Raw genomic sequence first — 118,661 nt, 5'->3', positions numbered from 1 at the left:
TTTTTGTTGGGTGAGTAATTCACTGGAAAACATTTGTCATATCAAGATCTTAGAGCAAGAATAAATATTGCCCTCACTGAGGAAACCAAAAAACCTCAGTTACATTATCCTTCAATACTTTTAATTTAACATTTATTTCTCTGCTTATGACTATTTCCAAATTATCTAAATTTAATGATGTTTTTTAAGTTTAATGATGTTTTTTATATAATGACAGTACTATTTGGAAGACTGTTCTTTTTTATTGAAGCATAATTATTGAGAAACAGATACACACAGGCAAGCACATACTACAGTGGCACAATTTTATCGGTTGAATAGCATTTAAATCACTGTTTAATATGTGGTGTTGTCCTTTGGGTCATCAATTATACCAAGTTATCTCAGACTCTTAGCTTCTTTGCCCTTGTAATTCCTTTAAAACTATCGGGGGGTGCTGTTGGGAAAGCCGTTAACAGGGAGAGGGGAAAATGGCCTTTCTATCAATAGCATATTTTAAGGAGATAAAGCTAAGTAGTTGTTTTCATTTAAATTATAATATGCAACTAGAGACTCTCAAAAAGAATGAGAACACTATAATTGAATCACAGTACTTCTTAGTTTACATCAACATTCTATCACCTATTCTGTAGGTCTCTGCCTTTTAACCAGCAAAGAGATAGTTGCCTTTTATTAAGACTCTCTTCAGTGGATAGTGACTTCAGTTCCACAGCTGAAACCACCAAAGGGAGAACCCATGCTCCCTTCTCCTTATGAAAGCTATCATAATGTAAGAAAACTGTACTGAGCAGATTAAACAGGCAAGGGAGACTTTATTAAATACTATTGTAATAGGAGAAAGAGATTGAACTTACCTCCACTGAAACAAAAGGTAAGAGAACTTTTAAGCACTGAAGTGAGGTGGTGAAAAGTACTGTTGGGCATTATTGGGGAGGTTAGTCAATGCCATTAGGCCATCTCTGTTTGCCAACTGGTGCTTATTGAGGTTAGTTCCCTACCTTTTCACAGAGACTAGGAGATAAAGGTGCAGTCTTTCTAGATGATTATGTTTTAATGGGATGGCTCCCAGGTCCTTGAGAAAGACGTTCTTGGTATTAAAAATATAACATTGGAAGGCAAGGTTGGTTTACATCTAAAAACAATTAATGTTACATACCATATTAATTGAATAAAGCAAAAAACTGACTTGATCATCTTAGTATATTCAGAAAATTCATTTGACAAAATTCAATACTCATTCATGGTAAAACTCTCAACAAACTAGGAAGAGAAAGAAACTTCTTCAACCTGCTAAAGACATCTTCAAAAAAAGCTAACACCATCTAAAATGGTAAAAGATTAAATGCTTTGCCCCTGAGATTGAGAATAAGACAAAGATGCCTATACTCATCACTTCTATTTAATATTGTACTGGTGTTTATAGCCATTGCAATCAGGAAAAAAAATTTTTTTAAAGGCATCTGGATGGGAAATGAAGCAGTGAAACTGTCACTACTTTCAGATGACGTGGCCGTTTATGTAGCAAGTTAAATGGAATCTAAAAAAAAGCTACTAGAACTACTAAGTGAGCTTTGCAAAGATGGAGGATACAAGGTTAATGTACAAAATCAATTGTATTTCTATATACTACCATTGAACATTCTACAAATTAAGAAAATAATTTCATTTCACGTTAGCATCAAAAAGAGTAAAATGCTTAGGAATTAATTTAACAAACGATATACAAGACTTGTACACTGAAAACTATAAAATATTGCTGAGAGAAATTAAAGATATCTAAATGGAGATATAGTTTGTGTTGATTGGTTGAAAGCTCAATATTGCAAAATGGCAGTTATCTCCAAATGTATCAATAAACTCAGTGCAATCTCAGTCAAAATACCAAGTGGAATTTTTGTAGAAATTGACAGGCTGATCCTAAAATTTATATGAAAATGCAAAAGTCATGGAGTAGCCAAAACATTTTGAAAAAGAAAAATAACATTGGTGGATTTCTACCTGATTCCAAAGCTTACTACAAAGGCACAGTAATCAAGACAATGTGATATTGTCTCAAGAATGGACATATAGATCAGTGGAGGAGACTTGAGAGTCCTGATATAAATTATTACATTTGTGGTCAATTGACTCAATTAATTTAAACCTCGTCAAAATTAAAAACGCTTCTGTCTTCTGCATCTGTCCCTGCAGGGTCAGCCCTTGCTAAGTCACAGCCTGAATGGGAACCAGACAACAGCTTGTGTTGAACAGACTAGTGCCAGGTGGATAGGCCTTCTTTAAGAACGAGAACACAAAATTATGAATACAAAAATAAACTGTGAATTGTGAGTATTTAGAATGAGAAATCACAAAAAATTACTATATTTTAAAAAGAAAAATAGCACAACACAATAAGTAATGTTGATGATTTATGATGACAATAATCTGCCTAACACTTTTATAACTTTTTTTCCTGCATTTTCAGGCTGCATACACTTTTATCTCTTCATATGAACATTTTTTGTAATACTTTTTCTTGAAAGACTAGAAATATAGTTCATTCTTTCCTCTATCATGATTGATGGAAATTGAGTGATCAGAAAGCTTTCTTGCAATTTCTTCATTTGTTACCGGTAATGCCACATCTGAGTTTCTTTCTCAGGCATTGGTCAAGAAAATTATAAGAAAACTCCAATATCACTGGATATGGACCCTGATAACCCCTGCCACAGCAGATGGTTCACTTTTATTAGGTCTTTGCTGCTCCCTCTTCCCAGTGGGCAGTACCTGAAATGATGGACAGAAAATATTCCTGAATTCTCGGTCATAGTTGCCCATAAGCAGGGAGACATCTCCTTGGGCTCAAAGATAGGGTCCGGAGGCCTGATGCTATATCTGGAGTCCCAGGATGATACAGTAGTATTCCTGGTAGCCGCTAGTGCCAGTGCAGTCCCAGTACCACCGTCAGGTTGTAGAGGGTGACCACCAGGCTGGGCAGTACTTCCTGCTTCCTGTCCATGGCTAGGGCCACTCCTTCTCTAGTCATCCAGAGAACACAGCAAGCCTTAGAACGGGTACAGTGAGAGGCCCTAAAGATTAAGATTCATTAACAACATAGTAAATCTACCTCTGACCACAGTTGACATCTTTCTGGAGGGTGTGTTTGTACATCGCCAAACAGATCCTCAAAGCTTCTCTGTCACGGAATGTTAGAAGGCAATTAGCCATATGCTTTCATTTACGTAACACCCCTACCAAAGACCTTAAAATTAGTTCAGAGTTTGGGTTTAGTCGAGTGGAGATATGCCAATGGACAGACGGAGTACGGTGAGGGGGATGGTGAGTGTAGAAGTGGAGACAGATGGCAGGAAAGCACAAGAGGAGCCTTTGGGGGAAAATATCCAGTAGTAAACTGTGTGGCAGTTAGACTCAGTAACAGTGCTTGACTGGTGTACTTTACAACGTGAGGCTGCCATAGGGACAAAAGAGAAGAACAGTATAAATTGCCACCGGGGCTATTTCTCGACTGTGAGAACTTCTCTTTGAAAGAGCTGGACACGGGGAGAGGACAGTGCTTTCCAAATGGCAGAGAGAAAGCGGTCAACACTGGGTATCAGAAGGCGTATTGCAGAGAGCGAAGATCTCAGACAGGAGATGGCAGAAATGGGAGCATGAAATCTGTCCCAGGTTAGCAGAAGCCAGGTTCTGATTCACACAGCTGTGGGCATCCCTTAGCTGAGGCAGCCAGCACCACTGAAACTCCATGGACCAAGAGGCAGGAAAGAAGAGCTCTGGCATCTGCAGGGGAAAGTGGGCCCCGAGAAGATCACACTGGAGTCAGTATCACCCCGTGTGTCTCCTAGCGTGGCTGTGGGGCAGATGCCTTTCCTGAAGGCAAAGCGTTTACTGGTAGTAAGTGACCAATGAGCTAGTTCTGACTGCACATAACACACTCCTGTTTCCTGGAAAAGTCCAGACAGACACAAGAAGGGAGACCTGAGGCTTTGTCGCTTGGTAAACTGAGGCTCTTAATCCATTTATCAAATGTAAGGTTAAAAACAACCATGCATGAGATACCATTGATGGGCCTCAGGAGAACATTGGGTGACATATTCTGAGTGCCTTCACACTAAGAATTCTCCAGGAAGAACCGTCTTTACCAAGAGTCACCTGATTCCCTCCAGACCAAGAAATGACCAGCAATATGGTCCTTCCTCTGCAACTGACAGTCTCTAATGAAGAGATGCTGTTGTTCTGCTCCCCACCAGAGTCTCCTAGAATATGTGGCAGGGATGAAGGTTGCTTCATTGGTCCTGTTGGCCAGCCAGCAGAGAGAGTCAGAATGACAGTTTATACCTTCTAAACAACACCATCGGGACTTCCCTGGTGGCGCAGTGGATAAAACTCCGCACTCCCAATGCAGGCGGCCCGGGTCTGATCCCTGTTCAGGGAACTAGATCCCACATGCTTGCTGCAACTAAGGAGCTGATGAGCTGCATCTACGGAGCCTGCCTGCTGCAACTAAGACCCGGCACAACCAAATAAATAGTTAAAAATAAACACAAGCAGCTAAATTTTCACTATGTTATGATTTTAAACCAATACATAAAAATAATGATCATGAAAATATCTTTACTGATTTTCATGTTTATAAAGATAATTCATGCTTATTTTTAAACGATGTAACAATATAGAAGGTAAAAAACAATATCCCCCTTCCCAATAAAAAGTGTTTAACAGTTTGGTTTACACCCTTCCAGAATGTTTTCTAAATAAAATAGTTTGAGTCCCCATCCTAGGTCGTTTGGGGAATCTAGCATTTTCTTCAGTTGTTTCAGTGATTCCTGAGGAAGATGCTAATATAGTGGTTGCGTATTCGTCTTGCTCTGGATCCTATTGTGAATTCAGTTGCTTATTGCTTTGTGTTGCCTCCTGTTTACACCTGCTGACTGCTCCAGCTTTTCTCTGGTTTTCTTGGCTCCAAAACTTCAAAACAGGAATTTCTTCTGTGGACCATGCTTTCCCCAATGTGTTCAGCAGAGAAAGGGATTGCTTCCTCGTAAGTTCAGTAAAGGACCTTTCAGGAAAACAGGTGATTGTTTCAGTGGAAAGCTTCAGTGAGTAGAATGACTCATCTTTCAGTCCTAAGACCTGCCTGATGACATCAGTACAACAGCCTATGTGCCATGATGCCCGCCTTCATTTTAAATCCCTTTGAGCTATGCTTTTTGGCTCCTGTAGAAGTATGTGCCTATGGGTACGTTTGGCCATGCTTACAGAGATTCATTTAAATCTTAGCATTGGTAGATTAGAAAACCTGTTTTAAGTGGTTTATAATTTTCAGGATATTTGTTGGTATTATTGTTCTTAAATATATTTATGTTTAAAAAGCAAGCTTATATAGGATAAATGGAATAAGCTTGACACAGAACTAATACATATTTTAGTTTCACATGTAATAACATGCTTTTTCTCTAAAGCAGAATCCCAAACATTCAATGATGTGCTTATTTATTCCTAGTAAAAACACCCTCGGAATTATATCTTTTTTTAATTTTGTAGGCCACATTATTTGATATCTAATTTGATTCAGTTGATGATGTGTAAAGAAGAGATTTCACAGGAAAAAAAATCAGTTAACTAGTCCAAGAAATAATATATCTAAATATTGAAACGTATACTTTAAACCAATAAATGACAGAGTTGAGAGACGTTTAACCTTTAAAGAAGAATAGAAATAATAAGATATTTTCTGTTTGCAGCCTTAGATTTTGTTTAAAATAATATTGCACAGTGTTGATTACTACACCATTTGGCTCCGTTTGAAGAAAGAACATGATTGTAAGAGCAACTTTTGACATTTGAAAATCAACGTTGTTTACATTTGAGAAAATCACTATAGGTTGTTTTTAATAAATTTAAAGAGATTTACAAACACTCATATAAACTTTATTCTATGTTCATATTACTTCAATTATATTTTTCATAAAGTTTAATAACTGTAAACACTCTAAATGAAGCCATATGTCCAGAGCAGGCACTGATTATAATTCTTTTATATTATACTTGAGTTCAAGACATTTCCCCAGTTACAAATGATTTAAAAGCTAACAGGGCTTCCCTGGTGGCGCAGTGGTTAAGAATCTGCCTGCCAATGCAGGGGACACGGGTTCGTGCCCTGGTCTGGGAAGATCCCACATGCCGCGGAGCAACTAGGCCCGTGAGCCATGGCCGCTGAGCCTGCGCGTCTGGAGCCTGTGCTCCACAACAAGAGAGGCCGCTATAGTGAGAGGCCCGCGCACCGCGATTAAGAGTGGACCCCGCTCACCGCAACTGGAGAAAGCCCTCGCACAGCAATAAAGACCCAACACAGCCAAAAATAAATAACTAAATAAATAAATTTGAAAGCTAACAAAAGGTGAAAGAGTTGGTAGGTTCATAATTGGAAAACAAGTTATGAATAGAGAAACTAATGATTGTGAATTTGTATCCAGAACATACAAAAAAAAAGAAAGAAAAGAAACACGAAAAAAATTTTACCCAGTTATCTGTTGGCTTTCTGATACAGAATATGGTATTAAATCCTATACGCAACAACTTACATTATGGATATAGATGTTTTACCAGTCAAAAACATTTGGAATTTAAAAAATTCCAAACAGAATGAGTTTGTTCAGTTAGGGATTGAGTTTCATGTTTGTATTTTTATCCTTCACCCTTTACTCTTCATCCCCAAAACATTTACTGAGTGACCAGTATGTAGTCAGTTGATACATATTTATCATTTTCAGGTCGAAGATAGCAGCTGAGTGAGTGTAATTAGTGAAGGAGGATTTTCAATGGGCACTCATGTTCTAGGACTCCCAGTTTAAAAGGGGAGACAGAGCTAGGAGAAAGATTTGTTGGACGCAAGTATGAGTAGGAGTAAGGGACTATACCCCTTGGATCAGGAAATTAACCCCTTTCTCTTGTGTGTCAAAAGATACTCTAAGAGGGCTTCCCTGGTGGCGCAGTGGTTGAGAGTCCGCCTGCCGATGCAGGGGACACGGGTTCGTGCTCCGGTCCGGGAAGATCCCACATGCCGTGGAGCGGCTAGGCCCGTGAGCCATGGCCGCTGAGCCTACGCGTCCGGAGCCTGTGCTCCACAATGGAAGAGGCCACAACAGTGAGAGGCCCGCGTATGGCAAAAAAAAAAAAAAAAAAAAAAAAAAAAAAATACCCTAAGAAAAAAACATCTTGCGATGCCCTCAGGCTTATGCTTGGTGAAGGCAGGAGCCCAGGGACCTAAGTGTTCGGATATCTCAGTAAAAGGGTTTACGGTCCTATTGTGTCCCTGGCCTTGTCTTATGACCTTTTTCCCTTTTCAGCTGCAATAATCCATTCCTTCAATAACCTTGCTATCTCTCATTATATACTATACGTACATATGTATAGTATATATAAAATGCATAAGTAAAGAAAACCAACCCAAGTTCATCTTCCTCCTTCAAGTTTAGGGATTCTCTAAAGATCAACACAGACTTTCCCTCCTCAACTTCCACTGAGACCTGGAAGTCTCTGTCTTCTCAGTGGCTGTTGACCCTACTGGCCCGCAAAACATTGCTGATTGCTCTAGTTTCTGTATAAGTCTTACATTAGCTCATCTAAAATTAATTTAGTTCATATTTCCTGGAGGACAGTAGCCTGAAAACCTACTGGAATGGCATCTGCAGGCACAGGTACACTGGGGAACTTTCCTCCAGGAAAATTACATGCACTTAGGTTTTGTACCAACTTAGTGAAAGCTCTTCCATGTGCTGAAAAGATACACGCATGACAGCTTGATCTCCGGGCTGCAGGTAGACGGAGGAATGAAAGGTGTGCTGATCTACTCTCCCTTCCTCCCCCTTCCCTCCATGTATGTTTACATACCTGTTTCCATTTGCCCCTGTGTGCACCTGAAAAATCTCTTTAGTGAACTGAAAGCAGTTTAAACTCATTTCAGAAGGGGTGAGTTGGTTTTAATAAAACAACGTATGACTATCTCCAGGAAAGGAGAATTTTGGATATTTTATATGTAATTATGAATTATATTAACTGTTCACTGAAAGTGACAATAACAATAATAATATCCTCATCATTAGAATATACTGTGGGCAATGGGTTCATATTTTCTTTTTATATTTTCTGTATTATGAAAAAAAACCCTGGAGAACTAAAAATTTATTCTATTTTGGTAGGCATACTGTTGATTCTAAGTGACTTTTGATTCTCTGTTGTATCTCTCCACCACCCTGACAGCTGAATTAATCTAAAACCAGCAAACATTTTCTAGTGCAGTTGGCTTGGTGCATTTGTCATGTGGAGATCTGACTTTAGTCAGCCAAATAGCAGTCTCATGACATATTTAAAACATTCCTATGCTCCAGGGATAGAAATAACCTTCTTCTCCATACTCTGTTCAAGTAAATATTTCCTGGTAGGATTTCTCAGGGCAATATTGCTTACGTGAAAAACCAACTGTTCCTTGCATTCTTTTTAATACAATAAATGAACATGCTTTAATTGGTGTTCTCTGGCACAACAAAAATCTGTAAGACGAAAGCAAGGAATAAGTCTAATTAGGTCACATTCTTGCTTTTGGAAATGAGCATTCTTCACTTTAATACTTATAATAAAAAAACACAACTTTTTTTTAATGAAGAATAGCCAAATAAACATAATCTTTTTGTGGAACTTTAACATTAAAAGACCATTTTGGCTAAATATGCAAGGAGGAATAAAAATTTTTAAAGCCTTGTATTTAGTTTTCTTTTTGGAGTTTTCTAATGTTACTAGGTGTAGGAGTCTGTATTTTCAAATTTAACTTTATAAGGAACAGGGTTTACAATGCCTAAGTTTAAAAATTAGGTGAGGTGATGGAGGAGATGCTGAGCCCAAATAAATGGGTGAAGTTCTGAAATTTATACCCCTTTTCTGGTTTCAGAGACCTGAAAAGTGTTAGTTCCAATATGGAGGATTTTTTGTTTTGTTTTGTTTGTTTTTTTTTGTTTTTGCGGTACGGGGGCCTCTCACTGTTGTCGCCTCTCCCGTTGCGGAGCATAGGCTCCGGACGCGCAGGCTCAGCAGCCATGGCTCACGGGCCCAGCCGCTCCGCGGCATGTGGGATTCTCCCAGACCGGGGCACGAACCCACGTCCCCTGTATCGGCAGGCGGACTCTCAACCACTGCGCCACCAGGGAAGCCCCTGGAGGATTTTTTTCTATCAAAATAAGATTTAAGAAGTAAATAAGAGATCAAACTTGGGCCAAAACAAACTATTTCTAGAAAAATGGGAAACTCAGGGAATTTCACTAGCCAAAAATTTTAATGATAAAGAGCTAGAATAGTGCTATAGACGTTAAGAAGGATAGAAATGAACTGGAGGGAGAGCATGGCACACTTCATCTCCAAATATGGAGAACTGAGACTTCATACTACTGGGAATTACGAAAGCTTTGGGGAGATAGAGTGTAATAGAGGAAGATCTTATCAAGATAATGTGACTGAAACTCAGGCTAAAATTTCATCTACTCCGTTATGAATTCTACAAATATTTCTTGGACCTTAAGTTTTTGCCAGGACATGAACTGCTGTCTTTGGGTCACAGCAGTGAGCTAGTCAGAACAAATTCCTAGCTCTTAGTAGAATATATGTTCTAGTTGGAATATAGACAGTTTTTTAAACTGAGGGCTTCCCTGGTGGCGCAGTGGTTGAGAGTCCGCCTGCCGATGCAGGGGACACGGGTTTGTGCCCCGGTCCGGGAAGATCCCACATGCTGCGGAGCGGCTGGGCCCGTGTGCCATGGCCGCTGAGCCTGCGCGTCCGGTGCCCGTGTTCCGCAACGGGAGAGGCCACAACAGTGAGAGGCACGCGTACCGCAAAAAAAAAAAAAAAAAAAAAAAAAAAAAAAAAAAATCCTCTGCCTAAAAGCAACCATAAACCTGGACAAAACACCATATGGTCATTTCAATAGTTACAGAAAAAATATTTGGCAAAATTAATACCATTTATGAAAAAAATATCTCAACAAATTAGAAATAGAGGGAAACTTCCTCAACTTGATAAAGGGCATCTGTGAAAAACCTATAGCTAACATTGTACTTAATGATGAAAGACTGAATGTTCCTTCCTTGTGATCAGGAACAAGGTAAGGATATCCACTCTTATTACTTCTATTCAACATTGCATTGGAGGTTCTAGCAAGAAAATGAAAGGCATCCAGTTTGAAAAGAAAGAAGTAAACTTTTATTTATTCAGGTGACATGACTCTGTATTCAGAAAACCCAAGGATTCCATTAGAACTAATAAGCATGTTCAGCAACGTTGGATACAACATCAATACACAAAAATTGATTTTTTTATATACTACCAACAATTTGCAAATAAAATTAACACAATTTCATTCATAATTTCATTCAAAAGAATTAAATACTTAGGAATAAACTTAACGAAAGAAGAGCAAGATAGGTAGAAGAAAAAATCTAAAACTTGGCTGAGAAAATTTACAAAAGATCTAAATAAATGGAAAGACATTTCATGTTTATGGATTGAAAGACTTAATATTAAGATGGCAATTCTCTCCCAATTCTCCCTAGCAGAAGATTTGCAAAAATTGATGAACCGATCCTAAAATATATATGGAAATGCAAAAGACCAGGATAGCTAGAACAATTTAGAAAAAGAAAAGAAAGTTGGAGAATTTAGAATTCTTGATTTCAAAAGGTAGTATCAGCCTGCAGTAATCAAGATAATGTAGTATCCTTTACACTTATGGTGAATTGATTTTCAACAAAGGTGCCAAGGCAATTCCTTGGGGAGAAAGGCTAGGCCTTTCAATAAACAATACTGGGACAATTGAATATCTGCATGCAAGACGAGGAATTTTAGGACTTCCCTGGTGGTCCAGTGGTAAAGAATCTGCCTTCCAGTGCAGGGGACACAGTTTAGATCCCTGGTCGGGGAAATAAGATCCCGCATGCCTCAGGGCAACTAAGCCCACGCACCACAACTACTAAGCCCGGGCGCCTCAACTAGAGAGCCTGCGTGCCGCAAACCACAGAGCCCACTCTCTCTGGAGCCCGTGCGCCACAACAACATAAAGAAAAGATCCCACATGCCTCACAGGTGACCCCGCGTGCCGCAACTAAGACCCAACACAGCCAAAACACTAAAAATAATAATTAAAAAAAGAATTTAGATCCTTATCTCACACCATACACAAAAATTAATTCAGATTGATCACAGACCTAACTGTAAAAGCTAAAATTCTTAACTTTCGCTTTATGTGTGTTATTCGTTTAGTTTTCTATGTATGTGGCACATATCTATCTTTAAACTCTCAGAAGTCTAAATTTTCTCTCAAAACCTCCAACACAACAGGTACCCCATCAGTTTCAGAGTTTTGGAAGTTCTCCTGGAGTGTTCTGTTCCATGCCCATGTGGACTGATTCCTTTCTATGACAGAGTCATCATCTCTGAATCTCTCCCCCTCCAACTCTTGGAGGACTCTCCCTTTGTCTCTCCCATATCTGAGACCCTGATTCATGGCTCTTGCTTTATTTCCTCCAGAATATTTTTGAGAAAAGATGTATAGGAGATAAGTTTTTGAGATTTTGCAAATCTGGAAATTCTTTATTGGTCACCTTATCCTTAATTGGTCGTTTGGCTGGGTGTAAATTTTTTGGTTGGAAATAATTTTCCTTAAGAAATTTGATGGCTTTGCTCTAATGACTTCATGCCAGTGAGCTACTGGGAAATTTGACTCAATCCAATTCTCACTTTTTTTTCACAATTTTTTTCCCTTCTCAGGCAATTTTCAGATTGTTTTCATCCCATGTTTTAGTGATTTCATGATGATGTTCTTTGGTATAATTTTATTTTCATCCTGGACCCAGGGGACCCATTTCTACAGTTCTGGGAGATTTTCTTGGATTATTTGATAACTCTCCCCTCCTCTCCAGTCAAGTTACTCTGCTTTCTTTTTCTGGAACTTCTGTTATTTGGATAGAAGCTTCTTTGCTAATTTGGTGTTATTAAAAATAGCTATTTTGCATCTTATTTTCATCTCTCTTTTTTTTGCTTTGCTTTCTTGTGTGTTTTTTGTTTTGGGTTTTTTTTTTAACATTTTTCTCTATCCCTTCTTTTGAGCTTTTCATTTACTGTATTTTATTCTTAATCTCTCAGCTTCCTTTTATTATCTGATTGTTTTCTCTTATGGCATCTTGCCAGTTTTCACAGATGCTATATTATTTCTTAGCTCTCTGAGGATATTGAAGACAAAGTTTTATTTTATTTTGTTTTCTGAGGATAGCTTCCATTTCCTCAAGTTGCATTTTTTTGATGATTTGTTTTCTGTTTTTCTCCCTCTCTGACTTTCGTTTTAGAACAGTAGAGAATTTCCTCAAATACCTTGTGATCTTTTGCAGTTCATTCATACTGAAAGTTGGGGAGTGAATGGGAAGTTCTAGGGTCTAGTGGGACATGTATACTGTGGGGTGACCTGACTCGGCAGTTTTATTGGGAAGCGCCCAACATCAACATCCACATCCTTAGGCTGAGTAGATTCTCCAGTGAATGATCTTCTGTCTGGTGAGTTTAAGTCAGCTCTCAGGGTTCTAGAAGCTAGTGGAGACAAAACTGTAATCTGACAGTCTGTACTTTATGTATTCCCCATCTTCCCTTCCAGGGCTGTTGCCCTCAGTGCTGCCTGGTCCCCTCACCTCCTTCCCCGATTCGAGTTGCTCTGTTACCCTTTCTGGAGAATAAACCTTCAGTTTGGGGCTGGAACAGATGAGGGTCATTGACGCAGGTGAGTAGAAGAGAGGGGATTTTTTAATCCAACTACTTCCTAAATTTTCAGAATCTTGCTATTTTCACTGTACTCCCCAGCCCATCACCTTCACTTGCAGAGGTATATGGAATTCACTGGCTTGGTCATTTGGAGATGCTTAGATTCAAGTCACTTTTCTCCTTTCAATAGAGAAATAGACTTTCTCTATTGCCAGGTTAGGATTTAGTTTTTTCAGATTTGCTAAGTTGGTTACCATCGATCCATATGCGTTATGGTTTCCAAAAGTACGCTGTTCTTTTCTCCCCTAACATTCTCTTTTTCTGTGCGTTTAAGGCTTTGAAAAACCATGTTAGTGCATTTCAGGAGAGAGAGAGGTCGGGCAAATCAAGTGTTCAGTTAACCATCTTTACTTAAATGTGTGTTATATTATTCTTTATGTCTTTTTGTGCCAGAAAGTTTTCATAATTTAAATTAATTAGAAGAATTTTCTGCTCTGAAATAGATACATTCAGAATAAAGCTGGTGGTTGATTATAGCTAAGGGGATTGATCCCAAGAATGACAGGCACTGTATTGTCAGCAGAACCCTAAGGAACCAGCTTTCTCTACTACACAGAGAAATTACATTTCTCCTGACCTCAAAGGAAATTGCTATCCCTTTCTTGGTAAATGTAAATAAAAAAATACTTCTGGCTTGTTTCTTGCTATATATTGTACTTTTTTTTTTTTTAGCATAGATTTGAATAGTGATTTAGTAAATTGGAAATTAAGGAACAATAAAAAAATAACCCCCAAAACTCACATTTTAAATTTCCAGAATTAATGACTGGTTCAAAACGATTTCCTAGGCCCACAGATTTGTATTTTAACTTTCCTACAAATGAATAGCTATCTCAGAACACTTTCAGGCACTAGATCTTTCCATCAGGTCAGAGGGCAACATGACGCAGCTCATAGAAAGCGAGTGCTTGTGGGGTGATGTCAAAAGCCTCAGGGAGAGTCTGCAAGTCTGAGAGGGGCTTTATTCATCCCAGTCAAACTCAAGGGTCCCAAGCAGTCACCACTCAAGAGACAAGGGAATGCAAGGTCTAATTTCAGTGTGCTCCTTGATCTTCAAGAGTAACTGCCGGTAACTCCACTTAGAGGCTCATCTGCCAGATTTGGTGAAAATTTGCACTTACGGTCAAAGCTGCTGGTTTGGTTAGTCTGCTGGACGACGTTAAACCCAGCCCGTCCTGGGAGGTTGGGTGGGGCCCCTTCGCACCAGCTCATTCCCTTTGCCTTTGATGTGATTTGCCCTGGAGCTCTTCACCTCTGTATTTATGGTTAAGAGCAGACCACTTCTCTTGGAACCGTGTTTTTGGAGTCAGCCAAGGGCAACAGGACTCTTTGCATGCTTTTAATTATAGGCTGTTTTTAATGTTTTCTTCTGCACTCCTATATTTCACTGTTAGTCAGTTTTGCTATACTTTTCTCTCTTTCCCCTCTGCTGCTCTAAAGTCATTTAATTTCAGAAGGAATCCTGCCTTATATTAATGACCAGTGGAGTGAAAACAATAACTTCTGGAATTTTTATTTACAAATGTGAATTAAATGGACAAGAAGGAATCAATTTCAGTTGCTTGAAATAGAATATATTTGTTGGGCAAGGTTGGTGCGATGGAGGAGGTAAACAAAAACTGGGTGGCTTGACTAACTTTCCATAGTTTTCTTCTAGAGAAGTTATTTCTAAGTGAAGAGCAGTTTCGTCTTTACGCTTATTTATTTATTTTATTTAACATGTACTTAAATAAGACCTCCTAGTGCCAAGCTTTAAGGAATTTATAAGTATGAGCTCATTTAATCCTAACAATCTTATGAGATATCTTTAATTTTATCCACATTTTATAAGGGATAAAAAATGAGGCACAGAGAAGTTAACTAACTTCCTTAAGGTTGCACAGCTGGCAAGTGGCAGGGCTGAGATTTAGCTCCAGGTGGTCCTCTGCTCCAAAGTCTATGCTCTTCTTTTTCTAAAATACTGAAACCATACCTTGTTACCTACAGGTGTGTTCTGCTTGTAGCAATTAAACAAGGAAGGAAGAAAGGAAGGGAGAGAGGGGGAGACAAAAGGTGTGGAGAAGGAGGAAGGACAGAGTGAAAAAGAATCATAAATGACAATGATTAGTCACTTTCATCACTACATCACAAGCTGGGTTTATTTAATTCAGTACCATACATTTAGAGTACATGCCATTTGAAAATGCTTCCAAGGTAATCTTCTATATGCTGCGAAGCCAAGTGTACCTGTACTTGAAAACACTGAAATAGTGCATTCAAATCTGAATCTGCTTTAAATCAAACGTTTCAATTTTCTAAGTAGACAAGGATTGTAGGGGAATAAAGAGATTATTTCATCATACTTTTCAGAGTATTCAGAAGATTCACAATAACTGGCTAGGGAGAATATGGGTATCAGAAGGAAGATTTCAATTTCTACTGTGTTCCTAAAAATTGTATTTTCAAATGTAGATTCAATAACTGAGTTTTAACTTTTGCATAAATTAATTAGATAGATATTAGAAAGATGTGTGTTTTTTGGGCAAATACAGCTCTCCCACAGCATACAGATATTCTTAAGCATGTGGTTATGAAATATATGACGAAATTGGAGATGTATTTTAATCGCGCGTGTGTGTGTGCGTGTGTGTGTGTGCATGTGTGTGTGCGTGTGTGTTGCAGGGGCAGAAGTCTAGAGGGTGATGTCAGGACATAGAGGAAATAAGACTTCAGAAGTGAGCTGAAAGAGTGGGATCCAAAGAGTGATTGTGTGTCAAGCAATCTGAGGAAATATAAGACAGGAGGAGATAAAAATATTTACATTACACAGTTAATGATTCAAAATGTCGTACCTAAACATTCATTTGGTTGACTGAATTTGCTTCCTAGTAAATTAATTTGATGAGTTGAAACAGCTCTGCTTTGGAGCATCACATAATGAAATGCATTGGCCTTTCACCCTCTCTCTGCTCTAGTCCTGCTCAGAATGGCACATCTCCATTTGTTTCTTTAGAGCCTGGATGCATTATTTCTTTACGGTGGTTTAAACTTTGTGTCTTGGCTCCACTAAGAGTATCTTGATGCAGTTCTCTCTTATATAAATACTCTTGCCCCCAATTTTTGCTTTGTTTTAGTTACTCTCCATGTTCCGATAATTCTTACCACATGGAGCAAAACATTTCAACACTATTTATTCAGAATGGAGGCCCTCATTTTGTTCTTTCTTTTGTTACAGCTCAAAATAAGAAAGTGACAATATTTCAAAAATGGTTTTATATTAAAGAAAAATGTGTGCTGTATCCAGCTCAAAAGAGGAAATCTTGTCAGGTTTTTGACTAACTGTAATTTGATTCTTCTTCTAATGCTCCCTGAGTTACTTAAATCACTAAAATGCAAGCTCCATGAGGGAATGGATTTTTTTTTTAAAATGGGGCTTTTTCAGCAATATCTCCAGCATCTAGAAGTATAGGCACACAATAGGTTCTCAAAAGTATAATGAATAAATGAATAAAATAACATCCTGGAATGCAATCTAAATAAAAAATTCACAAATTTCAAATAAAAAAAATATTTAAAGGGATTAATCCCAACAAACTAAGGACATATTCTTTCATAGGGTTGTGTAACCATGATGATTTCTTAGAAAGGTTTTGTTTCACAATACATGTGAAAACTTTATGTGTGCTTGTTTAGACGTTCTCATGAACTCCAGCTGCTCTGATAATTTTTAATCATTGGTAAAAATCCAGAAACTTGTAAATTCTAGTGGCTATTGACAAAAGGCTGAGTAAAAAAAAGCAAACTTCTCCATTAGAGAATGTGTGCTGTGAACATTTCTTTCTATTAAATATTTGAGTAGCATTTCTTAATTTTAAAATGTTCCTTCCATAAAAATCACAATATTCTTTTATTTTTTTTTATTTATTATTATTTTTTTTGCGGTCCGCGGGCCTCTCACTGTTGTGGCCTCTCCCGTTGCAGAACACAGGCTCCGGACGCACAGGCTCAGCGGCCATGGCTCACGGGCCCAGCCGCTCCGTGGCATGTTAGGTTCTTTTTGTTTTTTAAATCACAATATTCTTAAACTTTCTGATTTGTCTGGTGCTCCCCAACCTAAAATTTCTCCTATAGATGGAAATCTTTCTTCTAACCAAAACTTCATAGAAGACTCTTCACAAGTCTGATGTCATATATCATACATACCTTAAATTTTGTCTTCATCTTTAACTTTCCTTTTCAGGCCGGGTCTTTAAATAAACTCAACTCCTACAATCATCTCTTTGCACCAGCTCATGTTAGCTGGGCAGAGCTGTCTTGCATCATCCAGTTAAGTTTCTGTTTTCTGTTGGAACATTCCAAGCTTCTGCTCTCCTGGTTTAGAAGCTCTGTTGTGAAATACCGCCAACTAGCCAAGTCGGGGAAATGGCTCTAATTGATGGAGAGTCACCTTAAAATGGGTGATCCAACAGAGGTGGTGGTCATGTGGGCTGAAGCCATGAGACTGAGGCTGGCAGGACTCTGGTATGCCCCTTGTCACCCTTGTCCTTTTTTACACATTTCTCACTCTTCTGACTCACTCAGTGGGATTCGGTCTGTTGCTTTTTCTAATCTCTCTTTTTGCATTGTTGGCCACCAAAGAAACATACAGCATTCACACCACCTTAGACAAACACTTTTCAGGTAATTCCTTCATATAAAAGGTAATTCAGAATTGACAATAAATATGCTTTAAGAAGTGGCTACCGTATAGTTTAACAGTTTGCCTAACTTTGCCCCCCTCAGATAACATGCATTTTATCACATGGTGTTTGCTGTTGTTCACAGTGAATCAAATTAAAATTAATGTTCTTTACTTGGGAGTACTTATTATTTCCTTGGGGGAATATATTGTTACAGGAATATATGCAAGACTGAATTAAAACATCATTTTTAAATAGGAATGGGGACTTCCCTGGTGGTCCAGTGGTTAAGACTTTGCCTTCCAATGCAGGGGGTGCGGGTTCGATCCCTGGTCCGGGAGTTAAGATCCCACATGCCTCACGGCCAAAAAACCAAAACATAAAACAGAAGCAGTATTGTGACAAATTCAATAAAAACTTTAAAAATGGTCCACATCAAAAAAAAAATCTTAAAAAAAAAAATAAAAGAGGAAGAGGAAGGAAAAATAGAGCAGGAGATGGTCTGTCTGGATGATATTTGGCCTCTTCTCTGTAGGAGGTGGATCAAATTGATCCCACAGGTCAGGTCAAACCCCTTTCCGGGAATATTTAGGCCTCCTAAATATTCTTCACACAAAAAAACCTACCTTACAAAGGTATGTTTTAAAAAATATTTTCAAATCAAAACATTGGTTATGCTAGTCAAAAAAGATTTTTAACAATATTGGAGATATAGAAATGACACTTTGATTTCTCTGGTTTATATCCCAAATCATGATTTCTTAAAAACTCCCTTAGGTTTTTTTCCCCTGACTTAACAGTCCTGCAGTATAAGTAGCAATAATAAAACATTATTTGTCAGTTCTTCTTTAAAAAGAAAATAAATTTTCTTTTTAAAATTAGATTTTCAAACTATTTTACACCCACTAACTGGTTAATGTTTGTATCATGGTCTAAATTACCTAAAAGCCTTCACTCCCTAATGTCACTAGGGGTCATAGAATTAACCTACAATTTGAAAAACAAAATGTGATCATGGCAATTTTCTCTATAACTTTTTGCTGCTGTGAATTCTAAACACTGATTATATACTTGAGGAAGAGAGATTACTCATTTTTTTTTCTAAGTTATTCCTTACAAGACACCAACTCTCATTTTATATCACATGAAGTTTAAATTTTCAACATGTTTAGTTTTTCTCTCCTAACATCTGAAAAGTGGAGGAAAAAATGGATTGACAATTACCATTCTGCCTAACAAGATTAACTGAGTGACTTTAAGTTGTGTCTGAGTGTACGTGTGGAGAGAGAGGAGAGAGTATAAAAGAGAAATACTATTTTAAAAAGATGGCTTACTTTCTTCAATTTCATTCAAAATTTCACTTCCCCTCTTCACCCTCACCATGAATTTTTAACATTAAATTTTTATATGTTCCATTGCCGTTGAACCAATCTTAGTATATAGACACTCCTCAAGGAACTCAGTAACCACATACAGTTTTAGAAACTTGTGTCAAGAAAAGCTCCAAATATTTGCAGCAAATTGATTACCTGTGAGTTTTTGTTTATTTTATTTATATTCAATAAAAATACTACCAGTAGAGTTGTTTGATAAGAGATGTAAAAAAAAATACATACCTGGCAGGGGAGGTACCATGATCTCGAAGGTAGTTTTCCCAGGGGGAGGTTTATCCATTGCCCTTTGGATGTGCTGACCCATGCGATTTCCCCAAGTGTGGGAAACTTGACTGCATAATTCGTAGCATTTGGGGGACTGTGTTTATGGTTTCCACAGAAAAACAAAGAGGTGTAAAGAAGTTTCTAAGACATGTAACAGTTTATGGTTATTAATAAATATTTAATATTATAAGAAATTTCTTCCTTTACAGTTGAGAGAAGATCCTGTTGTCGTTGCTTTTATAGAAGTTGAAAAACGTTTTTCCCCCAGTTTCCTTCAAATAGGGAGAAAAAAAACACTGACTTCATAAAGTTACTCTAAAGATTAAATGTGACAATTCATGTAACATGCCTGCGTCACTTTAATAAACATATTGGTATTATTGTGATGATCGTTATGATTATTATGATTTTACTTCTAAGGCTATCAATACTTGGCTCTCCCCATATCCTCATTTTAACAGTTATTCTTTATTCTTTTGGTGTGTCAAGCTCACTGTTGGCATTAGTTTTACCAAATATTAACTTCCATAAACACATGGGAAGGTGAAGAGTAGAGATGAAGAGGTCGTGAATACAGGGAAATTCTCCTCAAGTGTAGGGCTCCCTAGAAATTACCCTCTGGTCATGCTCCTGTGTTCTCATTAACATTAATGGTTTTACTCCTAAGGCTTTTTTGTAATGGCCTGGGGTTTTGATAGGCTCTTTTTGGGGCAAACTCTGCTGTAAGTGAGGTGATTGACCAGCAGTTATCTAGTCAATTAACAGTGACAGTCAACCTGATTATTTGTTTTATTTGTTTAATTACCTAAAGAAAAAAAAGATGCCTTTTGAAGACCAAATTGTGTTTATGTAAGGCTAAGTCGATTAATCTTTAATTTCTAAGTTAATTAATCTTTAATTTCTTTAACTTCTAATTTGGATATTTAAATGTGGAAATTTCCAAAGAACTGAGACTAGAGCTTAGATTTAAAAATGAAAAGAAATAAAATCTTGCAGCATAGGAAATAAACACACACATTTTTCCTTTTTTATTCAAGAATTGATTAGAGAGCTTCAAAACCTAGTTTAACACTCATTCCCAGACTATGTCTTATATTTGCCAGTTTCCACATGGAAAAATAATTGCTAATTATTCCAGTTTTGCGTTTAAGGGAACCTCTTTTCATTATTTATTATGCTTAGTAATGATTGTAATTACTTTCATTATTTTTTTATTTATTATGTTTTAGGCTGCTTTGGGTCTTATTTGCAGCACGCGGGGTCTTCATTGTGGCATGCAGGATCTTTCGTCGCGGTGGCACCCAGGCTTCTCTTTAGCTGTGGCTTGCGGGCTCCAGGGCGCGTGAGCTCAGTAGTTGTGGCGCGCGGGCTTGGGATCTTAGTTCCCCTACCAGGGATGGAACCCGAGTCCCCTGCATTGGAAGGTGGATTCTTTACCACTGGACCACCAGGGAAGTCCCCCATTATGTTTTTTAATAATTACATTTTTATATTTCTAGTCTTTATGTTTTTTCATTATAGTATAGATTTCTTTAATTTTTTTCCAAAACCTCATATGGAATTTTGGAATCAAGTAGTACTGAATCGTCTCATTCATATTCAGTTTTTGAACTTGATGCTGGTTGCTCATTTCGACTAAGTACGTAGACTTTTCTTGAAATTGATGGTTATAGAAGCATAAGCCCATAGAAGCACAAGCATTTAAAATACCAAATCTACTGTATAACCAGAAGGGTAATATCTAAGGAGAATATTACTGTACTCACAATGACTTCTTTCTCCCAACATGTTCACAGAGGTTAAAATTTGGTAAACCAATACCAGTGGTGGACATGAGACATCCAAAAGAATAACTGTTAAGAGGAGGATGTGGAAAGAGCCAAACATTGTTAATTTTGTCAGGCAACCACCTTTCCTGCTTGTATCTATTAAAAAATTGTAACTTTGAATAACAATTCACTTCTCTCTAGGACTTGCTAGCTTCAGCTGCAAGATGAGAGTATGGACGGCAGGGTCCTTGAGGTTCCTTTCAAGGCAAGTCCTAGGATATTCCTAGGACTAACTCAGCACATTTTATCACCCCTCATTTCTCCTCCCATAATCACTGACAGCTTCAGTTGCTTCACTGCCATAGAAACTAAATTTAGAGAACATGGTTATTTTTCTTCCTCTAAAGATCACTCTGATAAAGAGCACAATTCCGGGGTCTATTGCTCTCATCAACGCCCAAACAACTTTTTAAAAAGGCTTTACAATGCTATAGGCTGAGTGCTGGTATAAATCAATTTCTTCCCTACCACGGTATTGATACACATCATAGTTACTTGTAAACGGAAATTCTAACTAGTGATAAAAAATAAAACAGTATTATTTTTTTCCTCTAAGAAAATTTTATTACTTTTTCTAGTTGAAACAGTTTGATTTCAGAGCGCGGTTTATAGATAATACCGAAGTGCAGGTTTTGCACAGAGAAAGTGGTTTGCTTGTTGTTATCTTCATATGGAGGGATTTTCAAGGGCAACTGGCACATATTTTCAAAGTAACCTCAAGAACTCAGTTAAGCCCATTTCAGTTTTTTAATAATAAAAATAAATGCACTTCTTCGTCCGTGCCACCATCATCATTGGTATCATCCGTTATTAAAATAAGGAGTATAATATTGGACTAATAGCGGATCACGGCATCTGGCTCGTGTGAAAATTAACAGCCCAGCTGAAAGTTTCATGATGATGATCTGGTAGCTTTAAAAATTACTTTTTTTTTTTAGTGGATATGAGGTGAGAGCTAAGGAAAGTATGTAGTCAAAAAAAAAAAAAAAAGAAGAAAGAAACCAAAGTTCTATTTTTGGCTTTTCTGCCACTGACTCACAGTATTAACTTGAACCAGTGGCCAACTTTCGTCTACTAACTAAGCCTATCCACACAAGAGGCTTAGTTAACAGATGAAATGAGAAATGCTTCAGCTTCCCTCTTTGAATGCTGGAGAACTGCTGAGATCACTTATATAAATATTTTTCTTTGAGCTCCCTAGAAGACAGGAACTTTATAAATATTTAGTTTTATTGTTGCACCTTAGGTACAAGTAGACCGGAAATTATACTCCCATACTTAAGTAAGAAATAACCTATTTCAGATAATCCTGGTTCATACCAAGGACTTTGCATTGGCTTGTTAGGGTCTCTTGAGCTTTCTTTTTTTCCATCCTCCTCCGCCCTTGCAGTTGACAAACGTGGAAATATAAATAAACCTTCCACAGCAGCGAGGGTTCCAAGGTAAGGAAGCCCAGCATGGATGCAGACACGCTGGCTGATGGCAAGCTGTGTATCAGAATGGGTAAGGATTCAAAATACACATCACATTTAGAATTCCTGATTGAAAAGTGTGAAAAAGTGGTTCATTTTTTAAGAATGAGTAATTTGGTTGAATGTTCTGAACTCAAGAAGCACCTCACTGAATCTCTAGTTTTGTATTTTGTTTCTTTTTTAGATACATGTGTAGAGAAGAAACCTAAAAAATGTGATTGTAACCAGCAGGTTTAGAGTCACTCTGTTTATTTCAAGAGGAGTTTTACAAAAGTAATTCACCTGTTACTTTGCAAACTCTTATTCAACAGGCTCTTCCTTCAAGGTTTTAATGGCACTAGGTTCTGGAATGATGTTCTCGGAATTCATACAAGTGTTATTTTTGGATGGTGGAATTTCAGGTGATTTTTTAAGTTTACTTTCTTATTCATATTTTTTGCATTTCCTGATCTTTTGCTTTAAATAAGGAGCAACTATCATTTTTACAAAAACAATAATTAAAAAAGCAAATTTGAAACCTCTTGCCACTGATTTCATTCTCTTCTCGGCTCTATACCCTGAGTTTTTAATGGACCTGTGATTTCTTCCTGCTTTCCTTACAGTTTTAAGACAAGCAGTTGTACAGTAATTAATTTCCCAGCTGGGAAACTGCGACTTGATGCAACTGAGCGGGGAGATGGTATTGATCTAGGGAACTCGGGCAGCTTATAAAGCACACTTAGATAAAATTGTCTCTTTTGTCTTCATTTACTGGGGTGATTCAAGCCAAGGCAGAATGGGTCTCTTGAGGATGAATTATGCTAATGATGTTCTGTTTGTTGACCTAATCTCAATACGATTATATTAGTTTTAATAGTTCTTAAGCACTCAGGGTGTTTTGGATGCAATGCCAGTTACAGACAAGCAAAGGGCAATAACTTCACCCTCAACATGCTGACTTTATGAAAGAATAAAGACCATTTAAGACTTTCTCTTTTGTGTATTCATGTATGGTCTCCTTTTCTATTTTTGCCTCAATACCAGGGCAGAGCAGAACATTCAATCATATCTGGGGGCCAAGCTTTCCCTCCACAGCCCATCTTTGTTAAGAGGATGCTTCCGGGAGGATCTGAAAATGCATCTATTTATTCTTCCTACAAGTATTTATTAAGCACTATTGCATGTTCAGCCATATTCTAGGCAATGTGCTAGAACAAGGAACCAGAATCTGTTCCTCACTTAAAAGGCTCCTGGAGGAAAACAAGCATATGGACAGACACTGAAATATTAGGGCGCCATCATGAGGTCTGGACAGAACATTCCATGGGCGTGGGTACCACTGTGGAGGGGTCAATGCAATCTGACGGACACGTGGGAAGAAGGATCAGAAAATACTTCGAAGAATGGAGGGAAGAAAAGGCAAGTGTGGCAGAGTGTGAGCAATCTGAAAAGGCACAGTGATGGGAAACAGCAGGGCTCTCTTTTGAGGATTCTAGAGGCAGCTTTTATGTGTCCGGTTGGAAGTGGGTGAGTGACATGGCAGTGATGGAAGGTAAAGCTAGAACAGTAAACAGGGGTCAGATTCCAGATGTGAATTTGGGATTTATATAACAAACCCCAGGAAGCAGATGTAACCATGTATTCCAGGCTCCTCTATGCTAGGGATAAAAGTGGGGTCACAAAACAGGAAGTTTGCCTTTGATCACCCTGCAGTAATGTAACTCCCCTGAAATGCCTGTGCCTCACATGGTACCAAGACCCACTCTTCTTGGCCTCCATGTCCACCATTTTGTTCCTCTCTCTCCACATTCCCTTTCTCTTCCTGGCCAGAGCAACAGCAGTAGCCATGCCCCTGTGCTTGTATAAATGCAGTTCTAAGGATGCGATTCTTAGTTTGCTGAAGTTGATGTCTGCCCAGGGAGCCCTGTGGCGGCTGGTAGTTCATACCCTCAATGCCTCAGTTCTTTAAAGGCTTCACAGGCTCTTTTATTTCTTGCCTTATCCCAAGGTTTCAACATTGCTCCACTCTGATGGTGGTCTGTTGTCATTGACTAAACCTGTAGACTTCAGTTCCCTCTCTGCTTGGGATGAGTCCCTTCTCAAGCAACTCCCTGAACTCCCTGGTAAACAGATCCGGTGGAAGGTTGCTTTCCAGAATTAGTCAAATATGCCCGAATCTTTGGGAGAGCATAGTTTTGATGCATGGTGGCAACTCTGGAAAAGTTATGGGAAAAGGAATGGCAAGAGAAAATAGGAGCAGGAAAAAACAGGCTGAAACGTGACTCGAAGAGAGAGAATTAATATAAGCAGCTTGTGTGGAGCCTCCAAATCCAAAGTAAATAGTACATATTTGTAGTATTCTTCTTACCCATATTTTTTTATCTGATATCCTCTCTTATTTTTTGTATTATTTGTATTTTATAAGCCACCTTAGAACTCTTTTGAAACATGGCAGAATATAAATAAATGAATAAATAAAGAAGGTAATTTGCAGTTGCCACACGGAGTCATTAGCATTCTGAAGACAGGAGTGATGTGGGCAAAGGTAGAGACAAAAACACTTTTTGATAAACATGACTATGGCCAGAACTTGAAAGAGCAGGAAACGAGGATATCAAATTAAAATCTAACTCCCAAATGATGCTTCAACCCTGACCTATTTGCTGATGGCAGAGTGGTTTGGCAGAATTTTGTCCCCTCAAGACCAAACCAAATCAAACAAAAACCAGGCAGAAGGAGGCAAGCCTGAAGGTGCTGACTCCTGCCGTCAGGAACCAGATCTCCCCAGACTCAATGAAAGGGTGAGAGAGATGCGCTAGACGAGGTGAACCGTGTTGCCGGCGGGGTAGAGGCATCGCTGTGTACAATGGTTTCGGAAAATCGACAGCAGCGAATACCGAAATATTAAGCGGTTAACCCTGGACGGGACTTTCTCTTACTTGCCCTCCAGCAAACCCAGCGTTATCCCTTTGATTACTCGGGTCCTCCCCTCCTCGGTTAAGCTAAACTTACCCTCTGTCGGCAATTCCTTATTCTTTCCCCTGGGATCCCCACCCCCTGGTCCCCAAGACGTGCTCACTCTGCCCGCTCCTTTTCCCTCTGCCCCCGACCCCCTTGCCTCGGCTTCCACCTCCTTCTTTCTCCTTCCAGGACGTCCGTCGCTCCGCTCCCCACTGAATCCCACCTCGGGGACCAAAGCAGGGGCGCGGGGTGGCAGATGGATGGGCGGCAAGGGCGGGACGCAGCTGGAATCGGCGGGACCCGGGCCGACGGGCTGGCGGGCCGCCCGGGCCTGGGAGGGAGAGCGGGACGGTCCGGCCCCTCCCGGCGGGCGGGACGGGGGGCGGTGCCGAGCCGCCGGCTCTCGGCCGCCGCTCGGCGTGCGCCCACCGCGTTCCAGGCGGCGGGAACCCAGGTGCCGCCAGGCGGGACGCGCCCGAGGATGTGCCGCTGGCCGCTGCTCCTGCTGTGCGGCCTGCTGCCCGGCGCGGCGGCGGGGGGCTCGGGCCGGCCCTTCCCGCACCGCACCCTCCTCGACTCGGAGGGCAAGTACTGGCTGAGCTGGGGCCCGCGGGGCAGCCGGCTAGCCTTCCGCCTCGAGGTGCGCACCGCCGGCTACGTGGGCTTCGGCTTCTCGCCCACCGGGACCATGGCCGCGGCCGACATCGTCGTGGGCGGCGTGCTCCGCGGGCGGCCGTACCTCCAGGTAAGCGCGTCCCCTCTCGGAGCCGCCCCGCTGCGCCCCGGCCGGTCCCGACCCCGGGCCACCCGGCTTTCCCTCCGTCCGAGACTGGACGCCGTCGCGCCCCGCCGCCCCGCCGCCCCGCCGCCCCTGCCCGGCACCCGTTTGCCTTCGCCGTCCGCTCCTGTAGCCTCCGGCGCCCAGGTTTCACCGCTCAGCACGGTGACCCCAGGCAGCTTTTCGTCTCTGAGCACTTTCCTGTCCCCAGCGCCCCATTTAATACATCCCCCAGGTACACACCTGCCACGCACCCCCCCTTCATCCCTCACAGGAAAGGAGAGGGACCCCGGCTTTGGGGGCCTAACGAGACAGCTCTCAGGGTTGAAGGGACCAGAGAGCCGTAGCATTTGCTGTCTTGCTATCGAGGGTCGGGGATCTCAGAACTTCCCACATCTCGGCTATTCTGAAGCCTCCTGGCTCGCGGGCTGGGTCAGCTACCTTACCCGAGAGATGAATGAAAGGTCCCCAAGAATCGCTAGGAGTTTGCTATTCTGAGAGCCGTTTAGGAAGCCGCAAAACCTCCAAAACCTGGAGTCCCCAGGCAAAACCCCCTATTAAGTGGCAAAACTTTTCACTTACTTTAATAGCAAACAAAATCAATTTGACAGCTACAGTTTTGCTTTGAAAGAGCCCGAGTAGAGTCGTTGCCTGTTCACAGATGTTTTTATGAATAGGAAATTTTTTTTTTTAAATTATGAGTTGACCAGAATGATTAGGTAGGTAAGTTTTCTGGACATCTTTGTTCGATCTTGACCGACATTTGGACACTTCTCCACGACGACATAACATCGTGGTAAATATAGTGTTGCTTATCAAAGTTCATCCAAAAATGCTGACCATTGCCAAAAGTCTCTTGATGCAGATGAAAACTAGTTGCTCTGGCATTGTGTTAAGGCTTTGATGATGTTAAAATCGGATGTGCATGATGGATTTCAAAGAGCATTTCTCAGTAATTTTATTTCTGACTTCTAAGTTTGATTTCCACAACATTCTGCAATTGATTTTTAACGCTAATTTTGGCATTGGCCTTTTAACTCCGGCTAGAAATTAAAAAAAATGACAGCAATAAAAACTTTAAAACAATTCTGTTGTCTATATTTTCATAAATTAGTCCTTTCCTCCCCAAAATAAGGACAACTCCAAGAAAGTAAAGTTATATGAGGATTACACTCTGTTGAAGTCATTGATGTATAAATTTTCTCCTTCTGGAGCATCTCAGACATTAAATTTGTAAACCAAGAATTTGACCCCAAACACAGGCCTCACTAGCTGAATAACTTAGCTCTCTTCTGATATGAAGTAGACAATACCTTATTTAAACACCTGTTGAGCCACATCTTTTTGTTCGTTTGTCTGTTTGGTTTTTTAGGGTGGGGAGAGTCAAATGCCCCTTAACTATCCTTGCAAGTTTTGTTGAAGGGCGCAAGTCTTACTATAGTGATATCATAAAACAGAGCATGTATACTTTAAAAGATAACTTGATATTGATTTCCCCAGAAGAGTAGCAGTTCTAGAAAGCCCATCCAATTTGATATCAAATGAAAGACTAAGAGTAGAATTCTGTTTCAACATGCCATAATGGGCACACCACAAACACAGGGTTTGTTAAACTACAGTATTTTCACACTGCTGGTGGTTCTTCATAAAGATCACATAAGAATTAATTAAGTGCTCTTTAGATGGGTTTTGAAACATAGAACTTTTCTGAAAGTGATTATTGAACACATATCACTATGAAATAAGCCTTGGAAACGGATCCTTTCCCAATATATTTAATGAGCACGAAGTAGGACTTTCCCCTCTGTTTTTATTCCTAAGGAGATGAAATCTTTATTTTCGTGTATAAAGGATCACCATTTTCATAGTTGACTGACATCCTTTACTATTCCATGTTTTTAAGCATCCCATTCATTTTAGGACATATAATATACAATAAAAATTATGCTTATCAGTTAAGGAGAAAGAAAATTTATTAAAAACTTCTTTAATAAAATGAAAGACCCCAGACACTAAAAATAAAAAGAAATGTATCAGTTCCAGCTGGATCATCCAGGCTGGGTGATTCCATTTCCCAAATCTTGAAATTGTATCTTCCCCCTAGAAACTATTGATTTGAGATTCTTCATGCAATGGTGTGATAAGGGTATCCTCAGCAACTATACCAAAAAGTAAATAGGGTTGTTAAACATTGTGTATGTGATTCCACTAGTAGACTGAATTTTGTGTAATTTTACTCCCAATAAGAACAAATTTTGGGGCTTCCCTGGTGGCGCAGTGGTTGAGAGTCCGCCTGCCGATGCAGGGGACACGGGTTCGTGCCCCGGTCCGGGAAGATCCCGCATGCTGCAGAGCGGCTGGGCCCGTGAGCCATGGCTGCTGAGCCTGCGCGTCCGGAGCCTGTGCTCCGCAACTGGAGAGGCCACAACAGTGAGAGGCCCACGTACCGCAAAAAAAAAAAAAAGAACAAATTTTGCATGAAACAATACAACAAAAAGCATTGACTTCTGGGGCACAATGTAGGATGGCATCAGAGTGTATGATAACAACCTAAGTTGACATCCTAGTCACCTCCCCTTGTGGCTATTTTCTATATATTTTATTTCATCCTTTCTTATTTAATTAAAAAAAAACTTGACCTTTACATATTTTTTATTCTTTTAGTATTATGACTTTTAATAATGATGATTATTAAACTCAGTTTATTATTAAACTGGTGACCTTAAACTCCTCTTTTCAATAGAATGTTAACTCCTGGATAACTATTTAAGAATAAATCCTAACCAGCCAGGCAGAGAATTGTCATTGAAACAGATGTCATAAACCCAAATTCATGTAGAGGTCAAGCAGCAAATGTAAGAGTGACAAGTCTTGAGTGGAACAGGCAGGATTGTAATGCAGCAGAGTAGAGGGGAGAGAAGAAACCCAAGTTTTTGCATGTGAATTACTGTTATGTAGAAATGCAAATCGAGTACTGCCAGATCTTCCGTTTGTTTTTGTTTTTTTGAGAGAAGAAACTTTTTAAAAAAATTTATTTATTTAACTTATTTATTCTTGGCTGCGGTCTTCATTGCTGCGCGTGGACTTTCTCTAGTTGCGGTGAGCGGGGGCTGCTCTTCCTTGAGGTACGCAGGCTGCTTATTGTGGTGGCTTTTCTTGTTGCGCAACCCGGGCTCTAGGCGCGCGGGCTTCAGTAGTTGTAGCATGCAGACTCAGTTGTTGTGGCTCACGGGCTCTAGAGCGCAGGCTCAGTAGTTGTGGCGCACGGGCTTAGCTGCTCCGCGGCATGTGGGATCTTCCCGGACCACGGCTTGAACCTGTGTCCCCTGCATTGGCAGGCAGATTCTTAACCCCTGCACCACCAGGGAAGTCCCAAGAGAAGAAAGATTTTTAGTCTGTGTGTGTGTATAAGTAAAACCTTCTGATTGGTAAATAGCAGCCACAATTCAAAGTTGTACAAAGCACCCTGTAGTGCGCACGTACATACACAATTTCAGTTGAGATGTATCCCATGGACAGCTTCATCTGGGACCAAGAGGAAAAGAAGCTAAAGTTAATAAAGAATCAACCCAAATTATGAAAATCCAGAAAAGGCAGAGAGGCAGGTCCCATTTCTCTTCAGGCCAGATTTATTCTGTGTCAAGAAACGTCCAGCGGGGACCTTGCCCCTTCTTTTGGTTGTCTGTCATTGTGTAACGAAGCACCCCGTACCACAGGGTGCTTTGTGAGCTTATTTTGCTCACAAAGCTGCAATCTGAGCAGGACTTGGTGGTGACAGGTCTTCTTTGCTCCACGTGGTGTCAGCTCCAAGGTGAGTGCTTGAGTCACCTGGAGGCTCTCTCACTGGTTTGTCTGACAGGCAATGGATGCTGGCTGTTGGCTGGACCTCCGCCGGTACTGTGTCGGGAACGTGGCCTCTCCATGTAGCTGCCTGGCTTCCTCCCAGCAGAGTGGCTGGGTCCCAAGAGTGAACATCTGGAGAGGCCCAGGTGGAAACTGGATGGCCCTTTATAATTTAGCCATGGAATGACGGACTGTGTCTTCTGCTGTAGTCACAGCCCCACTGGATTGAAGAGAGAATGTAGATGCCACCTCAACCTCATGCTGGGAGGAGGTCACATGGGAGGGGAAGATATTAGTGTGGCCATCTTCGGAAAGTCCACGCAGCCACACCCATCGTCACCAACTTGCCAGTTCCCTTCCAGCACCGCTTCTGAGTACCTGTCACCATGTAGTCACCCTCTCTTGACACTGCTCGGTTTGGGAGGCAAGTGCTTACTTTTTCACTTCTTTCCTTACCCCCCCCCTTCACACACACACACACACACACACACACACACACACACACACACACACGTGCGCCCGCACCTGCGTGACTCACAAGAAGTTAGTGAATGGTTAGCCTCCCAGTCCCCATTCCTCCCGCCCCTCCCCCCAGAAAAAGAGTTCTAAACCTCCACAAACCCACATTTTTCAGTGGTTGCCCATCACTAATTCAGGGCTGGACCCAATGAGACTGTCTCCGGAGGGCAGCGCGACATTTGCTTGTAGAGTCGTGGAGTGAAAAATCAGATTTTGATTTCCTTGCCTCAAGGCAGTATACTGGCTTGGACATCCTTAAAACCACACCCAGAGATGAGGTATTGTGGAAATTTGCCCTGCCCGTTTTGTAACCCTCCGACCCCGTCTGGAGATATTTCTTCAAATGTTGTATAACCAGGTACCATCAAAATGGTAAAGAAAAGAGAGAAACGCGGTTGTGAAGTAAAGCCCGTCCCAGTGTGCCCTGTTGGGTAAGTTGCTCTGGATCGGGTTACGCTTGGGGACACGTTACCCCTGGGATGCTGCTGAGGTCAGTTTCAAGACAGTGTGTTTCACAGAACAGCCAGGGGTGGGGGTGGGAAGCGGTCTTTCCTCTTGCCTCGGCTTTGGAAAGCCTCACTATTTTGTCTCAATGAATTAACTCAACTCTCACTTCCCTGATGCACCCAGATTCGTGTCCTTTCCTTGTACTTTGCCCCTTTTTGACACAGAGTGATCCCACCCCGACCCAAGCCACTTAGCAACTGTGAGTCCCCATTTGGGGGAAGTAATCCGGGTTGATGAATGCCTAGCTTGTGTGAGTTGGAGAAGAGGGCAGCATTGTCAGATGTGCCTGTTGAATTTGCACAAAAATGGATTCACTCTTCCTTTGGGGGTGTAAATCACTGGGGAATGGAGGCTGAAACCTATGTCATCATTTGTTACAGCCTTGCTGGTTGGCCGTCGCTAGGACTGAAACTTTTCTGTGATGAGAAGGAAGTCTTCAGCAGCGGGGTAATTGCTGCAGGGCTGCTCCCTGAGGAAATGTTCGGAAATTATGCTGTGATTTGAAATCACAGAAAACAGTGAGCATTCTTTGTGGTTAACGATGTGCTCCTTTTAAGTGCACCGGGGCCAACGGCAACAAAGAAATGTTTGGAAAGCAAATTGAAAAGCTGTAAGGGAAAGACGAAGAGAGTGTGCAACCCTGACACAGCTCAGCTGGGGCTTTGTTAAGAGATATTTATAAATCTTCAAATTATGTCCTCTCCCCCCCCCACCATCAATTTCCAGATGATGAAGGGACCTCTCCAAGCTTCATGCTTTGTGCATTAGTAATAAGTACACATGCACCAATGTAAGCTGGAACAGCAACACACCAGGATACTCTTCAGCTGTGTGGTTCTCCCTGGAAGAGCAGATGATTTCATAGCGCCAGCCTGAGGAAAGGGCAGAGTAAGAGCGAAGAGAACAGTGCACCTGAATTGACCATCAAGGTTTAAGACTTCAGGCAACCAACAGCCTATTTCTGGATTCTTGGAAGGAGAGGCAAGAATCCACTTCAAAGAAAGTGAACGGTGGTTTATTAATTCATCATTTGTAATAGAGCCTTATTAAAATAAAGTTGCTGGCAAAAGGAATGAATTCATTATGTATCATGTTTCTGGAAATGTTTGATCCATATGTAAAAACAAAAAACAAACAAAAAAACACTTCTGTCTATGTATGCCTCACAATGCTGCTTATTGTAACTTTTTATTTTATTTTATTTTATTTTATTTTTTTTTGGCAGTACGCGGGCCTCTCCCGTTGCGGAGCACAGGCTCCGGACGCGCAAGCTCAGCGGCCATGGCTCACAGGCCCAGCCGCTCCGCGGCACGTGGAATCTTCCCGGACCGGGACACGAACCCGTGTCCCCTGCATCGGCAGGCGGACTCTCAACCACTGCGCCACCGGGGAAGCCCTGCTTATTGTAACTTTTAAAAAATAATTAGTACAGAACTTTTTTTTTTTGTGGTAAATATTTTTTGTTTATTGAAGTATAGTTGATTTACAATATTGTGTTAGTTTCAGGTGTAAAGGGATGCAGTTATATATACATTCTTTTTTTATATTCTTTTCCATTATGGTTTATCACAGGATATTGAATATGGTTCCCTGTGCTCTACAGTAGGACCTTGTTGTTTATCCATCCTGTCTATAATGGTTTACACCTGCTGACCCCAGCCTCCCACTCCATCCCTCCCTGTAACCCCCCCCACCTTGGCAACCATAAGTCTGTTCTCTGTGTCCATGAGTCTGTTTCTGTTTTGTAGGTAAGTTCATTTGTGTCATATTTTAGATGCCACATAAAAGTGGTATCATATGGTATTTGTCTTTGTCTGACTTACTTTACTTAGTATGATAATCTCTGGGTTCATCCATGTTGCTGCAGATGGCATTATTTCATTCATTTTTAAGGCCGAGTAATATTCCATTGTATCTCTATATATCACATTTTCTTTATCCATTCATCTGTCAATGGATATTTAGGTTGCTTCCATGTCTTGGCTATTGTAAATGGTGCTGCTATGAACACAGGGGCGCACGTATCTTTTCAAATTATAGTTTTGTCCGGGTATATGCTCAGGAGTGGGATTGCTGGATCATATGGTAGCTCTATTTTTAGTTGTTTAAGGATCCTCCGTACTGTTCTCCATAATGGCTGCACCAACTTACATCCCCACCAGCAGTGTAGGAGGGTTCCCTTTTCTCCACACCCTCTCCAGCATTCGTTATTTGTAGACGTTTTAACGATGGCCATTCTGACGGGTGTGAGGTGGTAGCTCATTGTAGTTTTGATTTGCATTTCTCTAGGAATTAGCGACGTTGAGCATCTTTTCACGTGCCTGTTGGCCATCTGTATGTCTTCTTTGGAGAAATGTCTATTTAGGTCTTCTGCCCATTTTTTGATTGGGATGTTTGTTTTGTTGTTGGTGGCAGTATGATAAAAATTGAGCTGTAACCCAAGTGAACTCTTTGGGGTCCTCAAAAAAATGTTCAGATTGTACAGGGGTCCCGAGATGGAAATGCCGGCATGTCACTGGTGTCTGTCAGTCAGGCAAGGGATGCGTGATGAGCCGAGTGGCTCATCCAGTGAAAGTGCCCCATGCACAGTTCAGTTCAACCTCTTTTTCCCCTATTGTTATTTTTTTCCTTTGTGTGGGTTCCTGGGAGTGGAGTTTCCAGATTAAGAAGCAAAAAGGCTTTGGAAGCTCCCCACTCCAACTTATAATTACATATTTAAACATTTTAAAATTTTATTTTAATTTTTTTCTGGCCATGCTGCAGAGCTTATGGGATCTTAGTTCCCCAATCAGGGACTGAACCCGGGCCCTCAGCAGTGAAAGCACCGAGTCCTAACCACTGGACCGCCAGGGAATTCCCTAAACATTTTTTTTTAAACTGTGGTAAATTATATGTAACATAAAATTTACTGTCTTAACCATTTTTAATCGTATCTTCCCAAACTGAAACTCTGTCCCCATTAACCACTCAGCCCCCCATCCCCCTCCCCAGCCCCAGGCAACCACGAACCCATGCTCTGTGTCTGTGGATCTGCCAGTTCTGGACGTTTCCCATCAATGGAATCACACACTCTGTGTCTGGCTTCTCTCACTGAGCATCGTGTTCTCAGGGTCCATCCATGTGGTAGCAAGGGTCAGGGCCTCACCCTTTTCGTGGCTGAGGGACGTCCCCGTGTGTGGAGGGACACGGTGTGTTTCTCCATCATCTGGTGGTGGACACTCAGGCTGTTTCCACCTACTGTGCTGCTGTGCACACACACGTACAGGTTCGCTTTGGAAGTTTGTAGGTTTGTGTTGCTAAGCCCCTTCCCCTGGCTGGTCCCCACTGGCACGCTCTTCAGCAAAACTGCCTCATCGGTCCCGGGTCCCGAGGATGATCCTGTTGCTGAACGAGGGGGAAGGGCTGCATGTGTTTGGGTTCCTGCAGGTTCTTTCCCTTCTGCTCCTGCTGACCATTTACTCTTCCAGGGCCACGGCGGTGAAGACTAGGTCCTCGGCGGGTGCCCCCCGCACGTCTTCCAGGATCTGCTCCACCGTGGGGGGCGCCAGGCGGGTGGGCAGCACCACGCGCTTCTTGGCCTTGGGGCCCATCCCTGGCGGCAAGACTTCAGCCACAACCGCGGCCCAGTGGCCACTAGTATAGAACTTTTAAACACAGAATATTTCTCCAGGAAACCTCTTCCCAATCTATGTCTTTTTAACTTGTTAAATTTTAAAATAGACTGGGAAAAAAAAGCTTCACATTAGGACAACATACAGCACACACATAAGCAGAGAATTCTACAAAAATAAAAATAACTTCAAATATATCACTTTTTGTTAACTGTAAAAATGGAATTATATATGAGTGCTGTGCAAATGATGTATAGACCAAATTTAATTTACTGCTGAGGTCTTTTGTCGTCATCGAATGTAGCCAAAAATTATGAGAAAATCTTTAAACAATGTTTGCTTTTACAAGTTAAATGTTGATGTTTTGGGCATTTACTTGCTGCTCGTAAGAGCTCAGAGTTCAGTTGATTCCCCTTAAATTTCCTAAACCACCCCCGCCCCAATTTTACGGTTAAGAAACTAGGCCTTAGGTACCTATTAAACGACTTGTTGGAGACCATACAGATCAGTAGCCTGGATTCATTTCCTCTCAGTCCTGGTTTGGTGGTCTTTCTTCTCCTACAAGCAACTGGTAGCTTACATAAAAACATATTCACAGTTTTCTTCCTCAATAGTGAAAACCATGTTAATAGAATGCATTTTTAAACAGTGATAAAATCACAGTATCTCTCTCACTGCTTTTGTTGTACTATGAATGTCATAGATACACATTTCTGTGATGTGATTTTTCATTCATCGAGTTCTTGGGTTGTTCTTTGGCTGTGTAGGGTCTTAGTTGCGGCATGCGGGGTCTTCGTGGAGGTGTGTGGGATCTTTCGTTGTGGTAGCGGGCTTCCCTCTAGTTGTGACGTGCGGGTTTTCTCTTCTCTAGTTGTGGCGCACAGGCTCCAGGGTGCGTGGGCTCTGTAGTTGGTGGCACGTGGGCTCTAGTTGAGGTGCACGGGCTTAGTTGGCCCGCAGCGTGTGGGATATTAGTTCCCTGACCAGGGATGGAACCCTGGTCCCCTGCACTGGAAGGCGGATTCTTTACCACTGGACCACCAGGGAAGTCCCTCGTGGAGCTCTTAATATATGCCATACATTATGATAAGTCCTTAAAGTGTGTTATCTCATGTAATTCTCACAATAGCCCTATAAGGTCAATATCTTATTTCTCCCATTTTGTAGATGTATAAGCCTGAGGCTCCAGGCCACACAGCATGAGAATCATTTGGGACTTGCATATGACTGTTTTAGTAAAGTACTCACCCATAGGCAGAGAATGTTAGAATGTTCATTCATTCACTTGACCAATATTTATGGAAGTTTTATTGAACAGTTCTAGATGCTGGGGATATAGCATTTAGTGGGAGGAAATCAGTGGTATCGGGGGCTCACATTTTGATGGGGGATAAACAAATAAACAAGCAACAAAAATATCAGAAAGTGGTAACTGCTGTGCAGAGAATTAAAATAGGGTGATGTGATAAGGAACAACAGTGGGGCTGTTTTAGACTGGGATGCTTAGAATCAAAACACGAAGGAAAACAAATATCCCAAGTTTAAAGGTTGTCTTTCAAGATTGACCATAGTGTTTACAATTCAAAATATCATATACTATGAAGAAGATTATCTGGCATGGGCATCAAAGGACTCAGTAGACCTTGAATATAGGAGACTGCCTACCTGGAGGAAATATAATTAACGTGTCTGAACCGCATGAGCTCTCTTTTCTATTTCTGTGGCATTGTTACACAGATGTTTAGTAAGCTCAACTAGAGTCTTTCAGGCTTTGATCTAGAGACTCGGTGATTTGATTTGATTTTATTTTTTTTTGTGGTACGCGGGCCGCTCACTGCCGTGGCCTCTCTCGTTGCGGAGCACAGGCTCCGGACGCGCAGACTCAGCGGCCATGGCTCACGGGCCCAGCCGCTCCGCGGCATGTGGGATCCTCCCGGACCGGGGCATGAACCTGTGTCCCCTGCATTGGCAGGCGGACTCTCAACCACTGCGTCACCAGGGAAGCCCAGACTCCGTGATTTTATAGGAGTTTCTTTCTTAATACCAGGTATGAATGTTTTTCTCTTATACTCTGTGTTCTTTCTCGTCTTCAATAATATGAGAGAGCTAAAGGACTTTGAGAAGCTAGAGCAACAAAACCACATGTGTCTGGGGAAGATTTCCATCTTTCAGGCAATTTTTAGACTAAAACTTGGAAGTCTCAGTTTCTTAGATACAACTAAATTGCTACCATTTTTCCCCCTGCAAACTTCATGCACAGAAACCCACTCATACAAGGAAGTTCTTGGTAGATGAAACCATGTAGAAGCAAGGCCTCTGGTACTTTGGACATCCAGATCCCTTTGGGCAGGGCCAAGGTGGATCTGTGCTACGGTGGATTGGAATCCAGTGGTGAGCAGGCAGAGCTCATGGAAGACTGAGAACTGGGAAAGATGCTTCCTTCATCAGAAATTCCCAAATTTGTGCATTAGAATCACCAGGGCATCTTTTAAAACTTTCACCATCCAGGCAACCCCCATCCCTCCTTAATACCCATTAAATCACAATCTCTGTGGGGTGGTGGACACAGGCATTAATGTATTTTAAAGTTTCTTAATTGACTCTGTGAAGGCAATTCTGAAATGTGCAGACGAGTTCGGGAACTACTGACCTTATGTGGTTAGGCTCTTTGATCAGAATCGGGTGACTCCTGTGTGGTCCACCTATAGAAGCTTGGAAGGTTCCAGGCACCGGGCATGGGGACGCATAGCAGGATTCTGGACAAAGCAATTCAGAGTGACCACTTGATGTTTGAAGCAAGGGCAAACATATGCTTAGATAGTTAAGATTATTTTGTAAAGTAGAAAAATAAAGTGGGTTTTTCTAGAATTGAAACACTTCTGAAATGTTCAACAGATTTGGTGATACTTCTAAGTATTTTCTCGAAAGTACATGCTGAAACGAGAGCAGCAATGGAAGAACTGTGGGTAGTGGTGTATTTTAAAACATGCTGAGCCAGAAATCTCCCTCCTCCTCATAGCCCTCTACCGTTCCTACACACCTTTTGTCAGTCGGTACTAGCTGCTGTATTTCTAAGCAACAGGAATATCTGCCCACACAGAGTCTAAAATTCATAAGTTATATATGGCCACAGGGCATTAAAGGAATATTAATAAATGAAAGTCTTAGATAATTTCTCAGCCTGTTCAAGAGGCGTGTTCTGCTCTAAAATCTTTTTTTAGAATTACCAGTGACAAAATGGACTCCCTTTGTATCTGGAAAAATTCTGAAGTGTCTTTCTAGTTACGTAAATATTCTTTTCCTTCCCTCCTTCATTTTCCAAGGTTGCTAATAAGAAGTGAAATGCCCTAAAGCTATAGTTGCAGTAGGGAGAGGAGGAAAAGAAGCAGCAGTGGTGGGTGATTAGTGTTTTATTAGGGTGGGGATGCAACATTTACAGGTGGATGAGTATGGCCGTGCTGCCACGGTCTTCTGAGGGACCAGGAAAGAGTCCATGTGCCTGGCGGGTCCTCAAGAAATACCTGCTGAGCAGCTAAAAACAGGAAGCCCTGCTCTGAATCCCAGCACTGCTCGCTACTTACTCCTTGTGTGGCCCTTGGCAAACTCCTTAACGTCTCTAAAGTGACAGTTCCCTTTATGAAGAAGGGAATTATATCTAACGCATGGGGCTTTTGTGAGGATTAAATGAAATAGGCATGTAAAGCTCTTAGCAGAGTATGTGGCACATTAAAAGTACTCAATAAATACAAGGTATTATTATAATGAGTCGCTCAGTGAAATATCAGAATTGTCAGATGATTACATGGAGAGAAACGTCCCAGATTTTCAACTTGGGGAAAAATGTCTACTGAAGGAGTAGATGGGGGAGATTCATAGTAATTTTTTTTTTTTTTTGTGGTACACGGGCCTCTCACTGTTGTGGCCTCTCCCGTTGCGGAGCACAGGCTCCGGACGCGCAGGCTCAGCGGCCATGGCTCACGGGCCCAGCTGCTCCGCGGCGTGTGGGATCTTCCTGGACAGGGGCACAAACCCGTGTCCCCTGCATCGGCAGGCGGACTCTCAACCACTGCGCCACCAGGGAAGCCCGATAGTAATTTTTGAGGAAATTCAAGGACAAACTTTAAGCAACTGGTTTGTGAATGCTTGGCCCTAAGCAATTGGTTTGTGACTAGAGGTTAGCATGGTTTCAATAAACACAAGTTATACTCACAAGACTGCATTTGCTTTTGCATTTGGTTTGCTGAACCAACCTGTAGTTGTGGTAATAAATCAATGGTGTGTCTGAATGATTCTAAAGTAATTGGCAGGTCTCTTAGGATGTCACAACATGTTGATAACAGACTGCCTACATTAGTCCACAGAATAAGGACTCAAAAGATAGTGATATATGGGGAGGGGGAAGGGTGAGCTGTGACAGGGCGAGAGAGAGGCATGGACATATATACACTACCAAACGTAAGGTAGATAGCTAGTGGGAAGCAGCCGCATGACACAGGGATATCGGCTTGGTGCTTTGTAACCTCCTGGAGGGGTGGGATAGGGAGGGTGGGAGGGAGGGAGGCACAAGAGGGAAGAGATATGGGAACATATGTATATGTATAACTGATTCACTTTGTTATAAAGCAGAAACTAACACACCATTGTAAAGTAATTATACCCCAATAAAGATGTTTAAAAAATTAATTTAAAAATTCAACTACAAAAAAAAAAGAAAAAGACAGACCTACTAGAGAATGGACTTGAGGATATGGGGAGGGGGAAGGGTGAGCTGTGACAAATCGAGAGAGAGGCATGGACATATATACACTACCAAACATAGGGTAGATAGGTAGTGGGAAGCAGCCGCATGGCACAGGGATATCGGCTCGGTGCTTTGTGACCGCCTGGAGGGGTGGGATAGGGAGGGTGGGAGGGAAGGAGACGCAAGAGGGAAGAGATATGGGAACATATGTATATGTATAACTGATTCACTTGGTTATAAAGCAGAAACTAACACACCATTGTAAAGCAGTTATACTCCAATAAAGTTGTAAAAAAAAAAGGATAGTGGTATATTAAAATAACGGAAGGAAACTAAAAGTTAAAAATTCACTGAGAATACAAATAAAGTTAAACGCTTGGTTTAAAGATTAGTTGTGTATGTACAAAATGTGTAAAATTGGACTTAATTGGAATTCATATGAAAAAGGTCTAAATATTAGTTCTTCTTAAGCTCAAAAGATGTGCTTGTTGAACACAAATATGCAATATTAGCCTATAAACTCTACGTTTACCTCAAGGGAAGTAATACTGACATTGTAATCTGTACTAGGCTAACCGTAACAGAAGATACCTTCTTGAATAACTTCTTTAAAGGATGTGTGGGTGAACTGGATCATTCTAAAGGAGAAGTCCAAGGATGATTGAAATCTCTGGAAATTGGGGTACTTGAGTAATGGGAGACCACTGGCAATGTTTGCTTGGAAAAAGAACAATTAGAAAAGACATGATCATTGCCCGTGAAATAGTGGACAGTCTTCCTCAAGAAATATGGATCAGATGCTACCTATTAGGTTCCAGAAGGAAGAAAAAAGACCCAATTAGTATACTCTATTTTAGGTTAGTGTAAGAAATACATTTCTGACCATCAGAGGTGTTAAAATTGAATGAGTTGCCTTGTGAGATTGTAAACTCATGAGCTTTGTCACTGGAGATATTGAATACTGTGTGATCCTCTCTTAAAAACATTTTTGAGAGAAATCCTCTCGATAGGAGCTAGGATTAGGTATCCTTCAGGCTGTCTTCCAACTTGAGTGTGATGCTGAAAAGAAATTTACTCCACAATCTTGCTTTTAGGTTATTCTAGAAATTAACAGAAGAGAAGACATTAGCAACTATGAAACTGTCTATGTTGTTTTTTAACCTGCCTCAAGAAGGTCTGCTGTCTCTGCGGATAGCTATGCATTGAATCTTTACATTAGTTGTGAGAGTATTTCATTTCTTTCCCTACTATATATTTCAGTATATTTGAATTATATTAGTGAATATATGTTAATCATATATAGTGAATATGTATTAGTTTTGAAACCGAAAAAATGAAAAAAAGAATGTCTTATGACGTATATACTCAAAAGAATTTGGAGGGCTTCAGGAGCCTTTATATTCAAGACTGAATAAAAGTTGGTAAGTTTCGGAAGCTTGGTTGATGCATTTTTTTGATCTAAGAGCAGTCTACATATTCTCTGCCTCCTGACCTTCTCACCTGGATGTCTAGGTAGCATCTTAAATCTGCTTCTTCCCCAGCCTTCCCCATCTCAGTAAACGGCACCTCTGGGTACCTCCGGTCAAAAATTAGGGGTCATCCTTGTTTCTTCTCCTTCCTTCTTCCCACATATAAAACCCACCTCTTCAGATTCTATTGACTCTTCCTCCAAACTAAATCTAAAACCTGCGCACATCCCTTCAGTTTTACTACTACCACTCAAGCTTGAACCCCTGGGACCACTGTGTGACTCCTGTCTTCTGATCATGGCTCTTCGTTTTTCTTCTTTTCATTCTCCACACGGTAGCCACAGTAATACACACACACACGTATATATATATTTTCATATCAGCAGAATATGTCACTTTCTGCTTCAAGCTCAAATAACTTCTATATAAGTTTAGTATTAAATCTGAACTCCCTATACTGACCCATAAGGCGTTCACAGCATCTGGGGCCTCATGTGATCTCTGTTGACCTCATTTTTCTGTTCCGGGCACTACAGTTCAGTCACCCTGGTTTTTATTTGCTTCACCAAACTGGATAAACCTCGCCTTGCCCCCTTCTAGGTCCTTTCCAATAGCTGCCCTCTCTTCCTGGACCTACTTCCTCCTCACTTTCCATGGCTGGCTCCTAGCTGTAGTTTATTTCTCAAAGTAAGTTTGTGTCTCAGTGGTGACTTTTCTGATCCCTCAACCCAAAGCCTTTCGAATCTGTGTCTAGAATCTGTTTTATTTTCCTATAAGCACTTATCAAAATATTTTTGGTTATATTGTTATTTAAGTTTAAAAAATTGCTTATCCTGCAACTCCACTATCAGTTTGATTATAATAAGGACTTTGTCTTATACTGTCTATACTGTACAATCGTGTGCTCTCAGCCCTACATCAGGAATGAGGAATAGTAATGCAATGAAATATGTGTTGGAAAAAGGAGAGGAAGAAGGAAGGGAGGAAGGGACAGAGGAGGGAAGGCAGGAAGGAAGTGGCCTTCTCTTCAAAATTTATTCCTTTCATAAACTGGTCATGGAAAATTAAGAGAAGTCATCTAAATTTTTTTAAAAATTAAAGTGGTGGAATACGGTGAAAGTAAAGTAACATCTTATGTCAATGGTAAGATTTGGAATTGTTTTTTCCATTGAAGCCTATTGTTAGAGATCGAGTCAAAGTTTTCATTTTACACTTTATCTGATAATTCTGTAATTATCGCAAAGTCTTAAATGACCTATATGAAAACTAAAATGAGATGATTGGCTGTGGGAGAAAATTCAGGATGTGTATTTCCAGAAGGTGGCACTTAAAGGACGGATTGCTCAGGTGGGCCCCTCATGGAACGCAAGCCAATAGGGCGCACATTTAGGCGTTCTGGCAGCATTTAACAGATGCCTTCTTAGAGCTAGAGAGTTTCAGTTTTATCTGAAGTGGTTTCTGGAAGGCAAGCCCCTTCTGTTTTGACATTCCTCTCAAATTTCCAAGATTAGCGAAGAAATAACATTAAAATCAGCTTATACTGAAATCTGAAGATTATGTTTATATAGTTTGTTTATACGGTTTTATGGTTTTTTAGGATCAAGGATTCTCTTGAACACAAAAATATCTATTATTATACTATCGGTATTATTAAACTACCATAACACTGATTATGGAAATGGATATTACAAACAGGAATGTTGGAAGTAACAAGGCTTTTGTGATTTAGAAAAAGAAAAACTACAAGCACCTGTTGAAGAAAATGATGACGGATGGTAACATTTTTCTCAAGGGTCCCTCTGCAGCTGTGCTTACATTCAGTTCCCCAGGCTGAACCGGGGTTTATTCATATCTTTTATTACACCCATAAAGAGTTTTCACTTCATCCTGTTTAACACAGCACCGGTCAAAGCTCTTTTCTGTTAACAGAGATTTTATTCAAGAGAGGAAAAAAAAGACTGACAATGAGTGAGAACCAGTTTCACATCTGTGTAATCATGTTTTTTAACGAGAGGTCATAGCAATCTTGTGGATTATCAAAGCTAGTGTTTTTGGTTTGTTATCTTAGTCTGAAGGTGGCAGTCCGTACTCCGGCTACCATGCGAAATGCTAATGCCAACTTCTGCTGATGCTGTCTTTACTATTGCCACACAGCGTTTTGAAACCTCAGTAATACACTTTATCATTTATTTCAAAGCATAACATGTTCAAAAGGAAAAATATCCTGTGAGAATATGCTTCAGAAGTAATATTTTATTTATTTTGAATTTTATTTAGTTATTTATTTATTTATACAGCAGGTTCTTATTAGTTATCCATTTTATACACATCAGTGTATACATGTCAATCCCAATCTCCTGGTTCATCCCACCACCACCACCACCCCAACTTTCCCCCTGGTGTCCATCATTTGTTCTCTACATCTGTGTCTCTATTTCTGCTTTGCAAACCGGTTCATCTAGAAGTAATATTTTTATGACACAACTGCAGGTTAATTTTATTACCAGAGTCTAATTATCAACTCAATTTTCAAAGGTAAAAGCTAATATTTTATCTTTAAAAAGTATAAACAAGGTTAATACATGATTAATATAATAATCCGCAATAAAAACAAAAAATGATACCTCAATGACAATTCATATTGAAGCTGATATTTATGCAGATATTTGAGTTAGAATATGATTGAAATCCACATAAAACCATTTATCTAGGGAAATGTTACTTCACATTTCACTTCATAGAACATTAAAAATGAAGAAGTACAAAGAAGAATGACTTCTGCATACCAGCTTTTATATTTACACAATTAAAACATCTACATATTTTTATTCTTAAATACTTACAAAATCTCTATAGGATCATGATTCTCTGAATCCTCCTCAACCCTCTTGCCCTCATAAAGTCAATTTTTAATGATACTTAATCGGAACCTACTTTTATTTATCAGCATTTTATGTTACATTTATAATTTATAAATATATTTAATACATATACAATGAGATTTTTATAATGGCTGTTATTTTTATAATGAGACCATGACAATGAGAGTACACTGTGATCAATATTTCTATTTTTTTAATTTTTATTTATTTATTTATTTATTTATTTATTTATTTTGCGGTACGCGGGCCTCTCACTGTTGTGGCCTCTCCCATTGCGGAGCACAGGCTCCGGACGCGCAGGCTCAGTGGCCATGGCTCACGGGCCCAGCCGCTCCGCGGCATGTGGGATCTTCCCGGACCGGGGCATGAACCCGTGTCCCCTGCATCGGCAGGCGGACTCTCAACCACTGCGCCACCAGGGAAGCCCTCTATTTTTATTTTATAAGTCCTGGAATATCAAACACTACAGCAAGGTGGCTGAGGAATGGCCTTCACCACGGATGTACAGTGAAGCTGCATCTGGCCCCACTTGCTAAATGGGATGTGGAGTGGGAGAGAGGGGCACCATTTTGTTCGAATTCTAAAGGTGAAAATCTGATAGTAAAACTGATCTGGAAAATTTCCTTAAATAGCCCATAAGTGCTATACTGTATGGTTTTGTGAATATAAATTTCTAGGTGATGTTATCAGTATTCAAATTCTTAATTGGTCAATGTTTTGCTGTTAATTTCATTCTCCATTTTTTTTTCCCCTAGAAGATGATAGTAACAAAATAAGTATTCCATTTAATTATCCCCTTGTATAACATTTATCTCTTTGTCAGACTGTCAGGAAACCCTTAAACTCGCTAAATATACTTTTTTTTGGTTTGGCCAATCCGCAGGATAAATTCTCAAGATTGTTCTCTGAGTGACTCGCTTTATTTTCCTCCTTCCTTCTTCCTTTTTTCCTCCCTCCCGTCTCTCCTTCCTCCCAGGGAGAATAATTGAATGATAAGAAATTTGAGACCCAGATTTTTTTTGCCTTTTTCTCTCCTCTTGCCCCATTTAATTGTGCTTTTAAGGTTTGCCAATATGCCATTTCTTACGGTATAATATTGACACCATCAGTCCTGTGTTTGATTATAGTTCATGTATCTTCTTAATACAAGCTGAAGGAAGAAAGTAGGTGCTACTGCGGGATATTTTGCTCCCACCAAGTTAAACTGTTCCTTTACCACAAAGATGTGAATATCGGAGGATAGGTTATGGGTCCTTATCTTTTAGTTTCAAGATTATCCCTGCATTTAGATTTAGCAAAAGGAAAGGCAGGATTCTTCTTTCAAAATTGCACATATTTAATGAGGCTCTGAATATGCAAGTCCCTCCATTAGGCACTGAGGATATAAATTAACATCAGAAAACATTCTAAAATAGGGTTTCCCTTTCTCAGATATGTTTTTTAAAAAAATTTCTTTAAAATAGGTAGGGAATACCATCCTAGTGTAAAAGGATTTCAAAGAGCTGTGGCATGTATAAAGTCTTTTGCTAAATGTTGATGTCAGTTTCGTAAGATTCATGTCCATTTAGGGGCTAAAAGGTCATAACAGCGTTCCCAAATTTCAGTGCCAGATGTGTCTGCATCACACGTCATGCAGACCCAAACTCATTCTAGCATCTGGCTAAACACCTTCCACACCAGGTCTTAACCATATGTAAATATAATTGAGAGCAAATGGGAAAATAATCTATTTTTCCCTTTTTTTGTTCCATTTACAATGTAAACAACTTTTCTAAAGGTATAAATTTATAACTGGATTAACAGGACTTGCTGTCTATTTCTAGGCAATTACCACTGGTTGAGAAGATAATGTTATGTGTAGAATATATTGCATGCAACACGGGAATGGAAATAGAGGAATAAAAATTCAGAGAGGGAATGATCACTTCCAGTTGGAATGCTCAAAGAAAACTTCGTAGAGGAGAGAGAATCATGAGTCTTGGAGAGAAGGAAGCATTTCAGTGGAGTTGTTTCAGTGGGTGGAGGTAGTGGAGTGGATATCTCAGTGGGGTGAAGAGAGTGGGGAGATAAAGAGGAAGAATGAACAAAAGCAAAGGGCTTGAAAAAGATAGATTATTTGAGGGGAATAATAAATAGATAATAGAGATCATGTGGTGAGATTTTTTTTTAAGTCTTTATTGAATTTGTTACAATATATCTTCTGTTTTTGGTTTTTTGGCCACAAGGCATATGGGATCTTAGCTCCCCAACCAGGGATCGAACCTGCATCCCCTGCATTGGAAGGTGAGGTCTTAACCACTGGACCACCAGGGAAGTCCCATGTGATGAGATTAATGATAGACACTCTGGAAAACCAGGTTAGGCTAAATTCTAGAGAAACTTGAATCTAAATTATAGAACTTTTCACTCTATACTGTTGAATAAAATGTAATGACACGTTGAGAGTGATTTTCAAGGAAGACCTTGACAAAAGTATGAGATGATAGAATCTGAACTGAGATAGGAGAAGCTGAATGGAGCAGAAGTAAAAGCTGGTTATTTTTTTAAAGGAGGAACTGATAGGAGCAGAGATTATCTGTGGAGGTGTGAGTAGTAAATGAAGAAGTTAATAAAACTGTGGTTTTGAATTTGGATGGTTGGGAGAATAGCAGTACCAGGAAATAAAAATCCTTATAGATAAAGGGTGAATACAATTTTGGATACATTGCACGTGAAAAGACGGTAAGACTTCCAAGTGAGGGTATCCAATGGACTTTTTGGGTATGTAATCCTGAATAAAGGTGATGATGGGAAACTCCTGGAGTAGATGAGATTCCCAAAGGATGAAAGATGAAGACAGTGTAGTATAATGTCAAGGACAGAAGTTCCATGACTGTAATTAGGGAATGGGAATAACAGACAAACTGTTACAGGCGGACAACCAACGATGGAACCTTCTGGAAGTGGGGAGTAGGGCCATCCTTGCCTTATTTCCAGGACTTACTTGTTCCCAAACTTAGTGGGGAAGAATTCAGCCTTTCATTGTTAAGTGTAATATTAGCTATAGGTTTTTATAGATTCCTTTTATAAGGTTAAGGAAGTACCTTCTGTTGCTAGTTTACTGACAGATTTTGCCATGAATAAATGTTTTAAATGGATTTTTTGAGATGATTGTATGATTTTTTTCCTTTTCAGACTTTAGTATAATGAATTGCATTGATTGATTTTCTAAATCAACTGTGCATGGTCATAATATCTTTATTTCTTTTTTTTTTTAACATTATTGGGTTCTATTTGCTACTACGTATTTTTAAGAAAATTTGCAGTTAGGCCCATGAGAGATATTGATCTTTTTTGTAGTGTCTTTGATTTTGGTATCAGATTAATGCTGGCATCAAAAAATGAGTTAGGAAGTATTCCCTCCTCTTTTATCTTCTGGAAGTTTGTGAAGAATTGATATTACCTCTTCCTTAAATATTTGGTGAAATTCCAAGTGAAAACACTTTGACTTAGAATTTTCTTTGTAGGAAGATTTTTACCCATAGGGAGACTATAGGGCTATTCAAAGTATCTGTTTCACTAAGTTTTGCTGGTTTGTGTCCTTCCGGTATTTTGCCCATTTCTCATCTAATTTATTCAAGCTTTTTACATCAAAGTGTGCATAAAATTGTTAACCTCTTAATGTTTGTAGGATCTGTTGTAATATTTCTTGTTCATTTCAACTACATCTATTTGTTTTCTGCTGGTCCCATTTAGTCTTTGTTTTATATTTCTCTTTTCCTGCCTTATTTTTTTAATTTATTTTTTTTAACATCTTTATTGGGGTATAATTGCTTTACAGTGGTGTGTTAGTTTCTGCTTTATAACAAAGTGAATCAGTTATACATGTACATATGTTCCCATATCTCTTCCCTCTTGCGTCTCCCTCCCTCCCACCCTCCCTATCCCACCCCTCCAGGCAGTCACAAAGCACCGAGCTGATCTCCCTGTGCTATGTGGCTGCTTCCCACTAGCTATCTACCTTACGTTTGGTAGTGTATATATGTCCATGCCTCTCTCTCGCTTTGTCACAGCTCACCCTTACCCCTCCCCATATCCTCAAGTCCATTCTCTAGTAGGTCTGTGTCTTTATTCCTGCCTTACCCCTAGGTTCTTCATGACATTTTTTTTTCTTAAATTCCATATATATGTGTTAGCATACAGTATTTGTCTTTCTCTTTCTGACTTACTTCACTCTGTATGACAGACTCTAGGTCTATCCACCTCATTACAAATAGCTCAATTTCATTTCTTTTTATGGCTGAGTAATATTCCATTGTATATATGTGCCACATCTTCTTTATTCATTCATCCAATGATGGGCACTTAGGTTGTCTCCATCTCTGGGCTATTGTAAATAAAGCTGCAATGACCATTTTGGTACATGACTCTTTTTGAATTATTCCTGCCTTATTTTAGATTGATTTTTTAATGATTCCATTAAGTAATATTATTTATACTAGAAAGAAGGCAAGATGTGAGCTGTCATGTATCATAACTGAAATTCTCTCATGTATCAATTTTCTGAATATTGAAGACTCAGTGGTTTACATGAGGCAGATGAGCTCAAGGGATTTTCAGTAAGTCCTGAATGAAGTTTCTCCTGCTTTGTCATAGCTAAGTTATCTGAAAAGCCAGAAAAAGGTGGAATAGCTGAAAGGAATTGGTTTTGGTGAGTGGAAATAAAACAAATGGAAAATTGGCAAGCCAGCTGGATATTTTGTGGGACTAAGGTTTTGGAAACATATTTGCAAGACTGGGATAATTATTCTACTCTTTGAACTGATTACATTTTGTACTGTATTCCTTCTGTTTGCAAAAACTGTGACTACTTGAATCACGTAATGAAATGTGAGCTTGGTGTAAAGCCACAGTCAGTTTATCTAAATCCCTCGTTGTCCACAGGCATTGTTATTTCATTTACATACTGAAATCTATGTGATCAAAAGTGGGAAAACCATAGTATCATAGGAATATTTCATTTGAATTGCTTCCACAATTACAGCTGGTTCTCAGGAAAAAATGTTGGACAAACCCTGACTTCAGCAGTAGAAGAAGTAACATTTTATGTGAAAAAAAACTTGATAAGATGATTTTGTAGCCAGAAAAATAGAAACTAACCCGTCCTTTTCCAGCAGTGGCCACTATGATGTAGAACAGTAAAGAAGGATAACCTAGGATCTGACTGCCTCGGTTTCAATACTGGCTTTACCACTTACCAACTGTGTGACCCTGGGCAAGATGCTAACCTCTTTGTGCTTCATTTTATCTCATACACTTGATCTGAAGATTAAATGAGTTAATACGTGTAACATGATTAAACTATAGAATGTACACAGTAAGTTGTAGTTGTTACCAGAGTGAAAGAGGTTAGTTAGGCTCTGTGCATTACTGATAATGTGGGGTCTGAACAGTATCTAGATCTGGTACCCTGGGTATCAAATTTACACACACTTGATAGCTAATTTAAAAAGGTGCTAGGAGGGAATTCTCTGGTGGTCCAGCGGTTAGGATTCTGCGCTTCCACTGCAGGGGGCACGGGTATGATCTCTGGTTGGGGAACTAAGATCCCGCATGCCGCACGGCCAAAAAGAAGAAAATAGATGCTAGGAATAGAAATGCCAAATACCGTCCATTTGAGTATGACAGTTATAGACAATTTAAGGTTCTTCTCTTGTACGCTGTATTTTCTCTGTCAAGCATGCAATCGTTTCTTCAAATGTTAATTTTAGTGTTAGAAAAACTAATTATAATTATGTTTCAACATGTTTATTCTAAATCAAGTCTTTGTGATCATCAAAAATAAAATATCCTTATGTACTGAAAAACCAGTATAATTACGGCAAATTTCGTGTCTTCTGTTAGTGATAAAAATTAACAACGTGATTTTTATAACTCTAAACATAGAAAGCTAATGGTAAAAAGCATGGAGAATATTTTCGGGAAAAACCAAACTCTAATTGCAGAAGAGGGAAGGAGACTGGCATTGAATGAGCTCTAACCATGGTTGGCAGTTTTTTCCCTCATATACTATTTCACTTATTTATCTTTCAAAATCCACAAAATAAGTATGTGTCATCTCAATTTTATTAATGTTAGAACAGAAGTTCAGAGTTTGACTTCAACAATTCGTCAAGACATTTCAGAGTAGAGCTGTGGGTCAGATCCTAGTCATTTGATCTCAAAGCCCACGCCCTCTCCATTGCATCTGTCTGCCTCCCGGAAGTGGTCTTACACCACTGAACAAGCTTAGTATGAAAATTATAGCTGAACCACCAAAACAAAACGTCCCTAGCTTTTCAATATCTTATAATTCAACTAGTGTCATTTCTTTCCATATTTTCCCATTGCATTTCATTTTAATAAACATATGCCATTGAAGCTCCTACTAAAACAACCTATAATCTCAGGATGGGTCTCCTTGCTTTTAGGAGTGCAGAAGGGAAGCACCACAAGGTATAACAGTGGAAAAGTGCTGACCCTGGCCCTGGTCCTGGTGTTGCCATGAACTAGTTATTTCATTTGGAGCAAGCCATTTCACAGTGTTGAAGTTCTTTTCATTTGCTGAATGAGGAAAAAGTACTCAGCAATTGTGAATATTCATTCATTCCATCTCTTTCAATGCTCTGTGATACTATAAATCCATTACTGCCTTTTCCTGAAGGGCCAGAAGTTCAAAATACGGACCAGTTTCCTAGGGAACTGTCCCTAGTCCCAACTATGGAGTATCCCATACTCCAGCCCCTTGGAAATTCCCAGGACTTAAAAAATGACTATAAATACAGGGTTTTGTAATAAGCAAACTGAGAATTAATTTTTAAGGTGATATATGTATACTCTTAATCTAAATTATTTTCACCCTGAATTTAGGACATCCTAATTTTTCTTTTTCATATTTTCCACAGGATTATTTCACAAATGCAAATAGAGAATTGAAAAAAGATGTTCAGCAAGATTACCACCTAGAATATGCCATGGAAAATAGTACACACACAATAATTGAATTTACCAGAGAACTGCATACATGTGACATAAATGACAAGAGTATAACGGTAAGGAGTCTATCAGTGAATGCAGGCATGAATAGAGTGTACATTTGCAATTGGGAAACACTTTACAGAATAAAAAGAAACAAATATTTTAAAATAACCGTTAACAGCAAAGTCACATAGTCTTTGGAATATTTTTGAATTCTCTTTAGAAGCCACAAAAAAACCTAAGACTATAAATTTCAATGAAGGCAATTTTTATGTGAATCTAAAATTTTGAAGAGCTGTTTAAAGTGTGTGAGATTTTTACCTATAAAAGGTTTTAGCTTCTTTATAAAGTTTTAAAATAGGTAATAGATAAAGGTCGGAAAAATTGTATTACACAAGAGAGAATTATGATACTGAGTATTAGGCTGTAATTCATCTGAATTGTAACTGATTCATTTTTGTAAATTTCTAAAGTCAAGATGAATAGTAGACTGTTGAAAATTGCCTGTCAACATATTATACAAGATTTCTTATTGTCAGACATCATGCAAAAATTAACATCTTTGTGCATATGCAAATTAGGTATTTAGAGGATCTAAAATTCATGTGGTACTTTGAAGGTTTCCATGAATTTCTTGAATCAATTTCATTTTGTATAGACCAACAAAATTATCGTTTTTATTTGCTAAGTCAAAGCTTTAAAAATGGGAATGTAAAAATCTGAAGCAAATTTGATTAACATTCAGCATAAAGGGTAAAAGAGGAAGAAAAAAAACACATGCAAAGACATGGGCCACTTTTTTATGTAATATACAGTGCAATTATACTTTAATTGGAGTAACAATTATAGTTGTTTGACTTAAGAAAGAATATAGCTTTTAAAATAAATAGCTTTTGTTTTATTATTTATTTTCAGAGTTCTTATTACAAAGATCTGGCAAAGTCATCTTTATCTGTGGGGGCACTGAACTGTTTATACCCCAGCAAACCCTCCCCACTGCCCCGCTGCCCTTTGGGCAATCTCTCATTTACTAAATGGAAACCGATTTCACTTGACAGTGCTTTCCCTAGTTGGGATACCCCAGTCCCTAGGAAATTCCCAGGATTCATAAAATGACCATAGATAGATTCTAGGATAATAAACAAACCTCAAATCAGAAGTTCCTGCTGTATTTCCACTTTCTGTAAATACATACATGTGAGTGGGCTAGAAAAATGGGAAAAATCTATTGTGAAAATAAAAATCCTGACCTGGGAAGTCATTTTAATTTTCATTTTATTTATTTGTTTTCCCTAAAATGTTCCATTGCATAAAAATAGGTTGTAATTTTCCCAAACCCCTGCTGCTTAACAAGAGTATTTGCTTGGCAACTACTAGTTTGATAGTTTGGAGGTTTAGCGTGACAATGATTTACCGTTGCCGTAAGCAAGAAAGCATAACTACTAAATCAGTTGTCCTTCATTCTATTTTGGAACACATAATCTTGTATGGGGGAGATGATTTCTTCCAAAAAGGAACTCATCTACTTGGATTGTTAATGACTTAATCAGATTTACACAGTTCATGTGAGAGACCATATTGATAACTCCAAATGTCATTATTCTCTTTTTTGAGCTTCTGTATCCTGCTTTGAATAGAGTTCTTTAAACTCAATTCAATGGTAAGGAAAGTGCTCTCATGAGACATAATCATGCCCCTGTCTGATCACTAGGAGAGCACGGTGAGGGTGATCTGGGCCTACCACCACGAAGATGTGGGAGAAGCAGGTCCTAAGTACCACGAATCCAGTCGTGGTACCAAGAGTCTGCGGTTATTGAATCCTGAGAAAACCAATGTGTTGTCTACAGCCGTACCATACTTTGACCTGGTAAATCAGGACGTAAGTATTTTTTCAGGTTTTTATGGTTCTAGGGGTGGGTTTATTGAAAATGTTTTATTGTTTTATTGTTTTTAATAGAATGTCAAGAGAATGTGACTTTTGTCCCCCTCTCCTTTTTTTTGAAGACAGGTTCCCATCCCAAACAAAGGTACAACATATTGGTGCCAAATGTTTAAGATTCCTGTGCTCCAGGAAAAGCATCATGTAGTAAAGGTATGTGACTCACTCACAGGCTAAACTTAGTTCATATGAACAGAGGAGAAATTGTTGTTCTTAAAACGAAAATAATATCAAATTTATAGAAGTGATTTTCAGTTATTTAAAAGTTACCTAGAGAACAAGGAACTGGCTTATCTGACCCACACACTGTCCTAAAAGTCACTGAATTTAGTGAGAAACTCGGATTGTAGCTAGTATTTTGTGTTTTGTCTCCTAGTTTTATATGTTTAAAGGTTAAAGTTTTGGGATGCATTTGTACACCTCTGGTTATTTCGTAGGCAACAATTCAACATTTGGAATGATTGGAATTGCAATTTAAAATCATATATTTATGTATCAATAAATTCTATCTGGGAAGTTCACATTCCCCAATATTGTTTGAGAGTATCTGCTTCATTGAAAATACTGGATATTGTCATAAAAATAACTGTTACAGTATATTTTTGAAAACAGGAAAACAAGAAAATTGTAGTGAATTTCTACAGAGTTGTAAAACACAGAATGGGGAATAAATAAAGCCTAATTTGCCGGTGGCATCTAATTCCCTCCCACCTCCTCTAGGGAGAGGTCTCCCAAATCTTTTGCGTCTAGTTAGTGACTGAACAAGTATTTTTAAAAATTTACAAGTCCTTGGCTCTGTGCTAGGAATTGTTTGGGCAGTTCCACGGAGGCTGAATACATGTTTCATGCTTTCAAAGAACCTACAGTGAGATTGTAGGAGACGTGACCAAGACACAAGAAAGAGTAAGATAGAATTAAATAGTGCACACAAAATACTGCAGACATTCAGAAGGCCAGACATTGCCGACTTTTTGTCCTCCCCCAGACTATGTAATGAAGTAGTGTGGACGTGAGAAAGGGAGAAACTTCTAGATTCTGAAATCTAGAGGGAAATATGAGGGTTCAAATAGCAAGTTGGCTCTTTAACTGTGTGGTCTCAGATAAGTCACTCTGGGGTAGCGCTGCAGGCCCCATTTCCTCATCTGTAAAAGAGGGTTATTCGTCCCACTTTTCCTACCAACCTCAAACCATTCTGGCAAAGATGGAAACACTGAGCACATTCTATAAAGTGATTTAAATGTGTTAATTTCTAATGTATTTCTCCAGTGGCACAGATCTGCCTTTTGTTTACAGAATGATTCATAACTACTTAGAGAAGCAAGAGGGGTAGGTTGAGGAAATGTTTATTGAATTAATAAGTAGTCCTAAATATTTGTAGGTTATTTTTACAATCAGAAGACTTACCAACAGTGTGACCTCCATGCAATGTTAGTTTCTATTTCTTGCGTGTGAAAGGGGAATGCAAATTCTATTCTTACATACTTAATATAGTGCCTGAGTCCTTCCCTTAAACCAATGAAAAGTCTTTCTCAGAAAAGAGAATGGTATATTTATACATACTGTGTGTCATACATTACTATGTGTCATTTGCAGTAAATTTAACTGGAACCTGGCTTAAGGGTCAAATGTAAAACTATAGGTTAAGCAAATGTTTCACAAACCAGGTCCTTGATTCATTTTTCAGCAAATGTTAATTGACAGGATGTAAAGTCCTTAACCACTTACATGAATGCATTTTTATTCTTGTTTTTATTAATGCTAATAATTAAGTTGAATGAAATAAAAACAGTTGTCTACACTTAAGGGATGGCAGTATATGTTCTGACCCTCTATGTAGGGTATTTGCTTAGTACCTCATCCAAGAAGTCTTAGCTAGCTTTCCCGTCACAAGCATATCATAGTAAAACTCAGATATGTGTGCATCTATTATCTAAGGGTGTGCTTTGAATTAAGTACTTTCGGGTTCACATTGCTGTCTTCATAGGTATCAAGAGGGATCTCAGTGACTGGAAAGGCTTTGGAGCAGTTTTTTTTGTTTTGTTTTGCTTTGGGTTTTTTTGCAGTGGTTGGAGATCTGTAAGATGACAAAAATTCTTTACCCTGAACAAGAGGGGATTTGAGGGAGGGGCGGCAGGTTGGAGAGCAAGGCTTATACAGACTTTCGTTGTTTCAGGGCAGAGGGTTGGTAGCTAAAATTTTAAACTCTTATTACTCATGAATACCACTTATAGACCAGATTCCTGAGCTTGTTGGTAATCCCTAAAATATTTTAAGTCATTAAGTATTATGAAACATTTAAGTCGCAAATGAACTCAAATAGGATAATATACAAAAAACAACAAACACAAAAACAAGAGAGAGCTCTATTGGGAAAATAAATTGAAAATATTTAGGTTGTATAAATTTTGAGATAGTCTTTCAAAAACGGTTTTAATTTGCAGTTTACAACAAAATTTTAATAAATATTTAAAGTAGAATTCATAGATTTCTAATTTACCTTAAGTAGTTATCTAATTTCCATTCTCTTTTCCTTAGCAGAGACGATTTCTAAGAATTTAAGAAAAGTGTATCTTCTTTTCATAGAACCAAAGACTCCTATATTTCAAAAATCCATTGGCTAAGTGCTTCTCCTTATTCCTTATTTTATATCCCACACATTGGCTGCACGAAAAAGCCTCAGTCCTTCTCTGATACAAACAAAAAGTGCTTTCTCAGAAAAAAGAACATTGCTTTTATATTGTATTATGTTGTGTGTCATTTGCAATGAGTTTTAAGAACATATTGATTACACTAGTATTATGAGAAATCAGTTGTATTCTCTGGACTCTATTTCAAAGCAAATGTTTATAATTGAAGTTTAAACATTGATAGTATTGCCTAGTATACATTTAGTAGTTGTAATAACTATAAAACTAAGCAGGTAAATAAAATATATCGGTGATTTGATCAATGAATACATTTACTAGAAATGACTAAAATTCAAAATACTAATTACAGCTTAAATTTTAATCATATAATGATAAAAATGATTTACTACTAAAGTACAAAATAATAAGGTAAATAATTTCTGAAATTATAACAAAGATAAATAATTTTATCCATAGGAAAGGTGGGATTATGATATAAATTATTGGTCGTTCCAATTTACTTGTGACTCCAGTTTATTGATTTGTATTTTGATGCTTGCAAAAAATGTCTAAAATTATGACCTGAAAATGTTGATGTTGTCAGATGACAGATATGGAGATTGTGAAAAGGAAAATTCTTGGTAAATTATATTAAAACCACACTTCTCATATGAGATCATCTCTGTGATCCCTCTTGAGACCCACCCTCCAGCCCATCTCCTCATATTTAAGCATGACCCTATTTGAGCTTTGCCAAATATGTGATATTACCCCAAATTTAAAATTTTTAGAGAAAGTGATTCTTTCCACTCTCTTTAGTCAATATACTATCATTATCCCAACTTATAGTAATGCTTGGATATACTCTGCTAGAAGCTGGGGCTGTCAGTTGGTTTAACACACTTTTTATTTTTCTTGAGGCGCTTTTAGCGTCAGGGGATTTTCCTCATAGATGAACTAACCTTCTAATTCATCTGTTTAAATCGGATGTGTCTTAATCAGTTTAATAAATAGTTGTTGATGGCTTATTATGTTAAAGAGGAGGAAAAAGAAAAACAGCCAGGTTGAATCACCATCCTTAGTCATCTCCCCTTAAAAGGGATGACTCCCTAATAGGGAGGCAGTAGGGCGGGTTCTAGGCTTTGTTGGGCCAGGGTTGAATGCCTTCTTTCTACTAGTCACTGAATGGCGGGAAAGTTATTAATCACGTACAACTCAGTTTTACATGGGAATGATACTTTCCTGATGGGATTGTTTAGACTAAAGATTAAGTAGCAGGTTTAAGAAAAATTTTATTAGCACTTAGTACAGTATCTAACACAGAAGAGTCTTAATAAATTCAGCTACTCTCATCAGTCCATTTATTTTCAGTTTTGCTCTCTGAATGACTTTTCACTGAAAACTACTATTTTGTGTGAAGGCCCAGAAAAGGACAAACATCATGCTAGAAGGTTGACTATTGCTGAGTTTTAAGAGAGGATTACTTTGACTAGTTGTGTGATCATGGGCAAAGAATTTACTGTCCTGTACTTCGGTCTCCTCATCTGGAAAAATGGGTATAACAGTTCTCACCTAATAGGGTTGTTATGACCATTAAATGAATCAAAAGCATTTAATATCTGTAATTTAGAACAGGACCTGGCACATAGTGTTTGTTAAATAAAGTAACTAAATAAAATTATGTTGATCACTAGTGATACACAGTTGCTAATCTGTTAAACATCTTGTTAGGCTTCTGGGTTTCTGAGGGATTCCAAAACAGCCAACCCTTTCTACACAGTCAGAGTTCCAAATAAAACAGAGACTGTTGCTCATTTCATTTAGGAAGGCCACCTTGAGAACTCTCTGCTCAGGAGAAACGTGAAGTTGAGTGAAAAAAACACTCATCATTCTCCTCTTCAGCAATCTACACAAGAAGTGAAATGCTGTGCTTTATACTTGTTACTGGACAGAACATCTTTCTTGCCATGAAATTAGATGCCGCTGTTCTTTTCCATTGCTGGCATTCATAAATCTGAGTGATTTAATTTGGGGAATGTTTCCTAGGATAAGAAAATCTAAGCACAATTGACACCGAATAACCATGAAATGTCCTTGAAGCCAGAGTACTGTATAGCCATGAAATAGTCACTCAAAAATTGATTTTCCTATGCTAGGCACATGGCATGAACCTTTGACTTTATATACTAAATTAAATGAACACTGCCGTCCAGTTTCCCTATTATGTTCATTCCTTCTTCTTTTTGAAATAGAAAGATGCCATCAACTGGAGAAATTTAGCATTAGCACATTCTGAAACGTCAAGTGTGATAGTGGGTTTCTATTTCTGAAAATGTGTAAGACTTCAGGATTAAATTTAGTAAAACTTGGAAATTCTCAGTGTCAAACTACATGATTTGACAACTGTTAGAATGATCTCTTCTCAGTCAGTATATCTTCCTTTTTTCCCTGAAATGATATTTCAAAATATATTTTCGTTCATGTGATCTTTTGCCCCCTGATAATAGCATTTTGGTTTGTCATCACGATGCATTTTCACAGACTCCATGCTTTAGTTCTCATTCTTTCATTGTGTGTTTCACTTTACTCTGTGGCAGGCTAGTAGGTGTTTGTTATTGACTGTTGACTGAACAGTTGTTTGTATTTTCACCCATTTTCAGTCCAACTCTATAGTACTTTTTTGGGTTTCCTGATGTTTCCCTTTTGTCTTTTCCTAATTCAACCATATTTCCTAAAGGCAAACTTTAGCTCTTCAGATAGATCTGTTTAGTATGTTGAAAGAAATTAGCTTTCAAAGTATGCTTCACGTACAAATACCTTCCATTCCTTTGCAACACTATATGTGGTTATTAAATTCTTAATACCAATGCATGACCACTGGCACCTGTGGATTTCATCACTGATTGACAAAACAGATGATTTTTGACCTTCTAGAAAAAAATCATGCTGTAAAAACATAAGAATCTTCTTCTTGGGGAATTTGTCATCCAAAATTTGTAAATACCAAAATAATTTTTTACCCTTATGTCCAAGTATATCTAAGAATATCTGAAATGTTGTACAGCTTTTATCTACCAGAGAAGAGACGAAATTACTTGGGCATTTACTGTGGCTAAAACTATAACTTTGAACAGAAGAGAAGTTGGTAAGAGCACCGCCCCTAGCAATAATGAGTTGACTCAAATTAGCACATTTAAAAAATTGCTGACTTAGATTGTTCAGTGCTGCCAAGTTCTTTCTAGATCCTCGTGGGTTATACTGACTTCACGGAAACATTGGAGATTGCCGAGCTACATGGGTGTTCTTAATAGCCACTTGAAAGTGGAGGTAATTGAATTCACTTTGAAAGCATGTCTTTTCATGGAAGTGATTTATTGCTAACTCTGTCTCTAATTAGCTTTCTGACCCTAGAGAAAGTGCTTAACCTCACCATGATCCTCAAATTCCTTGTCTGTAAGATAAATGGATTGGACCAGATGATTTCAATTGGCTCTTTTTTACTTCTAAATATCTACGACCTGCTGAAAACTAAAAGTGAAATCTGTGCTGGGGTTTGGATGCCCTGTGGTGTGACTTCCTGATACACTTCATTCTCACTATCTCTGGGCATGCCAGGGTGACAGTGCTTAGGACCCCACTGCCTCCCTTAAAGTTAAAAGCCCTCCTTCTTGAAGTTAAAAGTCTCCTTCTTTAGTCCCTCGGTCATAGGCTCTCTTAGCATACATTCTGAGGCTTAGGTTTCCATCTGTAAATGGGGATAATAATAGTACTCGTCTCAAATGGTAACTGTCGTTATCAAATGAGATAATATCTGTAGAGTTCTTATATGTTTGGCATATATTAGATAGCTCAATAAGTACTAGCTATATTCCCAATTTACACTGGTTTTCAGGTACCTCTAAATCTTGGATATAATCCAAATAAAATAACTCTAAATAAACAGACAAACAACTACATAACTCTAAATCTTGGGAATAATGTCCTTTTAAAATAAGGATAGAATCAAGAGTGCCAGGGTGAGGAAGGCTTATAGGTTGGCACAACGCACAGGATGGACTCTAGAGACAGGTAGGGGTTGTGTTCTAACTCTTCTTTTCATTAGCTCAATGACCCTGGGCAAACTAAACTCTCAGTGTGCATCTTCCCTTGTGAGGTAGGAAAAACAATTTCCAGTGAAGATGAAATGGTTACAAGTGAAGACACCTGTTGCATAATCGGCTCATAATTGCTTGTTTTCTTCTCTTGATGGGGATTATAGAGATGGATGACTATAAATTCATCTAGTATTTTCTCATACTTAAAGTCAGGACCGCACTGAAACCACGGTAGGCAGTAAGTCTCTATTTTATTTTGACGAAAAGATTCCCTGGGAATTAGATTTCATAGCTTGTTTCCATTATTCTAAACCGAAGGAAATTTAAGCTAATTTCCTCCTGTTCTGGCTAAATAAGGATAAAAACCAGCTGGTGACTAACCTCTGGGAAATATTCTTTCACATTCTTAGGTCACCCATTAGCCTTCCACTCTGGCCTTAAGTGATCTTCAGCCCACATTAAAAGATAGTTGTTATTCTTTGTTGCTCTTCTACCACCCAACTCTGCCCCCAATCTAGTACATCTATTTTTTTTTAAGTAGTTCAAAAGGTTGGATGACAAAATTGAAAAGCATTAGCCCATCTGTTGATAATTATTGGCTATAAAAATTGGTAAATAATTAACAGCACTTCTATTGAAAGAGTACTAAGATGTTTAGGTTGGATTCTAGATGTTGATGGCACTATAGGATTGAGAAGTGTGGTAATACTAAGATACGAATGACTTTTACTTACATAAAGCTAAGTATGTAAGCAAAATACTTACCTATGTTTTTGCTACTTTAAATACATTATCTTGTTGAATTTTTCACAGCCTCCCTTGAGGTAAGTTGAATTACCGCCACTTTCCAGGTGAACGCAGTGAGGCATGACAGGCATAAGTAACTTGCTTAACATTGCACAAATTCTGTGAAGCAGAGCGAAGATCTGAACACAGATCTTCATAGCAAAACTAGTGGGTCTTTCTCTCTACAATACTACTAGCCCAGGACTTAGAATTTTTCTAGGTGATATATATCAAGGAAACATAATGTGAATAAGTTACTCAGTACCCAGGCTACTTTTATGTCCTATAGCATCAGTGCATAGACAGAGGGCTACATGAGCAGATCCCACTGGAACCTTCCAGAAATATCAGTATAAAGATCCTGGGAACTGACTTAGACCTGGTTGGATGGCATTTGAGTACACAGAGGCCTACTGTTTTCACTCTTGGGGATTGGAAATGCTCACGAACGAGAGATGACACCTATAAAGTTTCATTTGTGCTTTAGGAAGTCATTTAGATACAATTCGATTTAGGCTGATTAGGTGAAAGATTAGGCATATGGATACCAAAGGGCACGGAACGTTAGATCTCAGAGATGATGTTAGGGAGACAGGAACTTCAGTGGAAAGAAGGTAGCTTGCTAATCGGATTGGGCATGTCTTGTAGCATAAGGATCATTGGAAACAAGCCCGTAGCCTTCTCTATAAGCTGAGTTACAGTCCGCTTTGGAGTTAAGTGAAAATAATGGCAACGACCTATTTTATTGCCCTTCACTGGCAATGTGAGAAAAAATACTAACATTTCCATTTGGAAGTTAAATGTATGGCAAAATGCCTAGAGAAAAGTACCCTAAAAACGAGAAGAGCCATGTTGTTGGAGAGAGGTCTTGAAGTGTTGATATCTCCGAGTGGCCTAAGAACCAGACTGAGTGTGGGTTCTAATCCTGCAGTAACCATTGGTCAGGTGATCACTCATGTGGCTGCACCACAGTGCTTCTCAAGAGATTGAATTCATGTTAAAAACACAGTCCAAAGACTATAAATCTGTATAACCAAGAGGTTGTTCTAAGTGATCTTTAACCCTTAAAATTCTATGCCTTTAGTGAAATATTGAATTTGATAAAACTGGTAGTGTATAAAATAAATCGACACATTCATACAATTTATAAAATAAACTGTAATAAAAAGTTATACTAAAAATTATAAAAGGAATGAAGATAATTTGTGTATGTGTGTGTGTGTGTGTGTGTTCTCATGGGATATAACATGCCAATTTTATTTTGATGTCTATTTTCAATGTAAAAAATTCTATACTTTTCAAAACAGGATGACATCCATTATTTCCTTTATAATGCAACACTGAAATTTTTTATAGTTGTTATGAATGGAGCTTTTAGTAATTAGTAGAGAAAAGTATATATGTGGTAGAAACTTAGTTTAAATAAATCAGTTATTTACTATTCAAGTTTATAAGGCTGCACAGTTGTGTTCTTTAAAATATCAAGCCTCTCAGTGCATTTAAAATGAATGTATTTCTACATCAAAAATTCAGATTATACCTAAGAGTTTAAAAATATATCTGTTTTATGAAGAAGAATATTACATTCACATATCAAAAAAGTTATGGCTGAGTGTTGCTTCATTGAATAATTATATTTTTCTTGACTCCTAACCTAGGGTACACATTAGAACCATGTGGATAGAATCTTTAGGATGAAGTCCAGGCCCTTACGTTAGTGGTAGTTGTTGCTGTCATTTGGAAAAGTTCCTTAAGTGATCTTGATATGAACTCTGTGGTTGAGAATCACTGTTTTATATGTATTAAAATTTCCCAGGAGACCATACTTAAATTATATTTTATAGCACCTAGTAAAATGCTCTTCGTATTACATAGCATCGGTGCATATTTTCATAGTAATACACTGTTTTATTCAACAAATGTTGTAAAAATTGAACACGCATCAAACATCTACCATTGAAACGCACTGTTAGTTGTCTGCACATGAAGATTTAAGCAATTTATGGTTTGGAGATGGTTTATTCCTGATGCATTGCACATTTTTTGTGCAAGTGGAGAGGCGAAAACACCAGCTGTTTCCTGGAGCCACAGCTGACATTCATTATAAAATTTCAACATGAACTAATTCAGATATATGGGATACTTTCTCCTACGAAGGAAAAAAGACTTATGTTCTAGGGAAATGTACACCTTGAAGTTAACTCTATACATTAATGCTTATAATGTAACGGATCCATTTTGGAAACTGTATACGGAAGACCACCTTCCTGACTTTTGAATGCATTCCATTACCAACAAAGAGACATCTTTTCATCACTGAAATCCCACTGAATTGCTCTATGTGGAATCTTAAATATTGACTGATGGTCAGACCATGTAAATAACTTATTGAGTACATAAGTGCTAGAGCCTTTCAGCCTTTTAGCTTGGCATGAGAAGTCCTGAGAATGTAGGAGAGCCACTTTGTGATATGTTTCAGAAATCAGACGTGTACTTAATACACAATATGCTTAATCAGCTAGAAATATACCTTCATACTATCCTCTAAATCGCAAAGAAGAATCAATGAGTGTCTAGTGAGTGTCCACTTCAGAAAATTCTATGTCTTTTGTCAGATACAAGGCAATATAAGACATAACCTTTCGCCCCAATGACGTTCCAGTCTAGATGAGGAGAAGAGATGCACACATGCATAACAGAGAAACCCCAGAGCCGGCAAGCGAACATGGTGTCAAACTACAAAGTACGGGCAGCTGAGGCAAAAAGAAGGGAGAGAGCAGTAAAGTTTTGGGCACAGTCCCATGCTGTATGGAAAGAATCATTTGGGGGAAAGTACAACCAGATGGATCTTAGGTAAGGATCCAGGTGTGGTGAGGATGACCAGGAGGCAACCTCCCTGTCTATGTGCTTCAGCGCCAACATAAAACGAGATGAAAGACAACATTTACTGAGAACACTGTACATTCTGTGAGGCATCAATCCTCATAAAAAAACTCTAGGAAAGTAGGTAGTAGTATTATCCTCATTTTAGGAAACTGAAGCCTAGAGAAGTTACATAACTTACTCATTGCTGATAATTCTCCTGTTCGTATACTTTTCCCTGAGGAAGAAATGTCTCAAAGAATCCTTGATGCTCCGGCCAACGTCTGCCTGTGCTAGAGCTAACCAGCAGGGCTGGCTGAACTTTAAATTCATAGTCATGTCAGATTAGAATGCAGAATCCCTGCAGTTACTTGTTGTCAGGGTAACTGCATTTTTTGATCAGAGAATGCCTTGGGCATACTACGCCAAAGCCCCTAGTGTCCAATATTGAAAGGGACTGTAGACTGTGGCCTTCACTACCTAAATGGGGTCACTGATTTTATCTTGAATGGTACCATTGTGTAGCTTTATCCCCAGTCATGAACTTATAGTTTTACTTAATGTTAGACCTCTGGCAAGTTGCATCATACACTCTAAAATAGAAACCAAGGCTACCTCTTAATTGTACACATATGCGTATAACCATTTAGTTCTTTAAAGAAAAGCTGCAGACAGTTCCTCAGAAGAGAGTGATGGCCTTTCAGTTCTTATGGAAGTGAGAGGTCTTCCCCAGAGCTCCAGTCACTGTAGGGTGACTTGACTATTGAGTTTGTTGGACATCCACTCGCATTGTCAACATCGGTCGAGTTTTCTCAGTAGTTTACAAGTATGTAATGTGCGTGGGCTTCTTTATACAAGAGGTTTGTATCCCTTAGCTGTTCATTTTGTTGAATCATGGACCTAGAAGATCTCGAGATAGTTTATTTATTTACTGCCTGAGCTTTGAAGAAATATTTCTTTAAAACCACCCTCCAAAGATGAATGTTTCTCATAATTATTAAAATATTCCATAGACTTTCCAAATTTATCTTTATTAATGAAATTGGATATTTTCTCCATAATAGCCAATTTTAACTTCATGACTTCAAGGCAAATTAGTCCTTTTGAATGGAAACTGAACACAGTTTCATCACAGCAGTAAATACCATGGTCTGTTATTGAATATGCCCCTCTTACCTTTTATGATCTTGGTATCAGTATATACCCATCTGCAAAATGGAAGTAATAATTCCTGTGTTCTCAAGATTACTCTGAAAGTGCTTTAAGAATATTGAGTTTTCAAAAACAAATATTTGTTGATTGTTCTTTAGGTACCAGGCACTGTGCTTTACTTACTACTTATGTCATTTTGCAGATGAGGAAACTGAGGCTCAGAAAAATTACATGACTTTCCGAATGTCACAGAGGATTTAATATTATAAAACATATCCCTGTAGTCTAGCAGTGGGAGCTTACCCAATTTATTGAACTTATATGAACCTAAGTATCGAGGACCTTGTTTTCATGGTCACTTAGAGCTGGTTTCAAATCCTGGCTCTCCCATTTGCCACTTGTGTGACCTTGGGTAACTTAAACATCTCTGGATGTCACTTTCCTCATTGGCAAAATGGAGACAGTACCTATTCACAGATTAATTATTTGAAAATGCTTGTAGAGCATCTGCTCTAAAGGCATCTGATATATTTTACTCTGACACTCTAAACCTTCTGTTTGCTTTTGTCATCATTTATTTCATGGTTGCAGAAAATGAAGTCTCATGAAAAACAAAACTGCCTTCCTCATCCAATTAATTAATTGAAACTGTGATTCAAATTTAGGTCGTAAATCCCAAATTGCTGTTATTTTTTTTTTTTTTTTTTTTTTTTTTTTTTACGGTACGCGGGCCTCTCACTGTTGTGGTCTCTCCCGTTGCGGAGCACAGGCTCCGGACGCGCAGGCTCAGCGGCCACGGCCCGCGGGCCCAGCCGCTCCGCGGCATGTGGGATCTTCCCGGACCAGGGCACGAACCCACGTCCGCTGCATCGGCAGGCGGACTCTCAACAACTGTGCCACCAGGGAAGCCCCCAAATTGCTGTTATTTATCTGTGTCTTCAGTATATGAAATACAAAACAATTTTAAGGTAAAAAATATACCCAAGAGTTATATCCCTTTCTACTCGGTCATCTTTTAATAATCTCTAATGAAAGAATTTTTAGAGCTTTTGGAAAAGCTCTAAATTACTTAAATGTAACTATCCAGTAAGTTAGAGCAGTTGTGAAACTCACTTTGATTTCATTGACTTTTATGAGACATTAAAAAGAGGGAAACATTGAAATATATTTATATCCAACTGGATTTCATATGGTATATTAGCTCTTTATAATTTGCCGTTCACTCTTTCTACTATCTTTGCTTTTTGTTTCTATATTCACTTTTTAGATAAAGCTTGGTTCCTCTAAGAACTAGCCTGCCAAACGTATCTTATTTGTTATGTAAGGCAAGCTCTCATTGCAAGAAGTTGTAGGATTCACAACTGAATTAGATTTACAAGGTTAGAGAACTAAGTTCTTTTTTTAAATGATAAACAGGAAATGTCAGTACTCTGAGTAATATTTTCCACTCATATAGCAAATAATTCCAATGGAGTTTTGGATTGGTCACTTGATTTCAAAGTGTATTGTTCCAAGTGCTAAAAGATATTTTAAAAACTACTTTATTTCTTCTTCAGCTTGAATTAATAATCATATGAAATTTGTATATGATATGATGTCCTCCTGGACTGACCTTTAACAATCTTGAAAAGAGATCACAACTGTTGAAATTTTATCCCTCATTAGTTGAAAGATTAAGGAGTTTGTTCTGTGCACTGTTTCTCAAGAGAACGCTTTCGTTTTTTATTCTTTTTTGGGGTCTATTTTGTATAATGTTTTTGTCTACCTGTGCTGACTGGATATAAAATTTGAAAACTGCATTTAGTGAAGTGACTAGATGTTCTTATTTTTAATTTAAATGCTGGGAGTTTTTTAAAAAAGTATTTTCTAACACATGTACATATTTCATTTTCAATGTAATGAAAACTTGTTACAACAAGAAAAATGTGAACTGTATAAAAGAAACAATAGCGGTGTCCCCCTTCTTCCAAATTCCACTTCTCTGGGGTAACCAATGTTAACAGACTTATTTGTTAATTTCTATAACTTTACGCTCAAGGAAAAAATTACAGAATTATATAGGATTTTATTGAGTTAATATCCCTTCTTTTTTGAAACAAAAGTAGGATAACTATATATATAACTTTGAAATTTGCTTTTTCAAATTACCACCCTTAATCACTGCAGGTCAAACTATAATAATACATACACTTTAATATTTATATAATTAAGTTCCCTATTACGTATAAACCACAATTCTTGCAGCGATCCACAATTGATGTGCATTCAAGGTGATTTAAATTTTTTTTGCTGCTATGAACAGTGCTTCAGTAAATATTCTTGTAAGCGTATGCTTATGTATTAGTGATTTCATTTCTGTCGGATAGATTCATAAATGAATGAGTTTGTATATTAAATAGTTTATAGATAGATTAAATAGTTATAGATTTTAACTACTTTATAGATTAGTTTATAGATTAAATGAGTTTATAGATTCATAAACTTTAACCTTGAGTAAAGGTTATCTGCATTACAAATTTTAATTTATTCATTAGATTACTTTCTAAAGTTTACACACTAGCAATGTGCCGATATTTCCTCATTCCCTCTCAAGTACTGAATATTTCAGTCTTTTAAGTTCATTGCTTACTAATGGATGAAAACTAGTATTTATGAGTGCTTTAACTTGCTTTTTTCGGTGAGAGACTGATGCTCTTTTTATTTATATTACCTCTTTGGTGAATTTGCTGTTCAATTCCTTACCGATTCCTTTTTAAAAAATCCTTTTACTGAATTAGATATATAAAAGTGTACAAACACTAGTATATGACTCACTGGATTTTCAGAAGGTGAACTGACTCATGGAATCAGAGTCAAGATCAAGAAATCAGAACATGACCACTCCCCTGGAAGTGGCCCTTGAGATCCCTTCCAGGTACTGTTTCTCTCCAGATATAACCACTATTCTGACTTCAGTCATTGTTTATTAACTTTGCCTGTTTTGAACTTCATGCAGAGAGAATCAGATATTCAGACTCTTTTGTGTCTGCCTTCTTTTCCTCAACATGCTGTGTGAGTAGCCACGCTTTTGCGTGTAGAAAATCATGTGTTCATTTTCATCTTTGTGTGATATAGCGTTTGTCTGTACATTCCAGATTTTGTATTTGTTTGTCTCAGTTAGCTATTGCTGTGTCCCAAACCACCCCGAAATTCAAAGGCTTTAAATAAATACACATTTATTATAGTTTACAGATCAGCTGGCAGGTGTTCTTCTGTTTATTGCTTTGCTTACTCATAGGTCTGTAACAAGCTTGGGTTGTGTAGGCGGTTCTTTAATGGTGGCTGGGCTGTCGCATGTGGTTGGGAGTCAGCTCTTTGTAGGCTGGTCTAGGCGTCCTCAGCTGGGAAATGGGCTCTCCTTTATAGTAGCATGTTTTCCAGAAGTCTAGATTGAGCTTGTTCAAAGATGGTGGCAATGTTCCAAACAAGAAGGTAGAAACTCTAAGGCCGTTTGATGTCTGCCCTTGGGATTGACATACCATTACTCTTGCCCCAAGAATACAGTTTCAACCTAGACACAGGACAGTTTTTCAAAGTGTGCAATGGTTCTAGTTGCTCTGTATCCTTGTAAATACTTGATATTACCAGTGCTTTCCATTTTTAGCCATTCTAGAGGGAGTATAGTGGTGTTGCATGGTGTGATTTTTAACAGGTTTGCTGAGGTATAATTGATGTCCAATGTCTTGAGACACTGCTCAACATCGTTACTCATTAAGGAGGTGCAAATTAAAACCACACTGGGATTAGCTATCACATATAAAGCTACTACGAATACTCTTTTACAAGTCTTTGTATGGACATATGTTTTTATTACTCTTGGATACATATCTAGTAGTGGAATAGCTGGACTACATGGTGTGTATGTTTAATTATTTAAGAAGTAGCCAAATAGCTTTTCAAGGTAGTGGTACCATTTTATATTCCCATCAGCAGTGTATTAGAATTCCAGTTACTTCACATCTTGCCAACCCTTTAATTTTAAGCTGTTCATATGGATGTGTGATAGAAAACTGATAAACAACAGAAATTTATTTCTCATAGTTCTGGAGGCTAGGAAATCCAAGATCAAGGTGCCAGTAATGTGGGTTTCATTCCCAGACCTCTTCTTTTCGCTTGTAGGCAGCGGCCATCTCACTGTGTGCCCATATGACCTCTTCTTTGTGCAAGCACAGGAAGAAAGAAAGAGAGAAAGCAAACTCTCTGGTGTTTCTTCTTATAAGCCTTTAATTCCAATATGAGGGTCCTACCCCTGTGACTTTACTTAACCCTAATTACCTCCCCAAAGCCCCATCTTCAAATACCATCACATTGGAGGTTAGGAGTTCAACATATGAATTTGGGGAGGACATATTAACCCAGACTTGTGACAGAAACAGATTTTCTCATTGGCTGCCTTTGGTAGCATTTAGATTTTTCTAGCCTACATTTCACTAGAGTTGTATCAAATTGAGGGGTCCAGGTTCTACGTCTAAATGGGGGAGGGGGAAGAGATATGTGTCAAGTTCGGTCTCCCCTCTCCTATCATTCAATTAGCCTATCCTGTCACCGTTATTCCTGGAGACTCTAGGATCATAGTATAGACATACATTCTCATAGGAGCCTCAGTTTCTGTTTTTGTTTATCACTTTGATTTCAAACATATATACATATAAATTTACCTTTGAGAAATTTCCCTTAATTTCTTACCGAGCTTATCAGTACATTTGAAGGTATGTTTAAGTTTTGAGAATCCAGATGTTTTCCAACTGAGGGGTGTTTAAACAGCTAGCTATCCTACTGAAAGCTCAGGCTGTGATGGATACATTTCAGTTTTGCCAGATTTAGGATTGAGGAGGCTGGAATGCCATGACCACAGGCGCAGAGAACAGATCTTCCTAGTAATGTTTGAGGGTCTTGTGACATGATGCTATGGAGCATGGGTAGGAGGTTGAAAAGTGAGTTTCTCTTGAGGCAAAGCGGAACTATTGCATTCTGACTAGAGGAATGGCATGATTTGTTGTTGAGATTTTAGAATACAGAAGATTAGAGATAGGAGTTTAGCCTCTAATCTAGGACAAGTATACGTGAGAGGAAAAGACAGCCTCCACTGGGAGAGTGGCTTGGGAAATAAGGAGAGAATACACACAAGTGTTGTTGTAGAGGTGGAAGTTGAAACACTTGGCAGCTCACTTGATATTAGGGTTAAGACTTTAATAAAAATCCAAAGGAAGAGATGGTTCATGGGGAAGAGAAGATGACGAGTTCTTTCTTGGAACCATTATCATAATTCGATTTATCAGATCATTTTTAGGTTTCTTCTTTCAACTGCCAAGAAAGGAGATTGGCCACATTTCTGAAACTGCACATTTCTCTCGTAATATGAATACCTATGAAGGTTGTGAATAATGAAGTTTAGACTGAGTGTGGCTTTTATCTGATTGAGAGGAATATGGAATAAATCACCCATGCTTTTTATGTTTCTCTCATAAATAGATCCATTTTTTTGTGTAATTACTATAACAGCAGACCTAAGAATATTTAAGCTCTGATAAAAAGTATTGATTGCAAAAGTTATTTGAGATTTAATTTAAAGAAGATGGAGACCATGTTTAGGAAAAAGAAGATCAGACCTGTTAAGACTAATGACCCGTGAGTTATTCCTTGAGACTGAATGCCTGAGTTTGCCATTCAGGTCACCATTGAGTGCCTGGTGAGAAGAGAGAAATGTGCTGGATTTAGTGGGGGCAAAGAGGAAAAACAAAGTAAAAATGACAATATGCTAATTAATTCTGGGTGGTTGCTATTATAAATGATGTTATTTTCTATAGGTATAAACTTTTTAAAATCAGAAACAAGCAAATAACTTAAAAGATTAATGAGATACTTGCTTTGCTTTCCAGAAACCTACATCTAGAGCAGAAGACTTATTTATTCAAATAGCTAGAAGGCAGCAGGAGACTGAAGGGCTTTGAAAAGGTGAATTCAGTGTGATCCTGTTTACTAAGCTAAGCAAAGGCTTCGTGGAGGAGGGGTTATCCATCTAGAGTGGAGGTTCACCCACAGAAGAGCAGTGTTAACTCAGCCATAGCCTGAGTGAGACACTCTTCCTTTTGTTGTTTTCCCCTTTTCATGGAATTGCCCGATAAATGAGGACTTCTTTTTATGGAGGCCTCATGTTTAAACATGTAGAGAATAAGAAAGAAACAAAGAGGGGAGCCAGAATTATAAAAGCCATTTGCTGGTATTTGTTTAATTTTCCTGAAATGTAAAGACTATACGTACGTATTTCTTTTAATCTTTAAAATTTTTTTTTTATTTAAAAATTAAAAAAAATTTTTTTGACCACATGGCATGCGGGATCTTAGTTCCCTGACCAGGGATGGAACCCGTGCCCCCTGCAGTGGAAGCACGGAGTCTCAACCACTGGACCGCCAGGGAGGTCCCCATATGTATTTCTTAATTGTAGTAATGGCTAATCACAAATTCTGTGAGATCACCTTCTTTTTTATTATTTTTATCATCCCTTTTCCAACCAGAGGGCAAAGTTCCATAAATAAAATCAAATGACTCTTTGAAACAGTACTGTAGCGTTAAAGTACAAAATTATTTCTGAGCCTTATTCCAATTCTTTTTCTAACCATAGCTCCCCCTTCAGATCCCCACTGCAGTCTGTGTGGATAAGAAAGGGAGACAAGAACTGTCCCCCAGAGAATGGGACTTAAGCTAGTCAGCCCTGGGTGCAAATTCAAGCCTGCTACTCAGCAGCTGTGTGAGTTTGTTCCATTGACTTAACTGTGCCTCAATTTCCTTGTCTATAAAATGAGGCAATAATACCTGTCTCTGGATGGTATGAAGATGAAATGAAATTAAATGTGATAGTATGTGTAATGTGCTTGGTACACATAAATACAATTGATAGCTATTACTGATGGTATAGCACCTATACATTTCCTATGGGATGCATCTTTTTACCTAACCTTAGAAGTTAAGCCCCAGGACAGTTGTGCCATGCTCATCCTTAGACCTTCAGTTCTGGGTACAGTTCCTGACAATGGTGCTTAATGAATGCTTGTTGGATGAATGACTCAAATCTAAATTCAAGTCAGTGATGGTGAATTATAAACAATGTTCAGTAAAGTATCTCTTATCCCTGAAACAAATGAACTTTGAATGTGTGGCACTGTGGATTATGTATCTAATTTCTGGGCTGAACTGAACAGTTCTGCTCTGTTACTTGTAGACACTTCATAGAAAGGGCCAAAATTCAATGAAGTGAATTATGATCTGGAAACCTGCATTTACTACCAGCTCTAAAGCGACATTATTTTGTATCTTAGAGAAAAATACTTAACATCAGTTTCTCCTACTTTCATTACAGGATAAAAACATAGACTATGCCTTAAACTTAAATTTAATTTAAATAGCAGTGAATTCTACACCTCTGGATAAAAGCCAACATAGAATTCTGCATGAGGCAGTGTTATTCATTTGTATTGCTTACAATTACATCTAATCTTTAAACTATGCGTGAAGGAATAAAAAATGCCATGTAATGTTTATTTCCGTACTCCTAGAGGAAAAAAAAAAGTTGGCCCATCTATTAAATTTCTCCAGGAAAAACAATCCTTAAATTATGATGAATCAATGCTAAAATAATACACTTTACTTAAATGTGCCAAAATTATTATGATAAATTATATATAAACACAGGTACTAGAAGTTTCAGGATGTGGAAACAAATCTTGAAGAGTTAGTTTTAAAATATGCAGAATTAAGTCAGTTATTTTTACATGTAAGTTGTATTGGGCTAAATGAAAAACTAAATTTTTTCTTTCCCCTAATTTGGGGCTATAGCATTTTAACTTGTGGATCATCTGTTAGTAATTGAGTTCTGTCCTTTCATGGATGGAATTGTTAGGCCTTTAAACCATTAAAAACAAAACAAAACACACACACAACAACAACAAAAACAAAAAGCAGACCAGCAACTGTAGCTTCAAAGGAGACCAAGAAGCAAAAACAATCCAGGGAGACAGAAAATGTTTGATGCAGAACCAAGGAAAGGTCTCGGTGTCTTTGCCGGGACCCTCCCAGCAGGAGCTGTGTCTGTTCAGAGGTGAAGCCAACTCAGTGACATCTGCCAGTGGGCTGGAAAGTCTTGACAACAGGTTTGGGGAAGAAAACTCTTTTATTCTAAGGGCTTAAAAATTTGGATGCTATAATTGGGTTTTCAGAGGAACAGAATGTTGTTCCATCCTGGTCAATTATTACTGTAAATAACTAATTTTAAATTAAAAAATCATGAGAGGAAACAGACTATTGTTGCATTGACTCAAGATTAGGGAAATAAACATTTTTTACATTTTTGGGGACTGTATTATATATTCAAGTGTAATAGCATAACACAAATGAGGTATATATGTAACATTCAAGGAAGTATCCTAGATAGATTATGGATAGGAAATATGAGAACTAATATTTGATGATGTTTGTATATACCATGCACTGTTGTAGGAGTTTCTAGTATCTCATGTGATTCTCACAATCACCTTATGAGGTAGGAAAAAAAGACTCAATTAATTACCTTGTCAGGGGTCATTCAGCTAATAAGTGATGAACCCAGAATTCTTAAAATATATTATAAAATTAATATTTCTTCAGTGTAAACAACTCAGATACAGAAGGCCATACAATGAAAAGCAAAAAGTTCTAATTTCTGCCATTCAAGTTCTGCTTCTCATAAGCCATCATTAATGTTTTCTTGTATTTTTCTGAAATTTCCTATACATATGCAATCATACACCTTTATTTCTATTTCTGTTTACATTTTAGGTCCTCTCTCTTTACATATATATTTTTTCTTGTTTTTATATTTAGACTTCAAAGGAATTAAACTATATATTTTGACACTTGCTTTTTACATTTAACTATCTCTTGGAAAATGTTTCACTTCAGTATGTACAGATCTATTTAATTCTTTTATGACTGTGTAGTAGTCCATTGTCTGAATTTAATATAATTTAATTGATAACATTAAATATTTTCAGTTTTCTGCTATTACATACTTCCTGTCTGTATTAGTTTGCTCAGGCTGCCATAACAAAATATCAGACTAGAGTGGCTTAAACAGCAGATATTTATTTCCCACAGTTCTAGAGGCTACGAGGTCCAAGATCAAGATGCTAGCAAGGTAAGTTTCACTCTGAGGCCTCTTCTTTTGAGTTGTAGATGGCTCTTTTCTCATTGTGTCCTCCCATGGCAGAGAGACAAAGAAAGAGAAAGAGAAAGAGAGCACTCTCCTGTCTCTTCTTATAAAGACACTAATCCTATTGGATTAGGGCCCCACACTTATGACCTCATTTAACCTTAATTACCTCCATAAAGGCTCTCTCTCCAAATATAGTCACTTTGGGGATGGGGACTTCAATGGATGAAATTTTGGGGGATACAGCATTCAGTCCACTCTCCGACATTGCCTTTTAACAAACTTCTAACATGTTGCCAATCTGATAGGTGAAAGAGTACGTGTTTTCATTTCCATTTATGTAGTTATGAATGACTTTTAACAACTTTTTCTCTATTTGTAACCACTTGTATCTCTTTGCTATATACTTTTCACTCATGTCACTTTGCCTGTTTCTACTATTGTCTTTTTGTTTGTTTATCAGAGCTTTTTTATATCAAGGGAATTGGTGCTTTGCTTGACATAAATATGAATATTTTCCTCATTATTTTGGTAATTTAATGTTTACTCATCTTTGCTCAGCTGAGTGTTGCTTCCAGTTCTTTCGTCTATTAGCCTATAGTCCACTTCTCCACAGTAGGAGGTTGGGTCACTTTAGATAAAGTTGGAGTGTCCGTGCATTTTTATTGCACTGTTCTGTCTCCCCTGTCATTCTGTGATGTTGAGCTATGTTCCTATCAGATATCCCCCATTTCTGCAGTTTTTATCCTTCATAAAACATGTTGGTCCACGTGTGTCTCTGTACCCTGCATAGGATTGGCAAAAATCCAGTTATACTCATACCTTCGATATATGTATCACTACATTGAATAGCATGCACTGACTAATAGCACTGTTGGATAAGTTCTCTGAACCATTTTTCTGCAGTATGAAACAGCAAATCATATCTATTTTATATAAACAATATGTACTTTTGATTCCATGAATTGCTAGAATCTAAATGCAAGTTTACCTAAAACTTCAATTCATTGTTTAAAAACAGCTCACACTTACAAGTAAGTTAGAAATTGCATGTCAGAGAATAACTAGCAATAACTAGTCTTGATGTTCTGTTTTCTTAATTAAAGCACAGAAATAATAAAGACTTTGAAGAAGTCTGCTCCATGTAATGAATTGTCAACAAGTGGTAAGACAATGAGTTGCTACTCCAAGTAGGGAGAAAAAAACTCATGTATGAAATTATTGCATCCAATAAGGAAAAAATGATAGATGTGCTAAGTTATACAGAACTGAGTAGAGTTTTCAACCTCTTACTATGAATTATTATGTGCTAGACACATTTTCTTTTACTTTTTTTTTTAACATCTTTATTGGGGTATAATTGCTTTACAATGGTGTGTTAGTTTCTGCTTTATAACAAAGTGAATCAGTTATACATATACATATGTTCCCATATCTCTTCCCTCTTGCGTGTCCCTCCCTCCCACCCTCCCTATCCCACCCCTCTAGGTGATCACAGACCACCTAGCTGATCTCCCTGTGCTATGCGGCTGCTTCCCACTAGCTATCTATTTTACGTTTGGTAGTGTATATATGTCCATGCCACTCTGTCACTTTGTCACAGCTTACCCTTCCCCCTCCCCATATCCTCAAGTCCATGCTCTAGTAGGTCTGTGTCTTTATTCTCATCTTACCCCTAGGTACTTCATGACCTTTTTTTTTTTCTTAGATTCCATCTATATGGGTTAGCATATGGTATTTGTTTTTCTCTTTCTGACTTACTTCACTCTGTATGACAAACTCTAGGTCCATCCACCTCACTGCAAATAACTCAATTTTGTTTCTTTTATGGCTGAGTAATATTCCATTGTATATATGTGCCACATCTTCTTTATCCATGCATCTGTTGATGGACACTTAGGTTGCTTCCATGTCCTGGCTATTGTAAATAGTGCTGCAATGACCATTTTGGTACATGACTCTTTTTGAATTCTGGTTTTCTCAGGGTATATGCCCAGTAGTGGGATTGCTGGGTCGTACGGTAGTTCTCTTTGTAGTTTTTTAAGGAACCTCCATACTGTTCTCCATAGTGGCTGTATCAATTTACATTCCCACCAACAGTGCAAGAGTGTTCCTTTTCTCCACACCCTCTCCAGCATTTATTGTTTCTAGACATTGGCTTCTAAACCAAGTCTTTGGCTTCAAGCTACCACAGAGTATTGCCTCCCAAAAGAAGTTCAGAGAAACAAGGCAAATGTGAGCCAAAATAATCAGAGAAGGAATCCAGGGAAAACAAAAAAGCTGGGCTTTCAAGAATGAGTAAGACTTTAGCAAGCAAAGTTGAGTAAGGGGAATGTATTGGGTGGAGAAAACAGTGCTAATGAAATCATGGAGGTAAGAACGAACATGATGCATAAAGACAAGTGATTCTTAGGGATGGAAATTCATGCATATAGGGCTCTGTAACTAACACGCAGCCAATGACAGAGCGCCCCGGATGTCAGAGAAAGAAGTGTGGACTCGATCAGCTACCAGATGGCTGGTATGGAGCTGTTGGATATTATTCAGATTTACAAAGTGCAAAGTGGTAACCTGTGAAGATGGTTTGGCTGGGATATGGAGTGTGGTCCAGAAAGCAAGCTCCTAAACATTTAAGAAGATGAGTATGTGGCTATCGGTATAATTCAGGTAGGATGTGTAGGAGGTGTAGAGTGGGATGAATGCTGTGACTGGAAAGTAGCTTGAAGGATATTTTGAAGAGGAGAAATATGAAATAGGATGAGCCGTATTGCTTTGGCATATTCTAAATAGTCAGTGTTCTCATGAAAAAAAATCGGCTTTCAAATGTGTTATAGAACCAGAGACTCAGCCATTAGCTAATATTTGGGGAACTCTTTTTTTTTTTTTTCAGAAGTCTTAATTAACAAACTTCTAACTTTATCCAGATTTGGGTGCTTATCTCAGTTTGCATTGTCTAAAGAGAGGGAAGAAACAAATGAAGGGTAACTGAAGAAAATAATTGTCATTGATAATTACTGTCGGCATCAAACCCATTTTTATTTCAACTGAGCATTGCTTGCATTTATTTCAGGCAAATCTGTTAGTCTGGTGGTTTGTGATGTTTCAAGAGCTGCAGCTTCATTTTGAGTTTGACCTTTACCATTGTGTTGTCTTCATGCTTAGGCTGTTTTCCCTCATGGTGGGGAAATGGCAGCCTCAATTCCTGATGTAACACTTTCTCTTTCACATCTTGAGGAAGGGAGAGGACAGCTCTTCTGTCAGCCACCATGGAAAAGTCTCTGTGATTTGACCAATTTAAGTTCATGTCAAGGATAGGATCACATAAATGGGTTTAGGCCACTCAGGGGAAGTAGGAATCATTCTTAGCCCAATGGTGTAGTTAAGCAGTTCAGGATTCTGGTAGGAAAATCAGTGCTGGAAGGCAACCAAAAATGATCATTCTCTGGCCTTTGCTTCTCTACCGTTCTAGAATATGAGCCATATGACTGTCAGATTCATGTACGATGCATCTTTGTTTCCCCCCTTGGCACCTAACAAAGAGCAAACGCTAGAGTAGATATAGGTGTATGTGTGGGGGGTTTTGTTGTTTTTTTTTGTTTTTTAGTTGATTAGTTGAGTGCGTGAATGGAGGGCATTTAAGAGAAAAGATTTTCAGAGCAAAATGATAAGGAACATTTATATTCAAAATTATACATCAACACACATAAGTGTCAATGTAGCTAAGTTTCTTTTGGAGAAAGGAGGGTGGTCGTAATTCAGAAAAAGATCTCTGTCAAGAAAATACGGCTCAGTCTTATGTCTACAAATTTGAAACTCAAATCCTAAATAAATTGACAAGGCACATATAAATTTGTATTTCATATGATGACATATTTTGCAATAAAACATTTGACCATGGTGATATTTTTTGATTGAATATTTATAACATAAAGCCTTAAAATTTGATTTTGAAATACTGGCGTTTGTGAATAAATTATTTGCATAGTTTTGCTTGTTATCTATGTGGGCACAGTGTTAAAAATGTATTTAAAAACCCAGAACCCAATTTATAATAATACATCACTTTTTGAGCACCTACAAGGTGTCTGTTGCTTTATATGTACCAGCCATTTGATTCTCAAGTAATCTTGTGAGTAACTCTCATTATCACTGATTTTCTGATAAAGAAACTGAGATAGAGAAACAGAGCAACGAGGAAACAGATAGAAAGTCACGTAATTATCAATTCCTTTTTTTGTGGTGGGAATAATTAAAATCTAGTCTTTAACAAGTTTGATGCAATTATATTACGGTGTATAAATGTATCAAATCAGCATGTTGTACACCTTAAATTTACACAATGTTATATGTCAAATATATTTCAAGGAAAATAAATAAATATGAAAGTAATGGAGCAAGATTCAAACCCAAGAAAATGTGGTCCAAAAATGCTCTTCCATTATGCTACTTGCTTTAGGTTGGGTTCCCAGATTCAGTCCTTTAAGACAAGGTTTTATGTACAAGGATTGATTAAGGAAGTACCAGGAGAAAACAGTAGGGGGCAGAGTAAGGCTAGGGAAAGGGAAGAAGCCAAGCAAGTGTGTGACTGCCTTGTAGTTCCAGGTTTAATTTAATCCCATTGTCTTAGCCCGTTTGGTCTCCTCTAACAGAATACCATAGACTAGGTGGCTTCTAAACAACAGAAGTTTATTTCTCACAGTTCTGGAGGCTGGGAAGGCCAAGATCAAGGTGCTGGCAGCTTTGCTATCTGACGAGAACCTTTTCCTCAGAGATAGCTGTCTTTTCACTGTGACCTCACATGGAAGAAGGGGCAAGGGAGCTCTCTGGGGTCTCTTATAAGGGCACTAATCCCATTCATGAGGATCTGCCCTCATGACCTGATCACCTCCCAAAGGTCTCACATGTAATACCATCAGCTTGGGGGTTAGGATTTTAATATATCCATCTGGGGGGGCAGGGGCACCAATACTCAGTCCATAGCACCCATGAAGAATATAAAGTGTGTTTAGAGTTGTCCTATTTAACACAAGATTACCAGACATTCATATTCTCTTACCTTTCACCTTCCCTAGAGAAAGGTACATTTTCTGGTATTTCTTGCTGTTTGCAAAGTGAATCCAGAATCATGCCTCTGGTGCCTAGAAATTAGGCACCAGAACCTGGGTGATGGGTACACAGTAAAGGCTACAGGGAACTGAAGTGATCTTGGTGGAGTAGACGCTGCCCCATCTACTACCCTGCCAGTAAAGAGGCCAGTACATCAGTGTGGTGGTTAGGAACACGGACTCCCAGTCCAGGCCGCCGGAGGTCAAACCAGGGCTCTGACACTTGGGCAAGTTTCTTAACTTATATGTGTTTTACTTTCCATTTCTATAAAATGTGTGTGAAAATTCTATTACCTAAGCTCATCAGGTTGTTTTGAGGATTAATGAATGTAATATTTATGTTTATATGTCTAGTCTGTATATAGACTAGAGCCTTAGAGCCTGATGGAAAGTAAGAACTAGTGTGATGGGACTTGCTCAAGGTCATGTCGCACAGCCGGTTAGTGGCACAGCAGGAAGTGAACTTGGTCTCCAAACCTCCAGGTCATTCCACTACTCCTTGCTGGCCATATAGGTGTTAATTTAAATTTTCTTAGAGTAGGTAGGTGATCTCTAGCTTATTAAATATCTCAGTTAACCAAAAATTAATATATAAATATAGGGCCAGAAGCTATCTTAGAGTTCATGAATAGTCTATTAAAAATTCAAAAAACAGTACATACACTGAGCATGCTGTTATGAACTTTCTTAAAGGTAAGTTTCTGTTTTTTGTTTTTTTTTAACATGCTTGAAGTGTTTGGCAAAAGTACCTCATTCATTCACATGCAGAAATTAATGACTGTAAATCATAATGTTTTACCTTTCTCAAGGGTATTTGCATGTTCACCAAGTAAAACAGCCTTAGTACTAAGTGCCTATGTGGAATTTCAGAAATCAATAAGCAAGGGAGAGAGACATTTATGTGTGTTAGAGGGGGTGATTTTTTTCCCCCATATTGCCTATTAAGGGCATTTTATTGAAGTAACTTTGTTATTAACTTACCCAGATCCAGTTAAGAATAATAATTAAGATAAAAGAGTAAAACAAAAGCAAAGCATTTTTATATGGCAAGTTTCCTAAGAGAAAAAAAGATATTTTCAGATAGCACATACATAAATGCACACACATATTGATAAGTTGATGATATATAGTTGTGTGATTATTAATCAGGGCTCTTGGTTGCAAGTAACAGAAACCCAACTTGAACTAGCTTAGGAAATAGAAAGGAATGTACTGATTCGTGAAATAAGAGGAAAGGTTGAATAAGTAAGCCACAGAATGGCAGAGATGCAGCTGGTCTCAGGAACAGCCTAAGTTAGGTATTCAAAGACTGTCTTGGCTTTGGCACTTTTCTGTGTGCTGACTTTATTGTATCTCACCACATGCTGGCTTCTTCCACAATCCACAATCTCCACAATCTTCCACAATCTCCACCTTCTAGAGATTATCTAGATCTAGAGATCTAGATAATTACATAATAAATGACCAGTGGGTTCTTTTTCATAGTTTGAAAATCCCCAGAAAGGATGGATGCATTGGGCACCCATCCCTGGACTGGTCAGTTGTGGCTGCACGGGCATGGTCATGCGTGAAGATGGTAGTTCCTAGGAGAATTCAGGATTGCAGTACGGAGTGAATTATTTCCCAGCGATCTCCTTTCCCTTGGTTTTTTCCCTTTTCTTCATTTCTTTTAGTCATCTCCATCTGATTTGAACATGATTTCCTGGGCTTTAGCTGCCAAGTCCATTCAAGCTGTGACCTCTTGATACTATATCAATAAGTCGGGTTTTGCTTTGAACCCTGAACTTTTTCAGAGTGGATTACCTGTGGGACAGTGATATCTTTCTCTTGCTCAATTTGGGTGCCTCTTAAAAGTCAGATATATTGTCATTCTCAAAGAGTTCTCCCCATCAGGGATGAAGATAAAGAGGGAGAAAGGGAGAGAGGGAAGCAAATAGTCACATGACCTTATAATCATCTATCTATACTACTAGTTCTGGCTGAAATGTTCTCATAGGCTGCATCACTTTACGAGCCAGGTGCCCTTTGGATAACCTTTGTCAGAGCTGGTTTACCTGCTATTACATGGACAGCAACCTGTGCTTCAGGTGCGTATGTAAAGAGGGATGCCAGGAACAAGAACGGGCAGGAAGAAAAGTGGTGATGGGGATTTACAAAATTTCCAGCTCATTACAGATTCCACCCATCACCTCTTTCCTTTTGTTTTAATTTTTAATTTATTAGACTGCAAGTTGGTTTTGGAGAGCTATGTTCCACTCATGTTCCAGCAAGTCACATCTTAAATGGGTAGACTTGGAAGAATAAGTATAGGAAAATTGCTCATAAGAGCTCTAATCACCTCCTGTTTTTCTCACTGAGCTCAGTATACTTAGACCAGTCAAGAAGGGCATTTTCACCCCCTCATTTTACCCGCCAAAAATAAAAACAAAAGTAAGATAACACATATATTTAGTTATAGATAATTAATCTTATTTGTTTTTACTTTTTACACTTTTTATTTTGAAATAATATCAGACTTACAAAAAGAGTTGTAAAAATAGTAGAGTTCCCTAAATGCTAGCATCTTACATTTACTTAGTTTGATTATCATAACCAGGAAATTACCCTTGATACAATATTATTAACTAATCTACAGATCTATTCAAATAAGAGGAAACAATGTATATTTGTGATAAGTTCACATCACAAACAAATGCAGAGCCAACCATGGCCTAGGTACAGGTGTAAAAATCTGAGAATTGTTAGTTTTTTATTTAAAAAAATTGAGATGGGGGGCTGTATTAGATTCCTAGAGCTTCCATAATAAATGACCACAAGCTGGGTAACTTGAAACAGCAGAAATTGATTCTCTCAGAGCTCTGGCAGCCGGAAGTCCAAAATCAAGGTGTTGACCGGGCCATGCTTTCTCAGAAGGCTCTAAGGGAGAAACCTTCCTTGGCCTTTCCAGCTTCTGCTGCTTTCTGGGGTTACTTGGCTTGTGGCAACTTGACTTCAGTCTCTGCCTCTGTCTTCACGTGGCCATCTCCGTGTGTGTGTGTGTGTGTGTGTGTGTGTGTGTGTGTGTGTGTGAGAGAGAGAGTCTGAATCTCCTTCTCCTCTCTCTTCTATTAAGAACTAGTCATTGGATTTAGGACCCATCCTATGCCAGTGGAAACTCATCTTAACTAATTCCATCTGCAAAGACCCCATTTCCAAACAAGGTTACATTCTGAGGTTCCAGGTGGACATGAATTTTGGAGGAACATTGCTCAACCCAGTGTAGGGGAATTAAGCAAAAAATAGGTTTCTTTCTGCAAGTGTTAGTACTAAGGTAATTGATATTTGAAAGTTGAGAAAACATGATTACATTCAGGCTACCTTTTTTTAAAAAATAAATATATTTATTTTATTTATTTATTTTGGCTGTGTTGGGTCTTCGTTGCTGTGCGCCGGCTCTCTCTAGTTGTGGCGAGCAGGGGCTACTCTTTGTTGTGGTGTGCGGGCTTCTTATTGCAGTGGTTTCTCTCGTTGCGGACCACGGGCTCGAGGCACGTGGGCTTCAGATGTTGTGACATGTGGGCTCCAGTAGTTGTGGCACGTGGGCTCAGTAGTTGTGGCTCACGGGCTCTACAGCGCAGGCTCGGTAGTTGTGGCGCACAGGCTTTGTTTCTCCTTGGCATCAGGTTACCTTTTAAAGGTAGCACTCACTGGACTTGTTGATCGACTGCATCTCTGGGAGATGGTGAGGGAAGTAGGATGCAGCATAAGTCACTGGAGTTGAGATGGTCGGGAAGTTAGGAGGCATTGCATTCGATGACTCAGCCTCCTTAATGTTGGCTTCATGAAAAAGGGAGTAGCCACTTCATTTCCATTCAATAAGTAGTTATTAAGCAGTCTGGGTGTTGCAGGGACTTTGCTTTGACCTGACTAAAGAGGTCAAGAAAAGATGGGGTCATGAGAAACAGTATAAATATCTGGGGCTTTTCAATGTCTAGGTCATTTTACCATCGATGTTAATTTTCATCTTTGTCTTGCCTATGCTTAGCAGCTTTTATTTCTTCTTCTTCTCTTTTTTACTGCTAAGTCCTCTCAAGAGTATCCCAAAGTTCCAGTTTCTTGAACTAACTGGAGGGGTTGTTTTACCTGCTAAAATCCTTCAGGTTGAAGACTTCCCTCTCTTTTTCATCTGCGTTTTTGCTCTCCGGCTGTGTTTTAGTTTGCACCCATGCTAACAGATAACCCGCGGCTGCCAGGCCATCCTTCCCTGGCTTCTGTTGCATACGAAGGTGGGCGTACCGGCCTACCATCTGCTCTAGGTCTGTAAATTCCAGCTATGTGCAAGAACACAGTAATCAGTCACACAGTTTAATATGTCATGAGGTGGGTGTCATTGCCACCCACTTCCATAGGCACTTTTAAAAAATATTTCTTTTTATTTATTTCTTCTGCTGGCATATAGCCAACTAAAAGCAAAATTCAATTAAATGTTCATTACAGTCTCAGGAATGCCAGTTTATTTATATTTGTGTACTTTATCTTGCCATGACCTTCTGTGACAATTTCTATCATTGTAATACTTTTCTGAATAGAGGCAACTTTTGGCATTCCCATTTTGATTGTGATAATAATGTGACACCTATGAAGTAGTAATCAAAATAGGAAATCCTTTGTAAGTGCTGCCCCTTACAGCACTGATAGACAAATAAGCCTTACAGCCTTATTTGTCTCCGAAATATTTAAATACAAAAGTATAGCACTCCACCGTTGTTTCAAACAAGGCAGTGATGCCAAAGGAAAATTCTTTCCTGTGGACTGTTACCAAGAGCACGAGAAAGAGTAGTGTTGATGTTTGCATTCAGCCAACAAGCAGTGTGAGTCATGGACCCCTGGTGCACCTCACTCTCCTTCCTCAGATGTACTCACTGGTCTCTGCCTCACCCTTACCTGGGAGAAAAGAAGGATATCACCACAGGGGATAAAACTAAGTGCTGTGACTGCTTCAGGTGTTCGTGGAACAGCTTGCGGCAGCAGAAGATAACGTGCAGCCTTCACTTGGTGGTTGGTAGCCATGCACTGGAGTCACTAGGCTCTTAAGCACGACAGGAAGCTTTGTGGGAAATTCTCTCCTGTGCTGGGCACCATAAGCCAATGGCCCTGTCCCGCTCTCATCAAGGAGCTCACGTTCCCTGGAACTTGGACCCTGCACTGTCGGGTTATTCACATCTGTGGGGATATTCTTGGTGTCTCACTTAATTATCCCCCATGGTCAACTTAAAATTCTCTATCAAGAAATTCTCCTCTTTTCAGGAGTTTGCTGACTCGTATTTTTCCTCCGTCCGTGGCCTCTTCATTCAGTAGTTATCCTTACCTGTCATCCTCAGGCACTTCTCTTCCTTTGTCTCTTTCATCTCACAGTAGAAAAAAAATTCTTTTTTTCCAAGGGCTTCACTTCTTCCAGGGCTTCCTATATTTTCTTATGATCAGTACCTAGGTTTGCCTGCAGTAAGTTTCCTTCTTGTTTTATGAGTGTATTTTTCTTAGGAAATCCTCATTTTCTAGGCTGTACTGTCCATTTGTAACCTGGGGCTTGGATTGCAATTTAATTCTCCTTAAAGCCTTCACTGAGTTTTGAGGAGAGACCTTGTTATTTGCGAGAGCACAGTTAAAGGTCACAGTCTGTCTTCTCTCCCTAGAGGCTAAGGGTACTTGGACTGGGTGGCAAGGAGGGCAGGAGACTCCCCAGGCATGACGCTCTCTCCCAGTCTGGCACTCTCTCCCCAGGCATGATGCTCTCTCCCAGTCTGGCACTGCTCCCCTGATGGCAGTATGGCATGGGGATTCTCATAGTGGCTCTGAAAGCACCTCCTGGCATTGACATCTGCCTGACAGCTGTCGGCAACTTGCCTTACGTGAAACCCTTCATCCGCCCGCTCACTGGGAGCAACCTCCAAGGTCACTGGTGCATCTCCAACGCATCTTCCTTCAACAATGTGTTGCAGCAGAAGAGTACTGACCTTGGGGTCTGACCAGCCTAGTTTCAAATCCCCATCCACCACTTCCTAGCCATGGTACTTTGAACTTGCTGCCTAAACCTCTGAGTCTTAGTTTTCTCGTCTGTAAAATGGAGACAATAACATTTACCTTGTAGATTTGTTATAAATAGTAAATGAAATATGTGAAATGACTCAATAGTGGCTGGTAGTTAGTAGGTGCTAAATAAAAGACAGACGTTACTGTTATTGTTCCTAGAATGCATTGTTAGCTTGGCAACTTGGTGTTGGCTTCAGCACTTCCTTTGTACATACAAAAGGCACTTGTTCTTAAAGAGTTTTTTTTTAAGAAGTTTGTTTGAAACTCCTCTAAGACAGGCACCACCCAGCCTCACATACTCTGCCCCCACCCTCTCTTAGCGCCCTCTTGCTGTGCCATTATGAAGGCCTCTAGTTTATGTAGCTGCCTTGGCATCAGCCAACCCTCATTTGCCCTAAGGGCTCGTATCCAGGACCTACCTTGTAGAGCTCGGTACAACCTACAGGTTCTGCCTGAACTTAGAAGGCACATAGCAAAAACCTCACATGTGCCTGAATATTTTACTATGGACATATTAGCAGTTTCCTGTCCCCCTTGGAGTACTGAGGTGCCCAAATAAGTACTCGCAAAAAAGCTCAAACTAAATGTGCAAACTACAATCTCGTAGAAATCCTGGGCTGTCCTTCTGTGTACTTGTTATATATTACGCAATCATGCCTGAACAATAACTGTCATTTTCAAGCAAAATAGAAAATAGTTTCTGTCTTCAGGGCACACGATCCTCTAGAGATGAGGCGAGTGCAAACACAACCACGTGCAGCGTCATTTTCTGTGAATGTGGTGTTAAAAATGTACGTGTGGGTTAGGTGTGGCAGGACTCTGCAACACAAAAGAAAAGCTGGATTTAAAAACTTGAACCGTTCAGATCTCTACTCACTGCCTACTGCTTCTCTCTTTGGCTGCTGAGGTTTTCATATATATATGTAAACATATATGTATATAAATATATATATATATAAACATATATAGAGAGACATATATATACATATATATAAACATATATATATATAAACATATATATATATGTAAACACATATATATAAAGAAAACTAGAAAATCAAAATGGAGAGACTTAGGAGAAAATAGCTGAAAACACTTCACCTATGACTGTCTAAAGCAAGGATTTTAAAATGAATTTTTTGCATTTGAGTAGTTAGGGCTAAAAGCACAAATGTGGATGAGCTCTAAGACAGCTAAACTCTTGGAAATTTAGGAACACACCAGGCCTTCTTTGGCAGATGAACAGAAGGTTCAAAGAACCCTGTAACTAATGGCAACACCTATAGCCCAGCTAAGCTAAGTACAGGGCTCGTCCACTTCCTCTGGATATAAGGCTCTTTGGGTTGTTAGAATGTGCTTTTAGCTCATTCTGGGTTCCTGGACAATGTTCTGAAGGGACTTACTGAAGGGACAATGGAAGGAGCATAGTCACCTAAATCACGCTTTCAGGACCAACTTTACCACTCATTCTATTTTCACCAGTTTTCGTCTTCTAATTTGAGCAGTGTCACAGGAGTGCATCGCTGCAGTGACTTTTTCTCTCCTAAGTTCTAATGGTAACATTCTTGTTAGCATTTGATTTTAATCACTAAAATAAAAATATCCTTTACTGAGCCCTCCTTTGTGCCTAGCACTATGCTCTGTACCATATAGATAGATGGTAGATGATAGAAAGATAGATAGATAGGTGATACACGATCTATTACTGCCAGTAGGGTTGGGTAAAGATAAGGTGGTAGAGAGGCGGTAGAGAGGGAGACTGAAGGCGTTTATGCCTGTGTGATTTTTTTTTTTCTATGTGAAAAAGAGAGAGACAGAGAGACAGAGACAGAGAGATGGAGGGAGAGACAGAGAGAGACAGAGAGTGGCCAGGGCAAAGTAAAACCTGGAAGAGAGCAAGCAAGTTTTGAAACAGCTGCTATGCAGAATGTTAAGGGAAACAACAGTGAGTTAAAAAAGCAAACAACAGATTAGTAAAGTCCTAGGATTCTTGGAGGAGTAAATGGTTATCGCATCTTTGCTGTTGCCATTGTCTTTGCCACTGCCACCACTGTCAGCACCATCATCATCATCACTGTCATCGTCTCCAGAACAAATTATGCTGCAGCCACATAACCATTACGTAGATGAGAAAACGATTCCTTTGAAAAACTGATAATCATTTATGCTCATTTCATGCTTATCGTAGGGTGTTTTGGGGTGTTTTTATTCATTGCATTCACCTGTGCTTGCTTAGGTTAAGCCCGTGATACAGAGAGGCCACGAGAGTCTGGTCCATCACATCCTGCTCTATCAGTGCAGCAGCAACTTCAGCGACAGCGTCCTGGACCACGGCCACGAGTGCTACCACCCTAACATGCCCGATGCCTTCCTCACGTGCGAGACTGTCATTTTTGCGTGGGCCATTGGTGGAGAGGTGGGCCAATGATTACTGAGATGTAACGAAGTTAATTGATCATTTTTCCCCCTACGAGTCTAACACTTACATGTAAAACTCTATATACTTTTTTTTTTAATGTATTTATTTATTTTTGGCTGCGTTGGGTCTTCATTGCTGTGCGTGGGCTTTCTCTGGTTGCTGCGAGCAGGGAGCTACTCTTCATTGCGGTGCACGGGCTTTCTCATTGCGGTGGCTTCTCTTGTCGTGGAGCATGGGCTCTAAGTGCCCGGGCTTCATTAGTTGTAGCATGTGGGCTCAGTAGTTGTGGCTCACGGGCTCTAGAGCGCAGGCTCAGTAGTTGTGGTGCACGGGCTTAGTTGCTCTGTGGCATGTGGGATCTTCCCGGACCAGGGCTCGAACCCGTGTCCACTGCATTAGCAGGCGGATTCTTAACCACTGCGCCACCAGGGAGGCCCTATATGGTATTTTTGATATGAGGGTGGTTTATTTTTCTTTCCATAGGAAGTAATTCTTTCCTTAAGCCATTTTATTTGATCAACTATAGATGAATGGAGTTGAAAAACGTTGAAATATCGTTGAGAATGGCTGGATTTTGGGTGGAACAGAGCTCTGAGGGACTTTCACAGGACAGTATGTCATGGAATTTTGCTTGTTTAGGGTTTTTCCTATCCACCTCATGTTGGATTATCCCTCGGTACTCCGTTAGACCCTCATTATGTGCTCCTGGAAGTCCATTACGACAATCCAACATATAAGGAAGGTGAGTGTATTTTTTATACATTCTACCTATGATTTTAAAAGTTTTGTAACTTTTTAACAGAGTTAAACAGACTTAAAATAAAATAGCATCCAGTGGTAGAAAGAATTAACCTATACATTTGTCATCCAATTAGGATACTTTTATTAGAATGAAAAAGGGCACTATTAGTAGTTACACTGGGACAACAGTCATTAACCAGCGATGAACCAGGCAAATGGGCGCATGTGATCACTAATTTTAAAAAGCAATTTGCATATTACTTACCAGGAAGTAGAATAATAGACTTTTCCCTTTATGATGTAAATTAGTCCCAAATACATGGTGCTTACAAAATGTTTTCTTTCTAAAAGCATATATAAAAAACTATCATTCATCACACTAGAAAAGATTAAGCATTTTGTTGTGTGATAGGCAAACCATAAATATACTCAAAAATATTTATGCAGCGACACTGTGTAATACGATGTCGAAATGAAGAGAGGGAAGTATGTACACCTGAATTTACTATGTAATATTCCAAAGCCAAAAAATTGAAGGATTTAATATGAAATTATCAACAGAAGAAACTTCAAGTTATTATTTTACACTGATTCGTGCAATTTTTCAGCAAATACTGAGCACCAGTGATGTGCTGGGTCTGTGTTTAACAACATAATGTCCCCACCCTCATGGACATTATAGTGTAGGGGAAAAGAGAAACAATAAAATAATCACAACAATTAATATAAAATTATATATATGTTAATTGATCCAAAGGTCAGTTTGGTAGTCACAGGTAGGTAAGTCACCACTGCAGAGAAGAAGCAATTAATTTTATAGTGGAACGGATTTATGAAGTGTTGGGGCTCATACTGTCCGTCCTTATGATAACTTATGTCACAGAAAGAGATGTGTCTTATTCATCTTTCCTCCCCACTGTGCCTGTTGTTGTGCTGTTCACATGATAGATTCTTAATAACTGTTTGTTGATCGAACGACTGACGAATTATTAAAAGACTGGTAATAAACTATAAAGAAAGTTAACCATTAATACTTTTCTCCATCACCAGGTGGTTTCTAGACCAAGGGGTTTTCACCTCTATGTAAATGTTACTGAACTTCACCTGAAAACAATATAAAATGAAACTCCTGTTGAGTTATTCTATATTCTAATGAATGACTTTAGAATTTTCGTTCTGTCTTCATGTTAGGTAATTGTGGAATATATCAGCTAGTCAACACAAGTGTGTCTCCTGTGGTATGCTGTGTAAGTCAAGAATGGTTGCAGACCATATGGCGACTCGTCTTTTAATACCTCTTTGTGAAGCTGAATGTTGCCATCCATTAATCTTTGCTTGTACTCCTTTCCCTTGTGAGATTTTTAAGAAAAGCCAATGAACCCATTTCAACTGAATCTGGAAAACTTTTTCTTTTTTAAGAACTTAAACTCACTTTTAATTATTCTTGTTTAAACGCTCGTTCCAGGCTTATTAGATAATTCTGGATTGAGGTTATTTCACACGACAGATATAAGGAAATACGACGCTGGGGTGATTGAGGCTGGCCTCTGGGTAAGCCTCTTCCACACAATCCCTCCAGGCCTGCCTGATTTCCGGTCTGAGGGTCACTGCACCCTGGAATGCCTGGAAGAGGTATGCTATGTCTGAGTTTATGAGCTGCTGTTTCCAGATTAATCTATGCTCTTAGAAACTATGTTTGGAAAATTCCAAGTTAGTTTATTATTAATCTTTTTCTTGTTGTCATGCTGTAAAACAATTATCTACAATTTTAGCAAGACCTTTATTGCTTTTTTAGATCTTGAAGACTACAGGTGTAGAATTCTAAAGACAGGAATAATTTTCAGGGTGTTTTCCTTCCTTTCCCCTCCTTTGATTGTTTCATAGTGGATACTTCACTTTCTCTTTTACAATTTTGACCTTTGTTTGTGTAGTCCCCTTTTCCTTTCTCAACTTTATCTTTTATCCATATTTGTTTTCTCCATGATTCATTTTCATTTTTTTCTCATTTTCTCTGATTTGTAGTTGCCTTCCCTTCTTTAACCAAAGAGCCAGAAAAACTAATATAAAAATGAATATTGGATAAGAGAAAACCATATATAAGTATTTCATAATGGCTGCTTCCATTTATAGTTCTTTTTCCTTGAATTAAAGTATTTCGACATGGTTAGTATTCCTTATGAATTATAGGATATTGTGGTTGTAGACAGTGGCAGACTGGTGGAGTGGAAAGATTGTGCTCTTCTGAGTTATTTAAGCCATTTAGACCATGAATTAAATTGCCATGACATCAACCACTAGCTGTAGGACCATGAGCATTTCATTTAATTTCACTCTCCCAGTTCAGTTTTCTTATCTGGAAAAGTGGGAATAGATTCTCCTTTTAAGAGTTTCAATGTGCAAGCTACCAACATACTGGAATCTTTCTGCCAGGAGCTTTGACTGCTTTCCTACCTACTAAAAGAAGAAAGAAGAAAGATAATATTTAGAAGTGGTCCAGTTGGTCCTCAGCAAGCATTAGTTCCTTTTCTTTTCTCCCAGCCAGTATTGCTTCACAAAGATATCATTGCTAGGTATAAGTCAGGAAAAATCCAAATTCAAAATGTCTGGCAGCTCATGCATTCACTCAAATTGTGTAAGCGTTTCTTCTCAGTTGTCTCTACAAGTCTGTTTTAAGGTGAACTGTCTGAGCTTATTTGGGCTAATCAGGCCTCCCCTGTGTCCCCTGTAGGCTTTGGAAGTTGAAAAGCCAAGTGGCATCCACGTGTTTGCTGTTCTGCTCCACGCTCACCTGGCAGGCAGAGGCATCCGGCTGCGTCATTTTCGCAAAGGGGAGGAAATGAGATTACTCGCTTATGATGATGATTTTGACTTCAATTTCCAGGAGTTTCAGTACCTAAAGGAAGAACGAACAATCTTACCCGTATGATTGTTTTGTTCTTTTTCACTGAATGTCATCAAAGTCCTGAGACGTAGGTCTGCTGAGAATTAGCCAGGTTTCTACTGGTGAAATAACTCGCTCGTCCATATCCTCAAAGCCACCCACGTGGCTGTCGCACAAGCCACATGGAATGTGTTTGCTCTGTTTTCCCAAACTGAAACTCATTTTTCTTACTATTCCCAGGGGCAACTCAAGTTGTTGATTTACAAAGAAAATAAAAACTTGGGTTTTGTGCTGTAAGCATCATTTTTTTTTTTTTTTTTTACTTGACTCCCCAGTTAACGATCCTTTGGCTTGCAGTTCAGGTAACGGTAAGATCAGAAGTTTGCTTTCACCATAAGATAGTTTTTGGAAGTTTCGTTTCAGTAAAAATGAATATAAGGTAATTCTTTCATTTGACAAAGATATTTGGACATAGCTAATTATTCTATTGTGTGTAATCCAGCTTGCAACAGTACTTGGGGTTCTAGTGGAAGGACACAGAAGAGGACTTTATGTTTTATAATAATGAAGAATTTAAAAAATTTTATGATGCTTCATTTTGTCAAATTTTTTGTTTAATGGCCAACAAGCTCAATAGTTATATAAATTCCTACCCTTATTCTCTTCTTAAAAGTCAGGTACTTAAACTAGTTATGAAGTGAGAGTAATAGCAATATCTTTCCTACATGCAGAAATTCCCTGATACACCCTGAGAGTAGGAAGATGAAATTTGAGAAACAGTGATCTCAAGATTCTTAAGGACTACCCTCCATTTTATGGTGTTGTCTTGTCTTGGGACTCTCCACCCAGTTTTATTGGGTTATCTCCTTGTGACACATACGTGGTGTGCCATAGGTAGGGTATAAATATGTTGAGCTACTGATCTCTGGGCTCTCGGAATATCTAGGCAGGGAGGACAAATCTGGGGGCCATTACCCAGAGCTCACTCCCTCTGATGAATAGCCTGTCCACTCACCTGACTGGGGAGCCATAAAAAATTATTTTCATTATGTGCAGAACTGTTCAAAAGGTTGGAAAGTACGGGAAAAATAAATTACTAGTAATTTGCCTCATAAATCTGTTTTAAGAAAATGAATACCTAAGGACCTTTAAAGAAAATAATGTAGATGAGGAGATAATCACAATAACTAGTATCTGTGGCTAACTTTTATGAAGTGTTTTATCTGCACTAAGAGCTAAATGTGTGCTCTGTCATGTAATCTCCCAACAACTGTGCAAGATAAGTGCTATTTTTATCATTATTTTTTAGTTGAACAAATTGTGCCCAGTTGAGTCATTTCCGTACCTAGGTCATGCAGCTAGAACATGGTGGAGTCTGGCTTGAACAAAGAGAGCCTTATTTGTTTCTTTGTTTGCTTATTATATGAGCAAACCTAGAATTTAATAGATCAAAGGTCTTCTTATGAATCAAAGTACTCAATGCATGCATTCATATAGCAAATTAAACTGTTGGTTTACAAATGTATTAGATAAATAGAACAACATGAAACTCCAATCTGAAAGCTTCTACTTTTATGTTTTAGGGAGATAATCTAATTACTGAGTGTCGCTACAACACAAAAGATAGAGCCCGGATGACTTGGGTAAGAAGAATTTTATTATTATTAAAATTTATTTGTGGAGGAGGAGGAATAAACTTTGATCTTAGAAGAGAAATAAGTGAAAAGCATTCACATTTGGAAGCAAAATTCCTGAATGTCTTGAACATGAATCATCATAAAAGTAAAATCAGAGCTGTTTTAGCATTTTATCAGATTAACTAATGATACTTTGGTAATATTTGCAGTATAATTTAGTGACCCCTTCAGGAAAAGCTATCCTTAGTCTTTCAGTTTTTCCTCACCAAATATTATTATAAAGACCTGTGGTCACTAATGACCATGCGCGTGAGTCTGGACTTAGATGAATCGAGACTTCAAAAGGAAGAATAAATTCCATGACCTTAGTGCTTCTGACCCAAAGAGAAATCTGGTCCCAACAGATTTACTGGGGAGTTCGGCCACACATTCAAGAAATAAATCACTCATGCCTTCCTCGGTCTCTTCCAGGGAGCACAAAAAAAGGGGGAACACCTTCTACCAACTCATTTTAGGAAGTTAGCATAAGCTTAATACTGAAACTTGATATGGGCAATACGAGAAAGGTCCACAACATGCACCAGAGGGAAGTAACTTTGACAAAGTATCGACAAACCAAATCCAGCATTATATAAAACTGTTAGGACTGATTTGGGCTTAACTAAGGAATGTAAAATTGGTTCAAATTAGAAAATACACTAATGCCATTATACATTAAGAGATCGAAGGAAAAAGACTTATGATCACTTCAACAGGGGCAGAAAAAGCATTCATAAAATTTGTCAGTCATGGGGGGAATAAAGGACATTTAGCAAACTAGTAATAGGAGAGAATTACCTTAACCAGATAAACATTAGCTGTGAAAAATCTATAGCAAATATCAAACTAAGTGAAATGCTAGAAGTAATTCTTTAAAGTCAGGAAGAAGACAAGGATGTTTATTATCACTGGTTTTATTCAATATCGTAGTAGAAAAGAAAAAAATGAGATATAAAGATCAGAAAGGAAGAAGCGAAGAAATAAAACATTATTTACAGATATTGTAATTTTCCACATCAAAACCTCCCCCAAACTGATAAATCTAAAGTTAATTGTATTTTAGTGTATGATAAATTATCTCAAGAAAATTCAATTTAAGGCTATAAATCCTATAGAAATAAAATAACATTAGATATGTTTGATCTCTATGGAGAAAATTATTAGTCATTATGTAAGACATTAAAGATCACCTAAAGAAATTAAGAGATACTGTGTTCATGGATAGAAAAGCTCAGTGAAACAAAGATAATCTTTTTCTTTTTCTTTTTTTTTCTTTTTAAATTGGTTTATAAATTTGATATAATTCCAGTAAAGAAAGATCAGAGAGATTTTATGATTTGGGGTTTTGGTGTCTAACTAAGAAATCTTCACCTAGCCAAAGGTTTTCTATTTTTTTAAAAAAAATTTCTAAAAATGTTATTAGCTTTTACACAGAGCAAGTTTATTGTAAAATCTACATAAAAGAGCAAAGCGTTAAGAATTGACAAGACACTACTAAAAAGAACAAGATGGGAAACAAGCTACTAGATTTGATGACTTATTTTAAAGCTATGGTGATTAATAGTGTGGTTTGGGTCCAGAGTTGGAAGAGTGGACCGGAATAGGGATCCTGGAAACAGACCTACAAACCCCCTGTATGGAAACTTGGTTTAAGATCGAAATGGCATTCAGATAAGTGGCAAAGGATGGACTTTTTCATTAAAGAATTACTGGCACAGTTGGGTATCCAGATGACAAAAATAAAATTACATCTTTATCTCCCACAATGCACAAAAAAATAATTTCTAGGGAGATTAAACATTAAAATGTGAAAAACAAAATATTAAAACCACTAGGAGAAATATATATAAATATAACTTTAGTACTTTGGGGTAAGAACTTATTAAACAGAACCTAAAAAGTGCAAACTATAAATTAGAAGATTGATGAACTTGATTACCTTAACACTTTTGGTTACCCAAAAAACACTATTAAGTGAAAAGATAAGTTCTAAACTGAAAAAAAAAATTGCAATACACAAAGCATTAGTATCCAGCATATAAAATAAATTCTATAAATCCATAACATAAGACAAACATACAATAGAAAAAAAGCAGAAGTGTGTCCCTCACTGGACATTGCCATCAGTGTCAAGGAATGACCCACTTAAAGTTATACTCTCTTCAGTGGGGCAGCCAGCAGCCAATGACTGGTTGATGTGAGCATACAAAAGCCCAATTCCCTTCCTACAATTTGGTATAACTCTGAATAGCCAACACAGCTCAGGAACAAATTAAATATATTTACTGAGGTGTCAGCTGCACTGAGGAGATCAGCTTCTCCTTTTGCCCAATCCTGCATCAAGTGCAAAGCATTCTGTTTTGCAGTTTGTAAAATCATTGCATATTAACCACTACATTAATGTATAACTATGAACAACACTACTATGTTTTTCACCTTCACTTTTGAAAGGTAGATGATTTGCTGGATACAGAATTTTTGATTAATTTCTTTTTCCCTGGAGCACTTGAAAATGTGATTCCAATATCATTTTATTACTTCCATCATTTATGATGAAATGTCAGTTGTTCACTGTATTACCGTTCCCCTATATGCAATGTATCGTTTTTCTTTGCCGCTTTCAAGATTTTCTCTTTGTCTTTGGCTTTTAGCAATATGACCATGATGTGTCTAGGTATGGCTGTCTTCATAATTATCTTTGGCATTTATTGAGCTTCTTGGGTCTGTAAGTTAATGTTTTTCACTAAATTTGGGAGGATTTCCACCATTTTTTTCAAATATTTTTTTCTATTCTTTTTTTCTCTTCCCTCTCATTCTGGAATTCAAATTACATACATGGAACATTTAATATTATCTTACAGATCTCTGAGGTGTTTTCACTTTCTTTAGTCTTTTTTCCTCTGTTCTTTGGGTTGGGAAATTGCTATTGATTGATCTTCAAGTTCACGGCTTCCTTCCTCTGCAATGTCAAGTTGCTCTCGAGCTCATCCTGTGAATTTTTAATTTAGTTATAGTACCTTTCAACTCTAGAATTTCTATTCGGTTCTTTTTTCTAGTGTTTTCCTTTGTCTGATGTCATTCCTTATTTGTTCACTCATTTTTCACATATTTACCTTTAATTATTTGAACATCTTTCTTTAGCTCTTTAAATATATTTATGTCTGTTTTTAAGTCTTTGCTGAATCCAGCATCCATGTCCTCTCACAATTTATTTCTACTAACTTTTTGTCCTGAATACAGATCATAGTTTCCTGTTTCTTTTCATGTTTAATAACTTTTGGTTGAGAATTGGACATTGTTGTAGCAACTCCAGATGCCGTTCTTCTTTTTTAATTAGTACCTAATTTACTACTTAGATTCAAACTGTGAACTGTGCCTCCCCTGTGGTATGCAGCTGCTGATGTTTATACACATGACAGCAAGATTATGGAAAACTCAGTGCAATCAGGCAAAGATTCCATCACACTGACCGATCGGTATCTTGTTACTGAACATCCTCTGAAATGTTCACTGTGGTGAGAAGTTTACATCACATACTCTGAACTTTGAGGACATCATTAAGTTATTTAAGAAAGGCAGCTTTTAAAGAGATGGAAATAACTTTATTAATTTTTAACTGTGCCACTATCTTTTGAAAAACCAAATTGGCCTTTAAGTGATGATTTTTCAGCTTTAAGGTTTATGACGTTTCAATACGGGAAGAAACTGCATAACATTTGCAGCTTGTGTTCTATAAGTGTCAGAGTTGGTGGAACATATACGTCTCTAAATAAAGTATCTCCATTTTCAGGGAGGATTAAGCACCAGGAATGAAATGTGTCTCTCATACCTTCTTTATTACCCACGAATTAACCTGACTCGATGTGCGAGTATCCCAGACATTATGGAGCAACTTCAGTTCATTGGTGTTAAGGAGATCTACAGGCCAGTCACGTAAGTAGTAAACGGATTTCGTGGTAGGGGTAAGGATGGGCTTTATTTTCATAGTAGGTTCATCACCATGGTATGGGATTCCTTAATGTGCTGTTCTATTTGATTATTTTCAATTGGGGAGTCCAAGGAACCTTCTTGCTTGTTATGTCCAGGGTCCTTGAGACTACTCTTAGGTTCAGTAGTTTTCTAGGAAGACCTAAAGGATTCAGCTTATAGTTGTACTCATGACTAATATTTATTACAGTGACAGAATATAAAGAAAAATGAACAAAAGGAAAAGGCACATGAGGTAAAGTCCACAGGAAACCAAATGCAAGCTTCCAAGAGACCTCTCCTAGTGGAGTCACACAGAGTGTGCTTAATTCCACCCACGTCAAATTATGACAACATATATGAAGTGTTGTCAACTGGAGAAGCTCATCAGAGACTCAGTGCTGAGAGTTTCTATTGGGGGCTGGTCACTTAGGTGCCCTCTGCTTAGCAAATACCAAGATTCCAGACTCCCAGAAGGAAAGCAAGTGTTCAACATAAACAGCATCATTCGTACAGACAGTCTAGGTACAGTAAGTTACTCTTATCATTTGGAGAAAGTTTTATGTCCTATAGGAAATTGTTTGCTATTTAAGTTCCCTGATGCCAGCCAAAGGTCAGCCTTCCAAGCAGGTGTTCCTAAGGATGGCAGTCTCACGCCTTCTGTGTTAACTCTTTGTGCATAATTGCGTATAATAGAAATGACTTAGGATAAAATTATAAACAAGAGAAATATCATTCCTGCTCCCTTGAGATTGTGTGCAAGAGTGGGGAAGAGGTAATAAGCAAATAAACAACATGATATAAAATTTCAGATATTAAAAGATGTTACGAAAATAATCAAGACAGTGAAGGAAGTGTATAGTTGTTCTCAGTAGGGTGGTGAGAGCTTCTCTTGGGAGGTGTCTTAGTCCATTTGGATTCATTACTGCCATAGACAGGGTAGCTTATAAACAACAGAAAATGTATCTGTCACTGTTCCAGAGGCTGAGAAGTCCAAGATCAAGATTCTGGCAGATTCAGCATCTGGTGAGGACCCACTTCCTCACAGACAGCCACCTTCTCACAGTGACCTCATGTGGCAGAGGGTCAAGGGAGCTTTCTCAAGCTGCTTCTATAAGGGCACTAATCCCATGTATGAGGACAGAGTCTCCCAAAGGCCCCACCTCCTAATAATGTCACCCTGGACATTAAGATTTCAACATGTGAATTTCGGAGCGTGGCGGAACACAGGTATTCAGACCATAGCAGGAGGTGATGTTTGAGCAGAGACCTCAGCGATCAGGAGCCGGTCAAAGAAAGATATGCAAGTATACTCTTCAGGGAGAAAAGCCAGTATAATGGATGTTGGGTATGAGGTTAGCATGTTCAAAGAACAGCAAGAAGGTGAGTTTGGCTGAAGCAGAGCGAAATTTGGCAGAGAGTAGGTGACGAGGTCTAAGAGCAAGTGGGACCATATAGTGTAGAACTTTTCAGGCAACATAAGGACTTTGGGTTTTAAGTGTGAAGAGAAGCTATTATAGGGTATAGGGTATTATGAATGTTAATTTAGCTACTGCATTGAGAAGGGACTCTAGGAGGGCAAGACTGGAAAGTATCATATCTACCTGGAGACTTGTGATTGTCCAGTTGAGAGGTGAGGGTGCCTTGGACCAGGATGGTGCCAATAGTGTTTATGAGAAATGGTTCCAATCAGGTTAGCTTTTGAAGGTAGCACTCTCTGGACTTGTCGATTGACTGCATCTCTGGGAGATGGTGAGGGAAAGAGAAGAGTAAAGGGAAAGTAAGGATATGTGAATGGTGCAGGGAAACATGTTTGAAGAAGAAATGGAGAACTATTATTAATTAATTATTATTATTAATATTAAGGTTGATGTAGAATAAAAGGATTTTATCCATTCTTAGTAGTGCCACAAAGAATTAGGGTGGCTCGTAGAAATTTTGAAGTGTAGATTTTATTTTAATATAAGGAAGTATTTTCTAATGATTAGGATTTTCCAAAATGAAAAGGACTGATGTAATTAGGCAAAAGATACACATAGAGTTTTGAGGGGGTGTATTTAAGGAGAGCTTAAATAAACTCTTAATGAGGATGTGGTAAAATGCAGATCTGAAGGAGAATATAATTATGGTCTCCTTTTTTTTTTTTTTGTGGTACGCGGGCCTCTCACTGCTGTGGCCTCTCCCGTTGCGGAGCACAGGCTCCGGACGCGCAGGCTCAGCGGCCATGGCTCAGGGGCCCAGCCGCTCCGCGGCATGTGGGATCTTCCCAGACCGGGGCACAAACCTGTGTCCCCTGCATCGGCAGGCGGACTCTACCACTGCGCCACCAGGGAAGCCCTGGTCTCCTTTTTGTTCCAAAACTTTATAGGGATTATAAATTAGGAACTAAAAACACTTTTATTTTTAAATTAAACCTGCTAGTCATAGATATGTTCTACTGAGTTCTTATCCAGACAACCGAATGACCACTAGACAATAAGTCTGTATCTACTAAAATACAAATAACAAAATGCTGGTGTAAATTAGGTTGTAGGTTATGAAGTATTTTCACATACATGAGTTCATTTAATTTATTTTCACACAATTCCAATAGGTAGAGCAGTATTTGCAATCCCAGCTTAGAGGATGAAATGGAAGCTATGAGATTAAAAATCTGTTCAACCTCATAGAGTACATACTAAATGGGGGAGCTGGGGTTTGTATTGTGGTTGCTGATGTATGTGCCTTTTTGTTCACAATCAATAACTACATTGCAAATAAGTAAATAAAATATCAATAAAAATCAAAACAGCACATAAAACATCATTCTAAAAACAATAGGATGTAGTCTTGTCTTTAAAATATTGAGATTATATTGTTTCTTACTAAGACTTAAGTAGGCTTTTTTTCCCTTTAGAATATTTTTAACGTATTGACTAGAAACTTTTCCTAATCAAGAGAATGTTGGAGTGAATGTTGGATGAACATTCAAAACCATGTATTTACGAGATGAATGAAATGTGTTCTGTGGTCCAGTTATTTTCTTTTGTGTTCAACTTGTGTGAAGTCTCTGAAACACTCAGCTCCTGTGTCCCAATGAGCTCTGTCAGTGTCCGCACGTTTGGTCTCCTTCAGGAAATATTGAAGTTGGGGTTTTCATCACTTCTCAAGACAGGGAGGGTTGCTTCAAAGAACAAGGCCAGTTTTGAGATGTTATTGCCCACATAAAACCATTTAACTACATGGTTAAATATAGTTATTCTTCAAAAATATGAGTGAAAAAGAGCCTCTGTTATAGAATACATGTTTGGACTTTAAATCAGACTTTCAAGTCTAGTTCGTCATCACACTGACATAAATATCATTAAAGGCCAAACCAACAAGGTTCTGGTGAAAAGATCAGAAAGAGAGAAATGGTTTGAGTGCTTTTTTTCTGTTTTGCTTATAAGAATATCGCTAATTTGGTTTTAGGACACAATACTAAACAGGAATATTATATAACATATAACCTAGAATCTCCTATTTTTGCTTTTAATATAAGGACTATTTAGGTGTCCAGTTTTTTTTAAAACATTCTGTAGCAATTCTCGGATTAAAGGATGCATTGGCGGAAAGATAGAGACAAGTACATCCTGTCTCAGGAATGGTCTGTTTTGGGGGATGCAGTTTTTCTCTGCCTCCTACGGATCTGGCAAGGCTTAAGGAAAAACAAAAAACTCCCGAAGATCAGATAACAGAGTAGACAATGAGCTCAGATAAATTTGTATTCTCTGCTGCACCATACATCACCACTGTCTGTGTGGTTCCAGTGAGGTTTATGTGATGGAAAGTTCCTGCCTTATTTGTTCTATTTCTTAAAAAAAAAAATCAAGAGAGGTGTTTGTATTTTTCTTTGCAGGAAAAAATTACTTTATGTTGATAAGGTGTAAAAGTCACACAGGCTTTATTATAGAGTTTAGGTAATGCGGAAAAAGGTTTTAAAAAAGAGGACGGGGCTTCCCTGGTGGCGCAGTGGTTGAGAATCCACCTGCCAGGGCAGGGGACAGGGGTTCGAGCCCTGGTCCGGGAAGATCCCACATGCTGCGGAGCAACTAAGCCCATGCACCACAACTACTGAGCCAGCACACTAGAGCCCGCGAGCCACAACTAGTGAGCCCACATGCCACAACTACTGAAGCCCACGCGCCTAGAGCCCATGCTCCACAGCAACAGAAGCCACCGCAGTGAGAAACCCGCGCACCTCAATGAAGAGTAGCCCTCGCTCACCGCAACTAGAGAAAGCCCACGCACAGCAAAGACCCAACGCAGCCAAAAATAAATAAATTGAAAAAAAAAAGAGGACGAAAGCAATCACCCCAAATTCTGTTAGAAATAAGCAACACTAACATTAATGGAATGTCATTACAGACATTTTTCTATGTAGGTATTGATATGAAGATGAATAGAGTAGCATTAGAAAGATTATAATTTGTGCACTGCTTTAAACAAAAATATTAAAATTTAATTTTGTTTCAATTTATCAGAAGAAAAAGAAACTAAATCAAAATTGAATAACTGTTGAACAAATAAACATTGCTATTGTTTTTAACTACAAGAGATAATATTGTATAAAGGAGCTCTCAAATGTTGAGAAAATAGATCATAAAAGATATTAACACATTTTTTTAAAAAACATGTTTCAGTTTTAGATCATAAAGATGAGGACATTCACATTTTCTCCCAACCTCCCTTTTGTACCTCCAAATATGTATTTATATTAGAATTTTTGTATTCTCAAGATTTTAAATTTTCACATTTAATTCTAAAACATAATTTCCACAATATTTAATGCAACTTTTATAGATTCAGTGACAATCCCTAATCTTTATATGATGTCTGCATTTCTGAGTTCTTTAATTTGATTCCTCAGGGTTTTGTCCTCAAGTTGCTTAATCAAGAAGGGCTTCCATGTGCCCTGAATTCCTTTATATTTGAAAATTTCTGCATTTATATTTGGGCAGCATATAATATTTTGGGGTCTTAGGGTTTTTTCCCCCTTTGGAGATGTCTTTGGATGAATGGGCTCATTCTTCCTCTACCTGGAGAATTCATAAGTTAAATTGAACATATTTCAGTGTTGAGCATATGAATCAAATTTTCCCGAAACACAAAGTGTTCTTTCAGTACATATATTCACTTCTTTTTTTTTCATTTCAAGGGAATTTTATCTTATATCTACAGACTTTTTTCTAATCTATTTGGGATTTTTCTCAAGCTTCTTCCCATAATTTTTCAGAAGTGCTCTTCTGCTCTCTGTTTTTTCTCACTTATTTGGTACTAATTTTTTTGTCTTAAGTTTATTTCCTTTAGTCTGCTATCCCTCTTTTCATCTCATTGTGTTGTTTTATCATCTTGTATTTGAGCTCTTGTTTAATTGAATTCATGTTCTTATTAAATAAACTTACAGCGTGAAACACTTGAGGGAATTCTCTCCAGTATAATTGATTTATATCTTCCTCTAGAGTTGATTTTTTCTGTCTCCTTATATGAAATGTGATATAATTTCCTTTCACCCTAAGTTTGCATGGTTGTTTGTCATTTCTTGCTTACGCTGAGCCAGTTCTGTTTAAAACTTCTCTTTGCTCTGGTAAAACATAGGTGAATTTTTACTACCTTCCAAGCAAATCTGAGAGAGCCTTCTTTCTCTCCACACCACAGTTTGAAGTTTGGGTGATGTGTTTTTATGTACTTCCTTTTCTGTATTTTGAGGGTAAAGCGCTGTGTGTGTAGAGGTGGGACTCTATATCACAATGCATGGGTTATTCCTTCCTCAGATTTTATTAAAAATCTATTAGAGGATGTTTACTAAGTGGTTAGGGCTGAATGCCTTTCCATAAGGGAATGTCCCAGGCCTTATATCATGCTGTCAAATCTGTTGCAGCTCTCAAGCTTTTGCTTCCATCAGGGAGATTCAGCTTTACTGGGTGCTTCCCAGCATTCACTGGCTCAGGGAGTGTCCAGAGGATTAGGAGTTGTGCCTCGTTAAGTCAGATTTCCTGGTTTCCTTCTGTAGCAATTTGATTGGTAAAGTATATACTGTGTCTTTTCTGTTGGTTTGTTATGTTTTTTATTTTTTTTTAAGTCAAATTGCTTGAGGTAGAACATACATACAATAAAATGCCCCTATGGTTAAGTATACTGTTCTAAAGTTTTCTCAGATGTGTACCCCTGTTTAACCACATCACAAATGAGATATAGAGCATTTTCATCACCGCCAAAACTTCTCTCACACCTCTGGAGACAATCCCCCCTCCACACAAAGCTCCAGGAAACCAGGAAACTGCTTTGTCACTATCTATTGGCTTTGATCTTTTCTAGATTTTATGAAAATAGGATAAGATGGTATATACTATTTTGTGCCTGGCTTCTTTAACTTGCAATGTTTCTGAGATTCATCTACACTGATGAATGTATACTGAGATTCATATATATACATGAATATATACGTATGTATGTAGCAGCAGTCCTTTCCTTTTTATTGCTGAGTAGTATTCTCCAGTGTGTATATACCCAAATTCATTTATCGATTCACCAGTTGAAAGACATTTGGATTCTTTCCAGCTTGTGGCTATTATGAAGAAAGCTGCTATGAACATGATTGTGTTCATCCTTGTATGGACATATGTTTTCAATTTCTGCGTTAACATCTAGTGGTGGAATCCCTGGATTGTACACTAAGTTTATGTTTACTGCATAAGACTCTCAAAATGTTCTCCAGAAGAGCGTACCTTCTTACATTCTCACCAGATTAATAAGATCTCTTACTGCTTAACAATCTTCCCAATGTATTTTGTATTTTCCAGATTTTAAATTTTATCTATTTTAATGTGTATGCAGTGGTATCTTATTGTAGTTTTATTTTCCATTTCCCCGTGACGCATGATACAGAGCCTCTTTTCACATGGTTATTAGTCATTTATATATGTTCCTTCATAATGGTTCAAATTCTTGTCCATTTAATTGGGTTACTTTTTAAAAAATTATTGAGTTGTAAGAGTCCTTCATAATTTTAAAGAGTTCTTTATACTTTGGATATAGATCTTTGTCAGGTATACGTTTGCAAATAATTTTTCCCAGTCTGGCTTGATTTTACTTTTTCAACTGTAGTTTTTGAAGTCTGTTTTATCATTTTTGGTTTGTTTTGTGCTTTTGATATCCCACGTAAGAAATTGCTGCCTGCCCAAGGTTGTGAAGATTTTCTCCTGTTTTTTTTCCTAAAAACTTTATAGTTTTAGCTTTAGGTTGATGATCCATTTTGAATAATTTTTTGTGTGTTGTATATGCTGAGGTTCATTGTATTTCACACAGATATCAAGTTGTACAAGAACCATTTGATGAAAAAAATACCCTTTTCCTATATAATTACTCTGGAAGGTTTGCTGAAAATCATTTCACCATATACTGACAATTTCTGGACTCTGAGTTCTGTTTCATTGTGGTACATGTTTAGCTTTACTATAATACCACACTCGATTATTATTATAGTTTTATAGTAAATCTTGAAATAAGAGTGTGTAACGTGTAAGTCTCCGAACTTGTCATTTTTTTCTTTTTCCAAAATTATTTTGGATAGTCTAAGTTTATTCCATATTTGTGTATTTTTAAATCAACTAGTCAATTAAATTAAGCTTACACAGGAAAATTACTCATCAATATTAAATCCTTCCTTTTTATCAACTATAGTGATATATAAATAATACCCTTCTATTTATATGTATATCTGGGTAGTCATTTGGACACTGCCCAGATGTGCAGAAATGTAACTGTTTTACTTTCTAGAACATTCCTAATGTTTCTAATAACTAAGTCCCAGTCCCAGTGAGAGCAGAACTTGCTACTTTAGCATTACCTGTTTCTGGTTTACAGCTTAGTCTTTTAAGGAAAAATACTCAGGATAAATATTTACTTTTTCAGGATTTCTCCTCATTCTATCTTTTCCTTCTCTTTTCTCCAGTGGTAATCTGGAAGTGTGGTGTAGGACAGGCTGGAAACGTTAGGAACTTAGTTGGTGTGATGTTACAGAGTAGGAGCCTGAACAAATTTAGTAGGAAGGGAAAGGAGACAATAAAAATGAGACAAGATGCCAGGTCAGGGAGGTTGTGACGTGCTTCTCCTCACCCAGCCTGTCATGCTGGCTCCAACATAGGATTGATTGGGTCTACCCTTTCCTACATCCTTTTCCATATATTTATAGTAAGTAAATAAATGTGTTTATACCTCTTCTGTCATTTTATACTGTGAAATCTCAAACAGATACTAGTTTACTAATTTGTTTTAGCAGTAAAACTTTTTAAGATTTCATCTACGTATGTAATACACTATTCACTCTTACCAGCAAGGCTGCGGAAAATTTAGGGCACTTCGTCCACCTTAGTGCTTTAGCAGAGATTCCATTGCCACCTTGTGGTGTTTTAGGTGATTACAGGCTGATGATCTCCACACCCCCCCGACTCCCACCCCGCTAACCCCCAGCATTTCCCTGGTGATGAAGTTGATTTTCCTTTTTTCAAGACAAATACCTTAGCTCTTTGAAAAGTAAATTTGATTTTTAATATTTTATTTAAAGTTATTTTATATTTAATGAAATATAAAGCTTTTAGTGTATTTAAAAGGACATTGTATGTGAATATAATGGTCCTCTTTCAAGTCAGATTTTTAGTTTATGCAAGTTTTTACATGTACAAGTTTTATTTTATACTAATTCTGGATTGTATCTCTGCAGGTCTTCACAGTGTATTTAATTTACAGTGTTATAGATCTAAGGTCATTGCTAGATATGTTTAATGTAGTATGATGGTCATTGCTGTCTATGGTACTTTAAGGTCTCTGTGCAAAATAGTACATTTAAAACTCAACAAAGATATATTGACTTTAATTAAAGGAAAAAGAAGGTTAGGAATAAAGAATATAAAGATTCTCATATATGACCTATTGTATTATTCATTGTCTTATTAGAGTACAGAGGAAATGATTTTGTTTTAAACATGAAAAATTTATCTTCGTAACTGTAAAAGATTAATAAAGGATGTTTAATTTAATTAAAAAGATAATATTCAATGTGCCTGAGTAGGTTATGTGTGTAAGAGAGAGAGTCGGTAGTGACATAATTAAATGAAGAAATTGTGAAGATCAAATATTAAAAATAGAGATTCCTCAGCTGGAGGTTAATTCATTGTTAATTACTGAAAATCACTGGAACTTCCTCTTGGGGTGTCAAGGGAGCCAAATACCTACTGGTTACCCATGATAATCTCCTGGAAGGTCCATGGAGTAGTTTATATAAATTTCTGAGCTATGCCAACACTTACACTTTTCCTTCTTTCAAGAATCAATAATATCAAACTTATATTTAATGAAAGACGTCACCTGAAGAGCACCTCTTGAAGCTGGTCATGTCATTCTTCTGTGATTTCGTCCTTCTTTCTTGGACATTTAACATATGTTTTTTTAGAGCAGCAAGTAGAAGCAGAAGGTATCATCTGTAGAGTATTTTTTTCTCAGTGGAATATTAAAAACACTGGTTCCAAAAAAAAAATAAAAATAAAAAAAATAAAAACACTGGTTCCATTTCAAATTTTTCAAAACTTTTTGTCACTTAGGCAAGCTAAAACAGGGCACCCAGCAGCGGTCAGGCTTTTCAACATCATGGAATTGAAATTTCCAACGTTGTTCAGTACCTTTTGAGATTCTGTACGTTTCTTCATTACACCATTAGCATTATACTCGTCAGAACTGAATGCTTACCAGCTATATTGTTAACTGGAACCAAAACAAGTACGTGAGGAATTAGGAGGCTCTGGGGAAGCTTTCTAAGCCAAAACGATTTGTTTAAAAGTAATACCCATCTGTTACTAAACCGAGGAATTTTGTTTTTTTTTAAAAGACTCCTTATTTTATATGTATTTCTTCTAGCAACTGCTTAAGAGTTCATCAGTGCTTTGCATTAGGTTATCTGTGTGTGTAAAAATGAACAAGTATGAAGTCTGTTTTAGAATGTTGAAAAGTGATGGAAACATGTAATGCTTTTGTTCTGAATATGACTAATTATGGTTATTTATTTTAAATTCAGGACCTGGCCTTTCATTATTAAAAGCCCCAAGCAGTATAAAAACCTTTCTTTCATGGATGCAATGAATAAGTTTAAATGGACTAAAAAGGAAGGTCTTGCCTTCAATAAGATTGTCCTTAACCTGCCGGTGAACGTGAGGTGTTCCAAGACAGACAACGCAGAGTGGTCGGTAAGCCCCACTTTGTTTTAATCTTCGGGGAAATCAGATGTTACATCTTACCTGAATCCACAACAGGTACAATCAAAGGAACAGACAGATATCCGTAAACCCAGTGGTCCGGCTCTTGTCACCTTTTTTGGTTCTCTTGGTATAGTATAGATTAGCCAAATCTTGTCTTTTGATATGTCTGCGAATTTATTCAGTGATTACTTAGATTGGCCCCAAACTCCTGATTCCACTTCCTTTGAAGAAGGCAATCTATTCCAAAACTAAAGTTGGGGTGAAGAAGGAATAAAATGGGATGAGAGCTTCAAAAAAAGACAGAGCGTGTTTTCTATCTCTTCTTTCCCAAGGGCGTGTCCGGCCCTCTTCGCCCCCTCGCTGGGAATCCTTAAGGTTCCGACACCCGGACGGTGCACAGCTTCAGCAGCCATACCGCCACCCTTTAAGCCCTGCAGAAGCGCAAAGGCTGAGCAAGCTTGGCCGCAGTCCTGCTCTTAAATCACACACTCAGTGGCAATGTCTGCTCTTTCCTTTGCAGATTCAAGGGATGACAGCATTACCTCCAGATATAGAAAGACCCTATAAAGAGGAGCCTTTGATGTGTGGAGCTTCTTCCACTTCTCTGCGTGGAAGTGTGTCTCTCGAGCTGCTCCTGTGCTTCATGGTTCTGGGCGGCACACTAAGCACCGCGAGCTTGTAATTACGTGCACCGCTAAGCACGTAATCCTGTTGTGCTCCGTCACCATGGTTTTCCGAGATCCGAAAGTGCAGGTTAAAGACACTTTGGGCGTGAAGGGTGAGGGTGAAGCTCTTGGAGACTTCCCTTTCACATGTTCCCTTCCTCCCCTCCCCCTCTTCCCAGGCTGCCTGAGAGATGTCAGTCGGGTTCTCGTCTTTTCCTCAGAAACATCTGATAAAATGTATCGACCCCCAAATAGAGCAAAGCTGGCCTGACTTAATATAACCTCTTAAAAACTATGGATAAAGTCAAGTGGAAGTAAAAGAATTCTTTATCTCCTTCTGTATTTCATTTTATTGAAATACTCCTTGTTATTTTACTTTTTAAAATTGTTGATTCGGTTTCTATATTCCTTTTTTTTTTTTTTTAATGTTTTCATCTTAAAGGTGTAAAAGGAAGTACTCTCCCTTCCAGTTGTCGTCCTCTTTATTGCTCTCTGGTGTGACTTCCCAGATGTAACGGTGGTCCTTCCTACCTTTCCGCGTTACCTGGTTCTGTCCTTTTCTGTGCATTACCCACGGACCTCAATGCTTTCTGATGGTGCCCATTCTGAGTCTGAGTCCCAAACTACCCTGAATCCATCTCAAAGTACTTTTTTTTCCCCTTTCCCTGCTCAGCACTGGCCAGGTGAGTTTTTTCCTTGAGCTCTGTCACTATCTAAAAAGAAAGAGGTTATGGGAAACATAGAAATGGTACATAACTGATTGTAGGCTGAGGAGAAAATGTAATTGGCCGCAAACTCTGTGCTGTGAGGGGTGTTTTGTGGGGCTCCAGGGCAAAGGCCAGATAGTGTGAACCAGCTGAGGAGGGTGTGAGGTCCCTCCCTGACCATGGTGGGTGTCACATGTGTTGCATACTGGCTCAATCTGAGTCACAGTTGCTATTGTAGGTGTATTTTTATATTAGATAATAAACTAACTTTCCATCGTAAAATTGTCACCAACTGAAAATCTTGTCACCTTTTTTGGTTCTCTTGGTATAGTATAGATTAGCCAAATCTTGTTTTGTGTCTTTTGCTCATTTCTTAAACTAAGTCTGTTTGGATCATATTAATAAAGTAAATAAAATTAAATTTTTGTGTGGTATCTTGCGTACTCCTTGAGAGAATCAAGTGGTTCAATACCGCTTGATTTGCCAGTCCAATCAATTAAGAATGTTGCATTTTTCCATTCCATTTTTAAGCCATTTCTCCCTAGCAAACAATGTCTTCAACACAAACTGTATTGTCTTTTAAATAAATATTATGTTTTGGAGTTTTTCCTTCTTGATTCTCAGAGTTTGTCCATCTAATGAAATGCTTGTAATGTTTTTGAGGAATATTTTATTGTTAACTTTAATTCTTTTTATTTCATAAGTGTTATATCAGATTCTATGATTTTCCTTCTAAATATTTATGTAAGAAATATGATCATCTCAAACACTCCCTATTTGAAATTTCATGTTTATTTTTACTTCAGAATTTCTGAATCTGAGATATCAAAGTAAAATGATTTCCTTTGGAAATTGTGTAATATTATATTTGTTTTCATTGTTCTTAGTTAGGAAGGTGCACATACCGGCTAGAAAAGGATACACAGCTTTTGGAAACTCAAATCTTTGGAGCCAGGGGAATCTATTTTTCTACTTAATGTTGCTAAGAATAAAGCTGACATTCTTCTGGTAGGAATTCTCATGAATATATATAATTTTGAGGCATTGACTCTTTCTTTGAAATTGGGATAGGTTATCTGTTGAATATTTGGTAGGATTCTGATTATATTCTAAGTTAGTTTGCTCTTTAGTTGAGCAGACCTTCCTGAACAGCCCAGGCTTTTAACTGCTGCCCTGGATTAGGTCACAGTACCTGTTTCCTAGGCTGTCAGGGAGGAGTGCCTGAGACTCAAGGGAGGACAGAGTCTCCATGTACAATGGTCCCTGGTTTGAGCCTCCGTGTGATAAAACCAAAATTCATCAAGGCCATGTGAGGTTGAAAGTATCTTGGGTGATCATTTTCTCTGGAGTAGTCTCAGGCAGGGTCAAGGGTGAAAAGAGTGATTCGAGTGATGCAGTCAACAGAGGCAGATGAATTAAGAGCTCTGGACTTTATCTTAACGGCTACAGAGGCCAATGATGAATAGCAAATAGCAGGACATTTGGAAGCAGGATATAACTGCACTGTACAATTTGCTCAACTAAACTCTTATTGTTGGACGTACAGGCCATTTCCAGTTTTTCAGTATGATAAACATTGCTGTGATTAATGTTCTTATAATTAAAACTCTCATTTCTATAAGTATTGCCTTATAAGTTACTAGAAGTGGAATTACATATTAATAATTGCATATTTTTGAGAATTTTGATGAATACTGCCAGATGCCTTCAACTTGTTCAAATTATTCTCAAATGGTTCAAAGAAGAATCCTATCTATCTATCTATCTATCGCTCTATCTATCATCTATCTATCTATCTATCATCTGTCCACAGAGAGAGAATAATAATTCAATATGGTAAAATGATACCAATTGAGGACTGTGGGTGAAAGATATAGGAGTTTTTTAATACTATTCTTGCAACTTTTTAAAATTTGAAATTATTTCAGAATAAAAAGTTACAAATGCAATAATGAAAGATCCACTATAGTAAAGTGATCCAGGCAGGTGACCTTCCCTAGACAGTGGCAAAGAGAGAAGTTGGAATGTGATTATGCCTCAGATGCCCATGGGTAAGTGCAGGGATGACTGGCAATTTGCCAGTTCTGACTAAGGATGGAATATATTCCCAGTTTAGAGGTCCAGAACAAAGGGCTTGAAAAATTTAGGGATTTGGAAAGGATCCCAGAACAAAAAAGGAAGAGGTTTTGGAGCTGGAAATCATTAAAAATATGTATCATTTATTTCATGTTTTTTCCCCTGATTATAAATCTAATGTGTAGTAATGCCTATTCACTTGAAGAAAATTTAGAAAATATGGTAACTTAAAAAATAGACAAAACCCAAATCTGTTAATCCTATTACCTAGAGACTACCAGCTCTAACTTTTTGGTTCATATGTTTCTAGTATATGTCTGTGAAAGTATATATTTATGTGAATCCATATTTAATATTAGATAACACTAGCTTCTGAAACAAATTCCAAAATATCAATGGCTTAACGTAATAAAGTTTATTCATATTCATTTACTAGTTTGATGTGTGTGGTTCATTTGCTAATTGGCTTTCCTTTTTTTTTTTTAACGTATTTATGGGAGTATAATTGCTTTACAATGGCTTGTTAGTTTCTGCTTTATAACAAAATGAATCAGCTATACATATACATATATCCCCATATCTCCTCCCTCTTGCGTCTCCCTCCCTCCCACCCTCCCTATCCCACTCCTCTAGGTGGTCACAAAGCACTGAGCAGATCTCCCTGGGCTTTCCTTTTTGTGGTGATTCAGAGACCCAAGATCCTATGGTTCCATCATTCCTAGAGCCTAGGGGTCCTATGCATTCAGCCAGCTAACAGAGAAAGACCTGAACTAGAGTGACATAAATGACCACTTTCACTTTGCTGATTAAAATTAGTCACGTGGCTTCACTGGAATGTGAAAGGGGCTGGGAACGTAATGTCTGTTTGGATAGCTGCCTCCTAATGATAGCACTACAGAAGAGAAGCTCTGATGCAATAGATATTTTTAGCAAAATTGACTTCCATCTAATCCAGTAAATTCCAAGAGTTTTGAGTTTTAGAGACAATTATCAGACCAGTATAGTGTTGTCCACTATATATATATTTGTCAAGTAGGTCACTAAACAGGATAATTAGTATTTATTTAACAAGTTTTTTGAAAGCCTACTTGGAACCAGGCTCTTACTAGAATGTTGAGCTTATGATTGTGAGTAAAAACAGATATTGTCTCTGCCATGATGGAGATTATAGCCGCATGGTAAAGCTCACAGCTGAGCCAAATATAATCTCCTATCTTTATTTATTTATTTTTTAAATGGAAGGATTCAGAATAAGTGTCAGTCCTTCAAACTGAATAAATTTAGCTTTATGAAATGCTTATTCACCATCCTGAACCATCCCTTTTCCATAGATTATTTGGACCACAAACATAGTTTATATAGTTTTATCTATTTTGGTCATCTTAGCCTTACAAGATCTTGATTGACAGTTGTATCCAAATCCAGCATAGTCAAACTGGTAGTTTATGAGAAGAAAATGGTCAATTGAATAGACTTACGGCAGCATCCCCTACCCCCCTGGCGAGAGGTGTGTTCCATGGAAAATATGAATAGCGGTGGAAAATTGATACAAAGTTAAAGAGGGTTACTGTTGCACTTTTCAGAGTTTCAAATATATGAATGTACATTTGAAAGTCCAAACTATATAGAATGAAACATTTCCCGAACTCATTGACCACTCTACCACGTTGTAGTGGAGCAATGTTCCCTAAGGAACAAACTTTGGGGCACACACTTTTCCCCGCAGAGCATGTCCAGGTTTATGGAACAATTTTTCTGAAGATTGCAACGTGTTCATGGCTAGCTGCAAAGCATAGCCCAAAAGACACGGGCCTTCCACGTGTGTTCATTGGTCTATTCCTTATTTGCTGTTCTTTTTGCCAACAAACACTATTTTTTATTAATCTAGAGTTAGTACAATTTACGGAGAACAAAGAAAAGGGAATTTACTTTTTTTAATTAAAAAAATACACTAAAATGAATTACATGGCATGAATAAGGTATCTGAGAAGTGTTGACAAGACTATATTTTTGGAAAGTTTCAGACCTATAGACCCAGACTAATGGTGTGGAATTGATGTAATGAAAAAAATTAAAATTGGGAATAACCATCTACAAATGTAGAATGCAATCCTGAATTGAACCAATTTCTCCCTTAATATTTTTAAATAAGCCCATTAAATCTTGACAACCAAAATAATTCCATATATTTATACAATGCTTTGGAATTTGCAAAGTGCTTTCACATTTCTCAGTGTTTAAAACTGCTTTTACAAGTGAGTATTTGTATTCAGAAAAGCTAAGCAGACAGCGCGTTGTACTGCAGTAATCATAGCAGACCTAAGTTTCAATCACTTTACAAACTACACGTGTATAAATTAGATCCAAATTACTTGGATTTACTAAGCTTCTGTTTCCCATTGGTAAAGTAGGGATAATAATTTCTAACCTAATAAAATTGCTTGTGGATTAAATGTGATAATGAAGGTATAGCACCTGGCACAATGAGTTGTCAATATTAGTTTTTGTCCTCGCTTTGCAAGATCTCACATTTCAGGTGCACAGTATCTGATAACAAATGCAGATTTTTCTCTCCTACCTTACAGACATAATCAACTGAAATTTGACTTTAACCAAACCACTTTTGCTGAGTGAATGATACGTAATCAAATGAACATTAGTCTGAGTGAATTTGGCAATCATGCCCTCAAAAAAAAAAATCTTTAATGACTGTCTACTTGTTATGTTTTATGTTTCGAAAGAGGTAAAATACTGTTTTGCTCTTTTATTTCCTCTTGAAAATAATCTGTTCTCATTGAAACTAATGATATTTCAGAGTTCAAATGAACTGTTTCTTGTCTTTTATGTGATTAGTTTTTATGTGAATAGCTTTAAAGTTCTCTATTTTTTATTGCTTCATGAGACTTTTTCTTCCACATTTGATTACAGTAACTTCACCTCACCTTGAGAAATGATTTTATAAGTTGTATTCTCTTATTAAGATATTTCTGGAAAAATGGACTCTTCTAAATAATCCTACTAAATATAATGATACTCTGTTAACCAAAAATAAGGAAAGATGGGGGAAATAAAAGAGTGGGGTGAGAGAGAGATCCATAGTAAACAAGGAACGTGTTTCTATTCGCCACTAGAGGGCGCTTTGTGTATCGCTCGTCAATCCTGTCAGCTCTGGAGCAGGATTTAAACATGCTGGATTCGTCCAGCTGCTCTGAGGCTTCACATGTTGGACTCTTCCTACTTCCTTCCATATTACCTTTATTCTTGCTAATTCTAAATTCAGTTACCTAAAGTTTAAGCTTTCTTTCTGAGGGTTTAGCTCGAAGGTCAATCTTAAGTTTCTTAACCTTTTACTGTGATGATTCTAAGCCTCTTTCTAAAATTTCCAAATTGTCATTTTACTGTAGCTTGTGTTTTATACTTTCACCTTCGATTTTGGGATTATTTAGATCTTCAACTTTCTGTTATCTTATCTCTCACTGTTTTCTTTTCGTTTTTTAAATTTAATTCCCAGTTTCAATTCTGATCTAACCATCTTAATCATTTCTTCCCAATCTCTTTATTTTTAAGTCCATTAGTTCTCCATCAAAATATATATATATATATATATATATATATATATATATATATATATATATAGACTTCTTTAATAATAGCTTGATGCCCTTAAGTGGGATTGTGAGCAGTAGCGAGAACACACTCTATAAACAAGGAAAAGTGGAGGAAATTTTGCCCCAAACTCTCTGCATCTACATCACTGGCTCCCTGTACAGGGTTTCCCAGGGCAGATGAGGCTGTCTTCAGTGCTTGAAGTCATTGGTTAATCTTTCTAGAGTCATAAACCCTATTGCTCAGATGACACACTGGATTTGCAAGGATAGTGTTACTTTTACAGACCATTTAGTGCTCGAATGAAATACTCTGTTCTTTACAACTCCATAGTCTCCAAATTATAAAAGCACAGGATTTGGAGTAAACTATGACACTTTCATTCCCCTAGCCAGGAGCCGTATATGGGCAGTGCACTTGGAGAAATGAGCAAATATGGTAACTAGGCCTACTCTTGGGGTTGCCTGTTTTCTTCTGTCACTTTTTGTGATTGTTAATGAGCTGGAGAAATTTTCTTTTTTTCTTTATTAAAATCGTCCATTTTTACAATTAACAAAGATTTCCTGCAGTCTGTCCTTTGCATAATTGAGATGTGGTTGTACATATGAGCTCTGCAGGAAGTCCGTGTGCAGCCTTTAAACAATTTTAACTTTTCATCCATCATTTACCCTTCAGCCAGACATGCTGCTACAGACTTGAAATACACTGGTGAACAAGAAAGCTCAAGTTCAAATCTCAGGAGAAAAAGATTGTAGGTACGGCTTTAAACAGATCTTTTCTTTTTAACTTTTCTTTACATAGCTAATACAGCATCAATTCTGATAGCCATGGGACATAGGTTTTTTTTTACATATAGTTCACAGCTTTACTTATCGTAATGTTTGACCTATATATTGCTTACAATTAAGTGTTGTATTTACCGTCAATGTTAGTGATATTTTTAGGACTGTTAGCTTATTTTCTGTATTATTTACAGATGAGTTTATTTAACAGTTAAGAGGGTTTCCTTTAAGTAAGATATGCCTGCATCTTTAATATGAATATTACTTTTCATGTGATGTGGCTTCATTCAGCTTTAATTTATAAATTATACTTGTGAGCACTCTGCTTACAAGAGTAAGAAGGGTAGGAGGAGTGAGCAGAGAGCTCTCAGTGGAGGAGAGCTCGGGTTGTGTTCTGTGGCTCAAATTCCACATCTACAGGAAAACACTTTTGCTTGGAACTGTTACAGAATGCTTAGTCTCCGGGTCATAGCGGCTTTTAGTACTTATTCTGATGTGATGACTTGACATTAAATCTTTGCCTTACTTCATTACAATGAACATAAGATTGATTTAAAGTTGACCCAAGTACAATGAAGAAGCTAGAATAAGATATTAAATTTTCTAAAATCCTCTTTAAATCATCGTTTTAAAATTCATGTCCGTTAGACTGTCTAATGGGATTTAACTGAAAATTTTTCATTTTCCTTTGTAACCCCGATACAGTTTAGCACAGTGAACTGCCTATAGTAATTTCATTATAAGTATTAGTTAAAGAATTCTGAAATATGTAGTTTTAGAGTATCTCCAATTATGCTTTTAAAGTTTTTTAAAAGTAGGTTGGGCTTCCCTGGTGGCTCACTGGTTGAGAATCTGCCTGCCAATGCAGCGGACACGGGTTCGAGCACTGGACTGGGAAGATCTCACAGGCCGCGGAGCAACTAGGCCCGTGAGCCACAACTGCTGAGCCTGCGCGTCTGGAGCCTGTGCTCCGCAACAAGAGAGGCCACGACAGTGAGGGGCCCGCGCACCGTGATGAAGAATGGCCCCCACTCCCCACAACTAGAGAAAGTCCTCGCACAGAAACGAAGACCCAACACAACGATAAATAAATAAATAAATAAATAAAATTGAAAGAAAAAAGTAGGTTGCTAATTTCCAGTAGGCTAAATATGTTTAATATTTAAAACTTAAAAAATTTTGAATTTTTTTGTACCAGAAGTGACATAAAGCATGTAATGTCAGACTAAGTAAATCAAACTTTTTCATATAAAGTTCTTTTATGGGATATCTTACTGTTGGTAGAAAAACACAGTAACCAGAACTATGAGACTAGCTTAAGGTCATGTCTGGTACGCAGGGCTTGCTTTGTAAATAGGCAAAAGGATAACCATCATGTGATCTAGCTTTATGAATTCAGATACTTAGAGGATGAATAGAAAAACTCTGCCTAGCAGGCTACTGCCTAAAATTTCAAAAATAGAACGTTATTGTTTGGTCATTGGAAAGCTAATACATTAAATATTATTCCTTCCTAAGAAAGAAGGAACTTTTTTTTTTTTTTTTTTGCGGTCCGCGGGCCTCTCACTGTTGTGGCCTCTCCCTTTGCGGAGCACAGGCTCCGGACGCGCAGGCTCAGCGGCCATGGCTCATGGGCCCAGCCGCTCCGCGGCATGTGGGATCTTCCCAGACCGGGGCACGAACCCATGTCCCCTGCATCGGCAGGCGGACTCTCAACCATTGCGCCACCAGGGAAGCCCAGAAAGAAGGAACTTAATGGAATGTGGTGGAGGTAAGAAGGTTGGAGGAGATGAAGTGGGTCGAGTATTCAGATGAAAGAATGAACAAGACTACCTGCAAAAAAAATAATGGCCACTAAACAGAATCTAAGACAACCTTCTGTCCAATTTCTGTAGTTAGCACTATATGTGTGCCTAAGCCACACAACCAGGGTTTGTCAAGGTAATTTGCATTTAATGCATCCTCTCCTGTCATCCGTAAAAGCAGCAAGATATTTACTTCAGTATAAAATAGGAGCCTGTGGTTTAACATGAGGCAAAGTCTAAGGCAAAGTTTAAAATGGGTCCCCATATACAACAGCTACATTTTCTTTCAGTCTTCTGTGAGTAGAAATGGCCTTAATTAATCAAGAAAAAACGTTATGGGGTGAAATGTCAAAGGATAACAGTGTTCCTTCTCCCCTTTTTGTGGTAGGTGTGACCTTCCCAAAGAATAGAAGGAATAACACATCGTTGAATTCCCCATTTGGTTTTAAAGGACATGGGTGCCACTGTGGGGACAGATGCCCAGGCAGCTACAGAAATATTCTCGATCCAGGGGGTTCAGCAGTCCACTCTTGCAGACAGAACAATAGTCTGAGGTTTGAGCAGACACTGTGGTCCCGCAGATTTCTCATCTTTCTTCTTCCTTTCCTCCGTGTTCTCTCCCCACCCTCCCTTCCACCTTCCATTTCTCCCCTCCTGTCTTCATTCTGTCTTGCAAACTCTCAGCTAGACGGCACACATTTACTGAGCACCAAACTTGGCCGGGTTATCGACAAGACAAATTTCCTGATTTTGTGGAATTGACAGCCTCAAGGGAAAGCAGTACCATGAACAACCATCACGCAAATGCCACTGTTCATATATTAGAATGGCTGAAGTCAAAAACACAGAAAAAAATGCTGATGAGGATCTGAAACAAAAATATATAAACTTACACATTGCTGGTGGGAATGTAAAGTGGTACAGCCACTCTGATCAAAGGTTGCAGTTTCTTATAAAGAAAAGCATTCATTTAGCCTACAACTCATTCATGGAGCCATCACATTCCTGGGTGTTTACACTAGAGAAAGGAAACCTCATGTTCACATAAAGCCCTACATGAATGTTTGTAGAAGCTTTATTTATAATAACTAAAAGCTGGAAACAAACCAAATGTTCTTAAATGGGCGAATGGAAAAATAAACTGGGTACATGCAACTTATGAATTACCACTCCAGCAGTAAAAAGGAGTGAACTATTGATACAAGGACTTGGATACTTCTCAATGTCATATGCCAAGTGAAAAAGAAAATCTCAAAAGATTACATAATGTATGATTCCATTTATAAAATATTATCAAAATGACACAATTATAGCGATGGAGGACAGACCAGTGGTTGCCGGAAATTAGGGCTGGGTGTAGGATTTGACTGTAAAGGGGTAAAACGAGGAAGTTTCTTTGTGGTGATGGAATAGTTCTGTCCCTTAATTGTGATATTTACACAAATACGTACCGGTAATAAGATTTCATAGAACTATGCACCCCTCTCCTTAAAAAAAAAAAGTACATGCAAATACTGGTGAAATGTAAACATTGTCTATAGTTGAGTTAATTGTATTGTAACAATATTGATTTACCACTTTTGACAATATACTATGATTATATAAGATGTCATCATTGGGGGATTTATTGTTCCTTATATATTTTTCTATGTCCTCTGGCCTGTGAATTCCATGAAGACAAGAATTATAACTTTGTTGTCTCACTTGTTCCTAACATACTACCAGGTACGGAGAAAATGCTCAATAAACATTTGTTGCATAAATGCATTCTATCATAAATTATCAGATGAAAAGTCAGGTTGCTTCTGAGATCAATCTCATCTAACGTCTCTGCTGTATTTAACACAGTGGTCTCCTTCTGTCTTCTTCATATTTCCGCCCCTTGGCTGTGCATTACAATTCTCTCTTTGTTCTTTCCTGGACTTTTATCTTTTCTTAAATCCTACACAGTCCTTGAATCGAGGAGGGAAATGCCATAACTATGGTGACGAAGTGGGTAATTTAAATAAGGATTTTACTTGATGATCGTAAGAAAATGTGGAATGAAGAGGTCTGTGTCCAACTCGGAGAACACAAAACTCAACTGAAGGTTTTGGTTTTTTTTTTTTAATTAAAAAAGTGTTGAGCAGACCTTACAAAATGCATTTATGTGATCTAGCACCTTCCTGCCCTCTAGGGTTCTGTCTTCCCTGGTGTTCACGAGTATTATGATAATTCCTGGCCTCAAACATATTGGACTAGACATAGCAACAGAAATATATGTACACAATTATGTTATACAATTATAATTATATATAATATCTACATATTATCTATATGCTAATTATATATAATATATATTATGGTATATGTAATTATATATTTCTAATTTCAAATCTCAAATTTATTATACCCCAGATAGAACTCCTCTTGCCCCAAAACGTCTATGTTCTTATCTATTTCCTTTTTTGTGAACTGGCC

At 38.3% G+C, this 118,661-nt stretch overlaps 1 protein-coding gene, 1 long non-coding RNA gene and 1 other non-coding gene across 3 annotated transcripts; all 3 read left to right on the top strand.

The window, feature by feature from the left end:
- The first annotated feature begins 19,115 nt into the window (after positions 1-19,115).
- LOC117307543 (U1 spliceosomal RNA) lies at positions 19,116-19,278 on the top strand. The gene has a single exon (XR_004521315.1). It is a non-coding gene; the product is annotated as a U1 spliceosomal RNA (small nuclear RNA).
- Positions 19,279-25,805: 6,527 nt separating this feature from the next.
- MOXD1 (monooxygenase DBH like 1) lies at positions 25,806-108,784 on the top strand. The gene is made up of 12 exons (XM_019951877.3): positions 25,806-26,151; positions 50,680-50,826; positions 52,464-52,631; positions 52,761-52,844; positions 86,846-87,025; positions 87,668-87,770; positions 89,235-89,401; positions 90,498-90,689; positions 92,234-92,293; positions 96,117-96,259; positions 106,380-106,548; positions 107,081-108,784. Exons 1-12 carry the CDS (start codon positions 25,888-25,890, stop codon positions 107,240-107,242), a joined length of 1,839 nt encoding a protein of 612 aa, XP_019807436.1. The 5' UTR covers positions 25,806-25,887; the 3' UTR covers positions 107,243-108,784.
- LOC141276028 (uncharacterized) lies at positions 28,648-31,772 on the top strand. Its single transcript, XR_012324839.1, has 2 exons — positions 28,648-30,977; positions 31,434-31,772. It is a non-coding gene; the product is annotated as an uncharacterized lncRNA (long non-coding RNA).
- Positions 108,785-118,661: the final 9,877 nt, after the last annotated feature.

The sequence above is a fragment of the Tursiops truncatus genome, chromosome 12 (assembly GCF_011762595.2).
Source record: "Tursiops truncatus isolate mTurTru1 chromosome 12, mTurTru1.mat.Y, whole genome shotgun sequence".
In the NCBI taxonomy this organism is placed as follows: Eukaryota; Metazoa; Chordata; class Mammalia; order Artiodactyla; family Delphinidae; genus Tursiops; species Tursiops truncatus.
Note: the sequence above shows the minus strand (reverse complement) of the source record. Positions and strands in the feature narration are given on the sequence as shown.

Bases quoted from the DNA above. Each gene is read 5' to 3' on its own strand.
- MOXD1 (XM_019951877.3), top strand. From the start codon at position 25,888: ATGTGCCGCTGGCCGCTGCTCCTGCTGTGCGGCCTGCTGCCCGGCGCG. The intron at 50,827-52,463 runs GTAAGGAGTCTA...TCTGATCACTAG, and splicing joins TAAATGACAAGAGTATAACG to GAGAGCACGGTGAGGGTGAT. The intron at 52,632-52,760 runs GTAAGTATTTTT...TTTTGAAGACAG, and splicing joins TTGACCTGGTAAATCAGGAC to GTTCCCATCCCAAACAAAGG.